At 43.8% G+C, this 144,179-nt stretch overlaps 6 protein-coding genes and 1 pseudogene across 7 annotated transcripts; 5 read left to right on the top strand and 2 right to left on the bottom strand.

Annotated features, from left to right (window-relative positions):
• Positions 1 to 3,055: 3,055 nt before the first annotated feature.
• On the bottom strand, positions 3,056 to 33,281 carry LOC139388732 (GRB10-interacting GYF protein 1-like). 2 transcript variants are annotated; one of them, XM_071135603.1, is made up of 25 exons: positions 32,949 to 33,281; positions 31,623 to 32,036; positions 31,359 to 31,423; positions 30,714 to 30,761; positions 30,459 to 30,588; positions 30,243 to 30,341; positions 29,942 to 30,050; positions 29,711 to 29,825; positions 29,409 to 29,617; positions 29,103 to 29,287; positions 28,872 to 29,004; positions 28,620 to 28,784; positions 20,583 to 20,740; positions 20,185 to 20,425; positions 18,871 to 19,070; positions 17,659 to 17,756; positions 17,494 to 17,585; positions 16,459 to 16,532; positions 16,029 to 16,376; positions 15,092 to 15,267; positions 14,798 to 14,958; positions 8,318 to 8,481; positions 4,914 to 4,961; positions 4,659 to 4,767; positions 3,056 to 3,866 (listed from the first exon to the last, which is right to left on the bottom strand). In XM_071135603.1, the coding sequence occupies exons 3-25, from the start codon at positions 31,391 to 31,393 to the stop codon at positions 3,799 to 3,801; spliced, it is 3,165 nt and encodes a 1,054-aa protein (XP_070991704.1). In that variant the 5' UTR covers positions 31,394 to 31,423; positions 31,623 to 32,036; positions 32,949 to 33,281; the 3' UTR covers positions 3,056 to 3,798. The 2 variants fall into 2 exon arrangements, with proteins under 2 accessions (XP_070991704.1, XP_070991705.1); XM_071135604.1 differs by having other exon boundaries at positions 18,904 to 19,070; positions 31,623 to 32,047; positions 32,953 to 33,239.
• LOC139388188 (uncharacterized) lies at positions 31,585 to 34,717 on the top strand (annotated as a pseudogene).
• Positions 34,718 to 38,579: 3,862 nt separating this feature from the next.
• Positions 38,580 to 40,343, top strand: LOC139388670 (endonuclease domain-containing 1 protein). Its single transcript, XM_071135490.1, has 2 exons — positions 38,580 to 38,913; positions 39,161 to 40,343. The coding sequence occupies exons 1-2, from the start codon at positions 38,608 to 38,610 to the stop codon at positions 39,767 to 39,769; spliced, it is 915 nt and encodes a 304-aa protein (XP_070991591.1). The 5' UTR covers positions 38,580 to 38,607; the 3' UTR covers positions 39,770 to 40,343.
• A 1,103-nt stretch (positions 40,344 to 41,446) lies between these two features.
• Positions 41,447 to 42,638, top strand: LOC139388187 (endonuclease domain-containing 1 protein-like). Its single transcript, XM_071134750.1, has 2 exons — positions 41,447 to 41,716; positions 42,054 to 42,638. The coding sequence occupies exons 1-2, from the start codon at positions 41,447 to 41,449 to the stop codon at positions 42,636 to 42,638; spliced, it is 855 nt and encodes a 284-aa protein (XP_070990851.1).
• A 4,189-nt stretch (positions 42,639 to 46,827) lies between these two features.
• LOC139388463 (erythropoietin-like) lies at positions 46,828 to 53,575 on the top strand. Its single transcript, XM_071135128.1, has 4 exons — positions 46,828 to 47,231; positions 47,430 to 47,516; positions 51,127 to 51,291; positions 53,400 to 53,575. The coding sequence occupies exons 1-4, from the start codon at positions 47,202 to 47,204 to the stop codon at positions 53,553 to 53,555; spliced, it is 438 nt and encodes a 145-aa protein (XP_070991229.1). The 5' UTR covers positions 46,828 to 47,201; the 3' UTR covers positions 53,556 to 53,575.
• A 2,872-nt stretch (positions 53,576 to 56,447) lies between these two features.
• On the bottom strand, positions 56,448 to 136,639 carry LOC139388465 (neuroligin-2-like). Its single transcript, XM_071135133.1, has 9 exons — positions 135,963 to 136,639; positions 113,145 to 113,971; positions 95,458 to 95,511; positions 87,088 to 87,237; positions 71,719 to 71,904; positions 66,994 to 67,259; positions 66,642 to 66,795; positions 58,763 to 59,129; positions 56,448 to 58,591 (listed from the first exon to the last, which is right to left on the bottom strand). The coding sequence occupies exons 2-9, from the start codon at positions 113,638 to 113,640 to the stop codon at positions 57,652 to 57,654; spliced, it is 2,613 nt and encodes an 870-aa protein (XP_070991234.1). The 5' UTR covers positions 113,641 to 113,971; positions 135,963 to 136,639; the 3' UTR covers positions 56,448 to 57,651.
• On the top strand, positions 115,748 to 117,538 carry LOC139388186 (uncharacterized). The gene has a single exon (XM_071134749.1). The coding sequence runs from the start codon at positions 115,748 to 115,750 to the stop codon at positions 117,536 to 117,538; it is 1,791 nt and encodes a 596-aa protein (XP_070990850.1).
• Positions 136,640 to 144,179: the final 7,540 nt, after the last annotated feature.

Here is a 144,179-nt window from a genome sequence, read left to right as displayed (position 1 = left end):
ACTATTTACAATGCCCAGCCCCATCTACATTTCTGCTGTGCTGTGTTTGAGTAGCAAGAAGAGGCAATAACCATAACATTTCCCCAAAACTTCTTTAAACCAATTTTGCTTTACAAACATTCCTCAAATAGTTTTAGCATTCTCTTTTTACAGCATTCTCACGAATACCCATTAGTTCACTCATTTTGGATGTCCCAAACCAACCCAGTCATCATTCCATACACTCCACCAGGTCAAACCTATTACTACGTAGGGGTGGTGGGGAGGGGATATCACTCATGGGCAATTTTATTCTGTCCAGTTAAGGCAAGTAAAACCAAATGAGTCAAAAAATCTTACACAACAACCAGTAAAGTCAAATTAAACATTCACTATTTACATCCAGGAGTTGAAACTTGCCAACCAGATCTGTGTGTGGGTGCATGTGTGCATGAGTCTTAACTCCTGGTTGAGACCTCGATCAGCTGGGTTCAGTCTTCCTCTGTCTAGTCCAGTCCAGGACAAAGCTTGTGTCTGGGAGTCTCTCTCCTTTACTGTCTGCTCCTCTCAGAGACAATCCCATGTCCAGCTGTGGTCCAGAACAGCCCAGTCATTCAGGGTATGAGAGCCCACACGTCTTAGCCCACGATACACCTCTATTTGCAGCTGGTCATCCAGCAGAAGGGCCACTACATGGACCAAGCAAGGAGATGGTGGCAAGTGTCCATGAGGTATCCTCCTGGCCTGCAGAAACAAGACAGCACTATTAAGACAAGGATGATTAAACGCTATAACCCGGATCATAATAGATTCATATCAGACTAATATTAAATCCCAGACCCCCCTGGGTATAGCATGAGGAACAGAGCGGCTTGTCCAGACACCAGGATATATCTAGATGTCCAATCTCATTAAACGGACACATCTTGAAGAACCTATTAATTACCCAACTCTCCTCTGAATAACTATCATTGTTGGTACAGCAAGCTATTAAATAGAATCTTTAGTCAAATAATTTATCTAGTTCCCCTGTGCCTCTACCTGTCCTACATGCAACTTCAGGTAGCCAGTAACCTAGAAATTCAGCAAAAGTACATCTAACAAAGAATATACTTTTCCCCCAGTGAGCCCCTTCCTAAAAGCAGATGGTCACATCAACTTGCCTTCTGTGGCTCTCTGAAGGTCAGTGCAGTATTGTTCTGATACACCGAAGAATCTGTGTCAAGGTCATCCTCAATGCTGTCCTTTCTTGTGGAGAATGTCCAGGGAAAGGCAATCTGTGTCCAGTAGAAGAGTAAATACTAGGAGACAGAGGCATCTCACATAGTCCACAAACCTGTCCATCTCCCTAAACTCTGTTCTGTGACTAAAGCCAACAAAAGCACAAGATGAAACAATTTTTACCCCCCCCCCCGCCTGTGTTATAAAAATGTGTTCTCTCCAGTATATTTTAATTTCTTTGAACATTTGTTGAATCTCTTTAAAATGTCCATCATTTAAAACTGGCAACCTATAGTCACATGGTCCCAGCCCACCAAACCCCATGAGACATGTTGTACAGAGGGGGATCAGCTATGGCAAGGAGGCTGGCCTGAGGAACAAGCGTGAAAGGAGTCATAGATTTTTTTTTATCCATCTCATCACGCAATCTCCGGATCTCTTCTTGAGAAACACATGGATTCAAATGATAACCACATATTAGTTGTCACCAGTCTAAAACAAATTGTCCATTCTCCTTTTTCTCTTGATTTTTTTTTTTTTTTTAAATAAAAAATATAATCCAGACTTGTATGAATAAAAAAAATGGTTAAAGCGAAGACCGTTTCAGTTTGCAGATGAAGTACCGATCATTCCTCCGGCCACATCTTCAAACTCTCCATTTTCACAAGTTGTAGGCAATTAGAGAGAAAGACAATTAATAAAGTTGCGACCCAGACATTCAAAGATCAAATGGAGACAGATTCATCTTTTGAAAAACTACTGCTACATTTTCCATGCCATTTCCTCGGTATATAGGTTTGTAATGAGTCCATCATGTTTGAAAGGATTTGCCGCTGTATCCAGAGACTATCGAGGACGACAACATTGCTTGGTGATGGACAGACGTCTTCATCTTATTACGAGAAGTTCTTCAGAGAGCAGTAGGCAGTGTGTTCAGCGGTGTCCACCTCAGTTTAATTTACAGTATGTCATCTTCAGGGACTCTTAATACTTTATCCCCACAACTCTCCGCATTACCATTTGTTTAAAGTCTGGCTTCATCTCACTGCACTCTTCTGTTTTTGGAATACATTCATTTAAAAAAAAAAAAAAATAGATATAAGAAATTACAAGAAACAACAAAAAAAAACAATATAAAAATACAAAAGCTTAGCAGCCTCAAAAGTGCTCCTTATCACCAAGTCCAAATACTTTCACTGTTTTAAACAGACAAACATATTCAAAAAGCAACAAAAGAGAGGATTCTAGCTATAAAAACCAGGGTTCACACAAGCAGTGGCAATAGCTTGCAAAACAACCTGGAAACAGGAAAGCAAGACCTCAACACTGGCATGTCGTTAAAGGCAATAGATCCCCTTGAAAAATGCAAGGAACTTCTCTGGTCTTACCAACTTTCATAACCACAAGGAAGATAATCATTAAACAGAACTATTTATGGTTCTTTTAACAAGAGTGAGATTGAGAGACAGGGCCTGTACTGCAGTAAAATATACCTCGGAAATCTGCCTTGAAACAAGACATTTGCTTTCACAGTTCAATCAGCGAATCAGAGCCTGTATACCCGTGACTCGTCGCGAGAGAAGAGCATGAGGGCAGCGAAGCACCAATGCCAGAACACGAGCGGCCATTCAGGTAACTGGACAGAAACGCAGACCATCATGAAGTCATTTAGGGGATGAGGAGCTGGTGAAAGATTGGATGAAAAGAGCCCTATCCACTCCCACTCTCGCTTAAAGAACCCATGTACAAAAATAACATGCACACATTCATTGGCTACTCATCACTCATACATCTAACATGGGCACAAATTGTATACATCCTTCACAAAGTAAAAAAAAGTTTCATGGAACAAAGTAAAAACATGGCCTTTTTATGCATCTCTGTAAGCAATAAAAAGTGTGCAGGCTTTGAGTCTACCACACAGACACCAGCATTCAGAAACATTTTTCTTCCACTACTTATCCACAACAACTTTTGTTTGTTTTTGTAAGTGCAAACATTCAAGTTTTTCTTAAAATGCAAATTTGCTATAGCTTTACATTTTATATAAAATGTTTAAAAAACAACAGTGTCTCTTTTCAAAAAAGAATATACTTTCTAAACCAAATGCTCATCACTCCCCCAACCCCTCACCATTATTATCAGAGATGTAACCTCCAGTTCCTTACTTGGGTATGTTTGCACACACACATCCACTTGTGTATATTCATATCATAGACATAATATATGCACATTTTGCATCCTAAAACCAACAAAAACAAAAAAACTGGCAAAACTTCATTTCAAATATTGAAACCCCATGTAATAAAGTGCATTAGTTTAGTTTAAGGTGCTTAACTGTAAGAAGTGCGGAAGGGTACTCCTCTCTGCACACCCCTACCGGCCCCTCTCACTGAGAGACGAGGGAGAAAACAGTACTTTACAAGGTCCTCATCCAAGAGGGGGCAAAGTAGCTCAGCAGTGCACATTCGTCAGTGTGTGTGCGTATGTCGGTCTGTGAATGTGTGTGTGTGTGTGTGTGTGTCGGTCTGTGAATGTGTGTGTGTGTCTCGTATGCCAGGTATAAGGCCTCAGGTGGATTCAGGTAGATGCTGTGGATCAATAATCTTCCACTGTTTCCATCTCGCCCAAGCTCATCCTGTCCCCTGCGCCCAGGAATGAATATCCTGCAGGAGAAACACCATGGTTCACTTCTATTCACATCCAGCATGGATTCCACTACTTTTCACACCTGGAAAGTACATTTCAGAAGTTTACGGTATTCTGTAGATAGAACCCAAAATGGGAGAGTAACTTAATACATAAATATCACTATATATTTTAACATTTATTTCACCTTTATTTATCCATGTAGGCTAGTTGAGAACGAACTTACTGATTACATGCATGATAACTATTTATGTTCTGTGTCAATGAAGGGTGAATATGGAATGAGTATGGAAAGCTACTGAGGGAGGCGAAGGGCAACAGTTCGTTTTTGATAAGGCAGGCCAACTGCAGAACTACGGAGGAGCAAGGAATTCGGCTCGAGGTCAAGTCAACAGAAGTGAGAAGAAACCTTGGAGGCGGGCCAGAGGGGCACACCCTAGCAACCCTGCTACTACAGTCCTATTTTACACATATACATGAAGGTTCTAGCATCAGGCAGGACCATGACTACACCAGTGAGAGGAACCAATTAAGTTCCTGCCTAGCAACAGAGATGTATAGGCTGTCTAGATGTGTAGATATGACGATACAAGATATGTATCGTCATATCTTGTCTTTGCAGCTATACGACCCAATGGGATGAATAAACTTGGCCTGTCCTTCCAGTTATTACTCTTTGATAAGACTCTAACACCTGCATATAAAAACATAAACTATTCAATACTTCACTCCATTTAGTTTACTTTTCACTGTGCTGCGAGACATTTAATAAATATACTGTATGTATTATTGACTGAGTGTCCGCATACCTAAGATGCTGGGGTCGGAGTGAAGCATCATGGTCTGTTTCTTCTTCATCTTTGCAGCTTGGCTGTCATACATTCCTCCCTTCCCCATCTGGGCTGCCTGGAACATGGACTACACAGATGAGAGAGGGGGGAGAGAGAAAAACGTGGTTACCGACAATGTATTGGTATTTGCAAATTCCAATAAGTGCTCAAACATTATAAAAGTATAGATTGATATTATAAAAAGTGTTGGTCATGACTTGAGGTGGAGCCTACCTGTAGAGGAAAGTTGTTCACGGACAGTCCTGGAACTTCTTTTGATAACTGGTGGGGGAGAGGGATGTTGGTTACTTATATCTTACACATCCACACCACAAACATCCTGTTGGACTTCTTCACATTTTATTGTGTTACAAAGTGGGATTGAAAACGATTTAATTGTAATTTTTTGGTCAACGAAATACACAAAATACGCTAATGTCCTTTGTAGCTCAGTTGGTAGAGCATGGCGCTTGTAATGCCAGGGTAGTGGGTAGTGTTCAGGGTAGTTTGATTCCAGGTACCACCTACACATATAAAATGTATGCACACAAGACTAAACTGCTTTGGATAAAATAATCTGATAAACAGAATATACACTGCTCAAAAAAATAAAAAGGGAACACTTAAACAACACAATGTAACTCCAAGTCCATCACACTTCTGTATAATCAAACTGTCCACTTAGGAAGCAACACTGATTGACAATAAATTTCACATGCTGTTGTGCAAATGGAATAGACAACAGGTGGAAATTATAGGCAATTAGCAAGACACCCCAAATAAAGGAGTGGTTCTGCAGGTGATAACCCCAGACCACTTCTCAGTTCCTATGCTTCCTGGCTGATGTTTTGGTCACTTTTGAATGCTGGCGGTGCTTTCACTCTAGTGGTAGCATGAGACGGAGTCTACAACCCACACAAAGTGGCTCAAGTAGTGCAGCTCATCCAGGATGGCACGTCAATGCAAGCTGTGGCAAGAAGGTTTGCTGTGTCTGTCAGCGTAGTGTCCAGAGCATGGAGGCGCTACCAGGAGACAGGCCTGTACATCAGGAGACGTGGAGGAGGCCGTAGGAGGGCAACAACCCATCAGCAGGACCGCTACCTCCGCCTTTGTGCAAGGAAGAGCAGGAGGAGCTCTGCCAGAGCCCTGCAAAATGACCTCCAGCAGGCCACAAATGTGCATGTGTCTGCTCAAACGGTCAGAAAGACTCCATGAGGGTGGTATGAGGGCCCGACGTCCACAGGTGGGGGTTGTGCTTACAGCCCAACACCGTGCAGGACGTTTGGCATTTGCCAGAGAACACCAAGATTGGCAAATTCGCCACTGGCGCCATGTGCTCTTCACAGATGAAAGCAGGTTCACACTGAGCACGTGACAGTCTGGAGACGCCGTGGAGAACGTTCTACTGCCTGCAACATCCTCCAGCATGACCAGTTTGGCAGTGGGTCAGTCATGGTGTGGGGTGGCATTTCTTTGAGGGGGCCGCACAGCCCTCCATGTGCTCGCCAGAGGTAGCCTGACTGCCATTAGGTACCGAGATGAGATCCTCAGACCCCTTGTGAGACCATATGCTGGTGCGGTTGGCCCAGGGTTCCTCCTAATGCAAGACAATACTAGACCTCATGTGGCTGGAGTGTGTCAGCAGTTCCTGCAAGAGGAAGGCATTGATGCTATGGACTGGCCCGCCCGTTCCGCAGACCTGAATCCAATTGAGCACATCTGGGACATCATGTCTCGCTCCATCCACCAACGCCACGTTGCACCACAGACTGTCCAGGAGTTGGCTGATGCTTTAGACCAGGTCTGGGAGGAGATCCCTCAGGAGACCATCCACCACCTCATCAGGAACATGCCCAGGCGTTGTAGGGAGGTCATACAGGCATGTGGAGGCCACACACACACACACTACTCAGGCTCATTTAGACTTGTTTTAAGGACATTACATCAAAGTTAGATCAGCCTGTAGTGTGGTTTTCCACTTTAATTTTGAGTATGACTCCAAATCCAGACCTCCATGGGTTGATAAATTTGATTTCCATTGATCATTTTTGTGTGATTTTGTCATCAGCACATTCAACTATGTAAAGAAAAAAGTATTTAATAAGAATATTTCATTCATTCAGATCTAGGATGTGTTATTTTAGTGTTCCCTTTATTTTTTTGAGCAGTGTATATTTATTATTATACTGGACAAAAATATAAACATAACATGTAAAGTGTTGGTCCCGTGTTTCGTGAGGTGAAACAAAAGATTCCAGAAATATTCCACACACAAAAAGTCTCTCAGATTTTGTGCAAAAATGTTTTTACATCACTGTTAGTGAGCATTTCTCCTTTGCCAAGATAATCCATGCACCTGCCATTTATGGTATATCAAAAAGCTGACTTAACAGCATGATCATTACACATGTGAACCTTGTGCTGGGGACAAAAGGCTACTCTTAAAAGTGCAGTTTTGTCACCACACAAAGCCACAGATGTCTCACGTTTTGAGGGAGCGTGCAACTGACCGCAGGAATGTTCACCAGAGCTGTTGCCAGAGAATTTAATGTTAATTTCGATACCATAATTTGAGAATTTGGCAGTACGTCCAACCGTCCTCGCAACCCCAGACCACATGTAACCAAGCCAGCCCAGGACCTCCACATCCGGCTTCTTCACCTGCAGGATCATTTGAGACCAGCCACCCCGACAGCTGATGAAACTGTGGGTTTGTACAACTCTAGAATTTCTACATAAACTGTCAGAAACTGTCTCAGGGATGCTCATCTACGTGCTCGTCATCCTCACCAGGGTCTTGACCTGACTGCAGTTTGGCGTTGTAACCAACTTCAGTGGGCAAATTCTCACCTTCAATGGCCACTGGTGAAGAGCGCTCTTCACAGATGAGTCCCGGGTTTCAACTGTACCGGGCCGATGCCAGACGTGTATGGCGTCGTATGCTTATGTCAACGTTGTGAACAGAGTGCCCCATGGTGGTGGTGGGGTTATGGTATGGGCAGGCATAAGCGTCAGACAACGAACACAATTGCATTTTATCTATAGCAATTTGAATGCACAGAGATACCGTGACGTCATCCTGAGGCCCATTGTCATGCCATTCATCCGCCGTCATTACCTCATGTTTCAGAATGATAATGCACGGCCCCGTGTCACAAGGATCTGTACACAATTCCTGGAAGCTGAAAATCTCTCAGTTCCTTAATGGCCTGCATACTCCGACATGTCACCCATTGAGCATGTTTGGGATGCTCTGGATCGACTTGTACGACAATGTGTCCAGTTCCCGCCAATATCCAGCAATTTCGCACAGCCATTGAAGTGGAGTGGGTGTGACAACATTCCACAGCCCACAATCAACAGCCTGATCAACTCCATTTGAAGATGTGTCACGCTGCATGAGGCAAATGGTGGTCACACCAGATACTGGACTGGTTTTCTGATCCATGCCCCTACTTTTTTTTTAAGGTACATGTGATCAATAGATGCATATCTGTATTCTCATCTTGAAACCCATAGATTAGGACCTAATGAATTCATTTCAACTGACTAATTTCCTTACATGAACTGTAACGCTAAAATATTAGAAATTGTTGCATGTTGCGTTTATATTAGTTCAATATACATATAACACACACCTGCTGTTGCTGCCTCTGGTGGTTGGCTTTCTGTTTGGCACGCCGCTCCAGGAACTGCTTGGCAAACTCTTTGGCTTCCACAGTGTCGCCCAGGTAGGAGCGGATAAAGTCAAGGACTTCGTAGGGAGACTCCACCTCCTTCAGATAGGCCACGATGGTGGCTACTGCTCACAGGAAGACCACAGACATTTACACTTAAAACCAGGGGAAAAGGTTGAGCAAGAGAGGAAATTCTGGAGCCAGGGAGTCTGGCAACTGAGGAGATGTTTGCGTAGGTGTGAAGCCAAGTTTCTTTTAGGAAAATGTGGTGCCGGGCAGCAAAATTTTAATTAGGGCTGCCCCCGACTAAAATGGATCTTGGTCGACCGAAAGCAGTCTGTTCTTTCAACCAATTGATTGGTCTAAAATTTAAAACATGCATATTTCCATAGATAGACATACCTTGTGTGTTTTAATAAAATCAACTATGCATTTAGCTTACGGTTTGATGAAATAAGACAAATGCCTCAAGAGGGCACAGGAGAGCTAGATAACCATGAGGAAAAAAGTCAGCAACCTTTCTCATGTGGAATGCCAATTTATCTTACCATTTCTACCGATCTGCGTGCCAGTTATGGTTTTCATATGCACATTTTCATTCAACCATTTTATAACGTAGCCTAGTGGTTAGAGCGTTGGACTAGTAACCGGAAGGTTGCAAGTTCAAACCCCTGAGCTGACAATATACAAATCTGTCGTTCTGCCCCTGAACAAGCAGTTAACCCAATGTTCCTAGGCCGTCATTGAAAATAAGAATTTGTTCTTAACTGACTTGCCTAGTTAAATAAAGGTTAAAAAAAAAAAAAAAAAAAGAATTGTCATGTGGTTAATCAAAATTCTATCTAAATGAAAATTATACAAACCTAAAAAGTAACTGCTATTGTCATTGCCAACTACGTAAAAAATAGCCGACATAAAGCCAACAAATAAAAACATTGCTGCCTGCAGGTAGAAAATCTGGTGATAAAAATAAATATCCTATAAATCACAACGGCTACACACAACGAACTTGAAACATTGGCTCAACTAGTAACTTGGGTCCAGCCCGAATGTGCTAGCGAACTTGCAACATTATATAAAATATTCTGGGCGCTCAGAGTTACAACGTGCCAGTGAGCTCAGGACAGACAGCTGTAGGCTATTTGTGCATGGGATAAGAAGCAGTTCTTGACTTGGACAGCTCACCGGAGCTGAGTACAGACACCTCAAATGTTCAACTGCTTGAGCTCCTGTTCCTCTTATAGAATATTAGCTCAAAGGTATTGTGGAGCTCTTGCACCTAAATATTTTTTCTTTATTTAACTAGGCAAGTCAGTTAAGAGCAAATTCTTATTTAAAATGACGGCCTACTCCGGCCAAATCTGAACGACACTGAGCCAATTGTGCGCTGCCCTATGGGACTCCGAAACACGGCAGGATGTTATACATCCTGGATATAAACAGTATATAAACAATAAACAGCACCAGCACCCAAAATGAGTCTATTTCAGTCCAAGTCAAGCACTGAAGTAACCAGGAAGACCTATTTTATGACGTTCCTACTTGATCAGAGCATGACATTTTTCCCTTTCACTCCGAGTGGTTATCAAAAGAGAGGTTATCGAAAGAGAGGTGGAAAGATTTTTTGAATACATTGAGGAACCACTGTAATTCTTAATGGATGTAAAAACAGACTGTTTGCTTGCTGTTTGAGGTGAAGAAAACCTTACTTTGAGAAGCTCCACAGGACATTAGCGGTGGTGCGTTAAGCCAATCAGAAACTCTCAGATCCCCAAATGGGCACATTTATATGTAGGCCAGGTAGCCTATAGGTCTACTTTTATGCGTGCACATCCTAACATTGACAGGAGCGCTCCAGACAAAAGACGCTGACTAAATTCACAAAACTTGTAAATGGAATGAAATAAACCAAAACTCGTTTCTAACAAATTTAGCATAGGTTGTGCACTCTACAAACAATGTGTCCACTCCGACAATGAGAATGGGAAGGCTGAAATAATAATATTGAATGCATTGACAGAAATTACAGTCACCAAAGTAACAAACATCGTAGTTTAGTAATTATAGGAATGAAGGGTAAATAGTAGTTTAGAAATTATAGGAATTAAGGGTAAATGTACTGTACTGGTGATTTATGTAATTGGGAATTAATATACACTAACAGTCAAACAATTCACACAATTAAATTATGAAACAATGAATGTGCACAAATTGGCGAGAGAACGCGCATTCTGGAGAGACAAGTGCATTGTGCATCTGGGAGCATGATCAATCCAATGTCTGCATAGGCCATGCAGCATTTACGATGATACGGCCTCAGCAGCAGTCAGGGAATTCATACTAAACTCAGCAAAAAAAGAAAGTCCTCTCACTGTCAACTGCATTTATTTTCAGCAAACTTAACATGTGTAAATAATTGTATGAGCATAAGATTCAACAACTGAGACATAAACTGAACAAGTTCCACAGACATGTGACTAACAGAAATTGAATAATGTGTCCCTGAACAAACTGGGGGTCAACATCAAAAAGTAACAGTCAGTATCTGGTGTGGCCACCAGCTGCATTAAGTACTGCAGTGCATCTCCTCCTCATGGACTGCACCAGACTTGCCAGTTCTGGCTGTGAGATGTTACCCCACTCTTCCACCAAGGCACATGCAAGTTCCCGGACATTTCTGTGGGGAGGGGGACGGCCCTAGCCCTCACCCTCCGATCCAACAGGTCCCAGACGTGCTCAATGGGATTGAGAGCCGTATGGCTGGTGGCATTGCCATGCTGGAGGGTCATGTCAGGATGAACCTGCAGGAAGCATACTACATGAGGGAGGAGGATGTCTTCCCTGTAACGCACAGCGTTGAGATAGCCTGCAATGACAAGCTCAGTCCGATGATGCTGTGACACACCGCAACAGACCATGACGGACCCTCCACCTCCAAATCGATCTCGCTCCAGAGTACAGGCCTCGGTGTAACGCTCATTCCATCGTTGATAAATGTGAATCCGACCATCCCCCTGGTGAGACAAACCCGCAGCTCTTCACTTTTTGCCAGTCCTGTCTGGTCCAGCGACGGTGGGCTTGTGCCCATAGGCGACGTTGTTGCCGGTGATGTCTGGTGAGGACCTGCCATACAACAGGCCTACAAGCCCCCAGTCCAGCCTCTCTAGGCCTATTGCAGACAGTCTGAGCACTGATGGAGGGATTGTGCGTTCCTGGTGTAACTCGGGCAGTTGTTGCCACCCTGTACCACAGGTGTGATGTTCGGATGTACCTCTCCTGGGCAGGTGTTGTTACACGTGGTCTGCCACTGAGGACTATCACCTTTCCGTCCTGTCCCTCTGTAGCTCTGTCTTAGGCGTCTCACAGTACGGACATTGCAATTTATTGCCCTGGCCATATCTGCAGTCCTCATGCCTCCTTGCAGCATGCCTAAGGCATGTTCACACAGATGAGCAGGGATCCTGGCCATCTTTCTTTTGGTGTTTTTCAGAGTCAGTAGAAAGTCCTCTTTAATGTCCTAAGTTTGCATAACTGTGACCTTAATTGCCTACCGTTTGTAAGCAGTTAGTGTCTTAACTTCTCTAGGGTAGGGGACAGCATTTGGAAATTTGGATGAAAAGCGTGCCCAAATTAAACGGCCTTCTACTCAGGCCCAGAAGATAGGATATGCATATAATTGGTAGATGTGGATATAAAACACTAAAGTGTTCCATTCAGGAAGTAGGATTTTTCTATTCAATGCCTTTACAGTATCCTTTGACTTAGGACTCAAATTGCAGTTCCTATGCCTTCCACTAGATGTCAAGTCTTTAGAAATTGTTTCAGGCTTGTATTCTGAAAAATGAGGGAGTAAGAGGAGTCTGAATGAGTGGACCCTGCCGTGTCACAGAGCTTTTTCATGCGTGAGACCGAGAGAGTGCCTTTCTTGTTTACCTTTTATATTGACGACGTTATTGTCCGGTTGAAATATTATCGATTATTTAGGCTAAAAACAACCTGAGGATTGATTATAAACATCGTTTGAAATGTTTCTACGAACTTTACGGATACAATTAGGATTTTCTGTCTTTCTGTTGTGACTGCGTTTGAACAGCCTGTATTACTGAAAAAAACGAGCGAACAAGAGGTTTTTGGATATAAAGAGACTTTATCGAACAAAAGGAACATTTATTGAATAAATTAATGTCTTCTGAGTGCAACCATATGAAGATCAAAGGTAAGGGATTCATTTTCTCTCTTTCTGACTTGTGTAACTCTTCTACTTGGCTGGTTACTGTTTCTAATGATTTGTCCGCTGGCTATATTCTCAAATAATTGTATGGTATGCTTTCACCATAAAGCATTTTTTAAATGTGACACCATGGTTGGATTCAGAAGAAGTTCATCTTTAAACCTATCTTTTCTGAATTATTATAATGAGTATTTCTGTATTTGAATTTGGCGCTCTGCAATCTCACTGGATAATGGCCAGGTGGGACGCTAGCGTCCCACATACCCTAGAGAGGTTAACAACTGTTCCACAGGTGCATGTTCATTAATTATTGTTTATGGTTCATTGAACAAGCATAGGAAACAGTGTTTAAACCCTTTACAATGAAGATCTGTGAAGTTATTTGGATCTTTACAAATTATCTTTGAAAGACAGGGTCCTGAAAATGGGACATTTCTTTTCTTGCTGAGTTTACTTGCGCTTTGTGGAGCAGTGCAGAGCTGTTGTCAAGGAAGTGAGTTTGTTCTCTTTCTACAGGATATACCGCCCTCAACCAATCATGTCAATGCGGAGTTATACAGAGCCCACTGCATTGTAACAAAATTTGGGAGGCGCATGGCGATGCAGTACGGACCTGGATTTGGCCTCTGCATGCCACTGGAGGCTCCGCAATGGAATAGTTCTGAAATTGACGCAAATATATACACACACACAGTGCATTAGGAAAGTGTTCTCCTACAATTGCATAGCCTTCAGAAATGTTGCACAACATGAGCTCATGGGCTCTCATGAAGTGTTAAATGTATTAGAAAATCTAAAAATCTACATTGACGTCAGAGTGATAAAAAGCATGAGCTTGCGCACACCCAAGAAAATAATTCAGTGTAGAGATGCTGAATAACGGTGAATAAACTGTAAGCTATAAAAACAAAGAGTCGCACTCTACATGTATAACCTCCCAGTAATTCATTGGGTAAAAAACAACCAACTTTTTGGCATCACAGTGCCTTCTTTTTATAGCTTAGAGTGATTAGAGGGACAATAGTGCTGAGTAGCAGGCAATTTTGGTAGGCTACAAATAACCAGCAGCAGCATCAGAGGTTGGAGAAGCCGAATTACCATGACTAAACGGTCATGTGGAATTTGACTGCCTTCATGACATGTGACCGCCAGTGTGGCGGTAATACAGCCCTAAGGCTGATGCAAAATGTTTCTTCACATCATAAGCGCAGCAACGTGCACAAGACAGTAGGTTACACCAGAATGTTCATTCCACAACGTTGTCAAAAGCGCACCGCACACGCAACCGGTTTCATTTGACAGATGAAAATATCCATTCAAAATTTTGAAAGAGGGGAGATCTAAAGATGCAACAACTAGCATGGGTTGCTAATATGACTAGAACTGTGCCTTTGGCTGCTGGACATTGAAAGTTGATTTGAAAACAAATAGAACATGAGAGAAATAGGCATCAGGTTGCAATGGCATATGGAAGTCTTTATAAAATAATTGCTTCCACGATATGGTCGGATTTTAGCTTTTGAAGCAAGGCAAGACATGCCTCATAATATGCATAGGCTACTGCCTCCAGCTCATTGCAAAGTGGTTCTGATGCCTGCCTACTGTTGCCTATGCACTTGAATAACGAATGGGAAGTGCACTTCAATTACCAGTTGAAAAATATTTAGAATTGCTATGCAATGATTGGACTTATAAAAGCACGTTTCACTACAGCAGCAATGAACATGCTGTTTGAGGAGCTGTAGCAGTTGCTCTCGTGCTGTCTGGCAGAGTTTCAGCTGAAACTAGGCTCTATCTGTATGCAGTGAGCATGTGATAAGATGCTGGACTAATGAAAATAGGTTAATTATGCTAATTAACCTATAGACAGATAAGCATGACCGGTCAAATGTATTTCCATCGACTGGTATTTCCCATTTATTAATAGGCTAACAACTATTATTTTTGCAATAGGGCTGTTTTTCTTCTCCCAGACAATTAGCCGGAGCAAAATGTATTTATCGGCTTTTCATATTTTTTGGGGGGCGGAAAGGAAATCGTTTTGAATATATTTGCATTGATGTCAGAGTGATTAGAGGGATAAAAAGCATGAGCTGGTGCACACCCATATAGTGTGAATGAGTGATGACATTATATTTGAGTATATTCATGGGGCCGGTCGCAGGGACACAGATCCAGTGATGAAGTGAAAGAGGTGGAGCATTCGTTACCATCCAGGGACGAGGAGGGGGAGTTGTTAGCGGAGGTGTTGAGCGCGTGCAGCATCTGTTCACACCAGGTGGTGAAGCCGTCCTGGGGTTTCATGCCCTGCAGCAGCTTCAGCAATTTGTCCTCCTCCTCTGTACGCTTCTTCCTTAACATGTACTGCTCGCTGCAGGTGGACACGTAAAAAATGTTTACACACACACACAGGCCTTGAAACAGTTTACATACACACAAAACGTTAACACACAGCTTTAAACAGAGGTAAACACAATGCACCACACATACACAGTGAGGTGTACCTAAGAGAGGGGCTGCTGCGGCTGTTCTTCATGCCCATGTTGCGGAGGCTGTTCTGGTTCTTCACAGCCTCCTCCCAGACACCCATACCTCCAGAGCTGCCTTTGGGCTCCATGCCCCCACCAGACCACATGCCCACAGACCCCTCACCCCACTGACCCATAGACAGGCCTCCATGCTGGAGGAAGACAGAGAAAGAACAGAGGGACATGGGTCACACTACTGGTTACCAGGGCCTGGTCCACCAGCCCTGGTCAACCCCCCCCCCCCCTAGTGTGTCTTCGCTAGGAGTTGAAGCAAACTCAAAACATTGAAAAACCTTGTTTATGAACAAAACAATGTAAATAGCCAAGAATCAGATGGACAAAGTCACACTTTAGTAGACTTCAGAGTCAATTAGACCAGTGATTCCCAACCAGGGGTACTAGGGTCACTGGGGCTACTTAGCCTATTCACAGGGGGTACTTGAGAAGACTCATGAGTCTATGGGGTTACTGGTAAAATGCACAAAGGGGTACTCCGGGCAAAGCAAAATTCAGTTGGTGGTACAGTAACCCAAACATATATATTTTCGTCTTTTTTACCTTTATTTAACTAGGCGAGTCCGTTAAGAACAAATTCTTATTTACAATGACGGCCAAGGAACAGTGGGTTCACTGCCTTGTTCAGGGGCAGAACAACAGAAATGCGAGAGAAATGTTCGCATTGTGGAGTCCTGACCACCTGCCAACGTGGCTGTTGAAATAGACCTTACATGCCAATACCGGCATTTGGCAGGTGTTAATTTTAGGTCCTGCTGGTTACACTTATGGGCATTGTAATAAATATCCTCAGAACACACATTTCTTCTCAGGAAACTACTACACTTTTAAAACCTCCCTATAGACATAGCAGGACAGCCCATGTGAAGTTTTTTTTTGTTTGGGGGGGGGTCCTCACCCTGTCCCTCTGCTGCTGGGTCCTCTGGTGCTGGGCCTGCTGTTTGAGCAGCCTCTCGGTCTCCAGCTCCAGCAGGCTGAGGCTCTTGCCTTGCTTGGAGAGCGCTGAGACCTGGGGGCCACTCCACACAGTCCCTGACCCAGAGATACACCCTGGGCCCCCGGGCTGGGCCTGTTGCAGCAGCTTCAGGATCAGCTCCTGCTGCTGCCGACACTGCTGCTTACGCCTGTATAGCTCCTCCTCCTCACGCCTCTTCTGCTCCTCCTGCTGCCTCCTCTTCTCCTCCCTCCGCTTCCTCTCCTCCTCCTCTCGCTTGGCCCTGAGTTCAGCCTCACGCCGGTCCTGGAGCTGAGGTACAAGAGATGAACAGAGTCAGCAAGAGAGGAGAGAGAGGGTGAGAGAGGGGGGACAAAGTAAATAAAGACAGTACCTTCTGTAGCTGCTCCAGAGATGGCCCCTGAGTGGAATGACTCATGGTTAAGTCCCATAGGTTGGCCTCACCTCCTGTTGGCCACAAACACATTACTGACATACAATGGCAACATTTTATTTTTTACCTTTATTTAACTAGGCAAGTCAGTTAAGAACAAATCCTTATTTTCAATGACGACCTAGGGGCAGTTCAGGGGCAGAATGACATTTGTACCTTGTCAACCTTCCGGTTACTAGTCCAATGCTCTAACCACTAGGCTACCCTGCCGCCCCATGTAGAAGGACATCTGGGTGAATGAAAAGATGTATAGCTGAGGTCTATCAGTCTTGGAGGATATGCAAGAGCGTGTGCTTGGTGGTTAGAGTGTTGGGCCAGTAACCGAAAGGTTGCTGGATCGAATCCCCAAGTTGACAAGGTAAAAATATGTCATTCTGCCCCCGAGCAAGGCAGTTAACCCACTGTTCCCCGGGCGCTGAAGAAGTGGATGTCGATTAAGGCAGCCACCCACACCTCTCTGATTCAGAGATTGGATTAAATGCGGAAGACACAGTTTAGTTGAAGCCATTCAGTTGTACAACTGACTAGGTTTCCCCCTTTCCTTATACAAATATGGTAAAATATATTAGCACCCTTGCACTTGAAAATGGAGTGCATTGGAGCAGAATGTCCTCTTCAAAACTGGTTGAATGGCTATTTTTACCCTGTAGGCACCAGCAACTTACCAGCTGTAGGATAAATTACATTTGCTGAAAATGACCTTGCCTCCAACCAAATTAATTTGAAATCTTAACAATTTAGTTCAGGCCATCAATTTTTGCCTTTGAAATGAAAAATCATAATTTTTCAGAGATTTTTTGTGTGGTTCTGTGCAGTTGTGAATCAAACAAATACATGTTAACACCAAAAGTTTTAAATTATACATTATTTTTGAAGAACGTGAAACAATATATTTGACCGCATCTGTATAAAGTGTGCTTATATAAAAGGTGTATGTGAAGCAGATAATGATGCAGCAGGTTTCCTTTTCAGTACCTGACTGCTGGGAGGCTGAGGTACGCATGTCCCACATAGACCCATTATCTGGTACTGACATGGACCTGTTCATCATGCTAGATTCCCCACTCCTGAAAACAGAAACACATTAGTACACTCACAAATACCCTCATATACATCCAGTGTGTGTGTGTTTGCGCCTACCTGTTCATGTGCTGAAACCTTATCTGCAATTGCTGGTATAGAGCTGCAGTGGCTGCTTGCTCTAACTGTTTCTTCAGCAGCTCCTGATCCATATTGCCCTGCGGAACAAGACCTACAGAGTTACCGTACCAACTATGCCACTGCTTTAGAAAACCACCAAGCATACCAAATACTAGGGATATACAATATAAATTGGTAAGCATATCAGAATCGGCCGATATTACCTAAAAATGGCAACATCGACCAGATGTCTAGTTTAACGGCGATGTGCACAACCGATGTCAAAGCTGTCGTGCATACCTATATAACGTAGGTAGATGACGCTACAAAAATACAGCGCTACACAGAAGAAAAGCAGAAAAATACTAAGCACACAGTTCCAACAACTAAACAAGTTCAAGTCGAGCAGTCATTTGAAAGAGGAAGAACATTGTAGAGGGGTTAAAACTTGCAAGTACTCTACAAGTGGCTGTCAACAAGCGATTCAGTGGCATACTCTCGGAGCCTCTTTACTGTGTCGCCACCATGCTCGATGCTTGCTACAAGGAGCGCTACTTTGATGCAGACAAGAAACAGGGTGTATGTGAAATGTTAGACAGCTGGACAAGATGGAAACGGACACAGTGACAGTGTGCACCAAGGAAGAGAGGTCACGGACAGACATCTGAAACTTCATTGCTTGACACGTATGATGAAATCCTGGTTGAGACTGAACAACAAAACAGCACAGCAAGTAAATTAAATAAATAGGTTTTGATTATGTTTTACTGGTAATGGGGACATACGTAAATGACAACAAAATAACTTTTTGGTCAGTGTGTGTGTTGCAACTATTTAACTGTACTAGAATGCTTAAAAGGCCACTAAAAAAATTTCATCAAATTGGTATTTTTTTTTGCAAGGAAAATATTGCATCGGCCAAAAATGTCATATCGGTGCATCCCTACCAGATACACTTCTGATTATCTGCTCTGGATAGATACACGATACAGCTACAAGAGACAATATACATTATACTCAGTAAAACACGTGATTTTGCCTTTGCCACTTTGATACTTTACTTATTCAAATAAAAGTTGTTCACCAGAGTCAAGTATCTCTGTGCCTTTGCTGTACCTGGGTTAACTGACAAACTAACCCCACACACGCACACCACTAAACACACCACCAGTAAACAGAAACACCCAGACAGACGTGTGCTTGCTGACTCACAGAGGACCCCCGAGGTGGTGGAGGCTGTCTCACCAGCAGGGGTGGGGGGGAGGGGCCGGGGGAGAAGGGCACGCGCCCCCACATCTTGATGACTTCACCCAGGGGCTGGAAGCCCTCATCACAACCCCTCTTTACCAGCAGTGTCATGGAGAAGTAGCCTGCCTGGAACCACTCACACATCTCCACAGTGGAGAAGGGACCTGGACCAGGGTCATGACAAAACAATATGAAAACGTATCTGTAAGGTATTATCTGCAAACTGATATGTACAGTGCCTTCAGAAATTATTCCAACCCCATGACACATGTTGTGTTAGAGCCTGAATTCAAAATGTATTAAATTCATTTTTAGATCCTCATCATCTCAACACATGTTGTTAGACATTACTGCAAATTCATTGAGAATAAAATACAGAAATACCTCATTTACGTAAGTATTCACATCCCAGAATCAATACTTTGTAGAAGGACCTTTGGCAGCAATTAAAGCTTTGAGTCATCTTTGACATGTCTATCAGCATTTGTACCTCAGCATTTACTCCCATTCTTACTAAAAAAAAAAATTCTCTAGTCTGATGAAACCAAGATTGAACTCTTTGGCCTGAGTTCCAAGCTTCATGTCTGGAGGAAACATTGCACCATCCCTACGGTAAAGTATGGTGGTGGCAGCATCATGCTGTGGGGATGTTTTTCAGCAGCAGGGACTGGGAGACTAGTCAGGATCAAGGGAAGGATGAAAAGGGCAAAGTACAAAGAGATCCTTGATGGAAACCTACTCCAGAACGCTCAGGACCTCCGACTGGAGCGAAGGTTCACCTTCCAACAGGACAACGACCCTAAGCACACAGCCAAGACAATGCAGGAGTGGCTTCAGGACAAGTCTCTGAATATCCTTAAGTGGCCCAGCCAGAGCCCGGACTTGAACGTCTCTGGAAAGACCTAAAAATAGCTGTGCAGCGTCGCTCCCCATCCAACATTACAGAGCATGAGAGGATCTGCAGAGAAGAGGAGAAACTCCCCAAATACAGGTGCGCCAATCTTGTAGCATCAAACCCAAGAAGACATGAGGCTGTAATCGCTGACAAAGGTGCTTCAAAGTACTGCGTAAAGGGTCTGAACACTTAAATTTGACTCCAGTTCATTTTTAATACATTTGCAAAAATTATGGGGTATTCCGTGTAGATTGATGAGAAAAAAAAAACATTTAATCCATTTTAGAATAAGGCTGTAATATAACTAAATGTTGAAAAGGTCAAGGCTTCTGAATACTTTCCAAATGCACTAACTTCTAAAAATTGTGAATGTGTGTGTCTACCTTGGATCTCTGCCTGGGGGTCCTTGTAGAACCACTTCATGGCTGCCTCGTGGGAGAGGGGCAGGGCACAGTCCCTATGGGCAGAGTGGGAGTGTGTGTGTCCAGCGGTGTGTGTGTGTGAGTGTGGGGCTGGGTGTGTGAGAGATTGGGAGGTAATGTTGTGGCTCTCCTGCAGTGCTTGAGTGAAACACTCCTCCTCAAGGGATGTGTCCTGCAGAGATGCCACCATCTTTTCAGCCTCCTACAAGGGTGGGAGAGGATTACAAAAATATGAACATTTACATAACACTAACTCACATCCAGCCAGTATATCAAGTGTAATCGTAATCCTGACAATAAATCCAGTACTTGGATGTAAAATGAATGCATGTCTAATTGACATGATAATGCAACCCTACCTGTTGCAGGTGCTTCATGCCCTCGTCCTCCTCCACTTCTCCCCCTGTTGATGGGAGGAGAGATCCAAAGGAGGGAGGAGGCATCAGGCTGGAGAAAGTGGTGGTAGAGGAGGAAGGGTCTGGACTGAGCTGAGCACCACTCCCTGGAGGTGAGCTGCCTGTGAGACCACAGAGAGAACAGGGGGAGAGGGGATGAGACATGTACAACTACTGTACTAGGGCCACTACTGAGCATACAGGTGAAACATTCTCTGGAGCATATACAAACTGATGCCCACACAAAGAACCAAGACCACAACACAAACCATACATGAGAAAGCAAATTACAAATTAGGAAACAGCAAGTTAGCTATGTTGAACCGACTACAGTAAATGGTTGAATCCCAAACGCACATGTAAACAGAACCAGATTGAAACAGCGATGCTGTCAAACACGTGTTGAATACATTCCGTCACCGGACTAAACTCCCTCTCCTGCCATCGACATTCATAATCTAAATGTGTGCTTTAGTGTATTTCACAGAAAATCTGAAATCTCCATTCACAAGTAAAACATAGTGAGGGGGTTCCACACACTGCACCAGGTTAAAACAGATTCATCGCTTGCGTACATGACGTGCTGTGTGCCAGCCTGGTCTCAAAACAGACATAACTTAGTTAATGTAAATCCGGGATACTGAAATTAGTATATGTGGTTCCCCAAACTGTGAGGCGCACCACCTTATTTTTCTTTTTGGAGGGGGATGGAGACTCAGTCCAGCTTTCAACTTCCTCTTTAAAGTTCTAATAGTAGAAGGCACAAGGTGCAATTTCGAAATTGAGTAATGTGTCATCAGTTTCCCTTGTCATGTCAGTCATTGCATATTTTAGAGAGCTATTTAGAAAAAAAATATGACACAGACAAGTTTGTTTGAGTCACTCATGTCACATGAATATACATTAGCAGGTGGCAAAATGTTTTGACTTGCAAGAAAATCAGCTTTAACAGCAACAGTTTCTCTGCACACCATGACAAATGTGTAGAACTGCAGGAAATAAGCTTTAAACCAGCAAAATGTTCTTTCTGCCAACAAGATGGGAGTGAACAATTTATTAATGAACAGTGCTTGTGCGTAGTGCGCGCGAAGGGGAGCGTGGCATGTTCCCCAATGCTGGAAGGGGGGCCTGAGTGAAAAAGTTTTGGAACCCCTGACTTAAAGGAGAATATTCCTATTCTCTTAAGTATACTGAACAAAAATATAAATGCATCATGCAACAATTTCAAAGATTTACTGTTCATATAAGGAAATCAGTCAATTTAAATCAATTCATTAGGTCCTAATCTATGGATTTCATATGACTGTCCAGCCAGCTACATTGTATAATTGCATAGTAAATATCAAATCAAACTTTGTCACAAGAGCCAAATACAACAGGGGTACCGTTGAAACACCTTAACCAACAATGCAGTTCCAGAAAGAGTTAAAATATTTACCAAATAAACAAAAAGTAAAATCCAAAATATTGAGGCTATATACAGGGGCACCAGTACCAAGTCAATGTGTGGGGGTACAGGTTAGTCGAGGATATTCGTACATGTTGGTAGGGGTAAAGTGACCATGCATAGATAAACAGCAAGTAGCTATGGGGGGGAGGGGGGTCAAGGTAAATCGTCCAGATGGCAGTTTTGTTAATTGTTCAGCAGTCTTATAGCTTGGGGTTAGAAGCTGTAAAGGAGCATCTTGTTCCTAGACTTGGCGCTTCGGTACCGCTTGCAGTGCGGCAGCAGAGAGAACAGTCTATGACTAGGGAAACCGGAGTCAGACAATTTTTTGGGCCTTCCTCTGACACCGCCTAGTAAATAGGTCCTGGAATAAAGCCAGCTTGGCCCAAGTGATGTACCCGTCAGGAAGTCCAGGATCCAGATGTTTGGAGTACATGTCCTGGTAATCCGTGTGGCAGGTGGCTTTGTGAATGTTGACCTGTTTAAAGGTCTTGCTCACATCAGCAACCGAGAGCATTATCACATAGTCGTCCGGAACAACTGGTGCTCTCATGCATGCTTCAGTGTTGCTTGCCTCGAAGCAAGCATAAAAAGGCATTTACCTCATCTGGTAAGCTCGCGTCACAGAGCAGCTCGCAGCTGGTTTTCCCTTTGTAGTCCGTAATAGTTTTCAAGCCGTGCCACATATGACGAGTGTCAAAGCATATTTTGACACTCGTCAGATGTGGCAGGGCTTGAAAACTATTCCTTGCTTTGAGCAATGATTAGTAAGATTATGAACTGGTATCTTAATAAATAAAATAAATAAAAACGCACAACATTGTGAAGTTTCACAAGGAGAGCATGTGTTATGCTGTATAATAAACTGCGTGGTTCGAGCCCTGAATGCTGATTGGCTGAAAGCCGTGGTATATCAGACCATATGCACCATGGGCATGACAAAACATTATTTATACTCTTCTAATTACATGGGTAACCATTTTTAGAAGTAATAATGCTCCCCTTTGTGTCCAGGTACACAGTGTCGTGTCAAAGCCCTTAGCTGCAAAATTTTGTCCATATACTGCACCACACCCCCCCGGGCCTTATTGCTTAATTATAATGTTGTATAATAATGTTGCATAATAACCTTCCGGTGACAAACCATGGAAAGTAAAAACAAACTGTTTTAAGAGAGAATAGGCACTGGTCTGAAGCCGAAAAAGGAAATTCACATCAGCACTACAATGCCGATTCCACCAATGCTCTACCAAGGTTTTCCAGCACACAGCTTTGACCTACTACAGTAATAACTATGTTGGTATTGTACTTCAAACTACGTGTAGGCAGGTTGCTGCAGATTCAAACCATTTCAAATAGCTTAATTCATACTCTCCAGAGGTAAAATGGAAAAGTATTTAGACTCCGACTTTGTCACGTTACAGCCGTACAGTTGAAGTCTGAAGTTTACATACACCTTAGCCAAATACATTAAATTCAGTTTCACAATTCCTGACAATTAATCCTAGTAAAAATTCCATGTCTTAGGTCAGTTAGGTGCACCAATTTATTTTAAGAATGTGAAATGTCAGAATAATAGCAGAGAATGACTTCAGCTTTTATTTCTTTCATCACATTCCCAGTGGGTCAGAAGTTTACATACACTCAATTAGTATTTGGTAGCATTGCCTTTAAATTGTTTAACTTGGGTCAAATGCTTCAAGTAGCCTTCCACAAGCATCCCACAATAAGTTGGGTGAATTTTGGCCCATTCTTCCTGACAGAGCTGGTGTAACTGAGTCAGGTTTGTTGGCCTCCTTGCTCGCACAAGATTATTCAGTTCTGCCCACACATTGTCTATTGGATTGAGGTCAGGCTTTGTGATTGCCACTCCAATATCTTGACTTTGTTGTCCTTACGCCATTTTGCCACAACTTTGGAAGTATGCTTGGGGTCATTGTCCATTTGGAAGACCCATTTGCGACCAAGCTTTAACTTGAGATGTTGCTTCAATATATCCACATACTTTCCCTGCCTCATGACGCCTATTTTGTGAAGTGCACAAGTCCCTCCTGCAGCAAAGCACCCCCACAACATGATGCTGCACCTCCCCCCCCCACCTTCCCATGATGTCAAGCAAAGAGGCACTGAGTTTGAAGGTAGGCCTAGAAATACATCCACAGGTACACATCCAATTGACTCAAATTATGTCAATTAATTTGGGGAATTTTCCAAGCTGTTTAAAGGCACAGTCAACTTAGTGTATGTAAACTTTTTGACCCATTGGAAATGTGACACAGATAAGTGGAATAATCAGTCTGTAAACATGTTGGAAAAATGGCTTGTGTCATGCACAAAGTAGATGTCCTAACCGACTTGCCAAAACTATAGTTTGTTAACAAGAAAGTTGGAGTGGTTGAAAAACGAGTTAATGACTCCAACCTAAGTGTATGTAAACTTCCGACTTCAACTTTATTCTAAAATGGATTAAATAAAACTCTGCAAAAACAGGTTAAGAAATTGTTGCAATTTTTTAAATAAAAAACAGAAACACCTTATCTACATAAGTATTCACACCCTTTGCTATGAGACTTGAAATTGACTTCAGGTGCATCCTGTTTCCATTGATCATCCTTGAGATGTTTCTACAACTTGATTGGAGTCCAACTGTGGCAAATTCAATTGATTGGACATGATTTGGAAAGCCACACACACACCTGTCTATATAAAGGTCCCACAGTTTTCTGAGCAAAAACCAATCCATGAGGTCAAAGGAATTGTCTGTAGAGATCAGAGTCAGAATTGGGTTGAAGCACAGATCTGTGGAAGGGTACCAAAACAATGGCTGCAGCATTGAAGGTCCACAAGAACACTGTGGCCTCCATCATTAAATGTAAGTTTGGAATCACAACCACTCTTCCTAGAGCTGGCCGCATGGCCAAACTGAGCAATCGGGGGAGAAGGGCCTTGGTCAGGGAGGTGACCAAGAACCCAATAGTCACTCTGCCAGAGTTCTTGAGTTCCTCTGTGGAGATGGTTGTCCTTCTGGAAGGTTCTCCCATCTCTGCTGCACTCCACCAAATCAAGCCTTTATGGTAGAGTGGTTAGAAGGAGGCCACTCCTCAGTAAAAGGCACGACAGCTAGTCTGGAGTTTGCCAAAAGGCAAAGATGCTTCAACAAAGTACTGAGTAAAGGGTCTGAAAACTTAAGTAAATATGATCTGTTTATTTTTAAGTAATGAGCAAAAATGTGGACATGAGACCAGTGGAAATCTGTCGTTTAGTCTGATGAGTTCTAATTTGAGATTTTTAAAGGACTGGAACGGAACTTTTCAAGTTTTTGTCTGGATGAAGTGCCTGCGCCTTAATGAAGATTGATTACTGGGCAAAACACGCTAACAAGTGGATATTTGGACATAAAAGATTAACTTTATGGAACAAATCAGTAATTTATTGTCGACCTGGGATTCCTGGGAGTGCCTTCTGATGAAGATCAAAGGTAAGTGAATATTTATGGTGTTGTTTCTAACTTTGTTGATTCCAAAACGGCGGATATTCCTCTGGCTGTTTTGGGTTCTGAGCGCCGTTCTCAGATTATGCTTTTTCCGTAAAGTTTTTTTGAAATCTGACACAGCTGTTGCATTAAGGAGAATTATCTTTAATTCTGTGAATAACACTTGTATCTTTTATCAATGTTTATTATGAGTATTTCTGCAAAATCACCGGATGTTTTGGAATCAAAATATTACTGCACGTAAGGTGCCAATGTAAACAGATTTTTGGACATTATCGAACAAAACATACATGTATTGTGTAACATGTCCTATGGGTGTCATCTGATTAAGATCAAAGGTTAGTGATTAGTTTTATCTATATTTCTGCTTTTTGTGACTCCTATCTTTGGCTGGAAAAATGGCTGTGTTTTTTCGACTTGGCTATGACCGAACAATCATATGTGGTGCTTTCGCTGTAAACCTGCAAGGAACCCTTGCACTAGAAAGGTAACTAGGCAAGTCAGTTAAGAAAACATTCTTATTTTCAATGACGGCCTAGTAACGGTGGGATAACTGCCTTGTTCTGGGGCAGAACGACAGATTTTTACCTTTTCAGCTCGGGATTCAATCTTGCAAACTTATGGTTAACAATTCCAACCACCTGCCTTACATTGCACTCCACAAGGAGCCTGCCTGTTACGCGAATGCATTAAGAAGCCAAGGTAAATTGATAGCTAGCATTAAACTTATCTTATAAAAAAACAATCATAATCACTAGTTAACTACACATGGTTGATGATATTACTAGTTTATCTGCGTTGCATATAATTGATGGGGTGCGCATTCGCGAAAAAGGACTGTCGTTGCTCCAACGTGTACCTAACTGTGAAGACTATTTCTTCCTAACAAAGACAGACACATTTGCCAAACGGGGGATGATTTAGCAAAAGCGCATTTGCGAAAAAAGCACAATCATTGCACTACTGTACCTAACCATAAACATCAATGCCTTTCTTAAAATCAATACACATAAGTATATATCTTTAAACCTGCATATTTAGCTAAATGAAATCCAGAGTAGCAGGCAATATTAACCAGGTGAAATTGTGCCACTTCTCTTGCGTTCATTGCACGTAATTATGACATAACATTGAAGGTTGTGCAATGTAACAGCAATATTTAGACTTAGAGATGCCACCCGTTAGTTTATGACTTCAAGCCTATCAACTCCCGAGATTAGGCTGGTGTAACCGATGTGAAATGGCGAGCTAGTTAGCGGGGTGCGCGCTAATAGCGTTTCAAATCGGTGACGTCACTCGCTCTGAGACTTGGAGTAGTTGTTCCAATTGCTCTGCAAGGGGCGCGGCTTTTGTGGAGCGATGGGTAACGATGCTTCGAGGGTGGCTGATGTCGATGTGATCCTGGTTCGAGCCCAGGTAGGGGCGAGGAGAGGGACGGAAGCTATACTGTTACACTGGCAATACTAAAGTGCCTATAAGAACATCCAATAGTCAAAAGGTATATGAAATACAAATGGTATAGAGAGAAATAGTCCTATAATAACTACAAACTAAAACGTCTTACCTGGGAATATTGAAGACTCATGTTAAAAGGAACCACCACCATATGTTCTCATGTTCCGAGCAAGGAACTTAAACGTTAGCTTTTTTACATGGCACATATTGCACTTTTACTTTCTTCTCCAACACTGTTTTTGCATTATTTAAACCAAATTGAACATGTTTCATTATTTATTTGAGGCTAAATTGATTTTATTGATGTAGTATATTAAGTTAAAATAAGTGTTCATCGGTCGACCTCTATTGATTAGCACTGCAATTGATAAAACAGGGACATGTTTGAAAGACAAGTGGTTCTGAGCTTAATTCAATATTACATTAGGTAAAGAAACCAGGAATGCAGACAGGCTCTGAGCTAGTGTGTACAACACACCACCTGCTGTTATGTTGGGTACCTACTGATCAAAATAGTATCTTATGATTTTTAAAAACTCAATGACATGTTTTGCTAAAATAAAGGTTTAAGGAAATACAGGCATGCACCACATTACTACAAACAAAACAGGTCAATCAAGCCTGATGGACTTGCAAGTATAAAAGCAAAGCTTGCATCCCATGATTATTTTAAAAAGCATTAAAAAAAGGTAGCGTAATGGGATGTCTTACTGTGGTGTGTGAAGAATCCAATACTCTACCTTGTATGCGGTACAAATCACATTATTGTGGAAGCACCTCCTCTAAGAGTATGAATGAGGCTGTTTGAGAAGGTTTGAACCCTAACAAAACTGCCTACACATAGTTTGAAGCACAACACCAACACAGCTACTGTAGTAGGTCAAAGCTGTGTGGTGGAAAATCTTGGTAGAGCATGGGTGGAATAGGCATTGTGATGCGCATGTGAATTTCCTTTATTTTTCGGCTTCAGACTAATGCATATTCTCACTTAAGCATTTTTTTTTGGTTTATAAATTATAGTTTGATGTCTGATAAGCTACCAGCTAAGAAACAAAATGACAAACACTTTGAAAACAGCTACTGCAGCATCTATTTTGCTATAAATGTGCTCCTACTTAACTTCTATTTTTATTCGCAAATGCGAATGAAATGCTTGCATTGTGGAGCCCTGACAACCCACCAATGTGGCTGGTGAAAGACATTTTACCCATCAATGCCAAAATCTACCCACATTTGGCAGGTGTTACTTTTAGATCTCTTGCATGTCATCATGGCAAATCTGACATCTTTAAAGACACAGTGTACATGTATCAATAGAAAAAGTGCTTTACACAATGTAGAAACCTAATATTCCACAAGCGACTTCGTAATTTCTAAGAAAGGTATTTGTTTAAACATTTTAGCTTTTATAATACATACATATCTTTACATGTTAGTTTAGGGCACAACATGTGCTTCAAAAGTAGCTAGAATTAATATAGGCTGTATCTCAAAAAAAAAATCTTATTTTCTGGTGCTACTAAATGTTATGTGCTGCTCCTAACCTTTAAGTTGGGAACACACTAACACTATTTTTAAAATTTAGAGCCCTGAATTCAATATTTACCTTGAGTGGGCACGTGGTTGGTTTTGGAGGGGTGGGAGATGGGTGTCAAGGGAGCCTCTGGGGCACAGGGGGCAGGGAGAGGGTCTGAGGAGGGAGGGGCCGAGACAGCAGGAGGAGATGGAGTCCTGTACTTGACCACCCCCTCACATGCTCCTTCACACTCATCTAGAGAGAAAGAGGGTGAATGTGCATTCTACGAAAGCAGAAAGTTCTTCTGTTAGTTGTTTATTATAGCCAGGGAAAGTGTCTCACCTCCGTCAGTGTAGTTATCCTTATAGTTGTCCTTGCCTTCCTGACCGTTGTCCTTGACTTCCTGACCGTTCTCATCTTCCTCTAGAGCTTCAAACTCCAGATCCTCTTCAGTGATGGTGCCCTTGGAGCCTTTCTGCTCAGACAAGCATAAGGCTCAGAACAGACATAAGTAACATGCAAACACACACACGTAGACAAACAGACAGAAATAATGCCTGCCAGCCAACACACCTTGAAGCACATGAAGGCCCCCGAGGAGTCAAAGGTGCCCATCTCTCCATCCTCTTCATCAGTGCACCACTCAGGAAGGCCGTCCCTGTCGTCCTCCCTGCGGGGGCCCTCGCTGTCACGGAAGTCAAACTCAAACTTCCTCCGGCCGCCATGATCACGCCAGCCTGCAGACCGAGGACCCCCATCTGTGTGTGTGATTTTGATTTGAGAAGGAGTGTCCATCAGACATGGAAAACATGCAAAGTATACACAACATTAGTCTTAAGTAGAGGGTGTGTGAGTGGTTAGGTGTGTGTCAGTGTGTACCATCACGGCGGGTTCCTGCAACTCTCCAGGCTGGCTGCTCTCCCCCTCCTGCTGCTGCTGCTGCCTCTTCCTCCTCCTCCCGAAGGGTACGCCAGTTACCACTGTCGGCACGCCAGGAGTCCTTCCTGCCAAGAGGTCCCGCCTCCTCAAACCCTGGACGCACTACCTCAGCACGCCTGATTGGCTTCTCAAACTTGGGCCTCTCAGCTCTGACAGAAGGAAAGACGATAAACAACCATCAATATGATCGAATGATAACCATCTGGGGGCGAGGGCAGCATAGTATAAGACAGTGAGCCTACCGGTCATCCCAGCTTTGGCTGCGGAGCATTTCTCGGCCACGACCGAAGCCCACCTCTCCATCATCAGGACCTCCAGGAGCTCTTTGGTAGAATGCACCTTCACCTCTTCCTCTCCCTTCCCAAACAAACATAAGAAATTCCTTCAGGGGCCTACTCAGCCGGTTAATACATTTCCATATATATAGTTGCACCATCCTGATCACTCCAGGTGGTGACTAACTGCACCGCTACCTCTGATGCCTCCTCCACGACCCTTGGCCACACCTGCAGGGGCGGCCCCGCCTCCCTTTCCCATCAACCTCAGCACAGCCACACTGTTCACAGACATGGAGAAGTTTCTCTGTAGGACAGAAGGAAGGAAAATGACGTTGACACAGAAAGACATTTTGTCAACATACACTGAAACAGGATCAGCACATTGTGGGTGAAAGTAGCAACTAAGATCTGAGAGTTAATCCTGGCCAAATACTTCTCAGGGATCAGAGCAGCAAACCTCTAACTCAATAACCACTCATATCTCCTGCAGTCTCACCTGCTCCTCCTCAGTTAGAGGCTCCAGTGCCAAAGGCTGCACAGGCTCATCCTGCAAGATAGCAGCAAACTCCTTATCCTGCGTGATATCCTCTGGGGGCTGGGAACACAGTTTGGTTTACTTCAAACTCACTAGTCATAACCGGCCAGACACCTTTAACACAAACAGCTGTATTGGAATCCTCATTAGAGTGAATCACTCATTACATAAGCTTACTTTGTCATCTTTGATATAAAGTGCTAGCATCTCCTCACGACCATAGCGGTAATCGGCCAGCTTGGACTTTGGCAATGCTGGAGAGGGAGGGGGGGACGTCACACTCCGCCCTCTGGATAGTGCACGGAGCCTGGGGAGAAGAAATCACCATCAGCACAATCCATGCATGCATAAATAACACTTCAAATGAAATCATTATTACTGACATAATAGTACTGGGCCATGTGTAAGACTATATCCATCTATTATCTTCACCTCAAGTTTAAGTTGGATATGCATCGCCCATTATCTTCCCCTAGACAACTAAGGGCAACAAGCAGGAGCAGAATAAAAGCAGTACACAATACAACGCCAATGATTATGTTTTAGTACAATTTTGAGATGAATTATTGGCAATGTAGCAAGAATTTATGTTTGCGGGTGCTCTTATTGAATGATTGGAGTAGGGATAAGGACAGGCCCAAATAAGTGTAAACACCTGCTGATTGAGGCATTTTGAAGGACAACTTGCGACATTCCATTATTTTAAGCTAGCTATATACAAGTTGAAGAATCATCAATAAACACAATGTGGTTCTCTTTTCTTTACATTATAAAACTGAAATGACCAAGGTCATGCACTCACTCTGAAAACAAGCCAATGGGGAAAGAGAAAATGAAGAAGGATAGAATGCAGTGTGCTGAGAATGGGCCAATGAGGAAACAGAATGGGGCACTGAGGGAGGAAGGAGAAAAGTGAAGGACATGGGGAGTAAGTGGGGACCCCTAAAATAGTGAAGATTTTCTTTAATTTACTGACATATAAGATTGTTTAATTTAAAAACAAGAGTTGGTTATGGGCCAGGAATGTAAGCAGGGAGGAAAGAAGAATGAATGAGAGAGAAGGAAGAGATGCGTCACCATTCTGGGCCGAAGTTAAGTGTTTCTGCAGTCATACTCCTCTCTTCAACTGGAGCTCAAGGCTTCTGTTGGCACAACAAGGACAACAGTCAAATCATGTCATGGCGCCACATAATCAACCAATCAAATGTCCTCTTTGGGAAGTAATGAATGAAATACTATCTCCTACCACACAGCTCAAACACTTGTACTCAATAACACACATCCACATATAGAACACAACAATATGACAGGGAAACTTTACAGAGTGAGTGGAGCTCTAACCTTGTCCAGAGGATTGAACCTGTTCGGTCCAGATACGACGAGGGGGTTAAAGGCTATTTGGTTCTTCTCTGTGCAGTGGTTTAGAGTGGGTGTACTTGGGCCAAACAAATCTGTTACACTGAGCAAATAGCTGCAAGGCTTTGGGAAAGGGGTTAGGTGAGGTGACGGAGTGACCAAATGTGACAGCAAGCTCACCAATCAACAAATGAAAACAAAAACAAAATGTTTACAGACAAATAGTACCAGGAATTACAACATGGGAGTTGATCATAATAATTGACCATGAAGCAAAATTGTGAAGAACAGGAGATCACGGGGAGCGATATGTGTATCTTCTTCACATGCATTTATTATTCTCTCCACTTCTGTCTTCTTACTCCTGCTTGAGTATTTCCATCGGATCTATTGTTCCTCCTTGTAAACACCTGGGGAAATGAGACATTCAATTTAGTTTTCACATGCAAATAATATTTACCACACTAAAGTTGTTATAACTGACAAGTGTTTTCACTTTAGTTGTGCATTGACAGTTCGTATATTTCGCCTATCTAAGCTGAAGGCCAGCTTAATTTCCGAGCTCTGTTCATAGCTCAACTATTCACAGCCGACTAAGTAGCAACTGTGCCAACTGAACAATAACGTTAGCTAGCTAAGTTCGTAACTACGTTACCTAGCTAACTTTGCAATTACATAACACGTCATAGCCAACTGGTTTCGATACAAAACATGTTACAATTAAGTTAAAATATAAATTAGCAAACTTAAAATGCACTCAATGTAACTGTGGTGTTTTCGATTAACCACAAATGGCAAACAATTCGTAGTTAGTATCTGCTGAAGTCAGCTTGGAACATTGAATTAGCTATTTGCACATTCGAACGAATCACTTCAGACAAATACGTGTTCATGAAGAAAACTTGACTTTCATTTGAAGTTGCGCAAGAACATTTACCTAATTGAACCAGTTTGCTAAAATGAACTACCGTATTTGCAGCCAGCTAACTAACCTAGATGAACAACGGAGGTAAATAGCTAACGTTAGATGAGTAACCATGAAAAGCAGTGAGCAGCCCTCTACCCGCTCCGACTCGCAACGCGCAGGATACATCTCAACTTTAGGCTGCTGCTTTGGCCTGCACTTCTGCTAGCTAAACGTAGCTAACATGGTTGCACATTGCGCGGATGTTACTAGCTTGCTAATTAACAAGCTAATTAGCTAACCATCTTGACACAATCCATGAGAAATTAGCATTCTATTAATCGTAAGCAGTGCAATTTATTATATTGCAGTATAATGTTTGCCTAAATAATTGTGCCAATTTTTACTTACCTTTTGTTGAAAGTTGGTCGCACTAGCTAGCCAGCTAAGTTGCCAGCTAGCCAGCTACAACTTAGCTAGCTGGTAGCTGCAAATTTTGCGAAATTGGAATGTAGCTAACGTTAGTTAAGTCCTCTTTTTAACAACATATGCGTGTATTTCGCAATGACCTGTATATCTCCAGGTTTCTTCCTTGCAACTATATGTTGAATATTTGCTTGAACCACGTTTAATTATAATTTCAACTGACCAACGTTCGCTGCGAATATGTTCATAACTCGCTTTCTCGTCTTGTTTGTGTTTTAGAAAAATGGCCTCTCTCTTTGCATTATTTGACAGCTGTTTTTTTTTTTTTTTTTTTTTACCTCTATCGAGAATTCAGGCGAACTAGTTGTTGGTGCTTTACCGCCACCTCTCTGACTGGAGTGGGACAAACACGCCCCCCCCCCTCCCCCTCCTCACTCACTTTGACACCTTATTATGTTGGGCCTGTATGCATTCCTACACAAAGGCCCTCGCTTCATATTCGTAGCCAAACCCACTGGCTCCAGGTCATCTATAAGTCTTTGCTAGGTAAATTTCAGAGACAAGTAAACTGACAGCTTCCACTGCACCTCTTCTTGAGCACTTTTCTCCGTGGTTTCTTGCGTCCCTGAGCGAGCTCAGCCGCTGCCCTGGGTGCTAGTTGTGGTGATGGTGGAGGCAGAAGTACAGGAGAACTACTCACCTGAGTGTCGTGAGTGTATGTACATGGGCACAACACCACTGGGACTTAAGGATAAATGTCTGAAGAAGATTTGCCAACGCTACAACGGCAAGCCACCCTGTATGATACCCTTGGCCACATTCCCGTCTACTCAGCCTACACCTTTAAGCACTCTAACGGCACCAAAAAGGTTAATGTGCCCTAGATGTATGAGCCACAGGTATTTTTACAGACTCCTGTATCTAACAGGATCTCTGCAACCTTGCCTTGTGGTCGTGCCTACAGATGAATTAATCAGTTTCATTGGCTAAAGTAACAACTCTATGGCCTTTGTGCAAATAGAATGAATAGTGAGAAATATACTGTTGTGTTAAGAATGTGCATCCAAAGAGAGATTCCATGAGGTTCCACTGGCTGTGATTCCTTGAGTACAACTATTCTGCTTTCCTTACTAATCCTCAGCTCTCTATCAGCTCTAAACAGTGTCTGATTTTGGGGAGATGCAGCCCTTTCCTCAAGGCGACCTCCATCGCAGTTTTGAGGATGCTCAGGTGGTGCTAGAAGACTACTCCAACACTGTGAACTTTGAGCGTGGCCACCTGAACCCTGACGAGCACCAGTCTGACCCCAACGACAAGGCAGACACTTAAACCTTGACCAACGTGGTGCCTCAGGTCCGGGAGTTCAACATCGGCCCCTGGAAGACCCACGAGCACACCATCCGCCACCGCCTCAACAACTACTGCCGCCGCACCGCCTTCGTGGTAACTGGTGTCACCACCTCCGGGAACATGATCAGTCGCCACAACATTGACCACGTGACTGTCCCCATCTACTTGTGTTCGGGCCTACTGCTGCATCGACTACGACCGCAACGCGCCCTTTGAGGAGCGCTCCAAGTTCCCAGCCTATGCGGCCCACGGACTCAATGAGAAAGAGAAGCCTGAGGTGGTGGAGATATCTGTTCAGCAGCTGGATAACTTCCTCAAGAGTGTCACCTTTGTTGACAATACCTTTCAGATCTTCTATGATAACTGTGTGCCACCTGATAATGGCCTGCACATGCCTTGACACTATACTTAGAATTATGTGTTGTGTGATTTACTTGACCTGTAATGTAATGTAATGAAAAAGGAGGTAAATCTGATGTTGTCTTTCATAAATACTTGCGGTTCGCTTCCTCCATTTATTTTCTCTCAGAACACGTACAGTATATCATGATCTCTCGCCTCATATATTGAATGTATAGCCTCACTCACTCACTCACTCACTCACTCACTCACTCACTCACTCACTCACTCACTCACACATTCTCCTTTGTCTCTGATACCAGTCTATACCATGGAAGTTCTTGTGTGCGTTATCTGTCTGTGGTTTTGTGCTAACCTACTTTTACCACTGCCTTGCCACTGAAACTCACCTGATGCTGAAGGCCATTTGTTCTCCACAAAGAGAGATTAGAGAGCAGGTTTTACATTTTACAGCATTTTAAGCGTAAGTGGAGAGAGGAAAGACTGAGATGACAAGACAAAAAAGAGGGTTGATGGCAGAATGCTTTGCACAGGAGGGTTCCACACAGCTCACTGTAATTGGTCCTCTCAGTAGATTGTAGTGTTCCATGAGAGTGGTCTTATGATAGGTGACAGCCAATTCCAGACCTGTCATACTCTGATTAGACAATCCAAGGAATTGAATGAAAGGCAGCATTCAAGAATATGTGAAAATGTGATATACTGCCTAGAACGTGACGTAATCCTATAGCTTATAAAGTACCACAGTACGAGTCATAATACCCATAAAATTTAGCGGTCAAACACGGAAATTATTCCAATAACTTTTACATTATTAATGTTTTCCATGTGGGATTTTCGAAACAAAATAAGGGTGTGTTTCGTGTCAGTTTACCCTGGTGTGACATTTTGATAACGGTGTATATCCCTCTCGGACAAGATGATTTTTATCTATATATTTGCTTGTATTTATCCCCCCAAATAGAAATGCTAATTAGCTGTTAATCTGGCTATCACACAGAATGACAAATGCTGTGATGATCTGGACTGCCGAATCGAGGCAAAGGTAATAATCTCTGGATTAACTAGCTAACTTTAGTAATGAATAATTGTCTAAATTTGTTTAAATTGATCATTTTGTATTTGTATTTGTATTTATTATGGATCCCCATTAGCCATACTCTAAATACTCTTCCTGGGGTACGGTAAAATTAAGGCATTTATACAATTTTTAAAGCATTACAATACATTCATAACAGATTTCACAACACACTAAATGTGAACTGTCTTCGGCAAGTTTGACATTTACACAATACCTGTTAGCATAGGTGTCAGCTAGAGATGATGTGCAGGAGTTTGCAGGGATTTGTAGTCCTGCATGATGTCTACTTTGATGCTAACTATAATTTTAGAATTTGAGAGCAAATAGAGCTGAATATATTGATAAAAGTAATCTTGTCCGAGAGAGATTTACATGGTTAACAAAATGTCACACCAGGGAAAGTCAACATGAAACACAGGCCTTGATTGAAGTGGTTCTAAAATCCCCTATGGGAAAAATTTTACGGGAAAAAAACGATTGGAACTATTTCAGCGTTTGACCGCTAGGTTTTATGTGTATTATGACATGTCCACCAGTGGCGGTCGGTGCTGTTTAAGATTTTATTTCATGAGGATGGCCTTATTTTTATTACAGCATATTGGATGACTGTAATTCATACTCGATTCACCCAGTTCAATGTCACATCGATAGGTTTAGGCTACTACATGATACTCAAATTTTCCATATAGCCATCATTAGGTTGCTACAACCTAGCCTGTGAATGAAAGTTTAAAATATAGGTGCACAGGTCGAGAGCAATTTGAGTAATCAAGGTGACAGTCAGTGAGCGTCACATTCAATACCACCTTTCACACTCTTGCCTGCATCTAGCTAATCTAGGTTTTAATCATTAGTTTAATAGTTGCAAACGAGGGTTTCTGTTGGACATATTCAGACATGTTTATCCCCGTTTTGTTCCGTTTGCTTCCGTTTAGAACGTTTCTCAACAGAATCGGCGGAATAATACACCCCTGATCCCATGCAAACACAGTTCACTTTCATAGTAGCCACATACAAACAGCATGATCACTTTGATTGTTGTAGCTATATTTCCTTCTCGCATCTATCTACACACTCTCCTCCTCTCAACTTTTCCCTTCGGTTGTGGACTTCAGTACATAACATATCAGCTGTCTGTGACCAGTTGAAAAAACCTTTCCAAGTGAAACCTTCATATCATATCTGCTAACTGCTACACACAGCCTATATAAATATAGCTAGCTCTCTCTCTCTTGCTTCTCCTTCATTTTTGAAGAGATTAATTTGTTCAAAACTGTTCAATTATTCTCTTTCTCTCTCTTTGAGTCAAATACTCACCACATTTTATGCACCGCAGTGTTAACTATCTGTAGCTTATGCTTTAATTACTAGATTCATACTCTGATCATTTGATTGGGTGCACAACATGTCAGTTCAGGCTGCAAGAGCTCTGATTGGTTTGAGGATGTCCTCCCGAAGTTGTCATAATACGGTGTAAGTCTATGGAAGCGGTGACAACCATGAGCCTCCTATCTTTTGCATTGAAGTTCGATGTACCCAGAGGAGGATGGAAACTAGCTGTCCTCTGGCTACACCATGGTGCTACCCTACAGAGTGCTGTTGAGACTACTGTAGACCTTCATTGCAAAACAATGTGTTTCAATAAACTATTTGGTGGCGTGAATATATTGAGTATAGTTTTAACTTTTTGAATGTTTCACTATTGTCATGACATTCACTGAGGATGATCCTCCCCTTCTTTTTCTGAGGAGCCTCCACTGGCGTCCACTGTGGGGCTCTATAGCCTCCCCAGTGAGTGTACTACCTCCTCTGCTAAGACAACACTGAGCTCACTAAGCTGGGACTGAACAGGCTGCCACCAGGTGCTGAGGGTAGGCAACAACACATCTGCCACGCTGCCCCTCAAAATGGGGGGCCCAAAATAGTCCCCTCGTGTACTCCCTGTTCACCCACAACTGCGTGGCCGCTCACAACTCCAATACCATCATTAAGTTTGCAGACGACACGACGGTGGTGGACCTGTTTACTGACGACGATGAGACAGCCTATAGGGAGGAGGTCAGTAACCTTTTGCTTTAACTCTTTTGACTCATCAAATAAGCTGCTGCTATTGTTTATTATCTATCCTGTTGCCTAGTCACTTTATCCCTACCTATATGTACATATCTACCTCAATTACCTCATATCCCTGCACATCTACTTGGTACTGGTACCCCGTGTACATAGCCAGGTTATCATTACTCATTGTGTATTTATTTTTCTTTCTCTCTGCATTGTTGGGAAGGGCCCGTAAGTAAGCGTTTCACTGTTAGTCTACACCTGTTGTTTATGAAGCATGTGACAAATACAATTTTATTTGATTTGATTTAACAAGCTCTTTATGGCCTTTATGCTTGGTCAAGTCCTGCTGAGGCTGTTCCTCTTAAAGTTCCCCCTAAATTGCTAGATTGATGGTAGCAGTGGGGATAGTCACTCAGGCTGACATATTACTGTGTCCTTGTCTGCGTTGGGCTTTGTGCGTGGGTTGCTTCTCTGCTAGAGGTTAAAGTGACCTGGCCTCCTTGTATGTTAGGGTACTACTGCTATATTCTATTATTCCTTCACCACGTATGTTCTTATATTTTCAGCTGTAAAAGTTACAGTAAATTCACATAAGGCTTTGCTGATTGGACAATATGGAACAGACCAACGCCTATTCTTGTTATTCACTCACAACACAAATTGGTTGGATAGCAGATCCCTCTGTCACATTATTTTACTCACTTTGCATATCTGGTCTGTGGTGTTTAAATTCTAACTCTACACCTTGTCTTTCACTTCACTCTCCTGCAGTTGTTCTGGAAAGAGCCATGCAATTCTCTCCGGGCTGTTTGGTGTTGGTGTTCTCCCTTTTCCATAGTGCACCTAGAGCTCCGGCCACTGTGGTTGAGGACTTCAACCATGTAGAACGATGCAAGGATTCCTTATACATGGGAACCCCACCACGGGGAATCATTGATGCCAAACTGAAGAAGATCTGTCAGCGCTATGCAGACAAGCCACGCTTCGTGACCCTGTACGACCCTCAGAAACGAATCCCTGTCTACTCAGCCTACTCCTTCAAGAAGACAGAGGGAGACCGGCGCGTGGACTACCCCTGGATGTATGAGCCACAGGTCAGTCAAATGCATTTTTGCTGTTGTTGTGAGTCTACTCCTTAAATGTTATGTTATACGTGTTTTCTATCTGAAAATGATGGTAATGTTAAGTCCCTATTTTGCAGTGACAGGAGTTGAAATGTTATAGCTGTTAACTGATTTATCATAGCCCTTCATTGAACAGTGTATAGCTTCTTTCCCTTTGTTACTATGTAGTCTACAATCGTGTGATTGATATGCTAATCCTTCTCCCCTCTCTCTCCAGCTGGCAGAGGTTGATGGCAATGGAAACATGCTACCCTTCCCTACCGGCTACCTGCACATGAAGTTTGAGGACAGCCAAGCAGTGCTGGATGACTACTCTGACGTAGTACTGTATGAACGTGGCCACCTGAACCCAGACCAGCACCAGTCTGACCCTCATGACCGAGCCTCCACTTACACCCTGACCAACGTGGTGCCAGAGATCAGAGAGTTCAACATTGGGCCGTGGCGTGAGCACGAGGAGCGTATCCGTGTCCGCCTCAACAACTACTGCCGTGGCACCGCCTTCATTGTCACAGGGGTGACCACTACAGGTCACATGATTCGCCGGAACAACCAGGACCGCGTGGCCATCCCTGAGGACGTGTGGACTGCCTACTGCTGCACTGACTACGACCGCAACGCCCCCCACGATGTCCGCATTCGCTTCCCCTCCCAGGCTGCCCTGGCCAAGAACGCCAAGGAGGGCAACACGGTCCACGAGATAACTGTCCAGGACTTGGAGAACTTCCTGAAGACCCGGATGGACGTGGACCAGAACCTGCAGCTCTTCTATGACAACTGCATCTCCCCCTCTCCCCTCCCTCTGTACCTCCACCACACCATCTAAACGCTCCCCAGCAGCTACCATACCCATCTACTCTGTGTGCTCTGTGTATCTCAAATGTGTATGCTCAGTGCGCTAGTAGTTTTTATAATGATTAAATATGATGTACACTGGCAGTTTGTTAAAAGTTTTGTACTTGTAACAGAACATTCATAGCATTTGGTCATGCTTTGGATATGCTTTTATTATCTAAGATCTGCTTTGCAAATGACTTCTGTTGTAGTGTAGGCTAATTGTCCTTCCAAATTAATTCTGTTGTAGCGTAGGCTAATTGTCCTTCCAAATGAATTCTGTTGTAGTGTAGGGTAATTGTCCTTCCAAATGACTTCTGTTGTAGTGTAGGGTAATTGTCGCTCTATTTTCTGTATTTCTAGCACTCTTTTTAACTGCAATTGGCTTTGCCGCTATCTGTCCCCTTATAAAACAGCTCAGTGGCATTCAAATACAATGGTGTAGTGTGTCAACCATTCATGGAAAGGTGTTATCTGCGCATAGTTGGAAAGTGGTTGTAAAATGGACTATACCATCAAAGGCTGTAAAGAGTGTATCTTCTTTGAATAAAACAAATGAGTTCTCTGACTTCCAGGTGTCATGTTTCACTGTTTCAACCAGTCACAATTATGTCTTCGGGTCACAATTCGGGTCACAATGATGAAAAACGTGTTATTACAGTTATGAACACATCTTTTCATACATGTTTTGGGTTTAAGGTCCCCATTCTCCAATCATAGTAGCTTTAATGATGGTTATTACTGTGTTATTATGTATAACCTGATCAGGTTAGTGATAGTTAGCATTAGAGTACAGGAACATTATGTATCAGGTCGTATGTTTTCCCTTTACTCTATGAACTAATCCAAAACCACTGTTTCCAAAGAGAAGGTCCTGCACACTTTTAGGACAGTTTTTTTTCCTTACCATGTGACATGGCTCTAATTTATGCCTCATAATGAATTTACCTCTCAGATTATTCTGATTGACACATTAAAAATCGTCCTCCAAAATGTGCCCATAGCTCAGACAGCCCAACCATCCGCTCAGAACATGTTGAGCTGTGTGGTCATTAAACTAAGTGTTTGTGCGCATGGGTGAATTTGAATGAATGGTGTCTGAGCGGATGCAGTATAGCCATTTTTACATGAACTTTCTCGTAAACTATAGCCGCTCATATCTTCTATTACTTGTATTACTTGTTCTTTTTTACTTTACTTGACTTTTATTGTTATTGATTAATGTACTGCATTGTTGAGGGAGCTAGCACATAATAATTTCGATGCACCTTTTATACCTGCTGTAAACTGTGTATTTGACTAATACAATTTGATTTAATTTGATGATGAAAAAGGCCTCTCCTTATTAGGCGCCTACAGTTCTCAGTGCTTTTGAGCATGTGACTCGTATAAGTTTCCCCACTGGATGTGGGAATGGTTAGAACTGGGAGCATCAGGCTTACAGGTGTGTCCGGCCAATCCTATAACATTGCTTTGCATGGGAAAGAGCCATTAATAAGTTTAGTGAAAGTAACGCTAACACTGACAGACTGCTAAATGCTGATGAGACTGACAGACTGCAGAATCAGTAACAGAGGAGTGTGAAGGTATCAGAGCAGTATTAAATACAGGGATATTTCTTTAGAGCATGAGGTCTACTTGGCAGCAGTCTTGGTATGCTGTTCTGAGTATGTTCCTGTGGGTGCCCTGGGCCTGGTGTGGTGTGGTGGAGGACTTTGACCATGTGGAGCACTGTAAGGACTATATTTACATGGGCATACCACCACGGGGCTACCTGGCGGGCAGCAACCTGAAGAAGATCTGCCAGATCCTGGAGGACAACCCCCGATTCGTCACCCTCTATGACCACCGCAGACACATGCCCCTCTACTCTGCATACACCTTCAAACGGTCTGACGGGGAGAAGAGCATGGACCAGCCCTGGATGTACGAACCACAGGTGAGTTGAGGTCTGAGGACAGAGGGAAGGTAAGGGAAGTTAATCATTGTAACAACTGTGTTTTTTTCCCAGTGTGAAGATTCCCATGTCTGTAACTACAATTTCCGTCTCATATGAAGGAGACTATTATGGTACTTTAGATATGGACTTGAACGATATTCAAAAACTAAAGCTCACTGTCTTGATCAGAGAATGAGTGAGCCTTTGTTTTTCGCACACACACTCTATCTTCCTTTAGTCATAGCATGAATTACCGCAATAAATATAGAGCTCTTTAATTTCACCTAATCACAAAAGTAGGTTATAATTTAAAGATAATCTCTTTCTCTCTTTCTAGCTGGCCTCCAGTAAATCCAGCAGTAATATGGAGGTCTACCCACAGTCGGCTCAGATGCACATGCGTCTCATGGACAGTCAGGCGGTGCTGGAGGACTTTACAGACGTGCCCCAGTATGTGCGTGGCCAACTGAACCCAGACCAGCACCAGTTGGAGCCCCTCGACAAGGCAGCCACCTACACCCTGTCCAACGTGGTGCCTCAGATCAGAGAGTTCAACACTGGCCCCTGGGCCCAGCATGAGGACCGTATCAGACGACGCCTCAACAACTACTGCCGCGGCAATGCCTATGTCATCACGGGAGTTACCGCGGCCGGGAACATGATTCGGCGAGACAACCAGGACCGTGTGGGCATCCCAGAGTACATGTGGACGGCCTACTGCTGTCCAGACTACGACCACAATGCCCCCTACCTAGAGCGCTACCACTTTCCTGTGTTTGGGGCCTATGGTCTGAATAATAGGGTCAACAATGCTGTGGTGGAGGTGCCTATCAAGACCCTAGAGACGTTTCTGAAGGGACGGTTGGACGTGGACAAGAACTACCAGATCTTCTACAATGACTGTGTGCCTGATGACATGTAGCCATACTAGAAAACGTTTTGTCTACAGCTGTAATGGTGACGGACATAAAAGCAAGGTTTTAGTATTGTGGGATCAAATGGTACATGGTAATGGGTGTATTTATTCATACGTACACTAGAGGGAGCTTCTGTCAAACTTCTACGTTTACATTGTAGTTACTGGCCCAATGCTCATAACCACTAGGCTACCTGCCATCTACTACTTCTGTGGGTTATTTTTTATTTTTTTTTGGGGGGGGGGGGGGGGGGGGGGGGGGGAACTTGACCTGCATTTTGTCTACTTTGAAGCAACATTTTACTGTCAATAAATGCAGGTAGACTGACACAACTATGTAACTTCATTCACTTTAGGACCCGAACCAAGAATGTAGGTCAGTGGACAGGAAGGGGTTTTAAATGCATCCCATTGGCAGCATTGACCGGACAAAAGGATTTTAGATGCTTCTCATTTTTTTAGTTGCTAAGTGGTTCGTATTTGGTTCCTCTGTCCTTATTGGCACATGCAATCTTTTTGCGTCTAAAAAAATCCCTAAAGCTATATGAATAGGTCTGTATTTTTTACAACTGCAGGTCACCCCCAAACAATAAATGGACATATGCTACACCTATAGACAATCTTCACTCCTAGATTAGGGGAGTGTGGTATATTGAGCATTTTTTTTAAACATTAAGCATCACTACATCAAGGGAAATATAGTATTATTTCTAACAAATATATCTGCATATATTTCAGGATGGGTATCCCTGGAAATAATCAGAATTCATGTAAACATAACAGTTTTGAAAACATACCGTGTCCCCAAAAAGCATAGGGACAGGGTAAATTGAGCCACCTTGGGTTAAATTGGTGATGGTGTCCTGGGACAGTGGGCGATGGTAGGTCAAAGTTTAATTCATGGAATGGGGGTGTGATACATTGTATATCTTAAATGTATGCGTCACACCCTGGCAGGGAGGGGCTGTGACTAAAATGGCTCAATTATCAGACTACGCCAGTTTCTGTTTAATACAGGGAACACTTCAACCAGTGAAATGCTGCGTTCAAAACAACTGAGAACTCGTTACTTGTAACTGGGAAATATTTCCGACTTCAGTGCGTTCAAGACAACTGGGAACTCGAAGAAGAAAAAAAACAAGCTCCGACTGGGAAAATGTGTTTTTAACGGACATCCAACTCAAAATTCCAAGTCGGGAACTCGGGCCTCTTTCTAGAGCTCTGACTTTCCAACCTGAAGATCACTGACATCCTGATTTTTTCAGGGTTCCCAGTTCTCTTGAAAGCACCATAAAACACACAGGTTTGGGATGACAGGCCACCTTTTGGATTGGATCATGAGCAATACAATGGACCAGGCAAAACTATATCAACAATACCATTTTATTACAAAGATCTTTCAGTTACAACATTCCAAACCAACTCGCCATATTATGTTTCAACTTTGCCAGTATAAATAACCACAGTCAATGATACATACCCTGATGGTGATACACACCCCTCTTGGAGCAAGAACTACAAAATAAAAAATGACAGCCGACAACCCTGAACGCAGGGCGAACTATTTTAAGGACGGATGCCACTACGTGCTAGCTCCAACCAGAGCTCTGTAGTGCAGAACTTTGTAGTTTGGACGACAACTTGTATCTTGCACTCCAGCGTCACGGACGTACTTGACGCAAACACAGGTGCACCAAAGGTTAAAAAGGAGGCAGAGGGCGTGAACTGCAATGAAAGTGAGAGTAGTTTAGGGATCCTCCAATCACAGGAGGATCACACAAAAAATGTATTATATTAAGCACCACAAATCTCAGAGTCACAGGACACACATGCAATCAGCAATTATTAAGGTCAGTCATTGGTGAAAGCAAACATAGATCTGTGAAAATTCAGTTAAATAGGAAAGCTAAAGTCCACCCTGTGTCACATGCCTACATTCAGATATAGATATCTCTGTTCAATATCACTTACCCTTTCAAAGGTAAAAGGTATCAAAGGTATAAGAACAAATTATTTCAAATCGTCTACATTAAGCAAACCAAGATGGCACAATGTTCCAATTTTTTTTGTTGCCTTGGGCACACTTCAACATTTAGACATCATTTCAAATTAAGCATTTGTGTTTAGTGAGTCCACCAGATCAGAGGCAGTGGGGATGATCAGGGATGTTCTCTTGTTAAGAGCGTGAATTTGACCTTTTTCCTGACCTAAATGTAACTAGTACTTTGGGTGTCAGGGAAAATGTATGGAGGAAAAAGTATAAAAGTAAAAAGTTGTAAAAAATATATATCGTAAAGTAAAAGTACACATTCGTCACAAAAATACATATGTACTTTACACCATTGATGGTGTCCTAGAAACAAGGTGTGGCCCAACTAACCCTTTGGCTCAATTTACCTGTATATTTATAGACTATAGGCCTATCTGTGATAAATTATTTTCCACACAAATAAAACAATAGAGAAAATATACTTATGCACAATAATCAATTAGGCATTTGAATCAATGTTCATTCAAAGCATATGGCAACCATTGCAAAGTAAAATATGGCATTTCCTCATTCTTAAATCAGTTACGAAAGACTAGAAACAATCACAAAAACGTTTATGACGTCATCAGATGGGCGAATCACTGTGGGAATCCGGATGGGTTACTGGGTACATCAATGCCATCCATTCTCCTCATTTAGAACAGACCGCTGAAGAATGACAGCCTGTACTTGTATGTTCAGCATACAGTGTGATAAGATAAATCAATAAGTACATGGCAGCTTGCCAAAACACGACACGGTTAACCTAGAATGAAAATACACATGCTTTTTCAGTTCTGCCCACAAATTTTCTATAGGATTGAGTTCAGGCTTTGTGATGGTCAATCCAATACCTTGACTTTGTTGTCCTTACGCCATTTTTAACTTCCTGACTGATGTCTTAAGATGTTGCTTCAATATATCCACATAATTTTCCATCCTCATGATGCCATCTATTTTGTGAAGTGCACCAGTCCCTCCTGCAGCAAAGCACCCCCACAACATGAAGCTTCCACCCCCGTGCTTCACAGTTGGGATAGTGTTCTTCGGCTTGCAAGCCTCCCCCTTTTTCCTCCAAACATAATGATAGTCATTATAGCCAAACAGTTCTATTTTTGTTTCATCAGACCAGAGGACATTTCTCCAAAAAGTACGATCTTTGTTCCCATGTGCAGTTGGAAACCATAGTCTGGATTTTTTATGATTCTTCCTTGCTGAGCGGCCTTTCAGGTTATGTCGATATAGGACTCATTTTCTGTGGATATAGATACGTTTTACCTGTTTCCTCTAGCATCTTCACAAGGTCCTTTGCTGTTGTTCTGGGATTGATTTGCACTTTTCGCACCAAAGTATGTTCATCTCTAGGAGACAGAACGTATCTCCTTCCTGAGCGGTATGACGGCTGCATAGTCCCATGGTGTTTATACTTGCATACTATTGTTTGTACAGATGAACGTGGTACCTTCAGGCATTTGGAGAAAAAAAATTCTGAGGTCTTGGCTGATTTCTTTTGATTTTCCCATGATGCCAAGCAAAGAGGCACTGAGTTTGACGGTAGGCCTTGAAATACATCCACAGGTACACATCCAATTGACTCAAATGATGTCAATTAGCCTATCAGAAGCTTCTAAATCCATGACATAATTTTCAGGAATTTTCCAAGCTGTTTAAAGGCACAGTCAACTTAGTGTATGTAACTTCTGACCCACTGGAATTGTGATACAGTGAATTATACTTGAATTATACTTGAATTATACTTAATCTGTAAACAATTGTTGGAAAAATTACTTGTGTTATGCACAAAGTAGATGTCTTAGCCGACTTGCCAAAACTATATTTTGTTAACAAGAAATATGTGTATAGTGGTTGAAAAACAAGTTTGAATAACTCCAACCTAAGTGTATGTAAACTTCCGACTTCTTCAACTGTACCTCTACAGAAATCCATGACATACAGTAAGGTATCATTATGTTCTGAAACAATGCATTACAGTAAGAGTGACAAGCACAATAACCTCATGATTATTTATCTGACATTGTGTTTATGTGTTCTTCTCAGGGTTAGAATGATGTGCATGGCCACAAACCTGTCTGCAGTTATTGGTCAATAAATCCGGGAAACCTGGGAGTTAGTTGTCATAGGGGGTTGATGTCTCTTCTGTGTAAATCCTCTGCAGAAGTAAATCAGAATTAGATTTTATAACCCACCTCATAGAGAAGCCATCGTATTGGCTCGAATGGGTTTTCCCAGTCCAACAGTCAAAACAGTCAGTTAATATTGTACAACCTTCACACTGTACTTGCTCTAGTGACCTTCTATTCTCTGGAACTGGTTGACATAACTTCCTGTTATGTGATTGTCATATTTGCTGCCAGTCTGTAACTGCTCTCAGCCACCATTTCTAGCATTAGCCTGATGATGTGTGTGTGTGTGTCCCAGGGCCGGTGGTGGTACTGCTGACGGTACTCCAGTGGGCAGGACGAGGCCTCCCTTCTCCTGTCAGGCCCATCTGTGACCCCAGCGTCCTGGATCGCTTCATCATGGAGGCCCGCGACACAGAGACCGCTCTGGTGAGCTGAGGTCTAACCATCATGGACCTGAGCTACTTTTAAATGTTTGAAAAATGTCACATTAGAAGGTGGATGATGATACTACCAGAGTGTATTATGTGCAGAGACAATTCAGCTTTGTTAGTGTGTTTGATCTGTCGGTGTGTCTCATCTTACCCTAACTGTGTCAATATGTCTTGCCTTCCTTCCCTCTTGCAGCGAGGTTGCAAGGCAGGGTGTGGAGTGACAGGCACATTTGTGGTTCCTCTGACAAATGTTGACTTTGTAGTCTGGGAGACAAAGGATGTGAGTACCTGTCTATCAGTTCAATACCTGAGTTGTTCCACGAAATGAGTGCTTTTTGATGAGTGCCCTTTGATATTTTAAGTAGAAATTGTGCACCAATATTGGTAAGATGTCTATATGACTATCGCCCAGTAGCACTCACATCTGTAGCCATGAAATGCTTTGAAAGGCTGATCATGGCTCACATCAACACTATCATCCCAGACACCCTGGACCCACTCCAATTCACATACTGCCTCAACAGATCCACAGATGACGCAATCTCTATTGCATTCCACACTGCCCTTTCCCACATGGACAAAAGGAACACCTACATGAGAATCAAAAAGAAAGGAGGACCAAGGAACTCTTCATATAATTAATTAAAATGCCTTTATTTGTATGGCATGTTCAATGGAGTACTCCCTGGTGAAGGCCATGCAGCCAAATGTTTTTAAAATGTGTTTCCATTGAACATGCCATACAAATAAAGCCATTTGAATTAATTATATGAAGAGTGCCTTGGTCCTCCTTTCTTTTTGACGACCAATTTACCCCTTTTACCAAAGAGCATCTTCTGTCTCCCAAAACCTACTATTGTGTACCTTAGCAGCGCTTCCCTTCCCTTCCTCTTTTTTTTGTGAGAATGTGAGAATGTGAGAATGCTATTCATTGACTACAGCTCAGCGTTCAACATCATAGTGCCCTCCATGCTCATCACTAAGCTAAGGACCCTGGGACAGAACACCTCCCTCTGCAACTGGATCATGGACTTCCTGATGGTACGCCCCCAGGTGGTGAGGGTAAGCAACAACAGAGACGCCACGCTGACCCTCAACACGGGAACCCCTCAAGGGTGTGTGCTTAGTCCCCTCCTGTACTCCCTGTTCACCTGCATGGCCACGGATGACTCCAACACCATCATTAAGTTTGCAGATGACATAACGGTGGTAGGCCTGATCACCGACGATGATGAGACAGCCTATAGGGTGTAGGTTAGAGACCTGGAAGAGTGGCAGGACAAGAACCTCTCCCTCAACCTCAGCAAGACAAAGGAGCTGATCATGGACTACAGGAAATGAAGGGCCAAGCTCGCCCCCATTCACATCGACAGGGTTGTAGCGGAGCGGGTCGAGAGCTTCAAGTTCCTCTGTGTCCACATCACATCTATCATGGTCCAAAAACACCAACACAGTGGTGAAGAGGGCACGACAACACCTCTTCCCCCTCAGGAAGCTAAAAAGATTTGACATGGATAGATCCTCAAAAAGATCCTCAAAAAGTTCCACAGCTGCACCATTAAGAGCATCTTGACTGGCTGCATCACCGCTTGGTATGGCAACTGCTTGGCAACCGACCGCAAGGCGCTACAGAGGGTGGTGCAGACGGCTCAGTACATCCCTGGTGCCGAGCTCCCTACCATCCAGGACCTCTATACCAGGCGGTATCAGTGGAAAGCCCTAAAAATTGTCAAAGACTCAAGCCACCCAAGTTATAGACTGTTCTCTCTGCTACTGCACAGCAAGTGGGACTGGTGCACCAAGTCTTGAACCAACAGGACCCTGAACAGCTTCTACCCCCAAGCCATAAGACTGCAAAAGAGTTAGTGAAATAGTCAACCAAATAGCTACCCAGACTATCTGCATTGACCCTTTTTACACTAACTTTTTTGACTCATCACATACGCCGCTGCTACTGTTTACTATCTGTCACTTTATTTCTAGTTACAGTGCCTTGCGAAAGTATTCGGCCCCCTTGAACTTTGCGATCTTTTGCCACATTTCAGGCTTCAAACATAAAGATATAAAACTGTATTTTTTTTGTGAAGAATCAACAACAAGTGGGACACAATCATGAAGTGGAACGACATTTATTGGATATTTCAAACTTTTTTAAGAATTCAAAAACTGAAAAATTGGGCGTGCAAAATTATTCAGCCCCTTTACTTTCAGTGCAGCAAACTCTCTCCAGAAGTTCAGTGAGGATCTCTGAATGATCCAATGTTGACCTAAATGACTAATGATGATAAATACAATCCACCTGTGTGTAATCAAGTCTCCGTATAAATGCACCTGCACTGTGATAGTCTCAGAGGTCCGTTAAAAGCGCAGAGAGCATCATGAAGAACAAGGAACACACCAGGCAGGTCCGAGATACTGTTGTGAAGAAGTTTAAAGCCGGATTTGGATACAAAAAGATTTCCCAAGCTTTAAACATCCCAAGGAGCACTGTGCAAGCGATAATATTGAAATGGAAGGAGTATCAGACCACTGCAAATCTACCAAGACCTGGCCGTCCCTCTAAACTTTCAGCTCATACAAGGAGAAGACTGATCAGAGATGCAGCCAAGAGGCCCATGATCACTCTGGATGAACTGCAGAGATCTACAGCTGAGGTGGGAGACTCTGTCCATAGGACAACAATCAGTCGTATATTGCACAAATCTGGCCTTTATGGAAGAGTGGCAAGAAGAAAGCCATTTCTTAAAGATATCCATAAAAAGTGTTGTTTAAAGTTTGCCACAAGCCACCTGGGAGACACACCAAACATGTGGAAGAAGGTGCTCTGGTCAGATGAAACCAAAATTGGCAACAATGCAAAACGTTATGTTTGGCGTAAAAGCAACACAGCTCATCACCATGAACACACCATCCCCACTGTCAAACATGGTGGTGGCAGCATCATGGTTTGGGCCTGCTTTTCTTCAGCAGGGACAGGGAAGATCGTTAAAATTGATGGGAAGATGGATGGAGCCAAATACAGGACCATTCTGGAAGAAAACCTGATGGAGTCTGCAAAAGACCTGAGACTGGGACGGAGATTTGTCTTCCAATAAGACAATGATCCAAAACATAAAGCAAAATCTAAAAAAAATAAAAATTGCAGTCTCTCGATGTGCAAAACTGATAGAGACATACCCCAAGCGACTTACAGCTGTAATCGCAGCAAAAGGTGGCGCTACAAAGTATTAACTTAAGGGGGCTGAATAATTTTGCACGCCCATTTTTTCAGTTTTTGATTTGTTAAAAAAGTTTGAAATATCCAATAAATGTCGTTCCACTTCATGATTGTGTCCCACTTGTTGTTGATTCTTCACAAAAAAATACAGTTTTATATCTTTATGTTTGAAGCCTGAAATGTGGCAAAAGGTCGCAAAGTTCAAGGGGGCCGAATACTTTCGCAAGGCACTGTATATGCACAGTACATATCTAACTCAATTATCTCATACCCCTGTACATTGTCTCGGTACTGGTACCCTTTGTATATTGCCAAGTTATTCATTGTGCAACATATATTATTTTATTATTACGTTTATTATTATTATGTTTTACTTTTCCATTTTCTTTCTTTGCATTGCTGGGAAGGGCCCGTAAGTAAGCATTTCACTGTTAGGCCACACCTATTGTTTACAAAGTTAACATTTGATTTGATTTGAACTTACATGGAGTCCATTGAGTCCACTGAGCTCTAACTGCCAATACATGTATTTCTGTACAGTGTACCCATTAATACAGGATTCACCCTAATGTGCATGCATCTTTAGCTATATAATGATAATGTATTATGACATTCTGTGAGTTTTGGTTTTAGCGTACGCATGTATATAATGCGTGTATGTGTGTATTCCCAGACTGAGGAGCAGGCTTTGGAGGTCCAGTCGGGGATGTCTCTGTTCGGCCAGGCCCTGGGTGCTGTGAGGGAGTCAGTGAGCCGTGTTGCCGTGCAGATCCTCATCGACAACAACAAGAGCAACATCCACAGCCTGGGCCAGGTGCTGCGCAGCCTCCACATCCAGGTGACTCACTGAGGAGTGTGAGTGTCTCGTCTACAGCATGTTCAGTGGATGGGACTGTGGTGTGAACCTTTTTGTTATGTAGGGCCAGGAGAGTTCCTGGTCTGATCACATGGTAAAGCCAATAGGCCCAGAGTTATTCCTGATCACATGACCTAACCAGGAAAAACTCCTATCCCACTTATCAGATATGTTTTGTGTCTCTGTTTCTACCGTATATCACGTTTTAAGGTATGACCCCGTGCAGACAGTGTTGAAAAAACAAAAGTTTATTCCTTAAACAGGGACGGGCAAACGACAGGTAGAGGCAGGCAGGGGTCAATAATCCAGAAAGGGTGTAAGGTACAAAACAGCAAGCAGGCGCAGGCCCAGGTCAGGCAGAGGTCGGTAATCCAGAGTAGTGGGGCAAAGGTACAGGATGACAGGCAGGCTCAGGGTCAAGGCAGGCAGAACGGTCAGAACCGGGAAACTAGAAAACAGGAGCAAGGAAACAGGTGGGAGCAGGGAAACAAAATGCTGGTAGGGATTCTATGAACAAAGTGAACTGGCAACAGACAAACAGAGAACACATGTATAAATACACAGGGGATAATGGTGAAGATGGGCGACACCTGGAGGGGGGTGGAGACAAGCACAAAGACGTGAAACAGAGCAGGGCGTGACACCGTATGTGTGAGTCAGTTTGTACGTACTATACTCGACTGTACTGTACTGAACCTCCCCTGCAGAGAGCCTCATTGGGAATAGATAAGTGTTCTTGGAAAGGTCATGGAACAAAGGTACCAAAGGAGGCTGGTGCAGGGAGGACATCTAAAAACAATGCCTGGAATGGAGTGAATGCAATGGTATCCAACACACATCCTCCCACGTTCCAGCCATTACTCTCTAGGCTATGTGGGACGCTAGCGTCCCATCTGGCCGACATCCAGTGAGATTGCAGAGCGCCAAATTCAAATACAGAAATACTCATTATAAAAATTCAGAAAACAAAACATATTTTACATAGGTTTAAAGATTAACTTCTTGTGAATCCAACCACGGTGTCAGATTTTTAAAATGCTTTACGGCGAAAGCATACCTTACGATTATTTGAGAACATAGCCCAGTTGACAAATTATTACAAACAGTTTTTGTTGCTCGTTTTCTTCAGTAATCCACAGGCTCAAACTCAGTCAAAACAGGCAGACGAAAAATCCAAATTGTATCCGTAAAGTTCATAGAAACATGTCAAACGATGTTTATATTCAATCCTCAGGTTGTTTTTAGCCTAAATTATCTATAATATTTCAACCGGACAATAACGTCATCAATATAAAAGGTAAACAAGAAATGCACTCTCTTGCACATGAAAAAGCTCTGTGACACTTCAGGGTCCACTCATTCAGACTGGTCTTACTCCCTCATTTATAAGAATACAAGCCTGAAACAATTTCTAAAGACTGATGCCATCTAGTGGAAGGCATAGGAACTGCAAATTGAGTCCTAAGTCAATGGATACTGTAATGGCATTGAATAGAAAACTACAAAACCAAAAAATGAATGGATTTTTCTCAGGTGTTCGCCTGCCAAATCAGTTCTGTTATACTCACAGACACTATTTTAACAGTTTTGGAAACTTTAGAGTGTTTTCTATCCAAATCTACCAGTTATATGCATATCATATCTTCTGGACCCGAGTAGCAGGCCATTTAATTTGGGCATGCTTTTCATCCAAAATTCCGAATGCTTCCCCCTACCCTAGAGAAGCCTGTGATGGGTACAGTCAGCCAGACATTCCCTTGTCCTCTCTGCCCTCTCCCCTCAGTGTACCACCGCCTACCTGCCACGCTTTGTTTGCTTTTCTGTCAGAGGCGCCACTCTTCTCAGAAACTTGTGCCTTTTAAGGGTACTGCAGTTCAGTGACTGAGATGGCATTGAGCAGGCCGGGTATGGCAGTGGAAGTTAGTGGAAAGGTGACAGAATGGGGGTTCTATTTGGCTGCATACGGTTTGGTATGGAGTAGCAGGCCAAGAAGAACCTGGAATAGACCCTCTTCCACAGAACAGATGAGTGGTGCTTTTTTCCCCAGGGTTGTGTACTAAACCTTGTTCTTCCTCCCATCCATTGAACAGGACCTGCCCCTTCCTCCAGCACCAGCAGTAGGTGACTTAGTGACTAGGAAGGTGTCGTCCTTATCTGAGCTGCTCCATGTCCACACCAACTTCCTACGAGGGAAGGTTTGCCTGCTGCTCACCAACGCACCTGCCTGTCAACAGAACAGCACTTGATTGGAGCTTTCCTCTGTGATTGGACCCGGATGACACGTCTGGCACTTTAGAGAGAGGATGAGGTGATTGGACGAAGTCTCTGAATGGCTTACCAGTATGGAATGTGTAGACAAGGTGATTGCTGACCGGACAAAAACTGGTGGATAAGTAAGTTCCCTGTGGGTGGAGTTGGTGAGAACATGAATGAGTGAGAGAGAAAAAAACGGAAGTTCTACAGCTCATTGACCTCACCAGTTCCTCATACTACCTAGCAGTACTGCCAAAGAGCTCTGATGCATGCAGTGGAATAAGCTACAGATGGAACACATCGTAGAAGATCATATATAAAGTCATAATTCCAAGAATTGTATATTATGTTCTATTTATACAGCTTGCATTAAACTTGTCTTAACCGTGTTTTTATATAAATCTCTATTTTCATATATGAGTGTGTCCCTTTTAGTCTTTGAACCATAGGTTTCTCATTGATGCTAAGGTTTAACATACTGAAGTCAGTGTTTGTGTGTTCATGTAATATCCTTGCTCAGTGCCGTTATAATTCAGACCACAGGTACACTTTGCTGCAAGACAATGTATTGATCACTTCTCACTTCTGCCCTCTGTCTGTCTGTACCCCTCCCTCCCTCCATGCCCACTCTCTCTACCTTTCTCTGGCTCACCCTGTCTTTGGGGTCAGAGCAGACATTGTATTTCACCACCAGGCAGCACATACAGCTCTTCCGGCCTGGCAGGTGGAGAATTGAAGATGAGAATGAGTTCAGTTCCTGGAGACAGTTCTGCACTCTGTTGCCCTCTGCTGGATAGACCGTGACATCATTGCCCTACTTAGACCCTGCATACACAAAGAACAGCTCTATGGCTATAAAAAGAAAAAGACATCATCAGGAAATCATCTCATATTTGTGCATATAGACCAAATGCTCACCCAAAACAAAAAACACACAAAAGAACACCAACCAAAGTATGTCAACGTGGGAAATTATTAATCAGATCAGCAACCACTCACAGATTATCGATTTAAATAATTAGATGTGTGTTCATAGACAATAACAGGGAGGCAAATGTGATAATTTGTTTAAGAATGTATTTTTAATGTTCTCCATTTCAGGTGCACAACATACAGTCTGTAATAGCCTCTATATGAAATAGAAATATTAACTTCATTCTTTAAACCCGTTCGTTATGCTTCCTTACAGTGTCTTAATCCTCCAGTAAGTGCTGATTTCAGACTAAATGAAAACAGAGACAAACAGGTGCAAACCTTTTTGGGCAACCCAGCGTGAACCTTGGAAAAGTAGAGATTTGCATCCTTGTAATGTTTCTTTGTAACATTGAGCCAAAGTCAGACTTTAGTGTCACTGTGTAAACTTGGTGAGAGTGTGCTTCCAGAGTCTGTTGGCTGCCATATCCCTGGTTTCCAAATTTCAGTCATATATATATATATATATATATATATATTTTTTTTTTTAGAAAAATACTGTATTTTTTCACTTTTCCTTTTTGGAAACATGGGCCTCTCAAATGGACAGCAAACAGGTGGGCTGATATTCCCAGAAAATGACTTAAACAGAGAGTGTGCATGGCAGACATTATAGTAAAGGATAGCAAAGCAACCACAACCATCAGAGTCTGAAACAAGACTAAAGAGTACAAAGGAGTTGACAACATACTGTACCTGTTCTAAGCTATGGGTAATACTGTATGTCATATCTCAGGACAGTGAGTGTCACTAACAAGTACCAACAGCACCGCCATCAAGATTAAAGTTTCCTAGTTCTGTAGGTTTGGGTTGAGCACAGTTTCAAACCATGGCTTTATCTCTACCACTCTCCATCAGTGCCTTCCGGTTTTCTTTCCTTCTGTCTCTCGCTCTTGATCACTCTCCTATTTTCTTTTTCTCTGTATCCCTATTCTATCTAAATCTGCTATTTATGCAGCTCTTATCTTTGGCCACTTAACGGATGCAGAAGGCTCATCTTAAATTAATCCAAACAAAATCTGTCTTCATGATTGATGTGGCAATTGACAATTGTGCAAGTAATGCCCACCTCCATCCAAAACCCCACACACATCCAGTATGTCCTTTCTACCCTAGAGAAACCTGAGCCGTATCCCCTTACCTACTGCTATTATGTTGAACTCAATCATGCTAGGATTTTAGATGTAGTTCACAGATCATTCCTGTATGTTAATAACTGTCTACATGTTCCCATAGCTTGTTGCACTTTGACCTTGAAAATCTAAGAAATGAAAGAGAATCAAACAACAACAACGGATCAGCCGTCTGAACTTGCACCTGTTGTCACAAAGGAAAGATTTCACCGTTCACTCATAAACCAAACCATAAACATAATATTTACAAATACCACTTTGTTCTCTTACACTTAAAAAAATGTACAGTTTGTTTTCGATGGTGTTTGTTTTGTTCTTTTTTCTGAGTCCCGGCCCCTGTGACAGATGCCAGTCTAACCCCAGTGTGATCATCATCATCCCAAAACAAGACAGGAAACAGAACAGGAAAAACATGGGGAACTCAATCCTGCCAGGTTTTTTTTTCTTTCTGTGTATATGTGAGTAATGTGTATCAAATGTTTTTTTTCTACTCGAGATTTAGAACGCATCCTCAGTGCATCGGAGACATATCAGGCTTCTTCTGAAGAGTCGTCTCTCCATCGTCGCTGTTGGTTTTGATGTCAAGGTTTTTCGTATTTTGTCTCGACATCTGTTCTGTAACAGTTTTTTTTTCATGAATGTCCAGAGTTCATTGTGTCCCTGTGTTCAGTTGTGCGGTTGAAAGATCTAAAACGTGCGTACAAGGCTTTTTTACCTTTGACCTACAGTATGTCAGTCAGTCTGTCTGAGCCCCCCTCATACCCCCTGCACTCCGCTTCCATCAGTCTTTCAGGGCGGCAGGTGCTTGTGGAACAGCCTCAGTGATAAGAAATGAAAAGAAATAAAGGACATATTTGTTGTCCTTGTTATAATCATAGTCAATATTCATCTCTTGAAAGGCTTTTTGAAGTATCTACAGAATAGAAGATAGTTTTCTTGTGCACGAAGTTCAGCTGACGTAAAAAACAAAAAGAAAGTACTTTAAGAAAAGAAAAAAAAAACAAGAAAAAAAACAAGGCCAAACCTGGAAATAAAAAGGAAAAATTCAAGATTTCCACTCTGATGCCCATCCTCCATTTAGAAAATAAAAATCATGCAGAAGATCCCAGACAAAAAAACAGTTATAAATCTTAATATTCTCTCATATTTTTTACATGGATATATTTAATATTTTCCCCCTTGAGTAGAGCCCAGCCAAGGTGCAACACTGAATGCAGTAAAAACAAAAATAAATTGCAAAAGATCAAAAAGAAAGATGACACGTCTGGCACTTTTTTGATTATGATAATTCCTTGTGTAAGATCAAGTCAGGATGGGCCTCTCCAGGTGGTCCATTGGACCCCATTGAAAGAAGAGCGTTATCACAGTACTTGGCACCAAGAATGCTGGTAAAAACGAGATATCAGGATCTCACCTTTTTCATTCATATCCTTACAATTTATCAATAATACATAATTTACATTTATGTGTTTGTATAAAAGACTCCAAAGAGGAGAAGTGATTTGCGCAAGAGAGAAATAGGATGAAAATGAAACTGGGAGGATTGTGTGAACGTTGTGATCAAGAGCTATAGGAACAGACATGGAGAGAAGTGAGTGGGAGGCAGAGAGAAGAAGAACAGTAATATTGTTTGAGAGAGAGAGGAAGATAGAGAGTGAGAGAGAGAAAGAGAGTGAAATACCCAGATTGTACAGACATATGAACAGGTTGGAAGATGTGTGATAGAGATGTGTTAGTTGGGTAATGATAGTCTTTGTCCCAGCAGCCCACAGCCTGAGTCAGACTGAGCCATGCATCCCAACAGTAGGGGGCGATAACACAGCCTCATGGGGAGATTGACAGAGAACAGAATGACACGGAGAAAGAGAAAAAAGCAACACAGAAAAAGAAGAGAGGATAACCCCAGTAAGAGAGAGAAGAAGGAGAGGACCAGTCTGTGTGGTGTTCATTTGTATCTCTGCTGATCCAGAGGTTATGCCTGGTCCTATACGCGGGTGGTGGAGTGTTGGTGTGGCAGGGCGTTGTTGCTGTGGCCGGGGGTGGGGGTGGTGGAGGGTGCCGGGGCGGGGGGGTAGGTGTTGAAGGGGTGGAGGGGCTGCATGCCGCTGATAGTGCTGGGCATCATGGTGATGGTGTTTGCCGTCATCAGCGGCACGTCCTCCGGTGCCCGCCGCAGCGCCAGCGTGTAGTCCGGCGGGCCCACCTGCGCCCGCAGCGGCTCCAGGTCGCCATGGAGACCGCGGGAAGGGAGGGGCGTGCCGATACCATGCTCCATCTCTACTCTCTGCTGCTTCATCTGCAGGGACATGAGCTCCTCCTCCTGGCTCAGTGCCAGGTCATTGTGGGACGGGGCACCCACCCCTCCCATGCCCAAGCCCATGGCGGTGCCCATGCCACGCTGGGGGGACAAGCGGCGGTGGCGTCTCTGCAGCAGCTCGTGGCGCTTGTCGCGTTTGTAGTAGAGCGCTGCGAAGGCCAGCACGTTGAGGAAGAGCAGCGAGGCGCCCACAGCCACAGTCACACTCAGCTCCGTGGAGTAGTCCCTTATCTCGTCGGGGAACGGGTTGCGGCGGGGCGGCTCGGAGGGGTCTGGCTCGGGTTCAGAGGGGTTGGTGGAGATGACGGGGTGGCGGGTAGAGCGTGCCCCAGGGGGGCCAGGCCGGTGGACGCGGGGACCTCCTCCTCCAGGTGGCAGCCGGGTGGTGATGGGGTTGATATCCTCATGCAGGGAGTGCAGGTGAGGCACCAGCTCCAGCCAGAAGGCCACCTTGTTGGCCCGGTAGTTGTCCCTGACGCGGGGCTTCAGGCCAATGTGGAGGTACTGCTTGTCCTTGGAGCTGAACTTGGTCCAGATGACCTCCTCAAAGCGGTTGGGCTTGGTGTGGATGAACTTAGTGTCCTGAGGGACAGGCAGGTTGGGATCCCTGATGGAAAAAAAGAGAACAAGAGAGAGAAGGAAGGAAGGAAAAAAGGAAGGAAAGAAAGATGAAAGATGATCAAAATAATTGAGCATGTACTGTATGCATCTGATAGAGCATGTTTCTAATTTGATATCTCAGTGCTGTGTCTAGGTCCTGTCTAGGTTCAGTACTGACCCGGTCTTGGCAAAGTTGGTCCAGTAGGTCATGACCACAGCACTGAGCATGACGTCATTCTTGGAGAAGTTACAGGGGAACAGGTCTGTGGCTCCCACCATGGGGACCCCAAACACGTAGGGCAGCTCATCCCCGTGGGCCGCGTCCGCCCACTCTGGCCGGGCCTCCGTCTGGCAGTGGTGGTGGAAGGTGTAGAAGTAGACAGGAGACTGGAACTCAGCGTGCAGCTTGGCTGTGGCCACAGCTGGCGCCACCCACTGGTGATCTGTGAACAGTGCCAGCAGGGTCTTCCTCCTCATGTCTATGTTGTCCCTGTCGGCCCAGTCTGTGTACATGAACTTTATGGTCTCCCTCAGGATGTCCTTACCTGGAGACAGACAGATGGGGTGAGAAACAGAGAGAGCAATAGAGAGATGAGAGAGAGAGAGAATGAGCAAGAGAGAGAGAGAGAGAGAGAGAGAATGAGCAAGAGAGAGAGAGAGAGAGAGAGAGAGAGAGAGAGAGAGAGAGAGAGAGAGAGAGAGAGAATGAGAGCAAGAGAGGGATTAGGGAGACAGAGAGAGTGTGGAGAGACAGAGAGGGGGAGACAAAGAGATGAGAGAGAGACAGAGAGAGGGGGAGAAGCAGAGAGAGGGAGGAGAGACAGAGAACGAGCAAGAGAGAGATTAGAGTGAGAGAAAGTGTAGAGACAGAGAATGAGAGCAAGAGAAAGATTAGAGAGACAGAGGGGGGAGAGACAGGTGGGGGGGCAGAGAATGAGAGCAGGGACTATCAAGAGAAAACTTCTAACAAACCAAAACCTGCAGAAGAAACACAGCGGAACCTAGAAATACAATCCAACACAGAACTGAGTGAGTAATATTCAGTCTGAAGCTACTTCTGAAGCCAAAAAGACCATCTCTAGGTAATTTTGTTATATAAAGTTAAGTAAATAAGTATACTAAGCTACCAAAATGCTAGGACAGAACAGACCTGGCAGCACCTTCAATTAGCACTGAGGTGTGAAGTCAGATGTGTGAAAGCTCTTGAACCCAACAATGGCAGGAGAGTTTCACAGCTCCCCCCACCCAAATTTAGCGACCTTTGAAGCCCCAATGGCTTATCCCTGTCCAGAGGTCATTACAATACAGTATAATGTATAATAAAAATAACACTGCAGGAATAAGTATAAAAAAAACCTCCTTAAGGACAATCCAGAAACATTATTTGCTGACTGCTACAAAGAGGGGAACGTAAGCAACTTCATTTCCCACACAGACCCTCCCCTGGCATGGCACAGTGCTGTAAGAGCACACTACCCCAACAGAGAGGGTATTGGCCCAGGGTGGAAACTCAGAATACTAGACATTGAGGAAATTGAAACAACATCTGTCAACGTGTACAAGTCTGGGACAGTAATGGTGCAGGGCATCCTCATGCAGGACTTTACGGGATAAAGAGCGAGCACAGCAGGAAAAGCTCTCCCTGTGATGACTCCCCATCCTGAGTGAGTCTGATCACACCTCTTCAAACTGTCCTGCAGACGAGGATAGTCACCCCCCCCCCCAGCACTGAACACACCCAGGTTCCACAACTGCACTGCTCCTCCATCATTGAGAGGGATGAATTCATAGAGCTGGAGAGAGACATGTTGGAGCTCAGAGAGCTAGTCCACACAATCCAGACAGAAAAACCCCACAAAACAGACAAGCACAACAAGACCCGGAGGGCAGAATGTGGCGATGGACGGCTGTCTGAGAGAGCTGGCTGCTCTACGGACTGATGTGAGATAACCTAAAGAGGCACACATGGCATTGAAGGACGAGGTCAGAAGGCTGAGGTGTGACAGAGAGCAGGACACTCCACCAGACAAGCCAGCAAGGCTGGGAGTGATTGAAAAAGCTTCTTCCACTCACCCCAGCACACAAGTGTTTATCTCCACCCTGCTACCACAAAAATACTTTCACCCTGCCACCATACAGCGGGTGAATGCAAGCATTTCGCAAGACTGCCTCAAAACCTAAATGTCTACCTGGTCCACCACTCCACCCTGGACTTTAACAGCCTTTAAGACCAGGTCCACCTCCACAAGGCAGCAATCCCAACTTTTTCCAGGACCCTGAAGGACGTCGGCACGCACCTGAAGGACGTCATCCTCAACCGTAGCCCCAACACCTCACACAGGAGCAACAGAGCAACGGACACCCCGCCCAGACCAGCAAGACACCCTCCCAGACCTGCAAGACCCCCTCCCGAAGGACCTGCACCAAGGGAACCCATGCCAAGAGGACCTACACCCACACCACAGCATCACCAGCCACACACCAACCAACTAAGACCACACCAAGCAGACCCTGGCCACACCCTATATTGGCCCCCCCATATCAGACCATTGCACACGCTTTTTCAGTTCTGCCCACACATTCTCTACAGGATTGACGTCAGGGCTTTGTGATGGCCACTCCAATACCTTGACTTTGTTGTCCTTAAGCCATTTTGCCACAACTTTGGAAGTATGCTTGGGGTCATTGTCCATTTGGAAGACCCATTTGCGACCAAGCTTTAACTTCCTGACTGATTTCGAGATGTATCCAATAGATCCACAAAATGTTCCTGCCTTATGATGCCATCTATTTTGTGAAGTGCACCAGTCCCTTCTGCAGCAAAGCACCCCCACAACATGATGCTGCCACCCCGTGCTTCACAGTTAGGATGGTGTTCTTCAGCTTGCAAGCCTGCTTTTCCTCCAAACATAACGGTGGTCATTATGGCCAAACAATTATATTTTTGTTTCATCAGACCAGAGGACATTTCTCCAAAAAGTACGATCTTTGTCCCCATGTGCAGTTGCAAACCGTAGTCTGGCTTTTTTATGGCGGTTTTTGAGCAGTGGCTTATTTCTCGCTGAGTGGCCTTTCAGGTTATGTTGATATAGGACTTGTTTTACTGTGGATATAGATACTTTTGTGCCTGTTTCCTCCAGCATCTTCACAATGTCCTTTGCTGTTGTTCTGGGATTGATTTGCACTTTTCACACCAAAGTATGTTCATCTCTAGAAGGCAGAACGCGTCTCCTTCCTGAGCGGTATGACGGCTGCGTGGTCCCATGGTGTTTATACTTGCCTAATATTGTTTGTACAGATGAACGTGGTACCTTCACAGGCTTGGGCCGGTTGCTGTGGGGGGTGCAGAGCTGTTGGCCATAGTTGGGGTAGCCAGGTGGAAAGCATGGCCAGCCGTAGAGAAATGCTTGTTGAAATTCTCAATTATCGTGGATTTATCAGTGGTGACAGTGGTTCCTTGTCTCAGTGCAGTGGGCAGCTGGGAGGAGGTACTGTTATTCTCCAAGGACTTTAGAGTGTCCCAAAACTTTTTGGAATTAGTGCTGCCGGATGCACATTTCTGTTTGAAAAAGCTAGCCTTTGTTTTCCTAACTGACTGTGTGTATTGGTTCCTGACTTCCCTGAAAAGTTGCATACCGTGGGGACTATTCGATGCTAGTGCAGTACGCCACATGGTGTTTTTACACTGGTCAAGGGCAGTCAAGTCTGGAGTGAACCAAGGGCTATATCTGTTCTCAGTTCTACATTTTTTGAAAGGGGCATACTTATTTAAGATGGTGAGGAAATTACTTTAAAAGAACGACCAGGCATCCTCTACTGACGGGATGAGGTCAATATCCTTCCAGGATACACGGGCCAGGTCAATTAGAAAGGCCTGCTCACAGAAGTGTTTTAGGGAACTATGGTGAATCACTAAAACAATACAGAAATACACTACGGAAAAATAAGGAACAGCACGTCAAAAATCAGCTCAATGTAATTGAAGAATCCATATTCTCTAACCACTTCTGGGATATTGGAAAACTCTAAACAAACAACATGAATCTATCCAAAACGGAGATGTATGGATAAATCACTCCAATCTTTTGGGCTCTATAACAAAGAACAAACAGCAAAAACAAATACGTGATCAAATACAAATCTTAGAATCAATTATTAAAGACTACCAGAACCCACTGGATTCTCCAATTACATTAAATGAACTACAGGACAAAATACAAACCCTCCAACCCAAAAAGGCCTGTGGGATTGAAGGTATCCTAAATGAAATGATAAAATACACAGACCACAATTTTAAATGGACTGTACTTAAACTCTTTAACATCATCCTCAGCTCTGGCATCTTCCCCAATATTTGGAACCAAGGACTGATCACCCCAATCCACAAGTGGAGAAAAATTTGACCCCAATAACTCCCGGGGGATATGCAACAACATCAACCATTTGAAAATCCTCTGCATTATCATTAACAGCAGACAAACATTTCCTCAGTGAAAACAATGTACTGAGCAAATGTCAAATTGGCTTTTTACCAAATTAACGTACGACAGACCACGTATTTACCCTGCGCACCGTAATTGACAAACAAAAAATTCTAAACAAAGGCAAAGTCTTGTCATGCTTTGCTGATTTAAAAAAAAAAAGGTTTCCACTCAATTTGGCATGAGGGTCTGCTATACAAATTGATGGAAAGTGGTGTTGGGGGAAAAACATATGACATAAAATCCATGTACACAAATAACAAGTGTGCAGTTAAAATTGAAAAAAAACAAACATACACATTTCTTTCCACAGGGCCGGGGGTGAGACAGGGATGTAGCTTAAGCCCCACCCTCTTCAACATATATATCAATGAATTGGCGAGGGAACTTGAACAATCTGCAGCACCCAGCCTCACCCTACTAGAATCTGAAATCAAATGTCTACTGTTTGCTGAAAATCTGGTGCTTCGGTCCCCAACCAAGGAGGAACCACAGAGGCACCTAGATCTTCTGCACAGATTCGGTCAGACTTGGGACAAAAATAATGGTGTTCCAAAAAGGTCCAGTTGCCAGGACCACGAATCCAAATTCCACCTAGACACTATTGCCCTAGAGCACACAAAAAACAATACATACCTCAGCCTCAACATCAGTGCCACAGGCACAGTGGGGCAAAAAAGTATTTAGTCAGCCACCAATTGTGCAAGTTCTCCCACTTAAAAAGATGAGAGAGGCCTGTAATTTTCATCATAGGTACACTTCAACTATGACAGACAAAATGAGAAAAAAAATCACATTGTAGGATTTTTAATGAATTTATTTGCAAATTATGGTGGAAAATAAGTATTTGGTCAATAACAAAAGTTTCTCAATACTTTGTTATATACCCTTTGTTGGCAATGACAGAGGTCAAACGTTTTCTGTAAGTCTTCAAAAGGGTTTCACACACTGTTGCTGGTATTTTGGCCCATTCCTCCATGCAGATCTCCTCTAGAGCAGTGATGTTTTGGGGCTGTTGCTGGGCAACACGGACTTTCAACTCCCTCCAAAGATTTTCTATGGGGTTGAGATCTGGAGACTGGCTAGGCCACTCCAGGACCTTGAAATGCTTCTTACGAAGCCACTCCTTCGTTGCCCGGGCGGTGTGTTTGGGATCATTGTCATGCTGAAAGACCCAGCAACGTTTCATCTTCAATGCCCTTGCTGATGGAAGGAGGTTTTCACTCAAAATCTCACGATACATGGCCCCATTCATTCTTTCCTTATCAGTCGTCCTGGTCCTGGTCCCTTCTATTTTGGTTTCATCTGACCATATGACATTCTCCCAATCTTCTTCTGGATCATCCAAATGCTCTCTAGCAAACTTCAGATGGGCCTGGACATGTACTGGCTTAAGCAAGGGGACACGTCTGGCACTGCAGGATTTGAGTCCCTGGCGGCGTAGTGTGTTACTGATGGTAGGCTTTGTTACTTTGGTCCCAGCTCTCTGCAGGTCATTCACTAGGTCCCCCCGTGTGGTTTTGGGATTTTTGCTCACTGTTCTTGTGATCATTTTGACCCCACGGGGTGAGATCTTTGCCTTGAGCCCCAGATCGAGGGAGATTATCAGTGGTCTTGTATGTCTTCCATTTCCTAATAATTGCTCCCACAGTTGATTTCTTCAAACCAAGCTGCTCACTTATTGCAGATTCAGTCTTCCCAGCCTGGTGCAGGTCTACAATGTTGTTTCTGGTGTCCTTTGACAGCTCTTTGGTCTTGGCCATAGTGGAGTTTGGAGTGTGACTGTTTGAGGTTGTGGACAGGTGTCTTTTATACTGATAACAAGTTCAAACAGGTGCCATTAATACAGGTAACGAGTGGAGGACAGAGGAGCCTCTTAAAGAAGAAGTTAGAGGTCTGTGAGAGCCAGAAATCTTGCTTGTTTGTAGGTGACCAAATACTTATTTTCCACCATAATTTGCAAATAAATTCATTAAAAATCCTACAATGTGATTTCCTTTTTCTCATTTTGTCTGTCACAATTGGTGGTTGACTAAATACTTTTTTGCCCCACTGTAACTTCCACAAAGCTGTGAACAATCTGAGAGACAAGGCAAGAAGGGCCTCCTATGCCATCAAAAGGAACATGAAATTCGACATACCAATTAGGATCTGGCAAAAAATACTTGAATCAGTTATAGAACCCATTGCCCTTTATGGTTGTGAGGTTTGGGGTCTGCTCATCAACCAAGAATTCACAAAATGGGAAAAACACCAAATTGAGACACTGCATGAAAAATTCTGCAAAAATATCCTCAGTAAAACGTAAAATACCAAATAATGCATGCAGAGCATAATTAGGCCGATATTCACTAATTATCAAAATTGAGAAAGGAGCCGTTAAACTCTACTACCACCTAAAAGGAAGTGATTTCCAAACCTTCCAAAACAAAGCCATCACCTACAGAGAAATGGACCTGGAGAAGAGACCCCTAAGCAAGCTGGTCCTGGGGCTCTGTTCACAAACATAAACAGACCCCACAGAGCCCCAGGACAGCAACACAATTAGACCCAACTAAATCATGAGAAAACAAAAAGATAATTACTTGACACATTGGAAAGAATTTACAAAGAAACTGAGCAAACGAAAATGCTATTTGGCCCTAAACAGAGAGTACACAGTGGAAGAATACCTGACCACTGTGACTGACCCAAAATGAAGGAAATCTTTGACTATGTACAGACTCAGTGAGCATAGTGTTGCTACTGAGAAAGGCTGCCGTGCACACTGTGCACAAAATGAGGTGGAAACTGAGCTGCACTTCCTAACCTCCTGCCAAATGTATGACCATACTAGAGACACATATTTCCCTCAGATTACACAGACCCACAAAGAATCGAAAACAAATCCAATTTTCATAAACTCCCATATCTATTGGGTGAAATACCACAGTGTGCCATCACAGCAGCAAGATTTGTGACCTGTTGCCACAAGAAAAGGGCAACCAGTGAAGAACAAACACCTTTGTAATTACAACCTATATTTCTGTTAATATATTTTCCATTTTGTACTTCAACTATTTGCATGTCATTACAACATCATATATTATTTTGGAACTTTTGTGAGTGTAATGTTACTGTTTATTATCTATTTAACTTGCTTTGGCAATGTAAACATATGTTTCCCATGCCAATAAAGCCCCTTAAATGGAGAGAGAGAGAGAGAGAGAGAGAGAGAGAGAGAGAGAGAGAGAGAGAGAGAGAGAGAGAGAGAGAGAGAGAGAGAGAAAGAGAGAAAGAGAGAGGAGACATAGAATCAGAGCAATAGATAGATTAGAGAGAGAGAGAGAGAGAGAGACAGAGTGAGAGGGGGGAGACAGAGAATGAGAGCAAGAGATAGATTAGAGAGTAACAAAAGATGGGGAGGTTAAGGAACAGAGAGCCCTTGAATAACCACCAATGAAATACTAAAGCATTGCAAAATAAAATATTTATCTATTATTAATAACATACATGGGTAAGTGGAGCATTACTTCTGCTCCTGTGGGGGCGACAAATATGTTTGTGTGTATGAGAACATTTATAACAAACTCTCACCCTCAGGGTATCCATACAGGTTGTCCACAAAGTTGGAGATGGTGTAGTCAAAAGAGGCTGCAGAGATCCCATCATCCCCCTCACTGTCATCCACAAATTTCAGCCCTTCTCCCTGGTTCACTCCCAGCAGGATGTCATAGTTCAGGAACTCCCCCTGGTGGCAGCACACACACACACAGCATCACAGAACATGGAGGTAGAAAAAGACACTGCGATAGAAACAGTAATAGCAGACGTTGCATAAAAATGCCAAATACATAAAAGACTGTGAGAAAGACAGATAGAAATACAGTTAAGAATAATTGAAAGACAGAATAGACATGTTGTTTTGGAGCTAGAGGCTGAGTCCGACCTGTTGCATGAGAATCTCAGGGTCGTCGGGCACCACGTCTCCATCCACCACTGGGCCGAAGGCGATATGATATCTGGCCGGCTGGATGTCCTGGTCCACCAGCTCCCTGAAGGTTTTCCTCCTCAGACACTCCACCAGGTCGCCTGTGTCCCCGTAGCTGCAGCCTACCTTCTTAGCCAGGATCTGGGTGTACATGAGGGGTCGGTAGTTGACCGACCAGCTGGAGATGGCTGAGCCACTCTGGGCTATGGCTCTCTGGAACAGACCTGGGGGTCACAATAGGGTCAGAGGACTCAGATCCCTGAGTGTATAATAGATACAGGGCACTGTACTGTCTGTATCTAGAGAAAGTATCACTCTCTCCATTTACGCTGTCTTTTCATCCCTCTGACACACTCACTAGCTTCTCACGAGGCCTTCAAGGCACTACAGAGAGAGTGCTTTAATGATGCATGCATCAGAGGAGGAGCCGTGGCACCGTGAAGTATTACATATGGAGGGAGCACTGGTCCAGATATGCTGCCTCTCACCCCAGCCCCACTAAATCACTGTAAACATTAGGCTTGCCAAATCCACTGGTTCTCTCACATCACATACGGAGGCAGGCCGGCACACAAAATGGCGACAGGCCGGCACACAGCTGTGTTGGTGTTTCCACTGACTGGTGGCTGTGTTGAATGGAGAGAGGGAAAGGGAGAGGGAGAGGGAGAGGGAGAGGGAGAGGGAGAGGGAGAGGGAGAGGGAGAGCGCGGGTAGAGAGAGGAGAGTACTGCTGCACTGTTATGTAAAGTGCCTTGTTGTCCCCCTGTTTTCATCTGCAGATTCTGTCATTAATAATTAAGACCCCCTTCGCCCCATTCCATCCCCCATCCTCTGCATGTGCCACCTCCCCCGCTCCTCTCCCTGTGAAATCAATTAAGACTCGTCTCAGCTGCAGCTCAAGTTCTGTGCTCAGCTCTGCTCTCTCCTACTCACAGACAGACACATCCATATTGACAGGCCTCGTTATAGTGCTCTCTCTCTCTCACAGACAGACAGACACACACACATATCCATATTAACTCAGTCCAAAGTGCTCACTCATACACCAGTCACTTTCTCATATACACAAACGGAGATTCATATTCTACACCGTAGAATCTACAATTAGATTTTCTATACCGAAGTCAAATTAATTATGTTGTCATTTGCATATTGATCTGATTCAACAAACCTATTCTATATGTGGCTCAATCTCAGATAGTCCTATCCATATTGGCCTAAAGTTCTATCCCATAATACTCTACCTACCTCATTGATATTCATACATTATCCTAGGGTTCAATGACATACTACCTTGTTACTCAGTTAGACACTATGGAACTGAGGCAAGAGAAACATTTGTCTTTAAAGGCCCGGTGCAGTCAAAATTCAGTTTTCCTATGTTTTGTATCACATTGTACAACAGCTGATGAAACTAACACTATATAAGTGTAAAGAAAATTGAGCAGTGTTATTTCCCAATAGTTTTTGGTTGAAAATACAATCTACATAGGACCTTCTAATCAGCCTGTTCGCATGGGCGAGAGTTTTGGCTTGCCTCGTGACATCAGGTGGTCAATTGGTTAATAGACCGATAACAAAGAGAGATCCAAACCATACTGCCCATAACAGCTAGTTTTCAGTTAACCTCCCCATTCAGTCCACTCCCAGACAAAACATTTTTTTCTGAAAAAGCCATTTTTGCCAATTTAAAAGGAAAACTATTATAGTAAGGTACTGCATTGTTACCCAGAAATGATATGATATCGATATAAAAAAATGGCTGCATTGGGCCTTTAAATACACCTCTCTGGGTTTCCATTTTTAACACATACCTGAATGGTAGGTAAAACATGTTGAATAGTGCTATCGTGTTGATGATTGAAATGGTAATATGATGATTATGATGGCAGGAATACTGGGGATTGTTGTCGTAGATGATGATATTGCTGTTATTGTAGATGACTGTTAATTTATTTACTTGTTTTTTCTTTAACCTTTATTTAACTAGACAAGTCACTTAAGAACAAATTCTTACTCACCCCGGCCAAACCCGGGCAACGCTGGGCCAATTATGTGCCGCCCTATAGGACTCCCAACCATGGCCGGATGTGCTACAGCCTGGATTCAAACCAGGGACTGTAGTGAAGCCTCTTGCACTGAGATTCAGTGCCTTAGATCGCTGTGCCACTCGGGAGCCCAAAATGACATTAAAAAAAATGTTTACATTTTTTTCCTCCCCAATTTCGTGAAATTAGTTGGTAGTTACAGTCTTGTCCCATAGCTGCAACTCCCGTACGCAGTGGCGGATATAGGTATAGGCGACATGGGCACGGGGAGCCCGCACAAAAAAAGTTGGAATGGTGACATTTGCACGATCGGTTTTCTATTGCTCATTTGCACTTCTTGTCAATGATATCATGTCACCGTGTGGGATTGTAGGTCAATTAACCTTGTCGGGGTGTGCGCCCTGATTCTACTTTGTGAGCTAGGCAGGCTACTGCCTGGGAAGGTCTCCCACTCAGAAGTACGAGATGGGGAGAGGGCGGGGGTAGGTTAACCTCAGGTCTCCCCACTGGAAGCCAGAGGTAGGGGGAGCGGGGAAATCTATCAAATAGCGCACCTCTAATTTTGTACAGTATAATGAAATTAGTCAAATCAGTCACACTATGAAATGCTACCAACTAAACCACAATTCATTCATAACACTGTGAATATATAGTTTGGTTTGTGCGAAATTAAGAATAATATACAACCAGTCTGCACACCACCAAGGTGAATGGGTTTAGTCTTGACTCTTGGTTGACAGTGTTGGGGGATGAGTAATGTATTGATGCTTGAGTGCAGGGAGAGGCGAAGGTCGAGAGCTGTGCGTTCTCCGATACACAACCCCGCCAAGCCGCACTGCTTCTTGACACAATGCTTACTTAACCCGGAAGCCAGCCACATCAATGTGTCGGAGGAAACACCATACACCTGGCGACCGTGTCAGCGTGCATTACGCCCAGCCCACTACAAGAGTCGCTAGAGCGTGACGGGACAAGAACATCCCTGCCAGCCAAACCCTCCCCTAACCCGGACGACGCTGGGCCAATTGTGCGCCGCCTCATGGGTCTCCTGGTTGCCTGGGATCAAACCAGGATCTGTAGTGACGCAGCTAGCACCTCTGCGCCACTCGAGAGGCCCCTGACTATCATGTTTGATGATGTTGGCGATGATGATCACTAAAATGATGATGACTGTTCCCAGATAGCACATTTGGTTCTTTGGAAGTTGTGGGAACGTATGTTTTTGGTTTCACATCGGCTGTGGGAACGAACCTATATGCTTCCTGACCAGAAAAACGTAATTAAAAAAAAAAAGTTCTGAGAATAGAAGTGAAAATGTGTCAGTTTTGGGTTGCAGGGAGGTTCTGAGAATGTTTTACTCTAGTTCCTTGAATGTTTTCCTAGAAGGTTTTATTAATGCTCTGAGAACAGAAATGATAGGTTATTTGATGGTTTTTTAATAAGTTCCTTAAAACTTTCACTGAACGTTTTCAATAAGACTTTGAATAGCACTGCTAGCTTATTTTGGGTTCACTTTTTTGAACTCCAGGACACACGGAAATTCATTTCCTATAATACTCTGTTCTCTATTCATGGAATTAGTGTGCATGGCCAACACACCTGAGAACATTTAACAAGATCGAGGATAGAGAGTTTTGTTGATGCTGAGTATGGAATGTAAATGTTTTTAACATTACTAAAGTTCTCTTGTTTTTTTTGGAACGTTATCTTAACATGCTTTTTAACTAATACTCTTGGAATGTTCTATGAACGTTACTAAAGTTTCATGTTTAAAAAAAAAAGTTTTCTTAATGTTCTTGGAACAATTTGAGAACATGACCATAAATAGAACCATGAGGAAACCTGTAGGAAACGTTATGCTGAAGTACTGAAATTCCCACAGAAGAAAGTTTCTTAACGTTCTCTGAACTATTTGAGAACATTCCCAATGTCAAACCAGTTGGAGAACCTTCCTAGAACATTACCAAAATGTTAATGAAATGTAACCATGTTTGAACTTTTAGGAAACATTCTGTAAAAGTAATGAAAGAAGAAAATAATGTTTTTTTTGTCAAGTTCCTTAATTGTGCTGAGAATGTTCCAAAGCCAAGCAGCTATTCTGCACCATTCCCAAAAGGTTGTGGGAAGGTTGTATGCAAAATAACCATAGGACAACTACACGCTCACCAGGCTCTAAGAAACATATGGTTCTCAGAACATTATATGCTATTACAGGGTTCTACAACCCTGTTCCTGGAGAGCTACCGTTCTGAACAGGGTTGGAGTGAAAACATAGAGGAGGGTAGCTCTTCGTGAACAGGGTTGGAGTGGAGTGAAAATGTAGAGTAGGGTAGCTCTCCATGAACAGGGTTAGAGAGCCCTGTGCTAGTGTTACGGTGTTGCTTCCGTCCCTCTCCTCGCCCCAAAGTGGGCTCCAACCAGGGACCCAACGAACACATCAACAACTACATCCCACGAAGCATCGTTACCTATCGCTCCACAGAAGTCGCGGTCCTTGCAGTGCAAGGGAAACAATTACTTCAAGGTCTCTGAGTGACGTCACCGATTGAAATCCCACTAGCGCGCACTGCTAACTAGCAAGCCATTTCACACCGGCTACACTAGCTGGGTTATGAATATGACGACAGGTCCTTACCCTCGGAGTGGTGGGAGAGAATGAGCAGATTGACACAGGAGGCTCCAGCCCCGGAGCCAAAGATGGTGATCCTCTCTGGGTCTCCTCCAAAGTGGCCAATGTTCTCATTGAGCCAGCGCAGAGCCTGGATCTGGTCCAACAGACCATAGTTCCCCTTGGCTGACTGGTCCCCGGTACTCAGAAACCCTGCAGGACAGAGAGGGGTGCATGGAGGGAGGAATTGAAGGTAGACGGATGGTATTTGAGTGGAGAGGCAGCACAATGGAAAGACAGAGAAGGGAAGAGTGATTTGAGGAGTGAGAGGGGTACACAAGGATGATAAGATGACAGAGAGGAAATATTGATGAGAGGAAAGTGACCAGAATGAGAAAGAGGAATACATGAAAAGGCATGGAGAGAAAGAGGATGAGGGTTGGTTGAAGAAGAGGGAGAGAAGAGGGAGAGAAGAAAATATGATTATGTTTTGCATCTTTTTATGTCCTCCACAAGCAAAGATGGCCGCAGCGTCAAGTGACAGTGGCCTGGGTGTTTACGAGGCTGCAGCTCGTTAGCAGCCTCAAGTGCTTTAACAGAAACTTTGGCAAATTAGTCAAGCACTGTATTATCTGATAAAGGCAATGGCACTCATTTTTAATACCTATGTCGTTAAATGAACGCAGCAAAGAGAGCTCGTTAGGAAAGAGGAGAGGCACTGTAAACACACTCATAGACACGCACACACACACACACACACACACACACACACTGGCAAAAACAGAATAAATAAAAACCATCTAAAATGTGTTATAACGTCATTATCTGTGTTGAACAGCTAATGGGTGTTGCTGGTGTTTTCAAATGTACATAAATCTGGCCATATATTACCTATTACTCGTTACCTTACAGTATTACTTTGTGTGGAAAGCACACATCATATTACTAGTTACATTACTTTGCGTTACTTTCATGAAAACAATCTCAAAATCTTACCGTTTGTTTGACTGACTGAGGGAGCAAGGCGAGCCATGCGCTCTCTAAATAAGATAGGCTACTTACTAATTCAGGTTTGATCACTAGTTCCTCCTTTCATCTGTGGCGCTGCTTTGCTGTGCTGGTCTACAAGTGCTGCACTATATATGGGCTGCTTAATTAGCTGTATATTCTGTAAGGCAAAAATCTGTTAATTCAAAATCTTTCTCTCGAACCGCCATTTCCGGTTCTGGACTGCACGTACATGGACCCATAAAGACGTATAGAGGGCACACTTGTCACTAGAAGGAAAAGCCCTCTATAGGCTTTGCGATCACAGAAGTGTTCAATGGCAAAGATCAGAGGAGCGCCCTTTATACATTTCTATGGACAGCAGCAGTCTTGACATTTCTCCAAACAGCCTTTCTTCGCTTGCTCGAGAACTCAATTGGAAACAAGTCGAGATGGATTTGATTTGATTTGAAACACACACCCGACTGTTTGACTAAGTAACAATAATAATATATTACCCAGTATTAACCAATTAGAAAAAGTACAGCGTTATTTTACTCTGTTACTCGTAAAAGTAATTTGATTACGTAACGCATTACCCCAACACTGCTCAATTCAAATTTCAGCAATCTTCAAGTTATAGATTTGGAATTGAATTGGAAAAAGACTGTTTGGACTTTGTGGAATTGAAATTGAATTGGAATTGTAAAATTATTTAATCTTTGTAATTTAATTGAAATTCAATATTTCTACATTCCCCAGTTAATGGAATTACTGCACTTAATATCAATAATTGACTGCAAGATTTGTTATAAATGATTTCAACTTGTATTTCTATATTCCCAGTATAGCTAGACTGTCTGAACTGTTGGGGATAATATTCAATTGGGAATTGAATTATTGGAATTTACCTAACATTGGAATTGACAGGAATGGAATTATCTCTGAATTTAAAGACTGGCCCGGAATTTGAATTAAATTAAATGGAATTTATAGGGAGAAGGAATGGACTTTGAATTCAATTTGTGGAATTAACCCCAACCCTGCTGGGAGCAGAGCATCACTCTGTTATCTGTGGGTCTGAGGCCTAGCTACTGCTTTACGATACAGAGACACACTCATCTGTCTCACTCGCCTGCCTGCCTGCCTGCCTGCCTGCCTGCCTGCCTGCCTGCCTGCCTGCCTGCCTGCCTGCCATTTATCTGTTGGTTAATTGGTGGTTTGAACTTAATAGTTACTGCATGGGTGGATTGCAAACAATGCCAGCCGTGATTAATACCTGTGGTACTGATATGCTACAACTGTACGAGAAGTGGAACACGACAAAGCCACTACATGTCAACTGACGTGTTAGACATGACTTCATGAAAATGGAAATGATGTGAAGGGCATTCTGTGAATGGTGATTATACATGTTTTTCTGAGGAGTTGTATCTCCAGTGTTTTATATTATTCTGTGCATAATGACCTTCACAGGCAGATTAAATGGATCATGATGTGTCAGTAACAGAATCCTTGCTAAGAGTGTTGTGTAATTGATTGTCCTTGAAAAGAGAATGCCATCCTGGCTCCATGGTTCCACACCATGTAGGTCAAGGCAAACACCCCTCCAGGAGGTGCATTACAAGGGACTAAGAGGGAAACAATGTTGAAACCCTTTCATGGCTTCAGGAGAGGGTTTTGTATTCTCTGTAGATGGTAGCCCCATTTCTAAAGAGCAAAGGGCAGAGAGGGAGGACTGGGGAGAGGCCTGGGGAGAGGCCTGGGGAGAGGCCTGGGGAGAGGTCTGGGGAGAGGCCTGGGGAGAGGCCTGGGGAGAGGCCTGGGGAGAGGTCTGGGGAGAGGCCTGGGGAGAGGCCTGGGGAGAGGTTTGGGGAGAGGCCTGGGGAGAGGCCTGGGGAGAGGTTTGGGGAGAGGCCTGGGGAGAGGCCTGGGGAGAGGTTTGGGGAGAGGCCTGGGGAGAGGCCTGTGGAGAGGCCTGGGGAGAGGCCTGGGGAGAGGCCTGGGGAGAGGTCTGGGGAAAGACAGAGGGACAGAGACATAGGCCATGCAGCCATTCACTCATCCACTGCTGCTTAACTACCCCCAGTGGCACAGTCAAAGAAAAGAGACCAAAATAGGACTGAAAACAACAGCAATCTGACCTCTAAACCCTGAGCTTTGAGCGAGAGAGTGAGAAAGAGGAGGGAAAGAGAAAGAGAGAATGAGAGAGAGCAAAAGAGTCAGGAGAGAGAGAGCTAGAGAGTCAGGAGAGAGAGAGCTAGAGAGTCAGGAGAGAGAGAGCTAGAGAGTCAGGAGAGAGAGAGCTAGAGAGCGAGAGGAAGGGATTAAACAGATCAAGATGTACAGGGACATCAAGATAAAGATCTAGATTAGTGAGTTCACTCACTGGGCGGTCCTCATCCACTGGCCTCACTAAATGGTCACCCGGTGATTGGACAGTTGATAGAGTGATGACAGAGTGGTGTCTCAGTGTGATAATGGTTTGGATCATGGTGGTTAGGGGCAGGGTCTCAGTGACCTTACGACCTCTGAACTGTGACCCGTACTACTGGCTAGAGCCAGAGGCGTGAAGATGTGTCCTATCTCATAGCAGCTGTGGTGAGCTGTCTGCCTGCCTCTGTTGCCTGGCAACCAGCCAGAACTACAGTCACAGAGATCTGGGCACACTCTGGCACGACACACATACACAGACTTAAAGTCAGACACACTCGCATGCTCACATGACCTCTTCCCCATTCTATTTGATAGGATAGGAGGGAGAGGGGAAATATTTAAGATAAATCAGACAGGTTTTTTCAGTCTTTTCCTCTTTCAATCAATTCAATTCAATTTGCTTTATTGGCATGACGTAACAATGTACAATATTGCCAAAGCTTACTTAAATCAATCTCTCGCTCAGTCTTTTTCTCCAATCTCTCTCTCAATCTCTCTTGTCTTTTTCTCTTTCAATCTCTCTCTCTCAATCTCTCTGTCTCTCTGTCTCTGTCTAGAATAGCATTCTAGTTTGCTCAGTTTTTTGGTTAATTCTTTCTAATGTGTCAAGTAATTATCTTTTTGTTCTCTCTCTCTCTCTCGCTCAATAAGTTTTCTTTTCGATACTTTTCCTGTCTGCTGAGTTGGGCCTCGTGCTTCCTTTAGCGCTGAGAGCAGCAGATTACAAGGCCGAACTCATGCATATTCTACACTCGCTTTAGGTAACGGCCAAGGAAATGTGAAGAGAGTCTTCAACCTCGGAGAGAGAGAGGAGGAGGGATATGGTGGAGAGAAATAAATGAATGGGAGGATAAAGTGCACTAGATTGAGGGTTATTTGAGCTCTCTGTAAGCATCCACCAGACAGCTGTTCATGGAACACCGCCCCTCCTGCCTCTGGAACCGTAGCAATACAATATCACACCGATATTTAGGACTGTTCTTTACAATATTTACAACAATGGGAGTAATCAGTGTAATATTGTGAAAGATTGATATTTCATCACGGGAGACGGTGAAAAAACATGATCATTAATTCATTGTAGCTGCATATATTTATTGTAATGGACACCTTGATAATCATACAGACCTTGTATGTGGGGGATTGAACCTTTGTATTTGAGATGAATTCTGTGTTCTAATCATGAATTATGAGCTATGAGTAACACACACGTTCTCTCTCTCTCTACTTCTCTCTACCTCTCTCTCTCTACCTCTCTCTCTACCTCTCTCTCCTCTCTCTCTCTCTCTCTCTCTCTCTCTACCTCTCTACTTCTCTCCCTACCTCTCTCCCTACCTCTCTCTCTAACTCTCTCCCTACCTCTCTCTCTTTCTCTCTACCACTGTCTCTCTCTCTCTCTCTCTCTAACTCTCTCTCTAACTCTCTCTCCATACCTCTCTCCCTACCTCTCTCTCTAACTCACTCCCTACATCTCTCTCTCTCTCTCTCTCTCTCTCTCCCTCTACCTCTCTCTACCTCTCTCTACCTCTCTCTCTATCTACCCCTCTCCCTCTCTCTCCCTACCTCTCTCTCTAACTCTCTCCCTACCTCTCTCTCTCTATCTACCCCTCTCCCTCTCTCTCCCTACCTCTCTCTCTAACTCTCTCCCTACCTCTCTCTCTCTCTCTCTCTAATTCTCTCCCTACCTCTCTCCCTACCTCTCTCTCTAACTCTCTCCCTACCTCTCTCTCTCTCTCTCTCTCTCTCTCTCTCTCTCTACCTCTCTCTCTAACTCTCTCTCTAACTCTCTCCCTACCTCTCTCTCTAACTCTCTCCCTACCTCTCTCCCTACCTCTCTCTCTAACTCTCTCCCTACCTCTCTCTCTCTCTCTCTCTCTCTACCTCTCTCTAACTCTCTCTCTAACTCTCTCTCTAACTTCCTCCCTACCTCTCTCTCTACCTCTCTCCCTACCTCTCTCTCTAACTCTCTCCCTACCTCTCTCTCTAACTCTCTCTCTAACTCTCTCTCGACCTCTCTCTCTACCTCTCTCTCTAACTCTCTCTCTAACTCTCTCTCGACCTCTCTCTCTACCTCTCTCTCTAACTCTCTCCCTACCTCTCTCCCTACCTCTCTCTCTAACTCCCTCCCTACCTCTCTCTCTACCTCTCTCTCTACCTCTCTCTCTACCTCTCTCTCTAACTCTCTCTCTACCTGAACAGGTGACTGGTGGAGCAGTTGGCTGAGTGGAGTCAGTGCTGTGAGAGCCAATTAGGACTAATGATATTGTTGGGATGTGTTTTTCTCCACTACAGTGGCTCAGTAAAAGCTTGTTCTATTCACTGATCCAAGGTGAGTGTGAGTGTGTGTGTGTGTGTGTGTGTGTGTGTGTGTGTGTGTGTGTGTGTGTGTGTGTGTCCAGCCACTCAGGTGTGTAGAGTCAGAGTATAGGAGATAGCTAGCCTGCTGTGTGAGTGAACAGGCCCCTACAGACCTAGAGTCTCAGACAGGAACAGGACAATTATCAGGAAGTCACTGAACAAACACATCTATGAATACATGACTAGGTGAATAGAGAGCTATACCCAGAGAGGAGAGGAGGAGAGGAAGAAGGGTGGTATGGAATGAAAAGAGGGCCAAAAAGCAAAGAAAAGGGGGATATGAAAGGCGATGGATACAAGGAAAGCATTACTGTAGATTTAGTAAATTATTCAAATGAGCCTTGCAAGATGGAGAGTAATGAACAGATGGGATGAAGACAGAGACAGGGATGTTACACTTCTACAAAAACATTAATCAAATTCAATCACATTTATTTTTACATCAGCAGTTGTCACAAAGTCTACCCACATGTATGTAGAAGCACAGTGGAAAAGCTCCCTAGAAAGGCAGGTACATAGGAAGAAACCTAGAGAGGAACCAGGCTTGGGGCATTGGCGGTTCTAGCTTGTATGGTTCCCTGCGGAACCCCCCCCCCCAAAAAAAGAACCATTCTGCACTAACTGTAATATTTTGTCAGACATTTAGAACTTCACAAATAAATAATCATAACATTTAAAACTATATAAATATAAAAATACAGTATATACAAAAATAAGACTTACTTATTTTCGATATCTATTAAAGACAAATAGAAAAACATTTGTTGAATGTTGATCTGGCACTCAAGCATCAATACATTACCCATCCCCCAACACTGTCAACCAAGAGTCAATACTACATTACTCATCCCCAACACTGTCAACCAAGAGTCAAGACTAAACCAATTCACCTTGGTGGTGTGCAGACTGGTTGTATATTGTTCTTAACCATTTCACACAAACCAGAAAAAAATGCAACAATATGTCTGTGAAACTATATATTCACAGTACTATGAATGAATTGTGGTTTACTTGGTAGCATTTCGTTGTGTGACTGATTTGACTAATTGTATTAGTACTGTACAAAGTTACAGGTGCGCTATTTGATGGTGTTAGGTGCTTATTTTTCAGAGTAAATAACCCACGGACACTAGAGAAACTTTAACTAAGTTTATTCTTCCCAAAGGTTCTGTACAGCTGAAAACAGACAGCTAAAGATTTCAGAGTTTATATACATCCTACTTAAGACACTCCCCTTTCTCTCCAATCCTTACATTTTATGTCTCTACAGGAAGCTAATAAAGAGGGAAACAGGATTCCAAACATTTATTACTCTCTTAAGAGAATCTGTCCTCACCTCCTGACCTCAACCCTTCTTTCATCTAATACACAGATGTCCATCTGTCTCCCCTGTATCAACACATCGCTCTCCTCTCCTCCATCAAACACATTCCAAAGCCTTCTTCTTTCTTCTAAGAACCATTAACTTCTAACAGAACCCAGTCTCTTTCATTTCCTATCATTCATTTAATATCTCAATGTTCAAAGTTTAGCCGATTCCAACAATAGATTCCCCCGTTCCTCCTACCTCAGGCTATCAGTGGGGAGACCTGAGGTCAACCTACCCCCGCCCCCCTCCCCATCTCGCACTTCTGAGTGGGAGACCTTCCCAGGCAGCAGCCCACCTAGCTCACAAACTAGAGCGACAAGGTTAATTGACCCACCGTCCCACACGGTGACATGATATCATTGACATGACGTGCAAATGAGCGATAGAAACCGATCGTGTAAATGTCACCATTCCGATATTTTGTGTGCGGGCGACCCGTACCGCCCCCGGCAAGATGCCGCCCCGGGCGGCTGCCCATGCCGCCTATACCTAAATCCGCCACTGCGTACGGGGGGGGAGGCCAGTCCTCTTCTGGCTGTGCAGGGTATTGATTATAAGAGTACATGGCCATCTAGGCCAGATTGTTCTCCTCCTAATGCACATCTCATTAGTGTGAGGGAACCAATCTATTATAGAGAAAAGGTCAATAAGAGACAGATACAGATGTAGGATCTTAATTTGAGCCAGTTCACTACAGAAGGAAAATAATCCTGCAGCAAAAGGAAATGTGAGTTATCATGTGGATTATAATTAATGGACATTTTTGTAGGGGATGAAATATTTTTTTCCTAAAGTCTAAAATGTCATAGTGGAAATAACACATTTCAGAAGCCTTTTTTAACCTCAAATACACTACAAGTTTAAAATGTCCTGCAACATTGTGATCAAATTAAGATCCTATATCTACAGTATATACACCGAGTATACAAACATTAAGAACAGCCGCTCTTTCCATGACACAGACTGACCAGGTTCAGGGTCTACAGACGATCACGGATTACAAAAAGAAAACTTGCCCCGTCGCTGACATCGACGTCTTGCTTTTGGACAAATTAAACAACTTTTTTGTGTGCTTTGAGGACAATACAGTGCCACCGATGCGGGCCGCTACCAAAGAATGTGGGCTCTCCTTCTCCGTGGTCGACGTGAGTAAAACATTTAAACGTGTTAACCCTCGCAAGGCCGCTGGCCCAGACGGCATTCCTAGCCGCGTCCTCAGAACATGCCAGCTGGCTGGTGTGTTTACGGACATATTCAATCATTCCCTATACCTGTCTGCTGTTCCCACATGCATCAAGATGGCCACTATTGTTTCTGCTCCCAAGAAAGCCAAGGGCATTGAACTAAATGACTATCGCCCCGTAGTACTCACTTCTGTCATCATGAAGTGCTTTGAGACTAGTCAAGGATCATATCACCTCTACCTTACCTGTCACCCTAGACCCACTTCAATTTGCTTACCGCCCCAATAGGTCCACAGATGATGTAATCACCATCACACTGCCCTAACCCATCTGGACAAGAGGAATACCTATGTAAGAATGGTGTTCATTGACTACAGCTCAGCATTCAACACCATAGTACCCTCCAAACTCATCATTAAGCTTGAGTCCCTGGGTCTTGACCCCGCCCTGTGAAACTGTGTCCTGGACATCCTGACAGGCCACCCCCAGGTGGTGAAGGTAGGAAACAACATATCCACTCTGATCCTCAACACTGGGGCCCCACAAGGGTGCGTTCTCAGCCCCTCCTGTACTCCCTGTTCACCCACAACTGCATGGCCATGCATGCCTCCAACACAATCAGCAAGTTTGCAGACAACACAACAGTGGTAGGCTTGATCACCAACAACGACAAGACAGCCTACAGGGAGAAGGTGAGGGCCCAATGTCAGCAAAACAAAAGAGATGCTTGTGGACTTCAGGAATCAGCAAAGGGAGCACCCCCTTATCCACATCGACAGGACAGCAGTGGAGAAGGTGGAAACTTTTAAGGTCCTCTGTGTACATATCACCGACAAACTGAAATGGTCCACCCACACAGACAGCGTGGTGGAGAAGGCGCCACAGCGCCTCTTCAACCTCAGGAGGCTGAAAAAATATGTCACTGAAAACCCTCACTAACTTTTACAGGTGCACAATCGAGAGCATCCTGTCTGGGTGTATCACCGCCTGGTACGGCAACTGCACCGCCCACAACCGCAGGGCTCTCCAGAGGGTGGTGCGGTCTGTACAACCCATCACCGGGGGCAAACTACATGCCCTCCAGGACACATACAACACCCAATGTCATAGGAAGGCAAAAAAGATCATCAAGGACAATAACCACCAATGCCTGTTCACCTTGCTTCCATCCAGAAGGTGAGGTCAGTACAGGTGCATCAAAGCTGGGACAGAGAGATTGAAAAACAGCTTCTATCTCAAGGCTATCTGATTGTTAAACAGCCATCACTAGCACAGAGGTGGCTGCCTACCTACAGACTTGATATCATTGGCCACTTTAATAAATGGAACATTGGTCACTTTAATAATGCCACTTTAATAATGTTTACATATCTCACATTACTTATATCATATGTATATACTGTATACTACACTATCTATTCTATACTATCTATTGCATCTTAGCCACTCTGTCACTGCTCATCCATATATTTTATACTTATATATTCTCATCCCATTCCTTTACTAGATGGTGTGTATTAGGTTTTGTTGTGGAATTTGTTAGATATGACCTGTTAGATACTGCTGCACTGTCAGATCTAGAAACATAAGCACTTCACTACACTCACAATAACATCTGCTAACCATGCGTATGTGACCAATAAAATTTGATTTGATTTAGGTGCCAGGCGCACCAGTTTGTGTCAAGAACAGCAACGCGGCTGGGTTTTTCACGCTCAACAGTTTCCCGTGTGTATCAAGAATGGTCCACCAGCCAAAGGACATCCAGCCAACTTGACACAACTGTGGGAAGCACTGGAGTCAACATTGGGGTGCAACTCAATATTAGAAAGGTATTCTTAATTATTCTTTATTATACTCAGTGTACAGAAGAGTAGGACAGATACATAAACATACATATCGATATAGAGACAGAGGGAAGAACACCGGGAAATGGAGAGACAGCCTTCAAAGCTACGGCAGGTGGGGGCAGATGAGAAGAAGGGAAAATATGGTAGTGTATAAATCAGTCCAGTAGTGAGGTCCACAGACGAACATGTGAAATGACATGATTGAGTACAGATTGAGTATTACCGTAAGATGTCTGCCTTCCACAGATGAGGCTGTGTTCAGAGAGAGAAGCACAGTGTTTTCAGACTACATCGTTCATGGACGGCTTGTTCTTCTTGTAAACACGAGCCTGTGTCTAACAGCGTAAAATTGGACTCATAGGTGAAATTGCTCATTGTGCAATGTGAGGTAACCTTTCAGATCAACCGTATCCATCATGGCCTTTATCAGTATCTGTGTGTTTCAGAGAAGTCCCTATCCTTCTGTATAGACGGGTTGGTTGATAAGCAACAAAACCAAAGCGTGCGCAACAACGATGGGGCAAAACAGACAGGGTTGGTTGAGGTTGTTCATAACATGTAAACTATATTTCGTCTCCAATGTTTATCGAAAACATAAAATAAAGTTGCACAATGAGCAAATGTCTCCAAAATACATCCTTACAGGTGTTGGTTAGCTAGCTAGCTAGCAAATTTGAGCCATATTAGCATAGATGTGACATCAGTCCTAACACCTCAAAACAAGACATGGTCTCAAGAACAAGATCAATCGGGCTGAAACGAGACACTTACAATTCACCACATGGCAGTTTCTTTTCATTGCTGTTAACCATCTGGCCGGCCAGAATCACAACACAACAAGCTTGCACTTCGCTTTGGTGACATTGTCAGCTAACCCGTCTATTTTATTATCGGGCTGTTGTAATGTCAATCGTTGTGCACTCTCCAGTGTTATCCTGTTGTGTTATGCAGGATTGGGTTGTGGTCTATTCTATGTTGTTTCACCATCTAAATGATTATTCCATACAGTAACACTATACCCCATCTCGTTTCATTTCATGCCTCCTCCACTCGCTACGTTTGTGCAGGCAAATTCACTTTCTCCTGACAGGCACATGCAACAATAACCAATAACCAAATCACCTCATTATAAAAGGGAACATGCGATTTCTCGTAATACTGAAATCCCAACACTGGCTCTATTTATTCAATCGGAGCTGGGTTTGTCATTATGAGATTACTGTACATTGAAACCTATAGGCTGTATGCTGAAGGAGAGAGCTGGGAATGATCACTCAGGGATTTGGTGTTTGTTGGTAGAGAGGAAAGAAACAAACACATGAGATTAACTCATTAGGAGTCTTCCGATCCTGTTCAATCAGAGAGATGGGTCTGATCTGATGGAGAGAATGGGGATGAAATGATCGAGAAGAGAAGAAGAGAGGAGTGGTTGGAGGAGAAGAAGGAGAAGGAGAAGAAGGAGAAGAGGAAGACAGCAAAGTGTTACATTTATCTTCCTGAGGTGAGAAGCCTCTCTCTCTCTCCCACAGTCCAGTGATGGTTGGCCCTTCCCCAGAGTTCATTAATTAGTTAATTAGTTAATTAGTCTGAACAGATGGCTGTGCAGCACAAATCAGGAGGCTGCATTGGCCTGGAGCAGCCAGGAGGAAGGTAATGGTAAGGTGAGTAGGCAGCAGCATTGGACTGGAGAAGCCAGGAGGACAGTAGGGAGGAGGTAAGCAGCCGGGAGGACGGTAGGGGGGAGGTGAGCAGCCAGGAGGACAGTATGGGGGAGGTGAGCAGCCAGGAGGACGGTAGGGGAGGTGAGGTGAGCAGCCAGGAGGACAGTAGGGGGGAGGTGAGCAGCCAGGAGGACGGTAGGGGGGAGGTGAGCAGCCAGGAGGACAGTAGGGGGGAGGTGAGCAGCCAGGAGGACGGTAGGGGGAGGTGAGCAGCCAGGAGGACAGTAGGGGGGAGGTGAGCAGCCAGGAGGACGGTAGGGGGGAGGTGAGCAGCCAGGAGGACAGTAGGGGGGAGGTGAGCAGCCAGGAGGACGGTAGAGGGGAGGTGAGCAGCCAGGAGGACAGTAGGGGGGAGGTGAGCAGCCAGGAGGACGGTAGGGGGGAGTTGAGCAGCCAGGAGGACAGTAGGGGGGAGGTGAGCAGCCAGGAGGACAGTAGGGGGGAGGTGAGCAGCCAGGAGGACGGTAGAGGGGAGGTGAGCAGCCAGGAGGACAGTAGGGGGGAGGTGAGCAGCCAGGAGGACAGTAGGGGAGAGGTTAGCAAGCAGCAGCATTGGGCTGGAGCAGCCAGGAGGATATTAGGGGGAAGGTGGGAGGCAGCAGCATTTGGCTGGAGCAGCCAGGAGGACAGTAGGGGGGAAGGTGGGAGGCAGCAGCATTGGGCTGGATCTCTATGTACTAGTATACACACTCCTATCTTCACCATGCTAAACACTGCTGGACTGCACATGGCTGACATTTGGGATTCTTCTCAAACAGACATCAGACATCTTTTCCCCTTTCCACAAAGCACAAACATATCATAAATTAATCTAACATCCACAAAAACGTTTCATTTGTTTGAAACCCTTATGAAATTGTAAGAGAGTATAGAGAGATACTGCAAGTGTGTGTGTGTGTGTGTGTGTGTGTGTGTGTGTGTGTGTGTGTGTGTGCGCGCGCGCTGTGGCCATATTGCATTAACACATTTTGATTGAATGAATTCTTTGCTTCGCTGCAGATTTAAAAAGCACTTCTGATGGGTTATTTTTAGACTGTTCTCATCTCCCCTTCTGTTTCTCTCTGTTTCTCCTTCTCTCTCTAACGCTCTCTCTCTGTTTCTCCTTCTCTATCTAACGCTCTCTCTCTCTGTTTCTCCTTCTCTCTCTCTAACGCTCTCTCTCTGTTTCTCCTTCTCTCTCTAACGCTCTCTCTCTGTTTCTCCTTCTCTCTCTAACGCTGTATCTCTGTTTCTCCTTCTCTCTCTAAAGCTCTCTCTCTGTTTCTCCTTCTCTCTCTAACGCTGTATCTCTGTTTCTTCTTCTCTCTCTAACGCTCTCTCTCTGTTTCTCCTTCTCTCTCTAACGCTGTATCTCTGTTTCTCCTTCTCTCTCTAACGCTCTCTCTCTGTTTCTCCCTCTCTCTCTAACGCTCTCTCTCTCTGTTTCTCCTTCTCTCTCTAACGCTCTCTCTCTCTGTTTCTCCTTCTCTCTCTAACGCTCTCTCTCTGTTTCACCTTCTCTCTCTAACGCTCTCTCTCTCTGTTTCTCCTTCTCTCTCTAACGCTCTCTCTCTGTTTCTCCTTCTGTCTCTAACACTCTCTCTCTCTGTTTCTCCTTCTCTCTCTAACGCTCTCTCTCTGTTTCTCCTTCTCTTTCTAATGCTCTCTCTCTGTTTCTCCCTCTCTCATCTGTCTCTATCCCCCTTCTCTCTTGCTCCCTCCCTCTATATCCCCCTATCTCTCTCTTAAAGAGAGGCTGAAATCAGGTTGGCATATGTCAGTGTGCATGTGCATAAGTATGATATGATACTAAAGATTATGTGCTAAACATATTGTTGAAATGTCGAGCAGTTGTCTTTCTCTTTTTAGGCCAAAAATGGTTTGTCCAATGAGAGAGGTGGTGAGGGTGGATGGCACAATTTCTACTGTTACTTATTCAAATACGCACATGTACACATACACACACAATGCACACACACACACTAATACATGTATGCATAAATGCACCCACACACACAAGCACATACACGCATACACACAAACTCCCTAACAAACACAGACACACACACACACATACAAACTCACTAACAAACACACACACACACACACACACACACACACACACACACACACGCACACACACACACATATATAATCCCTTCAGTACAGTAGAGTAACCCAGTTGAAGCAGAACAGAGGGAGAGAGAGAGAGGTTAGTCTACTCGCCCACGTACCAAAATGTTCAACCATGTTAGAGGAATCGAGGACACTGCATCATCCCTCTGCATCGCTCAGCAAGATCGCTCTTTACCTCTGTGTCAGTGTGTGTGTGTGGTACACTACACAAGGGTAAATTACACACATACCTACATAATACATATACAGACGCACACACATGCAGTACATACACAACTACTACACACATGAGTATGTAAATCACACAGGAAAAGACTACTATTTGGCTTAAGAATGACGTGAACATGCACACCATTGAGGAGCATTTGGATCAGTCCATTACAGCGGCATGCAGCGCAAGGATTAAATAGTGCGTTAAGAAAACTGGAGTTCACACAGAGGATTGTTCTCACGCTCCACTCAATAATGTTTCCAGTTAGTCAGACAGATGTAGGAAAGCATAATAGCACATGAAACATGACCACAAAACAGACAGGCCCAAATTTAGCAGGACTGCTGCCAGGTGCACCTTAAACTCTCAAACCTCTCAACTGGCTGGCCCGGTCTGTCAATGACTGTCTGGGTCACATTTCACTCAGTTTACACTAGTGGGAAAGCTTGAACTGTATCATAAAATCCTCCAATTTCTCTCTTGAAGAATACTCTGATGTGTTGAGACAGGCTTGATACAGTTAACAAGATCCCATTACCCAACCTGGCAACCACAATGGATACTGTGGTGTACTGTATACAAACAAACACCCGTTGAAACAAGCAGGCAGTCAGCCCCGCAGAACAGCTGACTAAACTCCTGTCCACTGGCTCAGTCTGTACACAGGGCCAGACCACACAATGGTCAGGTCATGGTTCAGCTAGGGCCAGATGGATCTCCTGTTCAGGTCATGTGGTCAGGACAAAGCAGGACCTAGCTGTAGACTACAGATGTAGGATCAGGATTGGATCACTCTTTTGTTGCTGAAAATGTTCCTGCATTGCAGGAAATGCAGACTTGTAGTATTTTCAAGGTTTAAAAAAGCCTTCAAAAATGTGTAATTTCCATTTTAAAATGTAAGACTTGATTTGCCTTAACAAAAAATGTATCAACCCCTACTGGAAGATTTTCCTGCTTTAGGAGACTGGCTCAAATTAAGATCCTACATCTGTACAAGAATGACCCAGATCTTTTCCTGGTCAGTTTACATGATCAGGAAAAAAATCATTGCTCTATATAATTTCAAGACATCAAATTCAGGAGAGATAAACCATAGACTAAGAGTACTGAGGACTGACTGTGCAAACAGGAAGTGATGTCATAGTATGCCGACAGACATACTCACCAAGTACGCCCAGACGGTAGTTCATGGTGACCACGATGACGTTGCCGTAGGCTGCGAGGACGCTGGCGTCGAACATGTTTCCCGCCCCCTCCATGTAGGAGCCGCCATGAATGAACAACATCACCGGCTTCTTCCGACGGTCACGGATATCTGTGGGGAAGAGAGGGACATGGACACACACACACACACACACACACACACACACACACACACACACACACACACACACACACACACACACACACACACACACACACACACACACACACACACACACACACACACACACACACACAGGATGAGAGAAAGAGACAGAAGTAGGACAACTTTAGATTCTGAGGAACAGATGACATAACTTTTAGTGTATTTACAAAAAAACACCCACAGAAATGTCCACAGAACATCATTCACTCAAATCATATATCCATTTCTGCATATCCATTTCTGCATCAATCTCCCTTTTCTACTGTGGCCTCTCACCTTCAACTAAACTACATGACCAAAACACCTCTCATTCCACAGGCATGATTTAAAAACATCTTTATTTAACTAGGCAAGTCAGTTAAGAATACATTCTTATGTTCAATGATGGCCTAGAAACAGTGGGTTAACAGCCTTGTTCAGAACAACAGATTTTTACATTGTCAGCTCAGGGATTTGATTTTGCAACCTTTTGGTTATTAGTCCAACACTCTAACCACTTGGCTACCTGCTGGTTACTAGCCCAACACTCTAACCACTTGGCTACTTGCTGGTTACTAGCCCAACACTCTAACCACTTGGCTACCTGCTGGTTACTAGCCCAACACTCTAACCACTTGGCTACCTGCTGGTTACTAGCCCAACACTCTAACCACTTGGCTACTTGCTGGTTACTAGCCCAACACTCTAACCACTTGGCTACCTGCTGGTTACTAGCCCAACACTCTAACCACTTGGCTACCTGCTGGTTACTAGCCCAACACTCTAACCACTTGGCTACCTGCTGGTTACTAGTCCAACACTCTAACCACTTGGCTACCTGCTGGTTACTAGCCCAACACTTTAACCACTTGGCTACCTGCTGGTTACTAGCCCAACACTCTAACCACTTGGCTACCTGCTGGTTACTAGCCCAACACTAACCACTTGGCTATCTGCTGGTTACTAGCCCAACACTCTAACCACTTGGCTACCTGCCGCCCCTAGCTGAGGTGGTCCCCCCTTTGCTGTTAGAACAGCCTCCAATTTTCTAGGAAGGCTTTCACTAGATGTCGGAACATTGTTAAAGGGACTTGCTTCCATTCAGCAACAAAAGCATTAGTGAGGTCGGGCACGGAGGTTGGGCGATTAGGCCTGACTCGCAGTTGACGTCCCAATTCATCTTAAAGGTGTTCAATGGGTTTGAGGTCAGGGCTCTGTGCAGGCCAGTCAAGTTATTCCACACCGATCTCGACAAACCATTTCTGAATGGACCTCGCTTTGTGCACGGGGGCATTGTAATGCTGAAACAGTAATGGGCCTTCCCCAAACTGTTGTCACAATGTTGGAAGCACAGAATGATCTAGAATGTCATTGTATTCTGTAGCATTAAGATTTCACTTCAGTGGAACTAAGGGGCCTAGCCTGAATCATGAAAAACAGCCCCAGAACATTATTCCTTCTCCACCAAACATTAAAATTGGCACTATGCCTTGGGGCAGGTAGCGTTCTCCTGGCATCCCCCAGATGGTGCCAGATGGTGAAGCGTTATTCATCACTCCAGAGAACACATTTCCACTGCTCCAGAGTGCAATGGTGGTAAGTTTTACACCACTCCAGCCGACGCTTGGAATTGTGCATGGTGATCTTAGGCTTGTGTGCGGCTGCTCGGCCATGGAAACCCATTTCATGAAGCTACCGACAAACAGTTCTTGTACTGATGTTGCTTCCAGAGGCAGTTTGGAACTTGGTATTGAGTGTTGCAACCGAGGACAGACATTCCCACTTTTACAATAACAGCATTTACAGTTGACCAGGGCACCTCTAGCAGGGCAGAAATTAAACGAACTGACTTGTTGGAATGACGGTGCCGTCATATGACGGTGCTGTGTTGAAAGTCAGTGAGCCCTTCAGTAAGGCCATTCTACTGTCAAGGTTTGTCTATGTGCTCGATTTTATACACCTGTCAGCAACGGGTGTGGCTGAAATAGCCAAATTCACTAATTTTAAGGGGTGTCGACACACTTTTGTATATGCAGTGTATATCCCCAAAGTCTAAAACGTAAGCTTCTTCTCCTCATTCCTGACCTTCAAACTGAACTGAGAGAACATTATAAGTGAAAGCTATAGTGTTGGAACCTATCCAGTGGTTAGCCATATTAGATGTTAGAACATGGTGGTAGTGCTGTGGCAGTCTATGTATGTTTCTGTCCCCTCTTGTAGTGCTGTGCAACAAGTCTCCCTGGGTCCCCTCTCTCTGTGGAATTATGGCACAATCTGTAACTCTCACTGTCCCCTCCGGCGAGTTATGGTACAGTCTGCCACTGTCTCTCCTACTGTCCTCTCTGCAGTATGCTTGTACGGTCTGGGTTTCACAGGGTCCCCCCTCTCTGTGACGTGCTGTGGTATGGTCTGTGTGTCTTTAGTAGGGCAGAGCTGCCAGTGCTGCCCAGTTAGCCTAGCGTCTGCCCTGTGGATAATTCATATGAGAGCCAGACTTAGAGGAAACATAAATACCAGCACAGCATCTGTTTAGCCTGATGAGCTTCTGGAGTGGGAGATGGGAAAAGAGACAGGGAGATGGAGATAGAGGGAAAAATATACAGAGGAAGAGAGATGAGTAAATAAATAATGTAGAGAACGATGGGAAAAGAGAGAGAGAAAGGGGAGAGAGAGAGATAGAGAGAAAGAGATATGCACAGAGGCAGAGAGAAAGAGTACGTGCGAGAGAGAGAGAGAGAGAGAGAGAGAGAGAGAGAGAGAGAGAAAAGAGAGAGGAGTAGAAAGAGTAATGTCACAAGAAAATGGTGGGACAGGATGAGATCAAATAAACCGTTACAAAGTTGTACATGGCAAGGTCTCTTCACGGACACAGAGATGCATGTAGGAAACTTCACACACGTGAGCACACGGACACACACACACACATAGGCAGCTCCGATGCTGAGTCGCTATGGAAACTGCCTCTTGTCTCTCTAATAGAACCGCACCAGCCATTCCATTGCACTGACTCACTCTGAGCCTGTTGCCGTGGTAACACATTCTACTCACGTATTTGCATCACAACCTGAATCTCAGGTTACACATGCACCAGAGTGCATCACACACACACGCACACCCGCACTTGCATGTGCACACACACACCACTGCGTCAATACACACACATGCAGTCATCCTTCATAGAACATATTACAGTGCACTCGAGAGACTAAATACATTAAAGCCCTGACACACACACACAAATGACTTCCCCATCTCTCTTATGCAACCAACTTTGCATATGCGCACAATCATACAGCAATGGAGTGTGCACACACACATGCATACACACTCACACACACTCCATTCCCTTTCTCTCCAGTGTATTGTGTGTCTCTAGTGATTTCCCAGAGGAGATGTAAACAAGTTCAATTATCCCAGCATTACCAGGCCAGCAGAGCCCTTGGTGTGACGCCTGGCTAATGGATCAGCTCTCCTCTCTGTCACCAGGCAGTCACACACCACAAGCACATGACAAACAACACACACACAGAGACAGACAGCGACAGAGACATTGACAGAGAGGGACGCTCAGCACTGGACTGGAGAGTGTCACTCTTCTCCAGCAGAGCTAGGACAGCTAGAGCACCAGGTACTTTGTCTCTGAGAGTGTTGCTGTGGACGTCTGAGTGCTCTGTGTGTTTGTGAGCATGTGTTACCTCTAAAGGATGTAGGCCTTTGTGACAATCTATCTCGCTGTTCACCCACATAAAGCATTCAAATACCTCTGTGTGAATGGGCGCTAAGTGAACATAACGATTTGAGTTTATTATGTGTCCGTGTGTGAGCGTACGAGCCTAGCATGACGGCATGATAATGTACACGTTGCCGTATGTGTGTGTCTGTGCACGTGTTCAGGCTGACTAACAGAGGAAGGAGATGGGATGTGTGTTAGAGCCACCTGCAGGACTCTCCAGGTGTACGTGTCTCCTCAGAGAGACATTTCACTATGTGACTGACTCACATCGGGACATCCAGGAGGTTAACACTCCATCCAAACATGTCATTAACCTACGTTAGATAACGTTAACTAACCAACGTTACTTACATACCCAGTCACAGGGACAGCATGTAATATGTATGTAATATGTATGTAATATGTATATAATATGTATGTACTATGCATGTACTATGCATGTAATATGTATGTAATATGTATGTAATATGTATGTACTATGCATGTAATATGTATGTAATATGTATATACTATGCATGTAATATGTATGTAATATGTATGTAATATGTATGTACTATGCATGTAATATGTATGTAATATGTATGTCATATGTATGTAATATGTATGTAGTATGTATGTACTATGCATGTAATATGTATGTAATATGTATGTAATATGTATGTAATATGTATGTACTATGCATGTAATATGTATGTAATATGTATGTAATATGTATATAATATGTATATACTATGCATGTAATATGTATGTAATATGTATGTAATATGTATGTAATATGTATATAATATGTATATACTATGCATGTAATATGTATGTAATATGTATATAATATGTATGTAATATGTATATAATATGTATGTACTGTGCATGTAATATGTATGTAATATTAATATGGGTGTTATGGGTCCATCTGATAGGTTGACTGCTGCATACATACTGTGGATATTCTGTAGATCATAGACATTGTATGCAGCTGTTCATCACTCTGTACAGTGCGTGGAACTCATTCATTCTTTATGGAGGTCTTTCTAAGCATCAGCACAAGAGCTAACCTTGTAGCAGGGGTCTGGACTGACCCAGTCAGACTAGTCCATCCTCCTCCACATTTAATAGATTGGTTGAACAGTGCAGAAGAGAACCTCCCTGGGACAGTTGTTTTTCTTCTCGTCAAGACCAGTACGTAGGGGATCTAGTTTGGGGCGTTTATTATAGGCCTGCTACAGTGCATTAGGTTAGGTTTGTCATGCCTTCCCATTCCCTGTGTTGTGTGGGTGCTGATGCCCCTGTTTGTATGTGATGGAGTGTGTGTTGGTGTAGGATGTGTATGTGAAAGAAAGTGATGTAGAGTGATTTAGTGTCTGTGTACTGTATGTGTGACTTCACACGTGTTAGTACATGATACGAGTGCATATGTTAGTGCATGATAAGAGTACATGATAAGAGTGCATATGCTAGTGCATGATAAGAGTGCATGATAAGAAGGCATGTGTTTGTGCATGATAAGAGTGCATAATAAGGGTGCATGATAAGAGTTAATGTGTGCATGTGGGAGGGGAGCAAAGAGAATTGTCTCACTCAGCCACCATCAGCCTATATCCAAGGCCTACAGGGCCAAAAGGGCCCTCACTGTTCTGCCTGCTTCAAAACAGCCCCTGAAACACTGGCACACTATTCTCGCTCCTTTCCTTCCTTCCTCTCCTCTCCTCTCATCTCTTCGTAACCCGCCACTCTCCCTCTCCCCTTCTCTCTGCCTTTCTTCTGCTGCTGCTCTCTCTCCCCCCTCCACCCTTGCTGCTGTTGCTCTCTCCCCCTCCACCCTTGCTGCTGTTGCTCTCTCTCCCTCCTCCACCCTTGCTGCTGTTGCTCTCTCCCCCTCCACCCTTGCTGCTGTTGCTCTTTCTCCCCCCTCCACCCTTGCTGCTGTTGCTCTCTTCCCCTCCACCCTTGCTGCTGTTGCTCTCTCCCCCTCCACCCTTGCTGCTGTTGCTCTCTCCCCCCTCCACCCTTGCTGCTGTTGCTCTCTCCCCCCTCCACCCTTGCTGCTCTCTCCCCCCCTCCACCCTTGCTGCTCTCTCCCCCCTCCACCCATGCTGCTCTCCCCCCTCCACCCTTGCTGCTCTCTCCCCCCTCCACCCTTGCTGCTCTCTCCCCCCTCCCCTTGCTGCTCTCTCCCCCCTCCACCCTTGCTGCTCTCTTCCCCCCTCCCCTTGCTGCTCTCTCCCCCCTCCACCCTTGCTGCTCTCTCCCCCCTCCACCCTTGCTGCTCTGTCCCCCATCCACCCTTGCTGCTCTCTCTCCCCCTCCACCCTTGCTGCTCTCTCTCCCCTCCACCCTTGCTGCTCTCTCCCCTCCACCCTTGCTGCTCTCTCTCCCTTCCACCCTTGCTGCTCTCTCTCCCCTCCACCCTTGCTGCTCTCTCTCCCCTCCACCCTTGCTGCTCTCCCCCCCTCCACCCTTGCTGCTCTCTCTCCCCTCCACCCTTGCTGCTCTCTCCCCCCCTCCACCCTTGCTGCTCTCTCCCCCCTCCACCCGTGCTGCTCTCCCCCCCCTCCACCCTTGCTGCTCTCTCTCCCCTCCACCCTTGCTGCTCTCTCCCCCCTCCACCCGTGCTGCTCTCCCCCCCTCCACCCTTTCTGCTCTCTCCCCCCTCCACCCTTGCTGCTCTCTCCCCCCCTCCACCCTTGCTGCTCTCTCCCCCCTCCACCCTTGCTGCTCTCTCCCCCCTCCACCCTTGCTGCTCTGTCCCCCCTCCACCATTGCTGCTCTCTCTCCCCCCTCCACCCTTGCTGCTCTCTCTCCCCCTCCACCCTTGCTGCTCTCTCTCCCCTCCACCCTTGCTGCTCTCTCTCCCCTCCACCCTTGCTGCTCTCTCCCCCTCCACCCTTGCTGCTCTCTCTCCCCTCCACCCTTGCTGCTCTCTCCCCCCTCCACCCTTGCTGCTCTCTCCCCCCTCCACCCTTGCTGCATTTCTCTCCCTTCATCTCAGCCTTACTAGTCTCTTGATATTGGACTGCATTCTCTCTCACTTCCTCTCTTCTGTACCTCTCTCTTTCTCACTATTTTCCATCCTATTCTCCCACTCATCCACCCTCTCTTCCTCCCTCTCTCTCACTTTCAAAGCTCTATAAATGTCATTTCATCATGCACTTGTCTTCATCACCACTATTTTTTCCATTTTCTCCCCCTCCTCGCCCTCCCCTGTGCTCTCAGCGCTCCCCTCTCCCTTTCTCTTTCATCTCTCTTCTGTCATTCTGCTCCTCTCCTCCAGATTCATGTACGCATCCTTCCCTCTCTTTTCACCGTTAAGAAACCGCACAATTGGATTAGCTAGATCTGTCTCTTTTTAAACCATAGCAATTAGAGACGGCAGAATGGGAGAAATGAACACGGAAACAGCAAACACACCTTAACACATACAATCAAGCACCTACACATACACACAGCCCGAGTGGATGCAAACACAAACATATGCACACACACGCACACAAACACAATAGTGTGATCTTTCAGACCTCTTGATTATATAAAGACAAAGCATCATTCCCCTGGCTAGTTTTAACAACTAGTTACATGGTTTCCTAGATGTGTAATGTTTGTGGGACAGTAACCTTCACCGCTTGGAATCGTATCCAAATGCCAGCACCCCCCTACAAACAAACTGTATTGCCTTTACTGTAAAAACCCACCTATTCCCCAACAAATAATCAAATAAAGAAATGGTCAAGTGGATCAATCAAAAGACCCAATCTACACAATGCAGTTAAAGAACATCTATTAAACAAAATATAAAGTATTCACCTTTTGGATGGTGCAAGACAGAGGACAGTCAAAACAGCATGACTTGTAAAAAGTGATATGCAAATAAAATTTGACTATATACCAAAAAAGGAGAAAATGGCTGTGGCAGCGGTGTGTGGAACAATTGAGGTTTGTGTGTATATATGTGTGTGTGTGTGTGTGTGTGTGTGTGTGTGTGTGTGTGTGTGTGTGTGTGTGTGTGTGTGTGTGTGTGTGTGAGAGAAAAAGACAGAGAGAAAGACAGAGAAAGAGAGAGAGAGAAAGTCAGAGAGAAACAGTGAGAGAAAGACAGAGACAGAGAAAGACAGAGAGAGAAACAGAGCAAGAGAGAGCAAATGAAAGAGAGGCTAGCGAAGGAAAAAGCTAGATGAGAGAGATGATAGATGAGAGGGGAGTATGTCTGTCTATATCAGTCTACTTCACAACATTACCGTTGAGTTATCTATTCTAGCTAGCTTTTAGCTATGGTATCAAATATAATATATTATGTGTATATTGTTATACTTATTACATTTTTGTGAGACGATTACAATTAATGAGATAATTATAATAGTGATTACACTTACAGACACCAACATATAATGTCAGTTTGTTATTCTATCCCCTCCAAAAGTTTGAAAAATACCACAAAAGGGTTAAACATGCTGCAAAAATACCTTCATCCCTTGGTTTGTTCATTGTAGACTCATCGTGTTTTTTTGTGAGAGGACCTAAGGTTCAGAAAAAAGGGAGGAAAAAGAGAAAAGAGAAAATTGAAAAAGATTTAACTTTGCTGAAAACAAAAAAGAAACCAAGGGAGGAGAAAAATGGCAAACCAGCAAGAGACTAGCGTTGCACGGTATACCGGTTACCACGGTAACATCACGATACCAAAACATCATGATACTTCTGATACATTTTTTTGAATACCGTAGTACTGTTTCATATGATACTGACTTTTTCAGCCCTAGTGAACTAAAAAACCTGCTACAAAATGTTTAAATTCAGTTGAATTGAAGCAACAGCCACTAGTCTCTGGTATGCACAGGTCCAATCATATTCACTTCCAAGCTCACATCACGTGTAGCAGCTGTAATCAGCCAGCATAACCCCCTACCAGCTATAACCATAACTACCAGCCCTCATTCACCCGCTTCTCTCCTTCTGCTCTTCATGAGCATCTATTCCTCAGTCAGTTAAAAAATATATCGTTTAGCCTGATGGCGACGGGGATGCAGACCCTGATGAGTCTTCTGTTGTTAGTTGTACATTTGTTACATTGGAGCAGCACGCAGAGCGAGCAATGATGATACATCAGCTGTTATAATCAAGAGCACAGACCAGTCTGAGTTTGAAGTTCACTGTCAAGCAGCCTTTTGAGTGTCAGAGGGGGAAAATGGAGCACTGCATGGCGACAGGCCTGCTTGCAGCTTTACAACAGAGGAAACGGCTTGTCTCCAGCCTAAACAGTAAAGAAATATGACCCATATTAACGGAGATCCCTTTTTTTCTTTCGGTTGGGATAGTTTCACAAACCATGTGGCGGGCCATTTTAAACTGATCTAATTATTGGTTTGAAAGAAACAATGTTGTTCAGTCATGATACCTACCTAGCTAACAACCTGGTAACTTGACAGTAGGTTTAGGCTAATTTGGCACAGGAAGAAAGGAAAAGGTTCTGCTACTCATGAAATGTGCTTCAAAGGTAGGATTCATATATAATGTAAGCCTAAACTATACTGAACAAAAACCTAAATGCAACATGTAAAGTGTTGGTCCCATGTTTCATGAGCTGAAATCACAGAAATGTTCCATAAGCACAAAAAGCGTATTTAGCTGAAATGTATTCAACCATTTTTGCACAATTCCTAGAAGCTGAAAATGTCCCAGTTCTTCCGTGGCCTACATACTCACCAGACATGTCACCCATTGAACATGTTTGGGATGCTCTGGACTGACGTGTACAACAGCATGCTCCAGTTCCCGCCAATATCCAACAATATCCAACTTCGCACAGCCATTGAAGAGGAGTGGGACAACATTCCACAGGCCACAATCAACAGCCTGATCAACTCTATGAGATGAGTCGTGCTGCATGATGGTGGTCACACCGGATACTGACTGGTTGTCTGATCCACGCCCCTACTTGCAAAAAAATAAAAAGGTATCTGTAACCAACAGATGCATATCTGTATTCCCAGTCACGTGAAATTCATAGACTGGGGCCGAATGAATTGATTTAAATTGAATGATTTCCTTATATGAACTGTAACTCAGTAAAATAAAAATAAAATTGTTGCGTGTTGCGTTTATATTTTTGTTCAGTATATATAAAAAATGGATTTCTTTCTGGTGCTATTCTGTTTGGTGCATAACGCTTTAACGTTGGGAAAGTTTTTGTGTTTGTAGGAGAGAGAGAGAGAGTGGTGTGTGTGTGTGTGTGTGTGTAACTGAAGAGTAGAATGTTTCAGACAGTGTTTTCCCCTCACTGACACAATAACAAGCAGATCATTATGCAGTGTTTTCCCCTTACTGACACAATAACAAGCAGATCATTATGCAGTGTTTTCCCCTTACTGACACAATAACAAGCAGATCATTATGCAGTGTTTTCCCCTTACTGACACAATAACAAGCAGATCATTATGCAGTGTTTTCCCCTGACACAATAACAAGCAGATCATTATGCAGTGTTTTCCCCTTACTGACACAATAACAAGCAGATCATTATGCAGTGCTTTCCCAAGCAGATCATTATGCAGTGACACAATAACAAGCAGATCATTATGCAGTGTTTTCCCCTTACTGACACAATAACAAGCAGATCATTATGCAGTGTTTTCCCCTTACTGACACAATAACAAGCAGATCATTATTCAGTGTTTCCCCCTTACTGACACAATAACAAGCAGATCATTATGCAGTGTTTTCCCCTTACTGACACAACGACAAGCAGATCATTATGCAGTGTTTTCCCCTCACTGACACAATAACAAGCAGATCATTATGCAGTGTTTTCCCCTTACTGACACAATAACAAGCAGATCATTATGCAGTGTTTTCCCCTTACTGACACAATAACAAGCAGATCATTATGCAGTGTTTTCCCCTTACTGACACAATAACAAGCAGATCATTATGCAGTGTTTTCCCCTTACTGACACAATAACAAGCAGATCATTATGCAGTGTGTTCCCCTTACTGACACAGTGACAAGCAGATCATTATGCAGTGTTTCCCCCTCACTGACACAATAACAAGCAGATCATTATGCAGTGTTTCCCCCTCACGGACACAATGACAGGCAGATCATTATGCAGTGTTTCCCCCTTACTGACACAATAACAAGCAGATCATTATGCAGTGTTTCCCCCTCAATGACACAATAACAAGCAGATCATTATGCAGTGTTTCCCCCTTACTGACACAATAACAAGCAGATCATTATGCAGTGCTTTCCCCTTACTGACACAATAACAAGCAGATCATTATGCAGTGTTTTCCCCTTACTGACACAATAACAAGCAGATCATTATGCAGTGTGTTCCCCTTACTGACACAATAACAAGCAGATCATTATGCAGTGTTTCCCCCTCACTGACACAATAACAAGCAGATCATTATGCAGTGTTTTCCCCTTACTGACACAATAACAAGCAGATCCTTATGCAGTGTGTTCCCCTTACTGACACAATAACAAGCAGATCATTATGCAGTGTTTCCCCCTCACTGACACAATAACAAGCAGATCATTATGCAGTGTTTTCCCCTTACTGACACAATGACAGGCAGATCATTATGCAGTGTTTCCCCCTTACTGACACAATGATAAGCAGATCATTATGCAGTGCTTTCCCCTTACTGACACAATAACAAGCAGATCATTATGCAGTGTTTCCCCCTCACTGACACAATAACAAGCAGATCATTATGCAGTGTTTCCCCCTTACTGACACAATAACAAGCAGATCATTATGCAGTGCTTTCCCCTTACTGACACAATAACAAGCAGATCATTATGCAGTGTTTTCCCCCCGACTGACACAATGACAAGCAGATCATTATGCAGTGTTTTCCCCTTACTGACACAATAACAAGCAGATCATTATTCAGTGTTTCCCCCCGACTGACACAATGATAAGCAGATCATTATGCAGTGCTTTCCCCTTACTGACACAATAACAAGCAGATCATTATGCAGTGCTTTCCCCTTACTGACACAATAACAAGCAGATCATTATGCAGTGCTTTCCCCTTACTGACACAAGAAGAAGCAGATCATTATGCATGTATATTCCTCTAGCCATATCACAGGTAGGCCTTTGCAAATATGAGCAAATCAGACATAATATCTAGTATTATATTATGCACTTAACAGTGTGAAGTTAAATTAAATGTGTTGTATTGAGTAGAAGTGTGAATTTCAGTGACAGGTTTTTGGAGAATGTTTTGAAAATGGATGCCAGGTCACAGATTCAGATTCATTCATATCATGATACTTGGCCTGGTGTCGTATCGTTTGTTAAAATGTTATTATTTTAACAACACAACAAGAGACTATCTTCTCTCTCATTTACAAAAGACTCCCAAACAACCGAAAGCCAAACGTAAGAGAGCATTACAAATACAGCTTGTCCTGCGGAGACAGCCCCAAACTAGTCTGTTTCACTGCACAGGATCTAGTTGAGAGGTGCCTGCTGAAAGACCCTAGAGAACATTTCCCATTTATTCCCTACACATCAGTGCTTTGTAGAGGAAAATCAATGAGGAGAATCAAGCCATCATTCTTTGTGGTTAGAAGGCAGGCAGGAGAATGCCAACCCATCATTGCGCATCTGCCCACTCAGCCCCTTAGCTCAATGCTACAGCCCTCAGGCTACAGCGTATCCGGGCCCTCATCACGTCCACAGGGTATGTCCTGCCAGGATACATGACTACATTCGGAGGATGACCAGGGACATACACATACATACACACGCACGCACGCACGCATAAACTTAAGCACACACAATTCACAAATTCATACACACAAAAACATCCCATCCAGAGACATCAATGCCCTCGTCAGAATGTCCCTCCCTCCTCCTGAGTATCCCTACAGGGAGCCTGGCAGGGGGTGGTGGTTCAGTATTTACACAGCCATGTGAGGGCTTCTGACAGGGCTCCCCTACGCCAAGGTCACACAGGTGGCCCACATTAAGCTTTAATGTTAACAGTGGTTAAACGTTCCATAGGGGACAGCCAATAACAAGCATTATCAGAGTGACCCCCCCCCACCCTTCTGGCACGCCGCTCTCTTTAAGCCTGGCCGATAGGGATCCTGTTCATTTGTTTATTGTCTCGATCTGTCAGTGGAGCGCTACATGGCCGGCACAATCACTACACGGCTTTTATAGTCCCTCTCAATCACTTTTAGGATTCAGCACACTATCCTGTCCCCACACCCGACACGCACGTGCACACACACACGCACACACAGCCACCTGGCATGCTAGCTTTGCTAACACCACTCTCTCCCTTTCTGTTATAGGGTGCTAACGACACGCTACTTTCTCCCTACGTGTTGGCGATACACTCACTCATTTAAAAAACACAGTGTACTCTCTGTTGGTGAGCCAGCAGCTTTATCACTCTCACAGTGTGCTAACTACATCTCTTCGCCTGTCTTCTGATGGCTCCCTCATAGGGTGCTAACTACATCTCTCCGCCTGTCTTCTGATGGCTGCCACATAGGGTGCTAACTACAGCCTCTGTCTGAGACAGATCTATTGGCAAAACGCACGACCAACCCTCTGCAGTAGTGGATGAATGGCAGTCTGGATGAGGGACGCACTCAGACCAGCAGCACTGCTCTCTCTCGGTCTCTGTTCTCAATTCAATTACATTTAAGGGGCTATTTTGACATGGGAAACATATGTAACATTTCCAAAGCAAGTGAACTAGATAATAAACAAAAGTGAAATAAAATAGAAAAAAATAAACAGTAGATATTACACTCACACAAGTTCCAAAAGAATAAAGACATTTCAGATGTCATATTATGTCTACAGTGTTGTAACAATGTTCAAATAGTTACAATGTGCAAAAAGTAAAAAATGGAAAATAAATAAACATAAATATGGGTTGTATTTACAATTGTGTTTGTTCTTCACTGGTTGCCCTTTTCTTGTGGCAACAGGTCATACATATTGCTGCTATGATGGCACACTGTGGTATTTCACCTAGTAGATATGGGAGTTTATCAAAATTGCTTTGTTTTCTAATTATTTGTGGATCTGTGTAATCTGAGGTCATACATTTGGCAGGAGGTTAGGAAGCTCAGTTTCCACCTCATTTTGTGGGCAGTGTACACATCAAATCAAATCAAATCAAATGTATTTCTATAGCCCTTCGTACATCAGCTGATATCTCAAAGTGCTGTACAGAAACCCAGCCTAAAACCCCAAACAGCAAGCAATGCAGGTGTAGAAGCACGGTGGCTAGGAAAAACTCCCTAGAAAGGCCAAAACCTAGGAAGAAATCTAGAGAGGAACCAGGCTATGTGGGGTGGCCAGTCCTCTTCTGGCTGTGCCGGGTGGAGATTATAACAGAACATGGCTAAGATGTTCAAATGTTCATAAATGACCAGCATGGTCCAAGAATAATACATAACCTGTCTTCTCTTGAGAGCCAGGTCTGCCTATGGCGGCCTTTCTCAATAGCAAGGCTATGCTCACTGAGTCTGTACATACTCAAAGTTTTCCTTAAGTTTGGTCAGTCCCAGTGGTCAGATATTCTGCCACTGCGTACTCTCTGTTTAGGGCTAGTTTGCTCTGTTTTTCTGTTAATTATTTCCGATGTGTCAAGTAATTATCAAGTAATCGCTTTGTAGAATTTAGCGGCTCTTTTCTGGATCTCTCTCTCTCTCTCTCTCTCTCTCTCTCTCTCTCTCTTCTCAATTTTATGGGGAAGCGATAATATTTAACAGATTTCCTCCCACCCCTAGGCCTCCCAGGTGTAAGGACAGTTCCATTAAAGGGGTTCAGGGTGAGAGGGGCGAGGGAGGGGAGGGATGAGGCACGACAGTTAGACAGACTAGTAATGGAGGGGAAGGTAGATTAGGCCCCTGCCAAGTCAGCACTTTCCCAGCAACACTCTAAAACCACACCTAACCGCTTAATGGTGAACACTGTGATTTTAAACCTGCTCTAATACCCATTAAAGAGCTTAAGCTGCGCACAGGGAGTAGTTCCACTGAAATGGACCCGTCTTCCTTTGAAATGGAGCGGCAGACTTCAGTTAAAGACTTTACATGGGCCTAATGCTTCCTGCTTCCTGGAAGCCCATGACTCTGTGACGAGAGATGAGACTCAATCTGAGATGATTGTTGGATGTGTTCAGTTGGGTTCTGTTGTGCTGTCAAAGCAGGATTTTGTTTAAAGGGGGGGAAACATTTGATGTGCTGGAGCACAATGTGGGATGTTTTCTGCAGTGCATATTGGGATGCGACAAGCAGGTATGACAGCATTGTTTCCTAACAGAGACAGTGACAGCGACAGAGACATGGCTCTGTGGGGAGAGAAACAAACAGGTTTGCCTGTGTTCAGTGACGGTGTCAGAACTGTGTAGTGTGCTGGAGCTGGGGCCTGCTCTCACAGCTAGCTGACAGAGACAGCGCTACAGAATTGTCAGTTCCATGTGGCCAGCCAGACAGTTAGAGTAGGCGATAGCTACAGTACCTATACACCTGCTTGAATGGCTTGGCAAGAATGGCCTCAATGTTCCCAAGGTTTTCCAAGAACACCTTAATACAAACATTGATTCTTGAAACACTCACGAATACTCCACCAGACATACAGTACATCACAAACACACATTTACTATACCTCATTTCCACTTTCCTCATCTCTCGATGGTCATCGGTTTCACTCTAAGGAACTCATTGTTACATTTCCAGGAAAACAATGTTGTATGGAGGCACAACAGGTCTGGTACACAATGGTAGACATATTATTTGTCCGCTTACTATTATACAAGAATATTGCAGTTCGATTTGAAAGCCTTGGTTTCTAGTCAGGTTAAAAAGCGCAAATAGAATAGCCTCCTGAGTGGCTCAGCGGTCTAAGGCACAGCATCGCAGTACTGAGTCGTCACTACAGCCTGGGGTTTGATCCCAGCCGACTGTGCCTTAGACCTTAGACCAATTGTGCACCACCTTATGGGACTCCCAGTCACTGTGACTGGGAGTCCCATAAGGCGGTGCACAATTGGCCCAGCATTTCCACGTTAGGGTAGGGTTTGGCCGTGAGAGCTTTCCTTGGCTCATCGTGCTCTAGTGACTCCTTGTGACGGGTCGGGCACCTACAAAGCAAAGTTGAACAGCGTTTCCTCCGACACATTGGTTTGGCAGGCTTCTGGGTTAAGCGAGCAGGTGTTAGGAAGCAGCGCGGCTTCGCGGTTAATGTTTCGAAGGACGTATGACTCGACCTTCGCCTCTCCCAAGCCTTTTGGGAAGTAGCAGCAATGAGATAGTTGGTAGTTACAATTGGATATCACAAAATTGGGGAGAAATAGGGGGTAAAATTGCAAAAAAAAAAGGGCAAATAGCCTTTTTCCATTTCTGTCATTCTTACATTCTTTTGCAGTTTTCCCCTTGATTTGAACACTGTTTATTAGGCTAAGTGAACTTGGCTGTGTCACGGTTCCACCAGTCACCAGAGGGCAGCAGAGACCGTCCTAGAGACATTTACAACACTCGGGTGTGTCCTATATATTCGTTATGATTTCCCTGTTAAAATAGGTGTTTTTTCTGTTGTCCTTTGCAGAAGCTTGAATTGTTTAGCGTGTGCGTTCGTTTCCTGAGTGCGTTTTCGAGACTTGGTGTTCGTTGTTTTTCAAGTGTACTGTGATCCTGCGGCTACCGATTCTAAGTATCCTTAATCACGGATCCCTCGTCTTGTCTCTTCTCTGCACCTGGGTCCAACCTCACCAAGTCACAGGCAGAAAACAGATGCAGCCAGTACTAGTAGTGTGATGCAACCAAAAGAGTGAGAAAAACATCTTAAGCATAATAATCATCCACACCGAAAAAACTAACTGAATAATGTGAACAAGCTTGATTTGAATATGTGCACTTGAAATGTAGCTGGGTCAACATTGGTATACAGTGTCCATCTCAGATTGACTTACTGGCATTCAATGAAATCCAATGGATTGGTCATTTTAACTCAGCTCCTGTCCTGTTTAAAGAGCAACTGAACACACTGATTCTGCATGTGTTTCTCTGTTGCTCATTAAGAAAAAGTAGATTTCCGTCTTGGAGTAAGGTTGGATGTGACAGTTGCTGATGTTTGTCCCCCATGAGACACCATAGGAACAAAGCCCGTATAATTTCCTCAAAATAGTCCGAATTAAAACGTAAAAATCTGTAATTCATTTGGACATTTTTGCAGAGGAGGTTTTAGTCGTGCAATTTTTCATCTTGCTACAACGTTTGGGGCAGTATTTCTCAAGTAAAAAAATATATATTTAAAAAGTAAGTGCGCACCGTGTTTCGTTATGTAAACAAAGTCCAATCCGCTGCCTGCTGGGCAGAGCTGAGTTTCCCAAAAGCATCGTAACACTAAGATCATCTTTCGTCCATTTTGTTTCAATGGAATTAAGATGCTCTTAGTGCTAAGATGCTTCTGGGAGACCCAGGTCTGGTCTGTCTCACTGTCTGTGTGTTATGCTGTAATATTAGATAGAGTGCAAACACCACATCAGTGTATCCATCTGTATTAGTGAGCATTGTTGAAATCAAAACCCAACCCTCAAGTAATTCATGATGAACTCACTTACTAAACTCTGTTTTGGATGAGACTGACTTTATGACTAAAATGATCCTATTTACACTTTGTAGTCAATTTTGACACTAGAATAAATGTTTCTGACTTATATAGATGCCACATAGGGCGTTTTCTACCAGAGAAGTTCTTTATTGCCTTCAGTTGCTCTTTAAAATACAGGGAGCCCACCTCCCAGTTATAAAAAACTGTTTCTCCATGTTTGAGTGAGCATGGAGCGGCCTGAACACAAGCTGCCGTCTGCTGTCCTTGTCCATTTCCCCAGTTCTGTAAAAGGGATGAAGCTGCATTTGGTCACGTCTGTGCTGTGTGTTTGACGAGGTGTCTGACACAGCATCAAGCCTCCACCATGTCCCTGCCAGCGGCTCAAAGTACTCCCAGTTTCATCCTCCCCCCACCCTCCCTCCGTCCCTGGCTTTGTGGCCATGCCTGCTGAAATATGTTTTTCAATAAAGAGTCTGGACGGTAAACGGCCACTCCGCCAGCGATAAAAATGAAGGATCGGAGGCTCTTGGCTGAGGAGAGTCTGGAGGAAATAGGAAGGCAATGACACAGTGCTCTCACCGAGCAGGCTGACGGCTGGCATAGCACAGGAGATTCTCTATGTGAGGGAACTAGGCACAGCTGGACTAAATAGAGCCCCTATGTGTGTGTGTTTGTGTGTGTGTGTGTCGACTCACTTCTCGCTCTCACATTAGGTTTTCTTTCCATTATTCTAAAAAGCCATTTGAATTTAATTTGAGTTGAGGACGCAGCAGGCTACATAGCGGCCTGGTGGGGAAGGACATGGAACTGATTTGCATTCAGAGCCTGTGACCTCATCTACCTCAGTCCGCATAGACAGGAAGGAGGGAGTGGGTATGCACATCAATATTTGTCACATGCGCTGAATACAACAGGTGTAGTAGACCTTAAGGCCTTAAATAAACTTAAGTAATCAAATATAATCAAATCAAAAAGTAACACAATATATTTACATAACAAAAATGAAGCAATATACAGGTACAGAGAGAAGGAAGGAGGGAGGAGCTCAGAGGCAGAGAGCAGAGGGGGTTCTGCCTGAGTATTTCCTCCTATGGTATTACTCTTAACATTGGGCAGAAATGTGTCATGTGTAGTTTCCTCTGTGCTCTGTGAGTGTTGGGTCATTCTAAGGCCTCAGATACAGGTAGCAGATGGGGGTACATTAGAGGGCCAGGGGCCTCGGGCACTTGGGCATGTGGGATATGGAACTGTGATATGTGGAAACTGTAATAATTCATATACCAGAGGCAAGTTAAAATATGCCAATACTGAACATGGAAAATTCATGTTTTGAAAATCAAGAACACTCAATTCTTTCTCTCACACACAAATAAGCAAACAGGAAGTAACACACAGGGACAGCAACAGGCCTGTGTGAGCAGTGACCCTAACAATAAGTGACAGACTTTGACAAGAACACAAGTCACATGTAAAAAACACTCTCTCTCACAGACAGGCACTCCTGTAGCCTTGGGAATAACCAAATCACACACACTCAGTTTTCCTCACAAGCAGGATACACCACCTCAACGTGACATAATGGTATACAGCAATCTCTCCCCCTCCTCCCACTACTTAGAGAGTACTTAGACAAGATGTACAACTTAACTCACACGGCCCTGTTTATATACTGTTCAGTGTTCAAGGTGCTGCCTCACTTAACAAAATGATTAAACGCAATTAACCAACAGGATGGAACATTTCCGATGGCCAGGACGAGACAGATTCCAGCAGTGTTTTTGGTGCCCCTCGTTTTCCATGCCAGCCCAAAGACGCTCGCTTTCAAAGGCATCCCCCCTTTTGTGTAAATGGAATTAGATAAACCTTTAGTTTCTGGGCTAATTAACTGTGGTGTTGCTGTGCGCTATGAAAGAGCTAGCTACAGTACTGTACTCAAAGACCTCTCATTTCCCCAGCAGAACAATCCTGATCCAATTTTCACCAGATCAAGGGCTGCTGGGATAGCAAAAAATAAAATAATTTGTTTGAGGTTTGTTCTTGCATCAAAGACAATCCACACGATGGTTCTTCTGTAGTGTCATATTCTATTTATTTATTTGTTTATTATGTTCATATCAGTCCACTCCTCCACCACCCCACACATCACCATCCCAATCTGCATTTACATTATACTCTGGAGCTTCAAATGACTACTGAGCAGTCACCATCTTTTTGTTTGGCTGTGGAACATATTGATCGGATCAAAACGGAAATGAGTTTGTAATGCTGCCAAGACATGGCCTGGTGGACGGTGATGTCACATCCTTCGCAATGTATTGCTGCTGAGGAGACATTACAATGGGATTGCAATGCTGTAATTCTCTGTTATAAACACCTCATACAGAGTGAAATATGCATGTTGGCTAAATGTAGAATGTAGCATTTAAAAAAAACGTTTTAGTCATTTAGCAGACGCTCTTATCCAGAGCGACTTACAGGAGCAATTAAGGTTAATAAGTGCTTTGCTCAAGGACACATCAACAGATTTTTCACGTGGTCGGCTCAGGGATTCGAACCAGTGACCTTCCGGTGACCTCTTAACCACTAGACTACAAGCCTATTGCTTATTCTACACTGTGTGAGCTGGGATTTGATATATCACGGGGTGAAGCAAAGCCCAATAAACGGTGCATTCAGAAAGTATTCAGACCCCTTCACCTTTTCCACATTTTGTTACATTACAGCCTTATTCTAAAAGGGATAAAATAGATGTATCCCCCTCACTAATCTACACACAATACCACATAATGATGTAGCAATAACAGGTTTTTAGAAATGTTTGCACATTTATAAAAAATAAAAAACGGAAATATCACATTTACATAAGTATTCAGACCCTTTACTCAGTACTATGTTGACACAACTTTGGCAGCGATTACAGCCATGAGTCTTCTTGGGTATGACGCTACAAGCTTGGCACACCTGTATTTGGGGAGTTTCTCCCATTATTCTCGGCAGATCCTCTCAAACACTGTCAGGTTGGAATAGGAGCGTCACTGCACAGCTATTTTCAGGTCTATCCAGAGATGTTTGATCGTGTTCAAATCTGGACTCAGGACATTCAGAATCTTGTCCCAAAGCCACTCCTGCACGGTGAGGTAAATTCCTTAAGTAAAAATACTTTAAAGTACTACTTAAGTAGTTTTTGGGGTATCAGTACTTTACTTTACTCTTTATATTTCTTACTCTTTACTTTACTCTTTATATTCGTTACATTTTAAATGCTTAGCAGGACAGAAAATGGTCCAATTCACACACATATCAAGAGAACATCCCTGGTCATCCCTTACGCCTCTGATCTAGCGGACTCACTAAACACAAATGCTTTGTTTGTAAATTATGTCTGAGTGTTGGAGTGTGCCCCTGGCTATCCGTAAATTTAAAAAACAAGAAAATTGTGCTGCCTGGTTTGCTTAATATAAGGACATTTTTATTATTTATAGTTTTACTTTTGATACTTAAGTATATTTAAAACCAAATACTTTGACTTTTACTCAAGTAGTATTTTACTGGGTGACTTTCATTTTTACTTGAGTAATTTTCTATGAATTAAGGTATATGTACTTTTACTCAAGTATGACAGTTGGGTACTTTTTACACCACTGCTTCTACGTTGTCTTGGCTTTGCTCTGATCATCTATCACTCAATCCTGACTAGTCTCCCAGTCCCTGCTGCTTATAAACATAAAAACGTCCACAGAAGGACGCTGCCACCACCATGCTTCATCGTAGGGATGGTGCCAGGTTTCCTCCAGACTTGGCATTCAGGCCAATCTTGGTTTCATTAGACCAGAGAATCTTGTTTCTCATGATCTGAGAGTCCTTTAGGTGCCTTTGGTAAACTTTAAGCGGGCTGTCATGTGATGTGCCTTTTACTGAGGAGTGGCTTCCGTCTGGTTACTGGAGTGCTGCAGAGATGGTTGTCCTTCTGGAAAGGTTCTACCATTTCCACAGAGGAACTCTGGAGCGCTGTCAGAATTACCATCAGGTTCTTCTCAGTTTGGCTGTGCGGCTAGTTCTAGGAAGAGTCTTGATGGTTCCAAGCTTCTTCCATTTAAGAATAATGGAGAACACTGTGTTCTTGGGGACCTTCAATGCTGCAGAAATGTTTTGGTACCCTTCCCCAGATCTGTGCCTCGACACGATCCTGTCTCGGAGCTCTACGGACAATTCCTTCGACCTTATGGCTTGATTTTTGCTCTGACATGCACTGTCAACTGTGAGACCCTATATGGACAGGTGTGTGCCTTTCCAAATCATGTCCAATCAATTTACCACAGGTGGACTCCAATCAAGTTGTAGAAACATCTCAAGGATGATCAATGGAAACAGGATGCACCTGAGCTCAATTTCAAGTCTCATAGCAAAGGGTCTGAATGTAATGTTTTATAAATTTGCAAATATTTCTAAAAACCTGTTTTCACTTTGTCATTAAGGGGTATTGTGTGTAGATTGATGAGGAAAATGTTTTATTTAATCCATTTTAGAATAAGGCTGTAACATTACAAAATGTGGAAAAGGTCAATGGGTCTGAATACTTTCCGAATGCCCTGTATTACTACCATAACACTATAGACTTCAAATGAACTTAGCTAGTTCTATAAAACGGTCTATAGTGTGAGGTCAGTGTAACAGTACTTCATATCCAGGGGATCAACATATCTATGGTAATTCCATGTGGAGTAAGGTTTTGTGAGTCAGTAATGTGTGTGTGTGCATGTGCGTGTGTGCATGTGCGTGTGTGTGTGTGTGTGTGTGTGTGTGGCTTATGTTCAAAACCACCTGCTAATTAGCTACACTGAATAAAGAACATGTATAAAAAAAAATGAAATCCTCCTCTTTTCAAATGGGTTGACTTGGTCCTGATTCCAGAGAATATTGAAATCCTCCTCTTTCCAAATGGGTTGACTTGGTCCTGATTCCAGAGAATATTGAAATCCTCCTCTTTCCAAATGGGTTGACTTGGTCCTGATTCCAGAGAATATTGAAATCCTCCTCTTTCCAAATGGGTTGACTTGGTCCTGATTCCAGAGAATATTGAAATCCTCCTCTTTCCAAATGGGTTGACTTGGTCCTGATTCCAGAGAATATTGAAATCCTCCTCTTTCCAAATGGGTTGACTTGGTCCTGATTCCAGAGAATATTGAAATCCTCCTCTTTCCAAATGGGTTGACTTGGTCCTGATTCCAGAGAATCTTGAAATCCTCCTCTTTCCAAATGGGTTGACTTGGTCCTGATTCCAGAGAATATTGAAATCCTCCTCTTTCCAAATGGGTTGACTTGGTCCTGATTCCAGAGAATATTGAAATCCTCCTCTTTCCAAATGGGTTGACTTGGTCCTGATTCCAGAGAATATTGAAATCCTCCTCTTTCCAAATGGGTTGACTTGGTCCTGATTGCAGAGAATATTGAAATCCTCCTCTTTCCAAATGGGTTGACTTGGTCCTGATTCCAGAGAATATTGAAATCCTCCTCTTTCCAAATGGGTTGACTTGGTCCTGATTCCAGAGAACATTGAAATCCTCCTCTTTCCAAATGGGTTGACTTGGTCCTGATTCCAGAGAATATTGAAATCCTCCTCTTTCCAAATGGGTTGACTTGGTCCTGATTCCAGAGAATCTTGAAATCCTCCTCTTTCCAAATGGGTTGACTTGGTCCTGATTCCAGAGAATATTGAAATCCTCCTCTTTCCAAATGGGTTGACTTGGTCCTGATTCCAGAGAATATTGAAATCCTCCTCTTTCCAAATGGGTTGACTTGGTCCTGATTCCAGAGAATATTGAAATCCTCCTCTTTCCAAATGGGTTGACTTGGTCCTGATTGCAGAGAATATTGAAATCCTCCTCTTTCCAAATGGGTTGACTTGGTCCTGATTCCAGAGAATATTGAAATCCTCCTCTTTCCAAATGGGTTGACTTGGTCCTGATTCCAGAGAACATTGAAATCCTCCTCTTTCCAAATGGGTTGACTTGGTCCTGATTCCAGAGAATATTGAAATCCTCCTCTTTCCAAATGGGTTGACTTGGTCCTGATTCCAGATAATATTGAAGAAACACTGTTATGTTCCTTTATGCCTTCAATGAGTGAAAAATAAATCAATGTTAGGATCAAATACAGAATGTAGCTAAATACTCGTTCTCTCTCCTTAAAGCCACAATCCAGAGAGTCAGTTGTTCAACCCATCAGCAGCCTCAACACTGGTTTGGGTTATGATAGGGTAGGGTCTAATCTTGCTACATTTGCACACACTGTACATATATTTTCTATTGTATTATTGACTGTACGTTTGTTTATTCCATCTGTAACTATGTGTTATTGTTTTTGTCACACTGCTTTGCTTTATCTTGGCCAGGTCGCAGTTGTAAATGAGAACTTGTTCTCAACTGGCCGACCTGGTTAAATAAAGGTGCATTTTTATTTTTTTAAAGGCAGTTGTATATCATTAATTGAAGAAAGAAAAACGTTGAACAGCAGGACATCTTACCGATTGTGCCTTTAAATTACGAGGTCAATCTTCAGCAATAAAGTTCTGTCACATAGCATGTAACCAGAGCTCAGCAGACACCTGTCACAACGCTGCTCAATGCAGATGGAAACGGGCAGATCTGCTGAGGCAAGCACTTCTTAATGAAATTATTGGTTCAAGGCACTCCATTGCAGCAATGCTTTGGGTCCACCAATTATGACACGCTACAGAGGTGTAACCTCCATGACAACTCAGGAGATGACATATCATCTGGAACATAGGAAAAGTCTCTCAACCTGATCCTAGGTTCACTGTTACTGCTTACTGAGCTGAGCATGTTAACATTTCATACCTAAAGTATTACCTTCAGGAAAGGAATTTCATTTCTGAGTGTGTGTGTTTGTTTGTGTGTGTTGGTGAGATGGTCTTGAAAATAATTCAATATGAGTGATATAAATGGCATATTAAATGGGTTAACTCCAAAAACGGACTGGCAACACTGCCCGAAATCAGATTATAGCCTATACTCAGCTTCAGTGAGATTCAGTTCACAAAGGATTCCAGGAGCACAGCTGAAATTCTCAGAACTGAATGCACTTAACATGCAAGCCCACCGGGCAGCCTAAGATGGAGATACAAATCCCATATACAGTATGCAAATGCTAAACCTAGAAGTCTCACAAGTATGTGCAAAATATATTAGAACAGGCGTGTGCTAATATTGTTTTCCGAGCCCACAATGGAGAAACAAACACAGCCCAGAGTCGGACAATATAGATTCTCTGGTGTATACACACGATTCATCTATTTGTTTCATTGGAGGGACATGTTTTTTATTTTAATACTGTGGCATAGATTTATTGTTGTCCGTCGCCAAGACTGAACGTTTCTTGTGTGTTTCTACGTTCTGTAGTCCATTTTGTCATTGAAATGTCTCAACAATCCTCAAGCTATGAGTAAATATACTTATTCAACAACATGTGGACATAGCAGTGAACTGTGGTGTCCTTCACAGAGGAGCGGGAGTAGCATTGCTAACAAACACTGTCCTTTTTGACCTAGAGTACACTTGAAACAAAGCATGAAGCCTCACTACAGACTGCAGCTAATGAGTGGAAGTTATCGGGATAAAAGCGTCCTTTGCTCTGACAGCACCACAGCACGGTATGTAAATCAACGCTCTGCCTGAACAAAAGACTGAGCAGTGATCGAGACTGACATAAGTGTAAGTGCTTCTGTTCTTTGGTAATCTCATGGGTGTTTATTGGCACAGGTCAAGAGCCCTTGCGTCTCTGATAACAATCTCCTGACTTAATGATCCAAATGATACCACTCTATGAAGATGCTTCAATAGCATTCCGTCTTGTTGGGACCAAATACCAGTTGCACTGTGGCATAAAACAGTTGAGGGGGATGAAAAACAAACGGCCTTATTTTACACACTACTGTCTTGCTCTTGGGTGAGATCAAATAAAATGTTATTTATCACAATACAACAGATGTTTACCTTGAAATGCTTACTTTACAAGCCCTTCCCAACGATGCAGAGTTTAAAAAATAAAAATAATAATACAAATATAAAATAGTAACAAGAGGAATAAAATACACAAGAATGGAGCTATATACAGGCAGTAGCAGTACCAGATCAATGTGGAGCTATATACAGGCAGTAGCAGTACCAGATCAATGTGCAAGGTATGAGGTATTTGAGGTAGATATGTACATAAAGGCAGGGTAAAATGACGAGGCATCAGGAAAGATCATAATAGGAGATGACCAAGAAGGACCTGCTTCTTAAGCTGAGACGAAACACAAGATTATTAGTGATACCTCAGAGGTGTGAATGGGGTACTTTACCCCAAGACTTAAATAAACCTACTCCATACCTTTCTTACTTCACATCCTGTCATATCTGACACACACTGAGGAGACATCTTAATCCCCAGAGCATCCAGCAGTAGCACCACTAGACTGTAACAGTTAGCCCCAGCCTGCCTGCCTGACTTAAAGTGTAATCTGGCCTGAGAGATGGAACAGGAGCTGGACTCACCATCCTCAGTGGGCACATAGACATTGAGGTATAGACAGTCCTCACTCTGGTTCTGAACGTAGCCTGCTGCAGCGTCCAGGTTGTCAGTGAACCACACCGGCAGCATTATTTCAGGTAGCACCCCGTGTACATTCTGCGGGCACACGGGGGCAAACTGGGTGGCGTTCCGGATCTCCTGCCAGGAGCCTGGCGCCTCTGGGGGCTGGAAGCGGCGCTCGCCGATGGGCGGGGTGGCGTAGGGCACGCCCAGGTACTGCTCCACGGGTCCCAGGATCTCGTTGTTGAGTTCCTTCCTGACGCCGCGCAGCTTGCCGTAGCCCGTGGTGACCATGGGGTGTTTCCCGCTGAGGTCGGCCCGCTGGCAGGAGGACAGTGCCAGGCGGAGGGCCAGGCCCAGGAGCCACACCAGACACGGGTCAGACATCCTGCGGGGGCTGGAGTGCCGCATCCCACCGAGCCCTGGACGTCTGGGGCCACTCTCTGGGAAGAAGGACATGTCCTCCGGTCTTCTGCCGAACAAACTAAATATGACTAGGAGTTCACTCGTGGACAGCAAAGAGTAAAGAAAGGACCTCCAAATACCCTGAAATTAGTAGGTTATTGGAGATACTGGGAGAAAGAAGGTATTGGGAGGGGTGGGGGGTTTGGTCAAAATCAGAGGTGTAGAGTGTGTTTTCCTAGCATAGTGTGAGAGGCGAGAGAGCAGGTGTAGAGAGGGGGAGGGACGGGAGGCATCCTCAGATAGACTGTCTGTTCTGGTCCATCCTCCTGAGAGCTCCTGATAGGCCAGCTGCAGACTGACAGCTTCCACAGCCAACACGCCACACCTGGGTACACACAAAGGTCAGAGGTCATAGTAAGTTAGTGGGTCTGTGTTTGGAAAGAGAGACACAACATTGACAGTAGCTGTTTTAAGTATGTTTTAAAATGGCCAGAAACAAATACATTTTGTCTGAAACTTGTCAGTCTATTCTTGTTCTGAGAAATTAAGGCTATTCCATGTAAAAAATTGCCAAGAAACTGAAGATGTCATGCAACACTGTGTACTACTTCCATCACAGAACAGCACAACTGGCTCTAACGAGAATAGAAAGGGGAGTGGAGGCCCCGATGCACAACTGAGCAAGAGGACAAGTACATTAGAGTGTCTAGTTTGAGAAACAGACACATCACATGTCCTCAACTGGCTGCTTCATTAAATAGTACCCACAAAACAACAGTCTCAACGTCAACAGTGAAGAGGCGACTACGGGATGCTGACCTTCTAGGCAGAGTTCCTTTTTCAAGTGTCTGTATTCTTTTGTCCATCTTAATATTTAATTTTTATTGGCCAGTCTGAGATATGTTTTTTCTTTGCAACTCTGCCTAGAAGGCCAGCATGTCGAGACTGGTGTTTTGTGGGTAATGAAGCTGCCAGTTGAGGCGTCTGTTTCTCAAACTAGACACTCTAATGTACTTGTCCTCTTGCTCAGGCCTCCCACTCCTCTTTCTATTCTGGTTAGAGCAAGTTTGCGCTGTTCTGTGAAGGGAGTAGTACACAGCCTGGTACGAGATCTTCAGTTTCTTGGCAATTTCTCCTTAGAGAATAGCCTTCATTTCTCAGAACAAGAAAAGACTGACGAATTTCAGAAGAAAGTTCTTTGTTTCTGGCCATTTTGAGCCTGTAATCAAACCCACAAATGTTGATGCTCCAGATACTCAACTAGTCTAAAGAAGGCCAGTTTTATTGCTTCTTTAATCAGAACACAACAGTTTTCAGCTGTGCTAACATAATTGCATGGGGTTTTTCTAATGATCAATTAGCCTTTTAAAATGATAAACTTGGATTAGCTAACACAACGTGTCATTGGAACACAGGAGTGATGGTTGCTGATAATCGGCCTCTGTACACCTATGTAGATATTCCATTAAAAATCTTCAGTTTCCAGCTACAATAGTAATTTACAACATTAACAACGTCTACACTGTATTTCTGATCAATTTGATGTTATTGTAACGGAGAAAAAAATGTGCTTTTCTTTTAAAAACAAGGACATTTTTAAGTGAACCCAAAACTTTGAACAGTAGTGTACTTGAGCTACTTTGAACAGTAGTGTACATAATGTCCTTGAGCTGCCACAACAGACATGTTCCCATATTTTAACTAGGCAAGTCAGTTAAGAACACATTCTTAATTACAATGAGGGCCTACCCCGGCCAAACCCGGACAATTGTGCAGCGCCCTATGGGACTCCCAATCACAGCCGGATGTGTTGGAGCCTGGATTTGAACCAGGGACTGCAGTGACACCTCTTGTACTGAGATGCAGTTCCCTAGACCCCTGGCCACTCGGGAGCCCACATGTACAAGTCTTAGATATCCATCCATGCTACGGCACTTTGAAGTAATCGATTTGACTCAGAAAACACGACAGCAATAAAAACCTGATGACACATCAATCAAAATAAATAAATAGCGTGACACCTCTCACTCTCCCCCTTTGGTGAATCTGTTGTCTTCACCATCACGGCTCTGTTTAGTTGTTTCCTGTCTTCTCATGGTTAAACTCGAATGGGCAGTGCTAATCTGGCCCTGGCTTTGGGAGATGGAGCAGTTTAGAAGTGATGAAGGCTTTATGTGGCTGGCGCTCACTGTCTGCAGAATACCCGCCACCCCACCTCCACACAGCCCCCCCAACCCACCTCCACACAGCTCCCTGCCACCCCACCTCCAGACAGCTGCTCTCCACTCCACGTCCAGACAGCCCCCCTCCACTCCACTCCACCTCCAGACAGCCCCCCTCCACTCCACCTCCAGACAGCCTCTCTCCACTCCACCTCCAGAGAGCTGCTCTCCACTCCACCTCCACACAGCCCCCCCAACCCATCTCCACACAGCTCCCTGCCACCCCACCTCCAGACAGCTGCTCTCCACTCCACCTCCAGACAGCCCCTCTCCACCGCACCTCCACACAGCCCCCCGACCCGACCTCACCTCCAGACAGCTGCTCTCCACTCCACCTCCAGACAGCCCCTCTCCACCGCACCTCCAGACAGCCCCCCGCCACCCCACCTCCACACAGCCCCCCCAACCCACCTCCACACAGCTCCCTGCCACCCCACCTCCAGACAGCTGCTCTCCACTCCACCTCCAGACAGCCCCTCTCCACTGCACCTCTAGACAGATGCTCTCCACTCCACCTCCAGACAGCTGCTCTCCACTCCACCTCCACACAGCCCCCCCAACCCATCTCCACACAGCTCCCTGCCACCCCACCTCCAGACAGCTGCTCTCCACTCCACCTCCAGACAGCCCCTCTCCACCGCACCTCCAGACAGCTGTTCACCACTCCACCTCCAGACAGCCCCTCTCCACTGCACCTCCAGACAGCTGCTCTCCATTCCACCTCCAGACAGCCCCTCTCCACCGCACCTCCAGACAGCTGCTCTCCACTCCACCTCCAGACAGCCCCTCTCCACCGCACCTCCAGACAGCCCCCCGCCACCCCACCTCCACACAGCCCCCCCCACCGCACCTCCACACAGCCCCCCGACCCGACCTCACCTCCAGACAGCTGCTCTCCACTCCACCTCCAGACAGCCCCTCTCCACTGCACCTCCAGACAGCTGCTCTCCACTCCACCTTCCAGACAGCTGCTCTCCACTCCACCTCCACACAGCCCCCCCAACCCATCTCCACACAGCTCCCTGCCACCCCACCTCCAGACAGCTGCTCTCCACTCCACCTCCAGACAGCCCCTCTCCACCGCACCTCCACACAGCCCCCCGACCCGACCTCACCTCCAGACAGCTGCTCTCCACTCCACCTCCACACAGCCCCCCCAACCCATCTCCACACAGCTTCCTGCCACCCCACCTCCAGACAGCTGCTCTCCACTCCACCTCCAGACAGCCCCTCTCCACTGCACCTCCAGACAGCTGCTCTCCACTCCACCTTCCAGACAGCTGCTCTCCACTCCACCTCCACACAGCCCCCCCAACCCATCTCCACACAGCTCCCTGCCACCCCACCTCCAGACAGCTGCTCTCCACTCCACCTCCAGACAGCCCCTCTCCACCGTACCTCCACACAGCCCCCCGACCCGACCTCACCTCCAGACAGCTGCTCTCCACTCCACCTCCACACAGCCCCCCAACCCATCTCCACACAGCTCCCTGCCACCCCACCTCCAGACAGCCCCTCTCCACCGCACCTCCAGACAGTTGCTCTCCACTCCACCTCCAGACAGCCCCTCTCCACCGCACCTCCAGACAGCTGCTCTCCACTCCACCTCCAGACAGCCCCCCCCAACCCCACCCCACCACACAGCCCCCCGACCCGACCTCACCTCCAGACAGCCCCCACCCTACCTCCACACAGCCCCTCCACCCCACCTCCACACTGTATCAGTCTGAGGGAAGGGAGAAAGGAGCCAATAAAGACAACTCCATCTATTACCAAGCATCTGACTCCCATTTTAATACAGGCACCGTCTGTAACGGTGTCTCAACGTAAATTACACAGCTATACTGTGTGGATATAAATTACTATACTGTAGCCTACAAATTCAACTGAGTTGGGGATATAGTATGTGTATTCCTTACAAAAAAGGAGAGAAATATATTGAACTATTAAATGGAAAAATAAGCGTAATGCTGTGATAAATGGACAAAGTGAGATATATGACACGCTGAATCTGTTGTTAAAAGATAAAATATAGTGTGGGTCGTAATGGAGTGAGAATGTGTGATTTGAAAAGACGTTCTTAGGTTTGTATCTCAGGCTGCCAAGTGGAGAGGCAGAGGAAGGAGTCAGGTGCCAACCTATTAAGTTTCAAGTTCTAATGTCACATGCACAAGTACAGTGAAATAACTTTCTTGCAAACTCTAACCCCAACAATGCAGTAATCAATAACAATGTAATACTAAAAATAACATAAGGTAGAATAAAAACACACAAGAAATAAAAATAACAAATAAGAAAAACAGGATAAAGTAAGTAAGCATACTATATACAGGGTCAGTCAGTTCCAGTACCATATTTACAATGTGCAGGGATACTGGAGTGATAGAGGTAGATATAGTACATGGCCAAAATTATGTGGACACCCCTTTAAATGACTGGATTCGGATATTTCAGCAACACCTGAGCTCAGTGACTTTCAATGTGGCACCAACAAGTCAGTACATCAAATTTCTGCCCTGCTATAGCTGCCCCTGTCAACTGTACAGTAAGTGCTGTTATTGTGAAGTGGAAATGTCTAGGAGCAACATCGGCTCAGCCGCAAAGTGGTAGACCACAAGCTCACAGAACGGGACCGTCGAGTGCTGAAGTACATAGTGCGTCAAACATTCTCTGTCCTCGGTTGCAACACTCACTACTGAGTTCCATACTGCCTCTGGAAGCAACGTCAGGACAAGAACTGTTCACCTGGAGCTTCATGAAATGGGTTTCCATGGCCGAGCAGCCGCACACAAGCCTAAGATCACCATGCACAATGCCAACAGTCGGCTTGCCGCAAATGCAATCTTGAGCAGTGGAAACACATTTTCTGGAGTGATGAATCACGCTTGGCAGTCCGACATCTGGGCAGTCCGAAAGACTAATCTGGGTTTGGTGGATGCCAGGAGAACGATACCTGCCCCAATGCATAGTGCCAACTGTAAAGTTTGGTGGAGAAGGAATAATGGTCAGGCCTTGTTTTTCATGGTTCAGGCTGGGCTCCTTAGTTCCAGTGAAGCAAAATCTTAACTCTACAGCATACAATGACATTCTAGATGATTCTGTGCTTCCAACTTTGTGGTAACAGTTTGGGCGAAGGCCCTTTCCTGTTTCAGCATGACAATGACTCTGTGCACAAAGTGAGGTCCATACAGAAATGCTTTGTCGATATTGGTTTGGAAGAACTGGCCTGCACAGAGCCCTGACCTCCATCCCATTAAACACCTTTGGGATGAACTGGAACGCCGCTTGCGAGCCTGGTCTAGATGCCCAACATCAGTGCCCAACCTCACTAACGCTCTTGCGACTGAATGGAAGCAAGTCCACGCAGCAAGGTTCCAACATCTAGTGGAAAGCCTTCCCAGAAGAGTGGAGGCTGTTATAGCAACAAAGGGGGGAACAACTCCATATTCATGATTTTGGAATGAGATGTTCGAAGAGCAGTTGTCCACATACCTTTGGCTATAAAGTGTATGTATCGGGTAAGGTGACAAGGTATCAGGTTATGTGATAAACAGTATAGGGTGGCTGGGATGATGGAGTTAATGTGTGCCATAACCAGCCTGCTCTTCATGATTACAGATGTGAGTTCTACAGGGCGGTGGTCATTGTGGCATGAAGCCTTAGAGTTCTCAGGAACAGGAACGATGGAAGTCATCTTAAAACCTGGGGATTACAGACTGGGACAATGGGAGGTTGAAAATGACCGTGAATATGCCTGCCAGCTGTTCTACTCTGAGAACACGCCTTGGAATACCGTCGGGCCCCACGCCTTGCGGGTGTTGACCTGATTAAAGACCTTACTCACGTTGGCCTCGGAGAGCGAGATTACCCAATCCTCTGGGTCAGCATTTTACCATCAGGTATTCACAGACGGACAGAGATTTACACTCAGATGAGAGACCTTTTGACCGATATGCCATCTTGCCAGCAAACAATGAACTGTCCTATTTAAATACAGCCCATTAAAACAATGAAGTACGATAAGGATTATGATCCCAGTTTGACAGGTGGAAAAGCCAGAGTACATCTTCCTATGTCACATTGTATATGAGGGTATCAGGACAGAGATTAGGATAAAGCATGACACATTTCAAGATGTAGGTTTTAGCCCATTGGTTTTTGAGATGGAGTAGTGGACCATTGGAATTCCTATACTTGATAACTAGGGATTTGTGTATCGATCTACGTGTAGATGTGTTTCTCAATGTTATGGTGCTGCTGTGGCCTTGGCGTTGACGTAATGATATACTCTCAGGGTGTATATTCATCACGACTGCTTCCAGATATGAGTCACCATTGAATTTGTAATGAGATCTGGCTGTCTTTGCTCTGATTATTGGAGATCGTCAAATGTCCTTAGCCATGCATATTTATCAGATACAGTTAGGGCCTGCTGCATATCGCACTTGGCTGGTGGGCTGAATTTAGATTTCATAAATATGGATTTGTTATTTTTTTAACCCCACACCCCCACCTGAAAAACAAAACAAGACATAACAAAGAGAAGCTGGAATATGATTAAACAAAACAACACTACATCGACCACACCTTCAAAAACACCCCATTATCACCCTGTTTCCCATCCCACTCTCAACGGTTACAGAGCAGGATGAAAGGAGCGCTGGGTAGTTATGAGAGGAGAGGGGATTTTACCCTCCACTGGATAACAGGACAGGGATAACACACAAGACGCAGCGCTAGGCTATATCATGAATATGGGCAACACAGCTGGAGCATAATATTAGCAGCAACCCCCCAGCCATACACATAATATTATCACTTTCATGAGAAAGGATCCACCGCCATAAAACAAAATGAATGTCAAAATGTATTCTGGTCAAATCATTACACTTGGTTTCTTAGCAACGTTACTAACAACCCTCTGAAGAATCATGTCATCTCCAGTCTCTCCAGGGTTTATGATCTCATTGTTCACGTGTTCTGAACTTCACGACACAGAAAAATCATTACAGGAAGGGACGCTTTTTGGCTGCCATTTTGTCTGTGTCATTCACATTCCTACTTAAGAGTAGAAGTACTACCAAAATAAGTGTGGTCATTCCTTGGCCAATCAGTAAGCAGGACAGAAGGATAAAGTGTAGGTATGCAGCAGCATGGAGAGCAGATTAGAGCAGTGATGTTGTGGTATGAGTTGCTGGCAGTCAGAGCACGGACTCCATAGCAACCGATAGCATGGGTCTATGCTGGAGACGGCAGGGCTCCACTGGTTCCAGACAGCATGATGAATTACACACCCAGGAGCTGTCAATAAAAAGTGCTTACATTTCCTCTTCAATAAGAGCCCTGCAGCTCATTATGTTGCAGGGGGCAGATGAACATAGACTACCTCCCTGCACAGGCACAGGCACAGGCACACACACACGCAAACACAGAGAGTCTCCAAGAGATAGGTTTATTTATATATCAGCATGATAAGGTCAGCTCATAAATCAGTCAAAGATATTACTCTCTTCGGGACACAACATACGTGTAAAAGCATGCATGTATGTGTGTGTATGTCTGTATGTATGCTGATGTCACTCAGTCAAGGAGGATGTTGTGTGTTGTGTGTTCTGGCCAAGTGGAGTGCTAGAATAAACGTTTAGCTCCTGGGGAGGAATCCCACTCGTGGGCCCTTATTGATTAGCTTAGCGTGGGTTAGGGTCACGTCCAACAGGGCCTGCAGTCTGACAGACAGACTTCCCTCCCCACTGCCCGCCCAGCTCTCGGAGTGTGTGAGAGCTACAGACACATACAGACACACACGCACTCTCAGACACACGCACTCTCACACACACGCACTCTCACACACACGCACTTTCACACACACGCACTCTCACACACACGCACTCTCACGCACTCTCACACACACGCACTCTCACACACACGCACTCTCACACACACGCACTCTCACACAAGATGCTGAGTACTGACTGCAGGGGGAGGGGCTAGTGTAAGCAAGAATCTCAAATGATTCCACTATCACCTCACACAATAAGAAAGAGAATGATATCTGCAACTCCAAGGATTGGCAAGGGGAAGCAATGGAACCAGCTTCAGTTTCATATATCCATCAGCCATATTGTCCAGGCCCACCACATAGGCCTACAATATGTGTTGAAATTGAGTGTGATGAAAAATTCCTACAGACCACAAAAGGGTCAGAAGGTAGCGTCATCAGCAGCCCCATCAGTAGAAGTGTGTAGTTGAATGTGTGTGTGTATCGGCCAGGGCTGTGTCCTGTAATTGGCCTAACAGTCATTGCGGCTCTGTCAGGTGAGGCTGTTTGATGTAGTAATACCTTCTGCCTCCAGGACAGTTTTACAGCTGTGTTTAAGAGGACGAATGGTCAAATTGAACAGTGAAACCCCTGCAGAATGGCGGCGTTTGAAAAACAGCGTGTCATAAGCCTCTTTGTCTCTGCCGCCAGTGCTGAAAAACACATGCACTGTTTCAACTGTCAAGCTGTTCTTTTCTCCTGTACTAACGCACGTCTGTGGATGACAAGCAGCTTAGCAGGCCACAAAACAGAAGGCAATGTCTCTGGGAGAACTAATACTTGTTTCAAGCCGTAGCAACTCAGGTGTCCGTTTCTATGAGCAGAAAACACTCACACACACGGTTGATTTACTGCAAGTACAGTAATACTGAAAGCTGGGTAATTCAACTCCAATGTTATTCTTAGTTCATCTATTCCTGGTTAATCTACAGTGGAGTGTAATATCCCCTCTCCTCTCCCACTCTGACTGAAACTCTTCTGATTCTTAGTTCAATCTATTCTTAGCTAATCTGTTCTGGACAGCAATATCCCACTGAAGGTTAATCTGTCTGAGAAAATAATCATTTTAGCATGCCATTTCTTGTTCCAGTGTTAATTTCAGGTTGACCTCATAATTACACTGAACCACTGTGCTGTCATCCTTCATGAAGGCCGGGAGCTTCATCCCAGAATTCCCTCTGTTCAGCGTGAGCTCCCACTTCAAGCAGCTCCACTCTGAAAAGGGCTCAGACACTACAACCCCGGTCCATCACCCTCTACCCTCAAACCCCATCTCACTCCAGCCAGGGGAATTTAGAGATTACAACTAAACAAAGTGCCCCACTTAAGGTTATTATTGTAATTAACCCAAAGTTCAACCAGGACTTCAAAATAGTCTATTTGAAAAGTTTCTGTCTACAGGAATCCTAGAGGGGCCAGTGAGTAGGAGATGTAAGACTGTTCAGATTAGATTTTTGTGTGTATTTATATCTCCCAGAATGCATCCCTACAAGTCACAGCATGAGGGAAACAATCAGATAAACAAGCTCATGAATAATCAAATAAAAGTCAATTAAGGGGACTCTAAGGAAGCGGGAGTGGAGGGTGTTATTAACGAACAAGGGAAGGAGACCGGGGACATTAAACAGTGGGCAGAAGAGAAGGTGAGAGAAAAAGTCTCTCTGCCTCCGTTAGGCCAGACAATCAATGTGTCACCCCATGGTGAACACTGGTCTTTACTCTCAACACCAGCAGCACACACACCAGCCAGCGACTCCCCCACGCACACACACCCACACACACGCCCAGATAAAATGCCCTAGAATTGTACAGTACGCAGTACTTATAAGTGTCAGAGTGTGTTTCTACATCTGTCCTGGCATCCGTGTGCCAATGTGCGTGTTACTGAAGTGCACTGGTATGAACAATCTGGCCACACACTAATTACTGTTTATCTAGGCAGCAAACTAGGTGAGGTTTTTTATGTGTGGGGAGAGTGTGAGCAGTTTGACAGCTGCTTCCCCTCTAGCCAAGGCTAATTTAAGGAGAGCGATCCTGGCTGAGACAAATGGTCTGAAACGTTTAATAATGAACCCCCCTTGATCCTGATAAAACAGAGGGCAGTGAGCACAGTCTAACTGACCCATTGTATTTGTGTGAAGTCAGGTCAACTGTGTGACGGTATTGGGTGCGTTCAAATGTCATGCCAGGTCCTCTATGACTGCTTAATGACCTGATGTTTTATCTTCTACTTGATAAAAGGATAATAGACATTTGGAATAGATTTGAGCTGTACTTGTATCTTTCAAAATGTACATGGAAACAATTAAAACATGGAGATTCGATCAAATGATTAAAGCTGAGAGATGATGAATATGACTGAATATTGCAGGTTTGTATTTATTAAAGATCCCCATTAGCTGCTTCCAAGGCTTCCAGGTTATATACAATATAAAATATTACATGACATTACATTTCATAACACTTGTCACAACACATTAAGTGTGTTCCCTCAGGCCTCAGGTTGTGTGCAGGCAGGTGTTACATGGGTTGGGGGTCTGTGTGTGTGGGTAAGTGGTGTACCTATAGAACTTGGGGATCAGGGGTGGTCTCAGGAGGGGTATTCACTCTGAGCCATTTGAAATGCAACAACTACACTTCATCATGGATTAAAACAGCCACAGCCCCTGCATACCTTCACTTGCCAAACACGCTCACATTACAGTAAAGCAGTCCATGCCTAGGGGCAATACTCATGCCTTCTTTAAAGGCATGCCCCCTCCAACACAGGGGGGATTAGTCCTGGGAGCTAGGCAGGGGAGTTACATCTGGGATCAGGGGAGAGAGAGAGAGAGAGAGAGAGAGAGAGAGAGAGAGAATGGGATTGCATTTCCTAAAGCTGGCAACACTTTCATACAATATCTTTGAATGAGAAGGCAGTCATGCAGTGAAGGCAGAGTCAGGCAGTGAAGGCAGAGTCATGCAGTGAAGGCAGAGTCATGCAGTGAAGGCAGTCATGCAGTGAAGGCAGAGTCATGCAGTGAAGGCAGTCATGCAGTGAAGGCAGTCATGCAGTGAAGGCAGAGTCATGCAGTGAAGGCAGTCATGCAGTGAAGGCAGAGTCATGCAGTGAAGGCAGAGTCATGCAGTGAAGGCAGAGTCATGCAGTGAAGGCAGAGTCATGCAGTGAAGGCAGAGTCATGCAGTGAAGGCAGTCATGCAGTGAAGGCAGTCATGCAGTGAAGGCAGAGTCATGCAGTGAAGGCACTCATGCAGTGTCCACTACTCCGGTGCACAACTGCATCTCAGTCTCCCCCTTCTCTCTGTCTACCTCCCTCCCTCTCTCAGTGGTGCTGCTGTGGGGGCCTGATCTATGGCACAGAGTGGCGTTGAACGGATGAGAGTAGGCGAGAGGAGGATGTATGAGTGATGCTGGGGGAAAGCGTGAATGGGAGGTACACTCATTTCTGACGCGTGAGCTGTTCTTGCGAGCGGTTCTCGACCCGACAGAAAGAGGGCTTTGATTTAGCTGGGGGTCCAGGGCATCCTGGATGGGCTCCATCCATCTTGCAAAGTAATTACATTACGAGCGTTTCCATTGGAGGGAGGAGGGCAGAAGCTGGGGGATCTCAATGGCTTTATAAATCACATTCACTCACTAGAAACTCACTAGAAACTCACTAGAAATTGGAGGGAGATAGAGGGTTCTATTATATTTCATACTTTGTAAAAAAATGACTGTCCAACACTGCTGTCAGACCTTAAAAATACCATTTTAAAATTAGAGTTTGGGAGCTAGGACGAAAGAGATATTGTGGAAATGTTCAGGTAAAACTTTACTAACTTTAGTAGCTTTTCAGCTACTAATTTTATTTGGGGCTAGATTCCGTCCGTACCGCGGAAGATCTGCGTTATAGCGTGATTTAAATTAAGGTTATTTCCAATTGAGAAGACATACAGTGGGGAGAACAAGTATTTGATACACTGCCGATTTACAGTGGGGGGAACAAGTATTTGATACACTGCCGATTTTGCAGGTTTTCCTACTTACAAAGCATGTAGAGGTCTGTAATTTTTATCATAGGTACACTTCAACTGTGAGAGACGGAATCTAAAACAGAAATCCAGAAAATCATTGTATGATTTTTAAGTAATTAATTTTCATTTTATTGCATGACATAAGTATTTGATCACCTACCAACCAGTAAGAATTCCGGCTCTCACAGACCTGTTAGTTTTTCTTTAAGAATCCCTCCTGTTCTCCACTCATTACCTGTGTTAACTGCACCTGTTTGAACTCGTTACCTGTATAAAAGACACCTGTCCACACATTCAATCAAACAGACTCCAACCTCTCCACAATGGCCAAGACCAGGGAGCTGTGTAAGGACATCAGGGTTAAATTGTAGACCTGCACAAGGCTGGGATGGGCCACAGGACAATAGGCAAGCAGCTTGGTGAGAAGGCAACAACTGTTGGCGCAATTATTAGAAAATGGAAGAAGTTCAAGTGACGGTCAATCACCCTCGGTCTGGGGCTCCATGCAAGATCTCACCTCGTGGGGCATCAATGATCATGAGGAAGGTGAGGGATCAGCCCAGAACTACACGGTAGGACCTGGTCAATGACCTGAAGAGAGCTGGGACCACAGTCTCAAAGAAAACCATTAGTAACACACTACGCCGTCATGGATTAAAATCCTGCAGCGCACGCAAGGTCCCCCTGCTCAAGCCAACGCATGTCCAGGCCCGTCTGAAGTTTGCCAATGACCATCTGGATGATCCAGAGGAGGAATGGGAGAAGGTCATGTGGTCTGATGAGACAAAAATATAGCTTTTTGGTCTAAACTCCACTCGCCGTGTTTGGAGGAAGAAGAAGGATGAGTACAAACCCAAGAACACTATCCCAACCGTGAAGCATGGAGGTGGAAACATCATTCTTTGGGGCTGCTTTTCTGCAAAGGGGACAGGACGACTGCACCGTATTGAGGGGAGGATGGGTGGGGCCATGTTTCGCGAGATCTTGGCCAACAACCTCCTTCCCTGAGTAAGAGCATTGAATATGGGTCGTGGCTGGGTCTTCCAGCATGACAACGACCTGAAACACACAGCCAGGGCAACTAAGGAGTGGCTCCGTAAGAAGCATCTCAAGGTCCTGGAGTGGCCTAGCCAGTCTCCAGACCTGAACCCAATAGAAAATAATTGGAGGGAGCTGAAAGTCCGTATTGCCCAGCGACAGCCACGAAACCTGAAGGATCTGGAGAAGGTCTGTATGGAGGAGTGGGCCAAAATCCCTGCTGCAGTGTGTGCAAACCTGGTCAAGAACTACAGGAAACTTATGATCTCTGTAATTGCAAACAAAGGTTTCTGCACCAAATATTAAGTTCTGCTTTTCTGATGTATCAAATACTTATGTCATGCAATAAAATGCTAATTAATTACTTAAAAATCATACAATGTGATTTTCTGGATTTTTGTTTTAGATTCCGTCTCTCACAGTTGAAGTGTACCTATGATTAAAAATTACAGACCTCTACATGCTTTGTAAGTAGGAAAACCTGCAAAATCAGCAGTGTATCAAATACTTGTTCTCCCTACTGTATACAGCGTTTATGTATATGAAGAGAATGCGGTCTCTGCAAACACAGGAACATTGCCTTTAAAATTCAATCACACTATAGCGAGGATCATCCGCGATACGGATTGAATCTAGGCCTTAATTTAGTTAACTAAGGATTGTTATGATTGGCTTTAGCAACATTACTATACAGTAGTTTGCAAAGTAACGCTGATTAAGCCTGAAATTAAAAGATAGAAGCAATTTACTGTATGCATTTGACTAATGAGGTTGATCACATGCACAACACACATGCAAGCACACACACACACACATACACACACACAGCGGAGGCTGCTGAGGGGAGGACAGCTCATAATAATGTCTGAAACGGCGCAAATGGGATGGCATCAAACACATGGAAACCACGTGTTTGATGTATTGGATACCATTCCACCAATTCCACTCCAGTCATTACCACGAGCCCATCCTTCCCAATTAAGGTGCCATCAACCTCCTGTGACACACACACACACACACACACACACTCTTGCTCTCCCCGCCACCTCCTCTCTCTCAGGACAAGAATTAGAATTCTGACAAAATGCGTCTTAAATGGGGTTACAATCCTCTTCCCTTTGTCTTAAGGGTCAGTAACCACACACCCCCAGTTACGCCCTGTCTTATAGTGGACTTAGCTAGCATTAGCACGTACACACCCGACCCTAGCATGGACAGAATAGTCAGTGGTGTGAGATGGAACAGAGTAAATAGGCATTTCAACGTTATAGCTTTAACCGGTGCTAACTTGTGTATTATAAACTGGGTGGTTCGAGCCCTGAATGCTGATTTGCTAACAGCTGTGGTACATTATATCAGACCGTATACCAGGAGTATGACAAAGCATTTATTTTTACCCCTCTAATTACATTGGTAACCAGTTTATAATAGCAATAGGGCACTTGAGGGTGTTTGTGGTAAATGCCACGTTGCGTTGGCCTAAGAACAGCCCTTAGCCGTGGTATATTGGCCATATACCACACCTCCTAGGGCCTTATTGCTTAAATATTGGGGGTTGTTAGGTTGGCCTGGCTTGATATGTTTTTCCTGAGGAGCCAGCTGCATGTCACTCAGGTCTGCAGCAGATACAAGATTTGCTCTCTATCCCTTGACTCAAACCCAATAACGTTTGCAATATCTTAATTATTTAATATGTGTGTGTAGCTTACAGAGTTCACATCTATATACATTTATCTTATTTTTAGTTGGCCAAAGAGTTGATGAGGTGATGGCTGGATATCTTTTTAGCAATGTCCGACATAGAACACGTGAGGTACCCCATAGGGGCAACAAAATATGCAACTATATGCAATGAAAACCAATGAAGCAGAAATAATTGACCTATTTGGAGGTAGACTGGCACCGTATCACTTCTACACCGATAAATAAGACACGCAATATTTGTATTCGTTTTATTGTTGATAGTCGGGAAGGTTTTTCTATGCCAGTCTAGGCCGAGAACCTGAACTATGCAAAATGAAAGTTTCATTTGATATCCGAATTTGGCGTGCCTGAAACGCTCCTCTTCAACCTGTCTCCGTCCACGAGGGGAGGTGCTGAAAGACTAATAGCGCTTGCTGCCCAGCTCTTAAGCAGGAAGGTACCCTTCACGTTTCTCTACAGCGGCTCTCTCGGGGCACTGTATATCTCTCTGGCTGCAGAAAACATCTAATTTCTCCAGCTTTAAATTAGGTTTTTCAATATTTTCTAAAAGTTTGCTTTGTTTTAGCAACAGATCCTTCCATTTATTGATTTATGTGGTGAAGACACTAAAATTAAATGCGCAAATTATTATGTGACGTCATATCGCTGCATGAGTTGGCAAGAATGTTTGGGGGCCACTCTTGTAATGCAATTATTTATTTATTTTTATGAAATTGCTGTTGGACAAGATCATTTCGAGTCAGCCTGGTAATCTCCATATACCTAATTTATCTCTCTCCGCCCGTAGGCAAGTCATGGCTAAGGCTAACAGTATGGGAAATGTCCAGAGGCAAGTCATGGCTAAGGCTAACAGTATGGGAAATGTCCAGAGGCAAGTCATGGCTAAGGCTAACAGTATGGGAAATGTCCAGAGGCAAGTCATGGCTAAGGCTAACAGTATGGGAAATGTCCAGAGGCAAGTCATGGCTAAGGCTAACAGTATGGGAAATGTCCAGAGGCAAGTCATGGCTAAGGCTAACAGTATGGGAAATGTCCAGAGGCAAGTCATGGCTAAGGCTAACAGTATGGGAAATGTCCAGAGGCAAGTCATGGCTAAGGCTAACAGTATGGGAAATGTCCAGAGGCAAGTCATGGCTAAGGCTAACAGTATGGGAAATGTCCAGAGGGCTCAAGTCAACTCATAAATATCACCATAGCTCATGTATGAGAGCAGAGCAGTGATCTACGTACAATGAGTTCACAAAATATTAGGAATAATGTTTTGTACATTCAGTACACCTTCCTAATATTGAGTTGCACCCAATTTTGCCCTCAGAACAGCTTAAATTCATCGGGGCATGGACTCTACAAGTTATCGAAAGCATTCTACAGGGATTTTGGCCCATGTTGACGCCACAGTTGTGTCAAGTTGGCTGGATGTCCTTTTGGACATACACACTGTTGAATGTGAAAAACCCAGCAGCGTTGCAGTTCTTGACACACTCAAACCAGTGCACCTGGTACCCTCTACCATATCCTGTTCAAAGGCACTTAAATATTTTGTCATGTCCATTCACCCTCTGAATGGCATACATACACACTCCATGTCTCAATTGTCTCAAGGCTTAAACATCCTTCTTTAACCTGTCTCCTCTTCTTCATCTACACTGATGGAAGTGGATTTAACAAGTGACATCAATAAGGGGTCATAGCTTTCATCTGGATTCACCTGGTAAGTCGATGTCATGGAAGGAGCAGGTGTTCCTAATGTTTTGTACACTCATTTTATGTCCTCTGAGACACATGATGTTGAGGAGAGCAGAAGTGCAAGCCATATGTCATATACGCTGCAATATGGGCCATATGAACATTGATCTCATCATATACATTATGTCATGCTGTCATGGCATTTATTGCTGATGATGTCATAGGCTTTGTGACTTACAGTGACTCTGGTCATAAAGTACACACTTCATGTTATTGCAGTTCATCTCAAATAGAGAAACTCAAAGTGCTGCTGAGTGTTTTAGAGAAATGAGAAACCACAAAAGGTAATAATTTCCACAAGATAAGACAGAAAATGACAATTTTCCAAACTGTCTCATCGTGGATTGGTGGTTTTATATCATAGTCAGCATAAAAGCACTCTTTTGTATCTGGTCCTATCACGGTTTCACCAAATGTTTGGTTTAGAGGTCAACATTTTTACCTATCATTGGCTTCGTTGACAACTTTGACTCTCTCTCTCACTCGTAACATTTCCAGACTGAAACGTGTCTTCAGCACCTGCCTCTGTGTTATATAAGAGCCTGAGAATGAAATATGGGTAGTGATATAGGATGATGTAGAGATGGTAATGTGATAAGGTATGGAGATTGTTGTGTCAGGGATGATGTAGAGATGGTTATAATATAATAATATATGCCATTTAGAAGACACTTTTATCCAAAGCAAATTATAGTTAAGCGTACATACATTTTATGTTCGGGTGGTTCCGGGAATCGAACCCACTATCCTTCATTGTAAGTGTCAAGTTCCAGTAACTGAGCTACAGAAGACCACTTATTAAGTGGAACTGTATATAGTAGGAAGTGACTAGCATAGATTAGTTATGAGGAGGGTGGGGGGCACCCAATCATAATCATCTGTCTCAAGGGCACTCCATGTTACTGTAACATAAACAATCAATATACCATTTCACAATCATCACCACATTCATCAATGGTTTGAAATGAACTTGTAGAATATCAATAAGAGGCCTTAATGATGGAGCGTGAGCATTAAATTGAACCAAGTCTTGATCAGGCTCAGCAGCCTTTTGATAAATGGTTAGTATCCCGCATTAGTTCAGATGCTTGTTATATTATACATCATAATCTGGGAGGCCAGATGCTCACCTTCAGGGAGCATTGCATGCTTTAACTAGAGCACATCACACATTCCGGCATGTTTCATTATACAGCACTGTACACTACCGCTTGGCGCTAAAAAGTAAGCTAAGCCCACTGAGGTATACATCACTTGTAATGGGGACAATGACGTTGCTCAACTCGGGCTGAAACAAATGTGTGGCCAGGTGGAAAGCCCAACCATCGTGATGAATACAGGCTGGAGGACTGCTACAGGCACGCTACAAATGAACTTTAGGGCCAATGCCTACAGAACCTCTGTCTGCCCTGCTGTGATTCAGTGGCTGCCTCAGTCTGTTTAGCTATCTGCTTTCCATCTGGTTTACGTGTGCTTGTTTGGCTTGTCTCCTCCACCACTGCTGAAACCCAGTCCCTAAACTGTAGTCCAGCTGGGATCTGAGTTTCCAAACAAATGAATAATTAGAGTCCGTTTTTTGGAAAAGCAGTTATAAACTGTATCGCTGTTTTTTTTGCAACGGTGTGAATCCCTTTTCTCCAGCAAAGTGAAGGTGGGTTTATTCCCCGAAAAACCACTGGCGGTCCGCTGACTACACAAACAGATATCAGCAGGTCCTCCCGTCACTCCCTCTGTGTTGGGTTTTTCCTTCTGGTTGACCTCTCAAGCCAAGGAAGCACTATGTCCTGTGGCATCAGGGCCTAACAGACACCCACAGGAGCCACTTACACACTGATCCCTGGCCCCTAGAAACACAGAGGGAACCCAGAGAACCAGTTAAGACTGGATACACTGTAACAGACTTACACACATAGAGGCTCTACTCCAGCTCTGTTAAAAATAGATTCTCTCTTCCCATGACCTGTCCTTCACCACAACCCTTGATTATCTCTGTAATGTCGCATGGTGGATGCTACAAGGCCCTCTGGAATGTGAAATGAAGAAATGGGACAGAAGAAGCTCTGCATCATGTTGTCGTGATGTGAATTGATGGTGACATGTAGCAGAGGAATGTCCATACGGTTTGTGCTCAGGAAATAATTGCTCCCTGGCCATGACTAAGGGACTAGTTGGGGACAGTATCTAGAGGCTAATTAGACAACACTGGGTTTAATTAGGAAGACTTCGTCTCCATCATCATCAATCATCTCTACACAACACACATGACATTTACGGTCGGGAGGTCACAAGCTTGCAACAAATGTGACATGTTTGACCACAGAGAATACATCAGTTCCCTGTTTCTCCTTCTATTAATACAGTAAAGCTCAAATTTCACTCTTCACATGCTAAATAATACTAGCAATCTTTCCGTCAGGCCTCTATAGCCTGTCAGTCGTAGCTCATGATGGAGCAAAACAAAGGAATCTCCTTAGTCAGCAGCTGCAGCGGAGGCATGTGCAGGGGAGACCAGTCACTGTTGCTCTACGACCCGGCCAGCAACACTGGCTCACTGGGGTTAGGCACATCATATCACACATCCCAGCAAATAAGCACGGTTCATTGGGCCACGTTGAGAGCTTTTTAGAACCTGGCACCATCACATTACAGGCAGCTGCTGAAATATAGATCTTGCCTTGAGAAAAGTCTTGAGTGCAGCCGATGATTCACACCCTACATGGGTCTTTTTGGTGTGAAGTCTGTGAATGTAGCAAATTGTGGGAAAAAAATAACAGCTGGCTACATTAAGGTGGTGAAAAGGTCAATAAAAGTGCTGAACTGAGATCAGCCATATGTGAAAAATGACTGCACGGACATCATTTGTATGCACAAGAGGCAAGTGTACTCAGATTTCCTGTACGCTGAGAGAACTATACAGAGGTCAGCTTAAAGTAAGATAGGGGCTGTACTGATATCAGCCTGATGTGTGTGTGAGAGAGGACTAGCGATCAGCTGGATGAGAAATTAACCTGTACAAAAAATGACCTTAATATACATGGTGAAGACATGGACGACAGCTTTACTGGCCACACAATGCAGCGTTTTATGTAAACAACCTTATTTACTCTACCAAGAAGAAATGTCTACATTTATACTTGCCCAACATTTTATTTCATATTGCCAAAGAAGTGGAATATGAGATGGCATGGTTATAAAGTTTGACTTAGGACCAAAAACAAAAACTAAATAATAGAACATGAAAATAAATGCTCATAACATAACCAACTGCCTTAAAGTGAACATTTGAGTGTGAAGGAAGCAGGCTCCACCCACCCTGGCCCCTGATGATGGTTTAAATGTTAATCCAGCTGTGCTAGATGCCTACAGGCTGGCACTGTGTAAGACAGAACACACAGTAGTTGTGCCAGAAACCAGAGAAGAAGCACATACTCAGGGGTTGGTGCAAACTGAACATCGCCGTACACCCTTCATTATTCATGTGCTCTGAGGAAAGGCTCCATACATGCATCCAAGATGAACTCACTGCTAGGTTACATCCCTATAACCCTTCCCTGGGCCTGGCCTGCTCCTTCCCTGAGCCTGGCCTGCTCCACTCACAGTCATACTAAGATCCTCCAACAGAAACTCTCCATATAGATGCAATACAGGTCTACTAAGTGACTCTTTCTCAGCAACAGGGAATTAGAATTACTTTGTGGATGATAATTAATGGTCATTTTTGTAGGAGTTTATGCATTTTTCTTAAGGCGAAATCAAGTCTGTCATTTCAAAGTGAAAATTACAAACTACAGGAGCCTTTTTAAACACAATCCATGTCTCAATTGTCTCAAGCCTTAAAAATCCTTCTTTGACATGTCTCCTCCCCTTCACTTGACAAGTGACATCAATAAGGGATCATAACTTTCACCTGGATTCACCTGGTCAGTCTATGTCATGGAAAGAGCAGGTGTTCTTAATGTTTTGTACACTCAGTGTAGTATGTTTGTGCTGTGAGCATTTCGAAGTGTGAATAATGAGTGTTCCTCATAGGTGAGAGTAGCCCCTTAAGCCCTACACCCTCCCTTGCATTTAGACTTTGATGTGATGGCAGCGTTATGACACAGCAAGTGCTGCTCCTGGCATGGTGCCAGGGCACAGACCATAGAACTGGACACAACCTGTTGGTTTTAGCCAGTGGAAGATCCCTGAGTTCTAACTTTAAGTAAAATAATCATGATTATGTAAGGCTTTACAGAATGACAGATCCCAAATGCTGTACATTAACCACTGCTCAACTCAGAGGGCTCTGGTCCCATAGAATCTGACACTCTTTTTCACAACCCTCCAAGTCATTGGAGTGATAGCATAAGTAACATTAACTTTAAAATCATCCATGACGAGTTACAGGTGCTAAGACTAGTAGTTGTAAAAGTAGTAATGGTAGTGCATTGCTAGGTAACGACGTAAACAATGCCACTTCATATGAATGTGGCAATGTGTATGTTGTCTCATATATCATGCGCAGGAGAGGCTCTAACAATGGGGATTTCAAACCACCCGTTGTATAACTCTCCATGCATCATGTATGCATTTTAGACGTTCCCGGAGTCATTAGAGGGTATAGGTCGGAGCACTAGCTGATTAGGACCCTGTCAGTAAGATCAGTGGGCAATGCGAGGCGGATCCACTATCATTAAGAAGGCTAAGCCAGAGTACAAGTGTATCCTCGACCTCCATCTGAACAGAGGTCCTCTTGTCTGAGCTGAATTCTGCCATTGACTGAGTACTGCCCAACCAGCACTGAATATAAATGTGCCCCTCTCCTTGGATGCGAGTGTGTGCATTTGCTTGCATAGTCACAATGCACACTCCTGTGATACCAATACCAATGCACACTCCTGTGATACTAATACCAATACACACTCCTGTGATACCAAAACCAAAGCACACTCCTGTGATACCAATACCAATACCAATGCTGTGATACCAAAACCAATGCACACTCCTGTGATACCAATACCAATACACACTCCTGTGATACCAATACCAATGCACACTCCTGTGATACCAAAACCAATGCACACTCCTGTGATACCAATACCAATACACACTCCTGTGATGTGCATCTGATTATACCTGTGTGTGTATGTTTTACATGTGTGACAATGAAGGTGTATGTTGATGACAGTGACCAATATTAAATATTACCTTTAAAGAAATCACACAGGTCAATACATGATATCAAACATACAGCAATCTATTTCACAGGTATGGCAGAGGGATCTGGCACGCTCACACTAAGAGCACATACAACCATTATCTATCAAGTGAAAAAATCTATCAATCCCTACGTAGCCAAAGGGCTACCGATGGGCGCAATTAATTCCCTAAATGGTTCCTCGACTGGTAAGCAGCACGACTGGCCCGACTGATATACCCCAGTCCGCCCGCCGTAGCCTATCATTTGATCATGTCCTGATTCAAATCAAATCGGATGCTGACCATCTTGGTTCCATTTTATTCTCTGGTAAAACGGAAAGACACGTCGGCATCGCGGGTTGCTCTGCGGATATTAGCCAGCCATAATGTTAGCGTAAAAACCTCAGGAGGCGACATCTTATCAACAGGCAAGGCCACTGAAATAGCACACTATTGAAACGAAGGAAAACATTTGTATTACAAATTCGCATGAAGGTTTGCCAATATTGACAACTAATTTCCCAACGGTGACAGTGCGCCAGGATCGATTATGCGAAGGAGATACGGAACAACAGCGTCACACGGATGCTTGCGCACACAAAAGCTATTGGAAATCATGAACATTATTTTTAAAAAGGGAGGAATAGGCTTACCCAAAATATTCCCGGTAAATGTGAGAACGCGAGGGTCTCCCTTGAAGATGCGTCTGGTTTTCTCTCTTGCTTTTTTCGGATGATGTTTTACGCCATTTCTTTTGCAAGATTATTTCTCATTAAAGTGAGGTGTCGCAGGCTTTCGTACATCAATTCACCTTCTCCGTGTCGATCTGTCCCCCCTTTCCCCAAAAAATAATACCTCTTAATGCCCCCTCCTCCTCTCTTTCCTCTTTCTGACAACACCCTTCTCTCTCTCCCTAGTCGACAGATAGCTTACCACATTTTTGAGTTCGTAAGAGAAAGGCAGAGAATAAAATAAAACAATAATAAAAACAAATGCGTGTAACGCATTAGCGTTAACTCAAAGCAAAGGATGCTCGTCTTCTCTCCTTTCCATGGTGATGCATTTCCACGGTGCCTCCCTCTGTTGTGAGAAGGCCTACATTAACTAATTATTTAAATTAATAAAATAAAGACGCTCCAAACAGGGTGTCAGACCTCTCCTCTGCGTACTTGCGTTGTCGCTCTGCTTTACTTCTTCTTTGATGTTTTATATCGGCAACAAAGGGGAGCTATGAATGGATCATCCGTTTCGTTGTTGCCTCGTTTGGCATATCATAATGACTTTTACAGGATTGTAATGATGTTAATTATTTTTGCAGCCCGACAGATCCATCAATGCCTCACTCGTGAAGATTCTTCGGCTAGTGCCTGAGAAGAGATGCTGTGTTTCATCTCTCTCTATCTATCTCTCTCACACACACACTTTCTCTCTCTCTCTCTCTCTCTCTCTCTCACACACACACACACACACACACACACACACACACACACACACACACACTTCTCTCTCTCTCTCTCTCTCTCTCTCTCTTTTAAAACACTCACGCTCATTCGAATTCACTCAAAGCTACCGCAGATTGAGTGCGTGTCCCATTTGTGCCATCGCTCGCTGCTTGCCACATTATGTTAAAATTTTCTCTTGCAGTGATAATTTTTTATGAATAGACAGCGAAGATATGAGGAGGCATTATTGTCAGCCGAAGCCAATCTATATCTGTGAAATCATCTTAAAGAAAGTATTCTGTTTTGACCTCACTCGGCGCAGTTTCCATTATCGAACGAAGTATGTTTTTCAGATGGAGATCTGCATCAGGGTGACGTCAGAAATGGTTAAAGCCATAGAAACAATTCCCTTCTCCCTCATCGACAGAGAAACCAATTGAGATGGCCTATGTTGCACCGGGTCTCGGTATCTTGAAATACAGCATCTGTATTCTGTATCAAATGACTTCAATGAACCATGCTACTGTGATGTGTCGTTCAGTCCTGAATGTGTTGTCGGTATAGGGCAATGCAATAGAGGGAGCTGGCTGTTGTGGAGTAGCCTTTACCTATGATGCCAGAGGTTCACCTCCGTGCCATTTGGCACCTTGTCTAGAAAAATAGATAAGAGATAGATAGGTACTCCATATGATTCTTGGCTGGTGTGTCAGTGTGCTGTTACTCTGTAGCAAGCACATCTCACATGTCATGGTCAAATGATAGAGGGGGTGGGTGCTGGTGTGCCCAGGGGTCTGTGGCCACTCATCACAGGTAAGGGCAGAGCAGAGGACTGACAGAGGAGAGAGTCGGCAGCTGCAGGTGCATCATCCGCTCTGTGAGTCCGTGTGATTAACCAGAACAACAAAGCAGAAGAGCTGCCCAAACCAGCCCCAGGGGTTTTACTCAGCAACTCTCTCTCTCTCTGTGTGTGTGTGTGTGTGTGTGTTTGTGTGCACGTGTGTGTCCCGTGCATGTGTGTGTAGCTACCAGGAGGTCAGATTGTATATGTTAGGCCAATAATGCTCCTGAAATCTATAAGTTGACAATAATTAAATCGACTGCACATACAAACATGTCCAAATGTACAGTGCCTTGCGAAAGTATTCGGCCCCCTTGAACTTTGCGACCTTTTGCCACATTTCAGGCTTCAAACATAAAGATATAAAACTGTATTTTTTTGTGAAGAATCAACAACAAGTGGGACACAATCATGAAGTGGAACGACATTTATTGGATATTTCAAACTTTTTTAACAAATCAAAAACTGAAAAATTGGGCGTGCAAAATTATTCAGCCCCCTTAAGTTAATACTTTGTAGCGCCACCTTTTGCTGCGATTACAGCTGTAAGTCGCTTGGGGTATGTCTCTATCAGTTTTGCACATCGAGAGACTGAAATTTTTTCCCATTCCTCCTTGCAAAACAGCTCGAGCTCAGTGAGGTTGGATGGAGAGCATTTGTGAACAGCAGTTTTCAGTTCTTTCCACAGATTCTCGATTGGATTCAGGTCTGGACTTTGACTTGGCCATTCTAACACCTGGATATGCTTATTTTTGAACCATTCCATTGTAGATTTTGCTTTATGTTTTGGATCATTGTCTTGTTGGAAGACAAATCTTCGTCCCAGTCTCAGGTCTTTTGCAGACTCCATCAGGTTTTCTTCCAGAATGGTCCTGTATTTGGCTCCATCCATCTTCCCATCAATTTTTAACCATCTTCCCTGTCCCTGCTGAAGAAAAGCAGGCCCAAACCATGATGCTGCCACCACCATGTTTGACAGTGGGGATGGTGTGTTCAGCTGTGTTGCTTTTACGCCAAACATAACATTTTGCATTGTTGCCAAAAAGTTCAATTTTGCTTTCATCTGACCAGAGCACCTTCTTCCACATGTTTGGTGTGTCTCCCAGGTGGCTTGTGGCAAACTTTAAACAACACATTTTATGGATATCTTTAAGAAATGGCTTTCTTGCCACTCTTCCATAAAGGCCAGATTTGTGCAATATACGACTGATTGTTGTCCTATGGACAGAGTCTCCCACCTCAGCTGTAGATCTCTGCAGTTCATCCAGAGTGATCATGGGCCTCTTGGCTGCATCTCTGATCAGTCTTCTCCTTGTATGAGCTGAAAGTTTAGAGGGACGGCCAGGTCTTGGTAGATTTGCAGTGGTCTGATACTCCTTCCATTTCAATATTATCGCTTGCACAGTGCTCCTTGGGATGTTTAAAGCTTGGGAAATCTTTTTGTATCCAAATCCGGCTTTAAACTTCTTCACAACAGTATCTCGGACCTGCCTGGTGTGTTCCTTGTTCTTCATGATGCTCTCTGCGCTTTTAACGGACCTCTGAGACTATCACAGTGCAGGTGCATTTATACAGAGACTTGATTACACACAGGTGGATTGTATTATCATCATTAGTCATTTAGGTCAACATTGGATCATTCAGAGATCCTCACTGAATTTCTGGAGAGAGTTTGCTGCACTGAAAGTAAAGGGGCTGAATAATTTTGCACGCCCAATTTTTCAGTTTTTGATTTGTTAAAAATGTTTGAAATATCCAATAAATGTCGTTCCACTTCATGATTGTGTCCCACTTGTTGTTGATTCTTCACAAAAAAATACAGTTTTATATCTTTATGTTTGAAGCCTGAAATGTGGCAAAAGGTCGCAAAGTTTAAGGGGGGCGAATACTTTCGCAAGGCACTGTATGTAGTTGTACATATGTGGGTTTGATGCCTAGTTATGTTAGACAATAGCTTTCAGGGTTGTAAATGCTAAAAAAGGTTGTAAATGTTAAGAAAGGTCACACACACGTACTGTATTGTTCTGCACACAGACAGACACGCACGCACACACACACACACACACAAGCATGTCAATAACTTTATTTAATGCATATAATGAGTGTGTGTGTTGGTAGAGTTATGGTGTTTCAACTGTGACAGTAATGTCTGAGCATTGGTGTGGTCAAGCACAATGTGTTGTATTGGGTGTGTTTGCACTCTGCTTTCAGTGTTCTCTGACCAGGTGCTAATTGGAGCCAATGGCAAAAACACATCAGTTTGTTTCCATCGACTTTGAGGCAGGAGCACAAAGCACTCTAATGAGCATCTAATTATTGACCACTCTCTATATAGCCAAGACCACAAGAAAGGACAGTGGTGTTACACACACACGCACACACGCACATACAATATTAATTTTGGGGCGCTAAACAGAGCTAATGTTTATTTTTTATTTAAGTCAGTTAAGAACAAATTCTTATTTTCAATGACGGCCTAACTGCCTGTTCAGGGGCAGAACAACAGATTTGTACCTTGTCAGCTCGGGGGTTTGAACTTGCAACCTTCTGGTTACTAGTCCAACGCTCTAACCACTAGGCTACCCTGCTGCCCCAACGTGGATAAGGATCCAGGGTGGTGTTTCTCTCTCAGTAAATGACCACTGTGTGAGTGCAACACTCCAAATTAAATCAAAGTTTATTGGTAGCGTACACAGATTTGCAGATGTTATCGCAGGTGCAAGGAAATGCTTGTGTTTCTGGTTCCAACAGTGCAGTAATATCTAACAATACAATAACAATACACACAATCCATTAATTTTTATATATCAGAAATGTCAGAACGAGCCATATCAGAAAATGTCCTGAAAATAAATATATATATATACATATATATTTATACAGTATATATCTGTTTATATATATACAATATATATCTGTTGAGATATATATATATATATATATATATATATATATATATATATATATATATATATATATATATATATATATATATATATATATATATATATATATATATATATGGTGTGTATAGACAGTATGAATAGAAAAGGTGTTTGCAGCAGTAGGATGAGCCTTGACTAGAATACAGTGTATACATATGAAGTGGGTAAAACAGAATCTTAACATTGTTAAAGTGACCGGTGTTCAATGTCTCTATATACATGGTGATGTGGGAGGGGAGAGAAGTGTGGGAACGTCAACATGGCTTTGAACCGGCTCAGTGTGTTGAGTAGTTGAACAGCGCCCTCTGTTGGACATAACTTGTTAGTGTACCCACACACAGAAAACGTGTAAAGACAGAGGGAAATTCTGTGCATTGACAAATTAATACAATTGCACTACACTACAGTTAGATGAGAGAATTTCTCTTTTTCAGTCTAAGATTTTTAAGTTAAGTATTATCCAATTTACTCTGTACTCTGTATTCTGTACATTATGTTTCAATTAATTCATCATTGTCTATTTCAATTACTTGCAGATACATTTTCTATCAGTTATCATTCTTAAGGTAGGCCTTAATGTTTAGAATCAAATATGGCTCACCAGTCTACGGTGTGTGTAGGCCTCTTGTCCCAGTGAATTGGGTTTCCCCAGTGGATAATAGGGGAGCAGCTGTGGTGCTCTTTATGCAGTGTTGTGGTGTCTCCCACTGTATCAGCCTGCTTGAAAGATCTCATGTCTTTTCTACACTTAGAAACAATTAAATAGACTTTGAGAGGTTGTACTGATAACTTTTTCTTGAGATGGCAGTCTTTAATTTCCTTTTCTTTTTAAATGTCCTTCTATTGATCAAGAGTAAGAATTTTGGCCAACAGGGGATATGAGAGGGTGTGGGAGGGAAGGGATAGTATGTTGTGATATATATATATATATTTTTTTTTGTGTATGTATATGTGTGTATGTATGTGCACATATGTGCATATATGTATATTTATGTATGATTATTTACAATTATATATTTGTATTTTTTATGTGTGCTGCTTTTGATGTTAAAGGGAGAGAGGTGTTTCCATAAGTATAATGTGATAAAAGGATGTATCTATTCAATTTGTAATTTGTATTTCTTTATATGTCCAATAAAACAATTATATATGTATATATATATACAGTCATGGCAAAAAGTATTGAGAATGACACAAATATTAATTTTCACAGTCTCCTGCCTCAGTTTGTATGATGGCAATTTGTATATACTCCAGAATGTTATGAAGAGTGATCAGATGAATTGCAATTAATTCCCTCTTTGCTATGCAAATGAACTGAATCCCCCAAAAACATTTCCACTGCATTTCAGCCCTGCCACGATTGGACCAGCTGACCTCATGTCAGTGATTCTCTCGTTAACACAGGTGAGTGTTGACAAGGACAAGGCTGGAGATCACTCTGTCATGCTGATTGAGTTCAAATAACAGTCTGGAAGCTTCAAAAGGAGGGTGGTGCTTGGAATCATTGTTCTTCCTCTGTTAACCATGGTTACCTGCAAGGAAACACGTGCCGTCATCATTGCTTTGCACAAAAAGGGCCTAACAGGCAAGGATATTTTTGCCAGTCAACCATTTATTAGACCATCAAGAACTTCAAGGAGAGCGGTTCAATTGTTGTGAAGAAGACTTCAAGGCGACCAAGAACGTCCAGCAAGCGCCACGACCGTCTCCTAAAGTTGATTCAGCTGCGGGATCGGGGCACCACCAGTACAGAGCTTGCTCAGGAATTGCGGCAGGCAGGTGTGAGTGCATCTGCACGCAAAGTTAGACAAAGAATTTTGTAGGATGGCCTGGTATCAAGAAGGGCAGCAAAGAAGCCACTTCTCTCCAGGAAAAACATCAGGGACAGACTGATATTCTGCAAAAGGTACAGGGATTGGACTGCTGAGGACTGGGGTAAAGTCATTTTCTCTGATTATTCCCCATTCCGATTGTTTGGGGCATCCGGAAAAAAGCTTGTCCGGAGAAGACAAGGTGAGCGCTACCATCAGTCCTGTGTCATGCCAACAGTAAAGCATCCTGAGACCATTCATGTGTGGGTTGCTTCTCAGCCAAGCGAGTGGGCTCACTCACAATTTTGCCTAAGAACACAGCCATGAATAAAGAATGGTATCAACACATCCTCCGAGAGCAATTTCTCCCAACAATCCAAGAACAGTTTGGTGATGAACAATGCCTTCTCCAGCATGATGGAACACCTTGCCATAAGGCAAAAGTTGAGAACTTGTGGTCAATCCTCAAGAGGCGGGTGGACAAACAAAAACCCACAAATTCTGACAAACTCCAAGCATTGATTATGCAAGAATGGGCTGCCATCAGTCAGGATGTGGCCCAGAGGTTAATTGACAGCATGCCAGGGCAGATTGCAGAGGTCTTGAACAATATGGGTCAACAATGCAAATGTCGACTTTTTGCATCAACCTCGTGTAATTGTCAATAAAAGCCTTTGACACGTATGAAATGCTTGTAATTATATTTCAGTATTCCATAGTAACATCTGACAAAAATATCGAAAGACACCGAAGCAGCAAACTTTCAGGAAATTAATATTTGTGTCATTCTCAAAACCTTTGGCCACGACTGTACACAGTACCAGTCAAAACTTTAGACACTGGGGTTTTTCTTTCAAGGGTTTTTCTTTATTTTTACAATTTTCTACAGTGTAGAGTAATAGTGAAGACATCGAAACTATGAAATAACAAATATGAATCATGTAGTATCCAAAAAAGTGTTAAATAAATCAAAATATATTTCATATTTTAGATTCTTCAAAGTAGCTATCCTTTGCCTTGATGACAGCTTTGCACACTCTTGGCATTCTCTCAACCAGCTTCAACTGGAACTTTGAAGAATCTCAAATATAAAATATATTTTGATTTGTTTAACACTTTTTTGGTTACTACATGATTCCATATGTGTTATTTCATAGTTTTGATGTCTTCACTATTATTCTATAATATTGATTGCGCAACCTTACTTCCGGCGCCGACAGAGATGGCCGCCTCGCTTCGCGTTCCTAGGAAACTATGCAGTTTTTTGTTTTTTTACGTGTTATTTCTTACATTAGTACCCAGGTCATCTTAGGTTTCATTACATACAGTCGAGAAGAACTACTGAATATAAGATCAGCGTCAACTCACCATCAGTACGACCAAGAATATGATTTTCGCGAAGCTGATCCTGTGTTCTGCCTTTCAACCAGGACAACGGAATGGATCCCAGCCGGCGACGCAAAAAAACGACTCCGTAAAAGAGGGAAACGAGGCGGTCTTCTGGTCAGACTCCGGAGACGGGCACATCGTGCACCACTCCCTAGCGTTCTTCTCGCCAATGTCCAGTCTCTTGACAACAAGGTTGATGAAATCCGAGCAAGGGTAGCATTCCAGAGGGAATCAGAGACTGTAACGTTCTTTGCTTCACGGAAACATGGCTCACTGGAGAGACGCTATCGGAGGCGGTGCAGCCAGCGGGTTCTCCACGCATCGCGCCGACAGAAACAAACATCTTTCTGGTAAGAAGAGGGGCGGGGGCGTATGCCTTATGGCTAACGAGACGTGGTGTGATCACAGAAACATACAGGAACTCAAATCCTTCTGTTCACCT

Source organism: Oncorhynchus clarkii, chromosome 29 (assembly GCF_045791955.1).
Source record: "Oncorhynchus clarkii lewisi isolate Uvic-CL-2024 chromosome 29, UVic_Ocla_1.0, whole genome shotgun sequence".
In the NCBI taxonomy this organism is placed as follows: Eukaryota; Metazoa; Chordata; class Actinopteri; order Salmoniformes; family Salmonidae; genus Oncorhynchus; species Oncorhynchus clarkii.
This window is presented reverse-complemented; position numbering and strand designations above follow the sequence as displayed.

What these genes read in the sequence shown, in the direction of transcription:
- LOC139388732 (XM_071135603.1), bottom strand. Translation starts at nt 31,393, where the DNA reads ATGACTGCAGAAACACTTAACTTCGGCCCAGAATG. An exon ending in GGGCCTTCATGTGCTTCAAG is followed by an intron (nt 29,005 to 29,102) that starts GTGTGTTGGCTG and finishes TTGTCTGAGCAG; the next exon opens with AAAGGCTCCAAGGGCACCAT. An exon ending in GCATGAAGCACCTGCAACAG is followed by an intron (nt 20,426 to 20,582) that starts GTAGGGTTGCAT and finishes CCACCCTTGTAG; the next exon opens with GAGGCTGAAAAGATGGTGGC.
- LOC139388670 (XM_071135490.1), top strand. Translation starts at nt 38,608, where the DNA reads ATGCAATTCTCTCCGGGCTGTTTGGTGTTGGTGTTCTCCCTTTTCCAT. An exon ending in CCTGGATGTATGAGCCACAG is followed by an intron (nt 38,914 to 39,160) that starts GTCAGTCAAATG and finishes CTCTCTCTCCAG; the next exon opens with CTGGCAGAGGTTGATGGCAA.
- LOC139388187 (XM_071134750.1), top strand. Translation starts at nt 41,447, where the DNA reads ATGTTCCTGTGGGTGCCCTGGGCCTGGTGTGGTGTGGTGGAGGACTTT. An exon ending in CCTGGATGTACGAACCACAG is followed by an intron (nt 41,717 to 42,053) that starts GTGAGTTGAGGT and finishes CTCTCTTTCTAG; the next exon opens with CTGGCCTCCAGTAAATCCAG.
- LOC139388463 (XM_071135128.1), top strand. Translation starts at nt 47,202, where the DNA reads ATGGAGGCCCGCGACACAGAGACCGCTCTG. An exon ending in GCGACACAGAGACCGCTCTG is followed by an intron (nt 47,232 to 47,429) that starts GTGAGCTGAGGT and finishes TCCCTCTTGCAG; the next exon opens with CGAGGTTGCAAGGCAGGGTG. An exon ending in TAGTCTGGGAGACAAAGGAT is followed by an intron (nt 47,517 to 51,126) that starts GTGAGTACCTGT and finishes GTGTATTCCCAG; the next exon opens with ACTGAGGAGCAGGCTTTGGA.
- LOC139388465 (XM_071135133.1), bottom strand. Translation starts at nt 113,640, where the DNA reads ATGTCCTTCTTCCCAGAGAGTGGCCCCAGACGTCCAGGGCTCGGTGGG. An exon ending in CTACCGTCTGGGCGTACTTG is followed by an intron (nt 71,905 to 87,087) that starts GTGAGTATGTCT and finishes TCTGTCCTGCAG; the next exon opens with GGTTTCTGAGTACCGGGGAC. An exon ending in ACCAACTTTGCCAAGACCGG is followed by an intron (nt 58,592 to 58,762) that starts GTCAGTACTGAA and finishes TTTTTCCATCAG; the next exon opens with GGATCCCAACCTGCCTGTCC.
- LOC139388186 (XM_071134749.1), top strand. Translation starts at nt 115,748, where the DNA reads ATGAAGGCTTTATGTGGCTGGCGCTCACTGTCTGCAGAATACCCGCCA.